Source organism: Salvelinus fontinalis, chromosome 28, assembly GCF_029448725.1.
Source record: "Salvelinus fontinalis isolate EN_2023a chromosome 28, ASM2944872v1, whole genome shotgun sequence".
Classification (NCBI taxonomy): domain Eukaryota; kingdom Metazoa; phylum Chordata; class Actinopteri; order Salmoniformes; family Salmonidae; genus Salvelinus; species Salvelinus fontinalis.
This window is the reverse complement of record NC_074692.1, coordinates 5,090,645-5,234,823: the sequence shown is the minus strand read 5'-3', so window position 1 is coordinate 5,234,823 and position 144,179 is coordinate 5,090,645. Positions and strand designations below refer to the sequence as shown.

General features: G+C 41.5%; 3 protein-coding genes across 3 annotated transcripts; all 3 read right to left on the bottom strand.

Annotated features, from left to right (window-relative positions):
• Window positions 1-31,196: 31,196 nt before the first annotated feature.
• On the bottom strand, window positions 31,197-64,579 carry LOC129825868 (uncharacterized). Its single transcript, XM_055885996.1, has 7 exons — window positions 64,434-64,579; window positions 61,785-61,958; window positions 61,313-61,377; window positions 60,007-60,308; window positions 47,602-47,659; window positions 46,640-46,945; window positions 31,197-31,378 (listed from the first exon to the last, which is right to left on the bottom strand). The coding sequence occupies exons 1-7, from the start codon at window positions 64,577-64,579 to the stop codon at window positions 31,239-31,241; spliced, it is 1,191 nt and encodes a 396-aa protein (XP_055741971.1). The 3' UTR covers window positions 31,197-31,238.
• Window positions 64,580-68,686: 4,107 nt separating this feature from the next.
• LOC129825867 (immunoglobulin lambda-1 light chain-like) lies at window positions 68,687-96,867 on the bottom strand. Its single transcript, XM_055885995.1, has 5 exons — window positions 96,660-96,867; window positions 83,916-84,245; window positions 73,222-73,527; window positions 72,791-72,886; window positions 68,687-69,679 (listed from the first exon to the last, which is right to left on the bottom strand). The coding sequence occupies exons 1-5, from the start codon at window positions 96,865-96,867 to the stop codon at window positions 69,528-69,530; spliced, it is 1,092 nt and encodes a 363-aa protein (XP_055741970.1). The 3' UTR covers window positions 68,687-69,527.
• A 5,275-nt stretch (window positions 96,868-102,142) lies between these two features.
• Window positions 102,143-142,631, bottom strand: LOC129825866 (uncharacterized). The gene is made up of 9 exons (XM_055885994.1): window positions 142,560-142,631; window positions 141,144-141,452; window positions 140,770-140,832; window positions 140,308-140,370; window positions 133,945-134,254; window positions 113,469-113,529; window positions 113,250-113,361; window positions 111,060-111,368; window positions 102,143-102,283 (listed from the first exon to the last, which is right to left on the bottom strand). The coding sequence occupies exons 2-9, from the start codon at window positions 141,355-141,357 to the stop codon at window positions 102,162-102,164; spliced, it is 1,254 nt and encodes a 417-aa protein (XP_055741969.1). The 5' UTR covers window positions 141,358-141,452; window positions 142,560-142,631; the 3' UTR covers window positions 102,143-102,161.
• Window positions 142,632-144,179: the final 1,548 nt, after the last annotated feature.

Genomic DNA, 144,179 nt, shown 5'->3' with positions numbered 1-144,179 from the left:
ACCCAATAATGACAAAGCAAAAACAAGTTTAGAAATTTTTGAAAATGTTTTAAAAAATATCACATTTACATAAGTATTCAGACCCTTTCGTCAGTACTTTGTTGAAGCACCATTGGCAGCGATTACAGCTTAAAGTCCTCTTGGGTATGATTCTACAAGCTTGGCACACCTGTATTTGGGGAGTTTCTTCTTTGCAGATCCTCTCAAGCACTGTGAAGTTGGATGAGGAGCGTCGTTGCATAGCTATTTTCAGGTCTCTCCAGAGATGTTCGAACGGGTTCAAGTCCGGGCTCTTGCTGGGCCACTCAAGAACATTGACTTGATGGCTCCAAACTTCTTCCATTTAAGAAATGAATGAACCTTTATTTAAACAGGGAGTCACACTGAGGTAAAACTATTTTACATGAGAGCCCTGTATACCTTTACAAATAAAACCTAATACATAGAACACAACAGCCCTGCAAAACACTATAATAAAACACATAACACAACATTAAATATATTTAAGAAAAGCAATCGCATTCTGTAACGTAAGTCTCCAATCAATCATTTTATTTGCCTGAAAGGCACCAGATTATCTAATTGCAAGGAATTCTGCATTTTGTTCGACACAAGGAGCAAAAAAACTAAAAGCAGATTTTCCCAATTCTGTGGAGACCAAAGGGTTGCAAAACGGCCTTGTAAATCATTAAAAGGTTGTGTAGCTCTCTTCCTACAGACAGAGAGGTCCATCCCACATGTTTGTAAAGAATACAATGATGAGTTCTAAAACCGTCCCCAGTAATAAAACGTATTGCTGAATGGAAAACTGAATCCAATGGTTTCAAAACAGAGGCTTCCGCATGCATATAAATAATGTCACGATAGAATGATGAAGGCCACTGTGTTCTTGGGGACGTTCAATGCTGCAGACAATTTTTGGTACCCTTCCCCAGATCTGTGCCTCAACACAATCCTGTCTCAGAGCTCTACAGACAATTTCTCCGACATCATGGCTTAGTTTTTTGCTCTGACATGCACTGTCAACTGTGGGATCTTATATAGACAGGGGTGTGCCTTTCCATATCATGTCCATTCAATTGAATTCTGCACAGGTGGACTCCAATCAAGTTGTAGAAGCATCTCAAGGATGATAAATGGAAACTTGGATGCACCTGAGCTCAATTTTGAGTCTCATAGCAAACGATCTGAATATTTATGTAAACAAGTTATTCTGACCGTTATACCCATATATAACTAAAAAGCACACAAACCTCTGTCCAACCTCTGAACACAATGTATGTATACAGGACACATCAAGAAGATGCAGTTTAGACACTGTTTGCTCATTGGCAAGACATCTTGTATATTTATTTTTAATTCCTTTTATAACTGCATTTCACTTTGGATTTGACACTACACTCTAACCTCTTATTATGTCACCTACTGTGGTATAGAAACCTTTTCATGAATACAAAGCTTGACTAAAACCACAGAGTTTTTGTACAGGCTGTGTGGATCAGTTCTCACTGTGGGTTCCTAAGACCCAACAGGCACAGAAGTAGGTGGCAGAATGGGACACTTTAACGAACTGGATCTTCAGCTCAATGGAGTCAGACTCAGACTCCCTCCAAACGGAGAAATCTGCTCTCTGAGGATGAGTAGTAGCACTGCTGTCAGAATTGTCAACAGAATTAAAGTATAGAATCCAAGTAAATGGTTCACCCTCTCTCTTCTGGTACCAGTGGACCAGGTTACCTGAACACGAACCAGTAACTTTGCAGCCGAAGGAGACACTCTTTTTCTCTCTCCTAGTCTTTGATATCTGGTTCTGTTGCAGCCACTGTCCTGAAGCAGCCACTGTAAAACAGAAGTGGATCACTAAAAAATTCACAGTAGAGTTACTACATTCAAATATATGGATACCGGTTGGATAAACCACTTACCCAGAAAAAGAGAGAATATTATTATACCACAGTCCATGTTCAGTGAAGATGTGCTTAAGAATTGGGGAAATGAAAAGCTACACGTTACATATAACACTGAACATCAGACTGATTTAACAGATCTTTACTGAAGTATGGTTTGGATCATATAGTCGATTATGAAGATGAGAGGTGAGAAACCAGCTGGAGTGTGTCGTCTCAAACAGTTCCTCTGACAATGTCACTTCCTGTCGTGCAAAACACTTTCTTTTTCATTAATTCAAAGCTTGATTCTTCCGCAGCTCAAGAATCAAGGTAAAATGTTCTCCCTCCTTCTTCTGGTACCAGTAGACATACGTTGTACACTGATCATTGTCTTTGCAGCTGAAGGAGAAAGCCTCTCGCTCTGTCCTAATCCATGATATCTCCTGGTCCAATTTCTGCCCTGCCACTGACACTGCAATGACAATTGACAACAACAACACACTAAGACAAAAATATATTAGCAAAACTTAAAAGCAATTACATGTGTCCACAATCTATGCATCAATCATAGACTTAAATTCAGACAGAGACACTGTTTTCTGCCAGTCATTTCCAGTTACTCCACGACTAGGGTGCATTGTAAGAAGAAAAGATACAGTTCTTCAATAAAGTGAGTAAAGAATGACCACAGAGCCTAGAGACATTTCTATGATGATTCTGAGATGTCTTCTATTGAAACTGAAGATAATTGTGTTTAGTTGGAGCAGAGATGATGTGAGGTGAAACACTGTCACTAACTGCTCCTCCAATCTGATATCACTTCCTGTGGTCGTTTACAAGGGCTGTGTTACAATTATAGTATCTACTTATCTCTCCTTCCTCCCAAAGTGTGCACTTGTTCACTTCCCTTCACTGATTTGAAAGAAATATGGTGAAAAGGCCACTAGCCAATGGCTACTGTAAATTGGACAGTGTAGTTAGATTAACAAGAATTTAAGCTTTCTGCCAATATCAGATATGTCTATGTCCTGGGAAATGTTCTTGTTACTTACAACCTCATGCTAATCGCATTAGCCTACGTTAGCTCAACCATCCCGCGGGGGACCGACCGATCCTGTAGAGGTTTTAAACAGTTAAATGTAGTCAGGTTGTTAGACTGTGAAATGGATGTCGGCACATCACGACCTCGTTATTTCGATTTTATATCCTTCAGCTCAGCTTTTAAATTAATGAAAGCTACCACATCAGTTGAACGTGTTAATTGGAGAAGGGCCATTATACTGGGCTTATCTTTTAATTAATAGTTAAGTTGTTGATGGGGAATGTTGCAATATTACACAGTATTGAATTCATTGAAAGTTGGGGTTTTGTTATATGAACCTTTTAAAAGTTAAAGCATATGTTCAAATGAGTCGTGATGTACAGAATTGCATTCATCTATTGATGGAGGCTAAAATAGATCAATCATGTTTTATGCAATCATGTAGATAGAGATGTGTGGTTCTGAAGATGTAGTGTTTAAGAAAATGTCATTTTATTTTTTAAGAAAGAACTGTTGACAACCTAACTTGCTTTAGAATAGTTGACTGAAAGAAATAACTTGGATTTTAAGAGTAGTTTTTGACTTAAAATGTTGAAGTGCAGCTGGTTTCTACAAATTATTTGAGTCATGTACAAATATTATCAAGTTACACAGGACTAAAATGTGATACAGTTTTTTTACTGTTTTATGTTAAACTTCTTTGTGATAGGGGGCAGCATTTTCACTTTTGGATGAATTGCATGCACATAGTGAACTGCCTCCTACTCTGTCCCAAATGCTAATATATGCATATTATTATTACTGATGGATATAAAACACTCTAAAGTTTCTAAAAATGTTTGAATTATGTCTGTGAGTATAACAGAAATCATATGGCAGGCCAAAACCTGAGAAGAAATCTAAACAGGAAGTGAGAAATCTGAGGTTGGTCGATTTTCAACTCATCGCCTATTGAAAACACAGTAGGATATAGATCTGTTTGCACTTCCTACGGCTTCCACTAGATGTCAACCAGCTATAGAAACTTGAATGAGGCTTCTACTGTGTTGTGGGACTGAATGAGAGGGGAATGAGTTATGCTACTGGCAGAGAGACATTTCCTGGTCACGCGCATTTCACATGATTAAGTGACTTGACACTTACCATGGTTTTAAGGTTTTGAGTACAAACAGAACCTTACAACTAAAGTGTTTGTAGGGGGAAAAAAGCAAGGAAATTGACAGACATCTTTGAAGTATTCTGCACTCAAAATATACTTTTACAATCTCGAAATATTTTAGTAGATTTAGCTCAAAATATTATCTTTATGTAACTCTGAAATTACCATTAGTGGACAAAAATAGGGGGGTGCTATTTTCACTTTGTAAAAAATTGTGCCCAAATTAAAATGCCTCGTACTCTATTCTAGCTCGTACAATATGCATATTATTATTACTATCGGATAGAAAACACTCTCAAGTTTCTAAAACCGTTTGAATTATATCTGTGAGTAAAACAGAACTCATTTGGCAGCAAACTTCCTGACAGGAAGTGAAAAATCTGAAATCGAGGCTCTGTTCCAGGGCTTTCCTATTCAATTGCTTGAAATCTATGGATATACATGCACTGCATACGCCTTCCACTAGATGTCAACAGGCAGTGGGGGGTGGAATAGGGTGTCTAGCTTGATCTGAGGCCGAACAAGAGCTTTTGGAATGACGTGACCACATTTTCCTTTGTCTGCCAAGGCGCAGGAAGGAACCCCCAGATTGCCTTCTGAAAAGCTTTCGGTATACACGTTAGATATCTCCGGCTTTGATTTTATTTGATACATGTGATAATATCATCGTAAAGTATGTTTTTTCAATCGACTTTTATCAGATTTTTCAACGTTTATCGGGAGTTTTGGAGTTTTGCATGTTTGCGCCACTTGGCTAGCTATGGTTGCTAATTCGACAGGAGAAGAGGACATTCTAAACCAAACAACGATTTATTCTGGAAAAGGACTCCTTGTACAACATTCTGATGGAAGCTCAGCAAAAGTAGGAACCATTTATGATGTTATTTCGTATTTCTGTGGAAAATGTTTAGTTCTATTTTCCGCCCTCATTGCAGGCGCTGTCTCGCTATAACGTAAGCTGTATGTCGTACTAAAGTTATTTTAAAAAATCTAACACGCCGATTGCATTAAGGGTGTGGTACACTACTACTTCATTTAGCAAACAATGTTGAGTACAATGTACTTAAAAGGTTTCTCTACTTACTAAAACGTTTTGTGTTTAATCAACTTTAAATTGTGGCCTATTTGGGATCATGTGACACTTACAGTTTGAGTAAAGTCAGTTCTAGCGTTGTAAGTAACTGTACTCTAGTATACTAGTGCAGCGGGATTCCACAAAACTTTTGAGTAATGACTAATAAGGTTTTACAGTGTCAGAAACAAGAGAGTCTTGACCTGCATTTCATTCCAATAAGATGGTGCTCTATTATTCCTCCTTGCAGATCAGAGACAACTGGGTATGTGTAAAAAAACAGCTAACATTTTCTTCCGTTGTCTCTGTCACCTACATGATCTTTTATAGTACCAGTTGAAGATTTTAGCCCTACACTGGCTGACAACTTTGCAGTTGAAGGAGTCACTCTTTCCTTCCTAGTCTTTCCTGTGTAGGGCTCTATTGAAGGATGACAGACCGTAAGCTCAGCTACTATAAAAAGGGAATGTACCATCAATACAGTCCATTTTTTTTATTTTTTACTTCTAATGATTCTCAATTAGAGGTAACCTAAGATTAGCTAGCTTGCTAGCCTAGCTGGACTAGCTGGGTAAGTTAGCTAGCTAGTTAACATTACAGGCCGGTATTGAACTCCGAAAGCCATCAGCTAAGGGGTGGCATGTAGCCTAGTGGTTAGAGCGTTGGGCCAGTAACCGGAAGGTTGCTGGATCAAATCCCTGAGAGGACAAGTTAAACATCTGTTGTTCTACCCATGAACAAGGCAGATGACTCACTGGTAGGCTGTCATTCTAAATAAGAATTTGTTCTTAACTGACTTGCCTAGTTAAATAAAAAATATATAGCTTTCTTTTGGTATACACGGTGTCAATCATTTTTGCCTATTTCTGTCTTTGACTGACATAAGCTAGTGTTAGCTAGGTAATGTTACACTCCGTTACTTAAAATATAATTGTTGATACAACTAACTCACTCTCTGTTTGTGTGTTGGTAGCAACGATGAATGTGTAAAAATCGTCTATGGTTGGTTAGTTGTTCTCAGCCTGTCCCAGTTGGCTAGCAATCTTGCTGCCAATTTAGTGACGCTAGTTAGCTAACAGCAAGCTGACAATATTGAAATGTCAATGTAAGGTATGTTTAGCTAGCCAGGCTAAATTGTGTTTGTTGTGTATTTTGTTTTGGTGGGACAGAACCTGATTCCACCAACATGCACTTCCAACCCCTAGCTCTGCACAAGGTGAAGGTAAATTGGCCAGATATTTACAGGAAGCATGGTATAAAAATTAATTGGGTAGTGTTTGTATGGCTTCTGTTTGTGTTATAGGGTTAGAGGTGGCTAGAGGTAGCCTGAGGACCACAGAGTACCTCACATACCATGTAATCAATTTAGTCTACCCCGCTTCTCTTTTTACCTTAAAGTCCTTCCACAGTGCACTGCTGGAAAATACTCCAAAGTGGGGGCATTTTCTGTACACCAGCATGAGGGAGCGGACACACCTTGCAGTTATGGAGCACAACAAGATTGTGAACAGAAACCAGCAAGGGACACTGAAAGGTATAAAATCAAGACTACAACAGTAATGACACAACCACCTCATTCTCTTATCTTCAGATTCTCAAAACACAATACAAAGACATGTCTACAAAACTCCCCTTCAAAGGGTTACTATTGATACACCAAGATGTCGCCGGAGTAGAAGGCAGTTTTACGTGCCCCCAGTCGATTGTGTTTGTTTGTAACTTATTTTTTTTACTTTTGTACATAATGTTTCCACTACCGTCTCTTATGACCGAAAATAACTTCTAGACATCAGGACTGCAATTTCTCACCATGGACCTGCAGAATATTTTTTTCCTTTCACGAATCTGACGAGCCCGACACAAAGGATATACTGCTTCCTCGGGAACAGGCCCTGATCCCCATGAAGAGGAGGCAGAAAAGAGGGGCCGAAGGGCGGGCTGCCTTCTGAGAAAATAACTCTGGACCACCTACAGTCGACACACAGATGCATACAAAGCTCTCCCTCACCCTCCATTTGGCAAATCTGACCATAATTATATCCTCCTGATTCCTGCATTCTAGCTAAAAATGAAAGCAGGAAGCACCAGTGACTTGATCAATAACAACGTGGTCAGAAGAAGCAGGTGCTAAGCTACAGAACTGTTTTGCTAGCACAGACTGGAATATGTTTCGGGATTCCTCCGATGGCATCAGTACACCACATCAGTCATTGGCTTCATCAATAGTTGCATCGATGAAGCTGTCCCCACAGTGACATGACGTACATACCCCAACCAGAAGCCATTGATTACAGGCAGCATCCGCACTGGGCTAAAGGCTAGAGCTGCCGCTTTCAAAGAGCGGGACTCAAACCTGGAAGCTTATATGATATCCCGCTATGCTCTCTGACGAACCATCAAACAGGCAAGCCTCAATACAGGACTATGATCGAATCGTACTACACCGGCTCTTACAATCGTCGGATGTGGCAGAGCTTGTAAACCATTACAGACTACAAAGAGAAGCCCAGCCGAGAGCTGCTCCCTACCACACGAGCTAAACTGCTTCTATGCTTGCTTCGAGGCAAAGAACAATGAAACATGCATAAGAGCACCAGCTGTTCCGGAAGACTGTGTGATCACTCTCTCCGCAGCCGATGTGAGTAACACCTTTAACCTGTCTAGGATCAGCGTGGCGCTAGCGGCACCCCCCCCCCCCCCCACTGAAAAACCAGTGCCGCGAAATTCAAAAAAAATATTTTTTTAAAATATTTAACTTTCACACATTAAAGTCCAATACAGCTAATGAAAGACACAGATCTTGTGAATCCAGTCAACATTTCCGATTTTTAAAATGTTTTACAGGGAAGACACAATATGTAAAGATGTACATCTATTACCTAAAAACACATTAGCATAATCCACCATCTTTTATTTGTCCACCAACACCAGTAGCCATCACCAATTCGGCTAAACTAAGATATTTATAGCCCCTAACCAACAAAAAACTCATTAGATGACAGTCTGATAACATATTTATGGTATGGGATAGGTTTTGTTAGAAAAAAGTGCATATTTCAGGTATATGGCATAGTTTACAATTGCACCCACCATCACAAATGGACTAGAATAATTACAATGAGCAACGTGTTTACCTAACTACTAATCATCAAACATTTCGTAAAAATACACAGCATACACGAATCGAAAGACACAGATCCTGTGAATACAGACAATATTTCAGATTTTCTAAGTGTCTTACAGCGAAAACACAATAAATCGTTATATTAGCATAGCACATAGCACATAGCAGCCCAGCATTGATTCTAGCCAAAGTGGGCGATAACGTCAACATCGCCAAAAATATATTAATTTTTTCACTAACCTTCTCAGAATTCTTCAGATGACACTCCTGTAACATCATATTACACAATCCATATAGAGTTTGATCGAAAATGTTTATATTTAGCCACCAAAATCATGGTTAGACAATGTGAAATGTAACTCAGCTGGTCAGAATTTGTCCTTGCGCCACTTAGACAGTGATCTACTCTTATACATAAATACTCATAAACGTGACTAAAAAATATAGGGTGGACAGGGATTGATAGACAATTTAATTCTTAATACAATTGCGTTATTACATTTTTTAATTTATCCTTACTTTTCAATACAGTTTGCGCCAAGCGAAGCTACGTCAAAAAACATGGCGTCCTAAGCCACTAAAATGTTTCGACAGAAACACGATTTATCATAATAAAAATGTCCTACCTTGAGCTGTTCTTCCATCAGTATCTTGGGCAAAGGATCCTTTCTTGGGAGAAATCGTCTTTTGGTGGAAAGCTGTCCTCTTGCCATGTGGAAAAGTCAACTGCGTTCGGGATGAACTGAAAAGCGTGCCCAACTTTTCACATCGTTGCAAAAATAAATGTCCCAAAATCGCACTAAACGGATATAAATTGCTATAAAACGCTTTAAATTAACTACCTTATGATGTTTTTAACTCCTATAACGAGTGAAAAGATGACCGGAGAAATATAACAGGCTAAACTAACGCTTGGAACAGGTGCGCGCCGGTGTCCACTTTGCTCATGACGCAGCTCCCAAAGAATGACTAGCTTCAGGGTTTTTTCATTTGTAGGGCCTGTGAACGTGCAATCGACCCCGTTGGAATCGTCATCACGTAAAGGCATCCAGGGGAAGACGTAAGAAGTGTCCGTATAGTCATAGCAACGACAGTGCCCTTTTAAATGACTTCAGAAGAGTGGCCAACATTTCTCAAATCTGACTCCATGTCAGGGAAATTGCTGTAGAATGGGCTCTGTTCCACTTAGAGACAAAATTTCAACTCCTATAGAAACTATAGACTGTTTTCTATCCAATAATAATAATAATATGCATATTGTACGATCAAGGATTTTGTGGGAAGCCGTTTAAAAAATTAGCCACATTAGCATAAGTAGTCTAAACAGCGCCCCCATCCCCAACAGGTTAAACAAGTCAATATTCACAAGGCCGCAGGGCCAGATGGATTACCAGGACGTGTACGTCTGTGGCTACTTCATGGCTACGTCTCACGTCTGTAGCCATGAAGTGCTTTGAAAGGCTGCTCATGGCTCACACCAACACCATCATCCCAGAAACCCTAGACCCACTTCAATTTACATACCACCCTAACAAATCCACAGATCATGCAATCTCTATTGCACTCTGCACTGCCCTTTCCCACCTGGACAATAGGATCACCAATGTGAGAATGATATTTATTAACTACAGCTCAGCGTAGTACCCTCAAAGCTTATCAATAAGCTGGGGACCCTGGGACTAAACACCTCCCTGTGTAACTGGATCCTGGACTTCCTGACGGGCCGCCCCCAGGTGGTAAGGGTAGGTAACAACACATCCAAAACACTTATCCTCAACCCTCAGGGGTGCGTGCTAAGCCCCCTCCTGTTCTCCCTGTTCACTCATGACTGCAAGGCCAGGCACGACTCCAACACTATCATTACATTTGCCAATGACACAACAGTGGTAGGCCTGATCACCGACAAAGATGAGGCAGCCTATAGGGAGGAGGTCCGAGACCTGGCCATGTGGTGCCAGGACAACAACCTCTCCCTCAACGTGATCAAGACAAAGGAGAAGATTGTGGACTACAGGAAAAAGAGGACCACGCAGGCCCCCCATTCTCATCGACAGGGCTGTAGTGAAGCAGGTTGAGAGCTTCAAGTTCCTTGGTGTCCACATCACTATCAAACTAACATGGTCCAAGCACACCAAGACAGTTGTGAAGAGGGCATGACAAAACCTATTCTTCCTCAGGAGACTGAAAATATTTGGCATGGGTCCTCAGATCCTCAGAAGGTTCTACAGCTGCACATTCAAGTGCATCCTGACTGGTTGCATCACTGCCTGGTATGTCAACTGCTCGGCCTCCGATCGCAAGGCACTACAGAGGGTAGTGCATACGGCCCTTTACATCACTGGGGCCAAGCCTCCTGCCATCCAGGACCTCTATACCAGGTGGTGTCAGAGGAAGGCCCTAAAAATTGTCAAAGACTCCAGCCCCCCTAGTCATAGACTGTTCTCTCTGCTACCACAAGGTAAGCGGTACCAGAGTGCCAAGTCTAGGTCCCCCCCTCTTTTACACTGCTGCTGCTCTCTGTTGTTATCATCTATGAATGGTCACTTTAATAACTCCACCTACATGTACATATTACCTCAACTAACCGGTGCCCCCTCACATTAACTCTGTACTGGTACCCCTCTGTATATAATCTCGCTATTGTAATTTTACTGCTACTCTTCAATTACTTGTTACTTTTATTTCTAATTATCATAATTTTTTCTTAACTTAATTGTTGGCTTGTAAGTAAGCATTTCACTGTAAGATCTACACGTGTTGTATTTGTGACTAATAACATTTGATTTGAAGAAGTTGAATTAAACAGCATGATCATGACACAGTTGTACCTTGTGCTTGGGACAATAAAATGCCACTCTAAAATGTGCAGTTTTGTTACACAACGCCACAAGTTTTGAGGCAGCCTACATTTGGCATGCTGACTGCAGCATTGTCCACCAGAGCTGTTGCCAGAGAATTGAATGTTCATCTATCTACCATAAGCCAAATCTAACATTCTTTTAGAGAATTTGGTATGTAAACCGGCCTAACAACTGCAGACATTGTCATTTTTTACATTTTAGTCATTTAGCAGGCACTCTTATCCAGAGCGACTCACAGAAGGGTCGTGCATACATTTCTGTACTTGTCCCCCGTGGGACTCATACTCACAACCCTGGCATTGCAAGCAACATGCTCTACCAACTGAGCCACCCAGACAGCTAATGAAACTGGGTTATAACAAGAGAATAATTTCTGCAAAAACTGTTAGAAACTCAGGGAATCTCATCTGCGTGATCGTTGTCCTCACCAGGGTCATGACCTGACTGCAGTTCGGTGACGAAACTGACTTCAGTGGGCAAATGTTAACCTTCTATGGGCACTGGCAGGCTGGAGAAGTGTGCTCTTTACGGATGAATCCCAGTTTCAACTCTACCGTGGAGATGTTAGACAGAGTGTATGGTGTCCTGTGGGCGAGTTGTTTGCTGATGTTAACGTTGTGAACAGAGTGCCCAATGGTGGCGGTGAGGCTATGTTATGGGCAGGCATATGCTACAGACAACCAACATAATTGCATTTTATCAATGGCAATTTGAATGCACAGAGATACCATGACAAGATCCTGATGCCCATTGTCGTGCCATTCACACACCACCATCACCGCCTCTTTACTTTTCTTCTCCAATTTTTTTTATTTTTAAACTGGTTAAGTCAGTTAATTAAGAACACATACTTATTTACGAAGACAGCCTTCCAGGGAACAGTGGCTTAACTGCCTTGTTCATGTGCAGAAAGACAGATTTTTACCTTGTCAGCTCACAGATTCGATCTAGCAACCTTTCGGCTACTGGCCCAACGCACTAACCACTAGGCTACCTGCCACCCCACATTTCCGCAATGATCTGTACCCAATTCCTGGAAGCTGAAAATGTCTCAGTTACTCCATGGCCCGCATACTCACCAGACATGTCACCCATTGAGCATGTTTGGGATGCTCTGGAATGACCTGTACGACCGCGTGTTCCAGTTCCTCCAATATCCAGGAACTTAACACAGCCGTTCAAGAGGAGTGGGACAACATTCCACAATTAACAGCATGATCAACTCTATGCGAAGGAGATGTGTCACGCTGCATGATGCAAATGGTGGTCACACCAGATACTGACTGGTTTACTGATCCACGCACCTCCAGTTTTTTAAAAGGTATCTGTGACCAACAGATGTATACAGTGTATTCGGAAAGTATTCAGACCCCTTGACTTTTTTCAGATTTTGTTACGTTACATTCTTATTCTAAAATTGAAAAAATCGTTTTTTCCCTCATCAATCTACACACAATACCCAATAATGACAAAGCAAAAACAAGTTTTGAAATTTTTGAAAATGTTAAAAAAAATATCACATTTACATAAGTATTCAGACCCTTTAGTCAGTACTTTGTTGAAGCACCATTGGCAGCGATTACAGCTTAAAGTCCTCTTGGCTATGATTCTACAAGCTTGGCACACCTGTATTTGGGGAGTTTCTTCTTTGCAGATCCTCTCAAGCACTGTGAAGTTGGATGGGAAGCGTCGTTGCACAGCTATTTTCAGGTCTCTCCAGAGATGTTCGATCGGCTTCAAGTCCGGGCTCTTGCTGGGCCACTCAAGAACATTGACTTGATGGCTCCAAACTTCTTCCATTTAAGAATTGAATGAACCTTTATTTAAACAGGGAGTCACACTGAGGTAAGACTATTTTACATGAGAGCCCTGTTTACCTTTACAAATAAAACCGAATACATAACACAACAGCCCTACAAAACACTATAATAAAACACATAACACAACATTAAATATATTTAAGAAAAGCAATCGCATTCTGTAACGTAAAAGTCTCCAATCAATAACTTTATTTGCCTGAAAGGCACCAGAATATCTAATTGCAAGGAATTCTGCATTTTGTTCGACACAAGGAGCAAAAAAACGAAAAGCAGATTTTCCCAATTCTGTGGAGACCAAAGGGTTGCAAAACTGCATTGTAAATTATTAAAAGAGAGTGCAGCTCTCTTCTTACTGACAGAGAGGTCCATCCCACATGTTTGTAAATAATACAATGATGAGTTCTAAAACCTTCCCCAGTAATAAAACATATTGCTGAATGGAAAACTGAATCCAATGGTTTCACAACAGGCTTCGGCATGCATATAAATAATGTCACGATAGAATGATGAAGGCCACTGTGTTCTTGGGGACGTTCAATGCTGCAGACAATTTTTGGTACCCTTCCCCAGATCTGTGCCTCAACACAATCCTGTCTCAGAGCTCTACAGACAATTTCTCCGACATCATGGCTTAGTTTTTTGCTCTGACATGCACTGTCAACTGTGGGATCTTATATAGACAAGGGTGTGCCTTTCCAAATCATGTCCAGTCAATTGAATTTAGCACAGGTGGACTCCAATCAAGTTGTAGAAGCATCTCAAGGATGATAAATGGAAACAGGATGCACCTGAACTCAATTTTGAGTCTCATAGCAAACGATCTGAATATTTATGTAAACAAGTTATTCAGACCGTTATACCCATATATACCTAAAAAGCACACAAACCTCTGTCCAACCTCTGCACACAATGTATGTATACAGGACACATCAAGAAGATGCAGTTTAGACACTGTTTGCTCATTGGCAAGACATCTTGTTTATTATTTATTTATAATTCCTTTTATAATTGCATTTCACTTTGGATTTGAAGAAGACACTACACTCTCACCTCTTATTATGTCACTTACTCTGGAATAGAAACCTTTTCATGAACACAAAGCCTGATTAAAACCACAGAGTTTTTGTACAGGCTGTGTGGATCAGTTCTCACTGTGGGTTGACGAGTCCCAGCAGGCACAGAAGTAGGTGGCAGAATGGGACACTTTAACTGACAGGATCTTCAGCTCAATGGAGTCAGACTCCCTCCAAACGGAGAAATCTGCTCTCTGAAGATGAGTGGTAGCACCGCTGACAGAATTGTCATCGAAATCAAAGTATAGAATCCAAGTAAAGGGTTCACCCTCTCCCTTCTGGTACCAGTGGACTGTGTTACCCGTACACCGACCAGTAACTTTGCAGCTGAAGGAGACACTCTGTGTCTTGCTCCTAGTCTTTGATATCTGGTCCTGTTGCAGCCGTTGTCCTGAAGCAGCCACTGTAAAACAGAAGGGGATCACGAAATAACTCACAGTAGAGTTACTACATTCAAATATATGGATACAGGTTGGATGAAGGTTGGATGAATCACTTACCCAGAACAAGAGAGAATATTATTATACCACAGTCCATGTTCAGTGAATATGTGCTTAAGAATTGGGGAAATGAAAAGCTACACGTTACATATAACACTGAACATCAGACTGATTTAACAGATTATACTGAAGTATGGTTTGGATCATACAGTCGATTATGAAGATGAGAGGTGAGAAACCAGCTGGAGTGTGTCGTCTCAAACAGTTCCTCTGACAATGTCACTTCCTGTCGTGCAAAACACCTTTTTCATTAATTCACAGCTTGATTATTTCGCAGCTCAAGAATCAAGGTAAAAGGTTCTCCCTCCTTCTGGTACCAGTAGACATGCGTTGTACACTGATCATTGTCTTTGCAGCTGAAGGAGACAGCTTGTCCTAATCCATGATATCTGCCACTGACACCGCAATGACAATTGACAACAACACACTAAGACAAAAATATATTAGCAAAACTTAAAAGCAATTACATGTGTCCACAATCTATGCATCAATCATAGACTTAAATTCAGACAGAGACACTGTTTTCTGCCAGTCATTTCCAGTTGCTCCACGACTAGGGTGCATTGTAAGAAGAAAAGATACAGTTCTTCAATAAAGTGAGTAAAGAATGACCACAGAGCCCAGAGACATTTCTATGATGATTCTGAGATGTCTTCTTTTGAATCTGAAGATAATTGTGTTTAGTTGGAGCAGAGATGATGTGAGGTGAAACACTGTCACTAACTGCTCCTCCAATCTGATATCACTTCCTGTGGCCGTTTACAAGGGCTATGTTACAATTATATTACATACTTATCTCTCCTTCCTCCCAAAGTGTGCACTTGTTCACTTCCCTTCACTGATTTGAAAGGAATATGGTGGAAAGGCCACTAGCCAATGCCTCCACGTATTCAATGAAGGGAGAAAGTTTATATTATGGACGCACCCATTCACTGTCTAAATTCAACCATTATAGTCTTTGTACCAGATTTATGAATACTACCCAGCTAAGTGATTAATTGGTGTATCCTTGTTCAAGGTCCTCCTAACGTTTGATGGAGACCTCTATGTACCAGTTTCATACTGCTTTTTTAATACTGACATTGTTCCCCTGTCTCTTTCTCCACAAGATGGTGGTAAAACATAAACCTATTAATCATGTTTGAAAAAGTTGAACAGAGAAATGGATCACATAACAACCCAATGGCTATATCTTTTCAATCTTTTAAACAGGGACTGTTGATTTTGGCTACATGATCTGCTATCACTGATGTTCTGTTATTATTGATTTACAGCATTTTTATTTACCATTTAAGGTTTACAGTTCACCAAAGTTATAAGTATGGAGGTGGTGATCTGAGTAAAGAACAACCAACCTATGACCATGTCAAATGACCTAACGGACCAAAATGAGCAATTGTTTGCTACAGCTGCAATGTCAGAGTGTGTTCACCACCCCATTGAACTGGGTAATTGATTAGCAATGCCTTTGGAGCCGTCTGACAATCTCTACTAACCATCATATTCAAGGCTAATCAGTAGCCTATGTCAGCCTCGCTGCCAAGGCTATTTTTCTTTAAACGACTCCAGGATTTTTGGAGTTGACTCCGACTCTCGGCAGTCAAGGAGTTGAGGAATTGACTATTTTGGAGTTGACTATTCAGTTGAGTCTCCCCAGAAGGGAAGACCATCCTACCTTGTTAGGGCCAGGGTCCTTTTTTCTGAATTTCCGCCTGACTGACGTGCCCAAAGTAAACTGCATGTTACTCAGGCCCAGATATGCATATACTTGATACCATTGGAAAGAAGACACTCTGAAGTTTGTAGAAATGTTAAAATAATGTAGTAGACTATAACACAATAGATATGGTAGGAGATAATCCAAAGAAAAACAAACCAGACTTTTTTTTGAGAGCCCATGCACTTCCATTAGAACGTATAGGGAAAAAGTTAAATCCAGCTCCCTGATTGCAATTCCTATGGCTTCCACTAGATGTCAACAGTCTTTGTTCAAGGTTTTAGGCTGGTTTCTTCCAAAACGAGCAAGAATTCTGAGTTATGATACGATACACAGAGTTGGAAAACAGTCTGTGCGCACGATGAAGTGGACGCGCACCTGCTAATATCGCTTTCCAATTGAACATACTCATTTCTGTATGAAATATTATAGTTTAATTACATTTTAGGGTACCTGTGGATTACATTGAAACATATTTTGACTTGTTTTAACAAAGTTTATCTCTAGCTTTTTGGATTCCTTTCTCTGCATGTTGAACGAGTGGATTACTCAAATCGATGGCACCAACTAAAACTGACTTTTTGGGATATAAAGAAGGATTTTCTCTAACAAAACAACACTACATGTTGTAGCTGGGACCCTTTGGAGATCAAATCAGAGGAAGAGTTTCAAAAAGTAAGTGAATATTTAATCGCTATTTTTGAATTTATGAAACCTGTGCTGGTTGAAAAATATTTTGATGTGGGGTGCCATCCTCAAACAATTGCATGGCATGCTTTCGCTATAAAGCCTATTGTAAATCGAACAATGCAGTTAGATTAACTACTCAGTGACTTTCCTAAAAATGTAAATAGTAAAACATTAAAGTTTTCCTTTTTAGTTAACCTGTCTAGGATCAGCGTGGCGCTAGCGGCACACCCCCCCCCCCCACTGAAAAACCAGTGCCGCGAAATTCAAAAAAAATATTTTTTTAAAATATTTAACTTTCACACATTAAAGTCCAATACAGCTAATGAAAGACACAGATCTTGTGAATCCAGTCAACATGTCCGATTTTTAAAATGTTTTACAGGGAAGACACAATATGTAAAGATGTACATCTATTACCTAAAAACACATTAGCATAATCCACCATCTTTTATTTGTCCACCAACACCAGTAGCCATCACCAATTCGGCTAAAATAAGATATTTATAGCCCCTAACCAACAAAAAAACTCATTAGATGACAGTCTGATAACATATTTATGGTATGGGATAGGTTTTGTTAGAAAAAAGTGCATATTTCAGGTAGATGGCATAGGTTACAATTGCACCCACCGTCACAAATGGAATAGAAAAACTACTTAGAGCAACGTGTTTACCTACTTACTAATCATCAAACATTTCGTAAAAATACACAGCATACACGAATCGAAAGACACAGATCCTGTGAATACAGACAATATTTCAGATTTTCTTAATGTCTTACAGCGAAAACACAATAAATCGTTATATTAGCATAGCACATAGCAGCCCAGCATTGATTCTAGCCAAAGTGAGCGATAAAAGTCAACATCGCCAAAAGATATTAATTTTTTCACTAACCTTCTCAGAATTCTTCCGATGACACTCCTGTAACATCATATTACACAATCCATATAGAGTTTGATCGCAAATGTTTATATTTAGCCACCAAAATCATGGTTAGACAATGTGAAATGTAGACAAGCTGGTCAGAAAATGTCCTTGCGCCACTTAGACAGTGATCTACTCTTATACATAAATACTCATAAACGTGACTAAAAAATATAGGGTGGACAGGGATTGATAGACAATTTAATTCTTAATACAATTGCGGAATAACATTTTTTTAATTTATCCTTACTTTTCAATACAGTTTGCGCCAAGCGAAGCTACGTCAAAAAACATGGCGTCCTAAGCCACTAAAATGTTTCGACAGAAACACGATTTATCATAATAAAAATGTCCTACCTTGAGCTGTTCTTCCATCAGTATCTTGGGCAAAGGATCCTTTCTTGAGAGCAATCGTCTTTTGGTGGAAAGCTGTCCTCTTGCCATGTGGAAATGCCAACTGCGTTCGGGATGAACTGAAAAGCGTGCCCAACTATTCACATCGTTGCAAAAATAAATGTCCCAAAATCGCACTAAACGGATATAAATTGCTATAAAACGCTTTAAATTAACTACCTTATGATGTTTTTAACTCCTATAACGAGTGAAAAGATGACCGGAGAAATATAACAGGCTAAACTAACGCTTGGAACAGGAGATGGTCGGTGTCCTCCACGCGCGTGACGCACCAAGAAAAGACTTGCTAGCTACAGGGTTTTTTGATTTATAGGGCCTGTGAACGCGCAATCGACCCCATTGGAATCGTCATCACGTAAAGGCATCCAGGGGAAGACGTAAGAAGTGTCCGTACAGTCATAGCAATAAGAGTCCCCTTTTAACTGACTTCAGAACAGTGGCCAACATTTCTGAAATCTGAATCCATGTCAGGGAAATTGCTGTAGAATGGGCTCTGTTCCACTTAGAGACAAAATTTCAACTCCTATAGAAACTATAGACTGTTTTCTATCCAATAATAATAATAATATGCATATTGTACGATCAAGGATTTTGTGGGAAGCCGTTTCAAAAATTACCCAATTAGCATAAATAGTCTAAACAGCGCCCCCATCCCCAACAGGTTAAAACTATACTAAATATATGAATGTCACCATAAAACTGATTAAAACACACTGTTTTGCAATGAAGGTCTACAGTTGCCTCAACAGCACTCTCTGGAATAGCACTATGGTGTAGTCGGAGGACAGCTGTTTTCCGTCCTCCTCTGGGTACATTGACTTCAATACAAAACCTAGCAGGCTCATGGTTCTCATCCCCTTCCATAGACTTATATCGTAATTAATTATGATGACTTCCAACCTATCAGAGCTCTTGCAGCATGAGCTGAAATGTTGTCCACCCAATCAAAATATCAGAGAAATAGTCTAGTACTGAGAGCATTTCGCTACACCAACAATAACATCTGCTTAACACGTGTATGTGACCAATAACATTTGATTTGATCTGTTATGATTTGAAAGCATAAGCTACTACTAGCTAGCACTGCAGTGCATACAATGTGGTGAGTAGGAGAGAGAAAGACAATAGTTGAACAGTTTTGAAAAATGTATTTCTTCAAAAAATTAAGGAGAAGCGAGAGAGAGAAAGAGATTGAGCGAGCTATATATATATATTTTTTTCTCACTTTGACTTAATTTAGCCTACTCAAACACCCAGTTCAAACAGATAGGAATGTGTTCATGTTAGCTAGCTGGCTAAAGCGATCCATCACTGGAACTATTCCAAGTCAAGTTAAGCTTTCAGTTTTATTTATTTATTTTGGCCGAGGCCCACTGATGTAAATGCTGAACTGCTTGCTGTACACTGTACTGCGTGATTGTAGCAGGTTTACTAACGCGTTAGTTCTAATAGCTATGTTGACTATGACGTTAGCTAATCTGGTGACAATGATGTAGGATGTGTGTAGCGGTTGTGGTATGAAGGTTTGGAAAGTTATTTTCACCTGTTCACAGACAGCTGTTGTGTTGTGCACTGAAGTCCACAATGGCTGAAAAAGCAAAACATGAATTGAAAATTGACCCTAGAAATTGTATTGTTGGGAGATTTGGAGAGACCTGGTCAGTCAATTGCTAGTATATTAATACTCTTAGTAAATGTATTTATCTACAACTCGCAATCTGTGTATTATATTTGATTAGATAGATTCAAATGTTTTGTTAAACATCACAGCATAGTTGAAAGATACTGTATATGTCAGGTAGAAATCCAAAGAGGATGGCCAGCAGAGATAGGTGGGATGGGTTGAGGGAAACTGAGGGTTGGATGGTTGGTGGCCTGACGGTTGTGATTTTGGGCCGGTGGTCGCTAGTTCGGGTCCACAATTTGACTTGGTGGGAGATCTGTCGATGTGCCCTTGGGCGTGCGCTTGATCCTGGTTGCTCCTATGGGTCACTCTGGATGGGAGTGTCTGCTATATGACGGAATGCAATGATAGCAGTCTCCAGGTAGAATGTATGTTTTAAATTTAAATGTAAAAAATATTTTAATAAATAGCAAATTGAGGATACTGTTTGTATGTGGCTGCTATGAAAGTGAACTGTGTGTGCCGGTGATCAGGGGTGTATTCATGCTGCCAATTCTGTTTCTACATTTCTTTAACAGAATCAAAATGGAGAAAAAAAATTGAATAAACATACCTGATCTCTTGTTTTAAACTATTTCACTAATGATTACACTTTAGATCAGCTAGATGCAGTGTTTGCAAGGCGGTATTGAATTTGTCACTGTCTGTCACTTTGATTACTCCAATTTGTCTCTCGATCTGTGCACCTACGTTATAAACTTTCTCGATCTGTGCACCTACGCTATAAACTTTCATTCGTTGGCTATGCTGTAGTAACCTCATGATGGGTATAGGAATAAATGTAGTATCATGTAGTAGCCAAAACCTATCAATTTTAAATTGAGCTGGGTGAATGGAATTATGAATGACAGTCATCCCATATGCTGTTATAGAAATAAGGCCATTGTAGCGTGTGCGCTGGGAGTCGGGAAGCAAGTTCAGGTAGTGAATACATTTAATGAATCATCGAAACATCACAAGAAACACGAATAACGCACAGACATGAAACAGAAACAATGATCCCTGGGGTAGGAACCAAAGGGAGTGACAGATATAGGTAATCAAGGAGGTGATGGAGTCCAGGTGAGTGTCATTATGCGCTTAACAATTGTGACAGGTGTGCGCCAATATCGAGCAGCCTGGTGACCTAGAGGCCGGAAGAGGGAGCACACGTGACATTACCCCCTCCCCGACGCAGGACGCTGACCAAAAGGAGCAGAGCAGTCATCTCTGCTAAGGCGCAGAAACCTGTCGATCTGGCTGAGGCGTGGGGGCATGGCGACTAAGAGCGCCGGAGATAGAGCATATGTGACATTACCCCCTCCCCGGTGCGTCCGGTTCCAGCCGCAGGACGCCAACCAAATGGATAATCCCAGGGATCCGGAGCGGACCGGTCGCCTCCACTGAGGCACAGAAACCTGATGAACCAGCTGAGGCGTTAGAGCCTGTTGAGCCAGCTGAGACCTCCCCGGTTGCCTCGGTCGAGGCACGGGAACCTGTTCACCAGCTGAGGCATGGGAGTCTATTGAGCCAGCTGATATATGGGAGCCTATTGAACCCGCTGAGGCATGGCAGCCTGTCGAGGCAGCTGAGGCATGGGAACCCCTCCGGTTCGGACACCCGGACACGATGTCACCTCCAACACAAAAACAACAAAAAAACACTCCCTGATGCTTCCCTTTGGTGAGGCGTCATTCTGTAACATGTGCACGTTAGGCGTTTGGAAATTGCTCCCAAGGATGAACCAGACTTATGGAGGTCTAATTTTTTTCCTGAGGTCTTGGCTAATTTCTTTTGATTTTCCCATGATGTCAAGCAAAGAGGCAGTGAGTTTGAAGGTAGGCCTTTAAAAACATCCATAGGTACACCTCCAATTGACTCAAATGATGATAATTAGCCTATCAGAAGCTTCTAAAGCCATGACATAATTTTCTACAATTTTCCAAGCTGTTTAAAGGCACAGTCAACTTAGTGTATGTAAACTTCTGAACCACTGGAATTGTGATACAGTGAATTACAAGTGAAATAATCTGTAAACAATTGTTGGAAAAATGACTTGTGTCATGAGCAAAGTAGATGTCCTAATCAACTTGCCAAAACTAGTTTAACAAGAAATGTGTGGAGTGGTCGAAAAACAAGTTTTAATGACTCCAACATAAGTGTATGTAAACTTCCAACTTCAACTATAGATCATTTACCTGTCAGATTTTGCAGGGCAATTTTCAGAAAGCATCAAGGTTTGCGCACCTATTCTTTTCAGAAAATCTTAAATGTACCTTTTGTAATGAATACTCAGGGAGAAAAGGTGTAGATTCACGCGCAGAGCACGGCAGATGTTTATTAGGCCTTCGCAGAAGGCAGGAATCGTGGTCGCAGGCAATGGTCAAACACAGGTAGGCAGTCCAAAACAAACAATATCTTACAATCATTCGAAAGAAAGAACTGAAAGAACTGAACTAAATAGGGAGCTGATGAGACCAGGTGAGAAACGAACACAGGTGAAATCAATGAAAACAAATGAAAGACAGAGCTACGTTCCAGAACACAAAGAAAAAGAACACAAGGTTGACTAAGAAAAGAAAAGCAGAACCTTACACCTTTATTCAAGTGTCTGCAGTGGGTAGGTCCCACAATCATCAAAAGGAAAATGTGATATTCATTTTAGTTTTAAGGAGTGAACACAAAATGCACCATGTACAAAATGATATCAATCAAATTTTCAATCAAATTAATTTATAAATGTAACTGCTTTCGTCGGTGGAAGAAGAGGACCAAAGCGCAGCGTGGTTAGTGTTCATCTTAAGTTAATAAAAATCAAAAAACAGAACACTTCAAAATACAAAACAACAAAAGTGAAAACCGAAACAGTTCTATCTGGTGCAGACACACAAAGACTGAAGACAACCACCCACAAAACCCAACAGAAAACAGGCTACCTAAATATGGTTCCCAATCAGGGACAACGATTGACAGCTGCCTCTGATTGAGAACCATATCAGGCCAAACACAGAAAACCAACACAGAAATAGAAAACATAGATTACCCACCCAACTCACGCCCTGACCAACTAAAACAAAAGACAAAACAAAGAAACTAAGGTCAGAACGTGACAGTACCCCACCCCCCAAGGTGTGGATTCCGGCCGCAAAACCTGAACCTATAGGGGAGGGTCTGGTTGGGCATCTGTCCGCGGTGGCGGCTCTGGCGCTGGACGTGGACCCCACACCACCATTGTCTTTGTCCGCATCAGTGACGTCCTTTGAGCGGCGACCCTCGCCGCCGACCTTGGCCTGGGAACCCTAATAAAGGGCCCCACTGGACTGAGGAGCGCCTCTGGACTGATGGACGCCTCTGGACTGAAGGATGCCTCTGGACTGAAAAAACTCCTCCGGACTGAGGGGCAGCTCAGGACTGAGGGGCAGCTCAGGACTGAGAGGTAGCTCAGGACTGAGGGGTAGCTCCGGACTGATGGGCAGCTCCGGACTGAGGGGCAGCTCCGGAATGAGGGCAACTCCGGACTGAGGGACAGCTCAGGACTGAGGGGTAGCTCAGGACTGAGGGGCAGCTCCGGACTGAGGGGCAGCTCCGGACTGAGGGGCAGCTCCGGACTGAGGGGCAGCTCCGGACTGAGGGCAACTCCGGACTGAGGGACAGCTCTGGACTGAGGGGCAGCTCAGGACTGAGGGGTAGCTCATGCCTGAGGGGCAGCTCCGGACTGAGGGGCAGCTCCGGACTGAGGGCAACTCCGGACTGAGGGACAGCTCTGGACTGAGGGGCAGCTCTGGACCGAGAGGTAGCTCATGCCTGGCGGGCGGCTCTGGCAGCTCCTGACTGGCGGGCGGCTCTGGCGGCTCCTGACTGGCGGGCGTCTCTGGCGGCTCCTGACTGGCGGGCGTCTCTGGCGGCTCCTGACTGGCGGGCGTCTCTTGCGGCTCCTGACTGGCGGGCGGCTCTGTCCTGACTGGCGGTCGGCTTTGGCGGCTCCTGACTGGCGGGCGGCTCCTGACTGGCGGGCGGCTCTGGCGGCTCCTGACTGGCGGGCGGCTCTGGCGGCTCCTGACTGACGGGCGGCTCTAGCGGCTCAGGACAGACGGGCGGCTCTAGCGGCTCAGGACAGACGGGCGGCTCTAGCGGCTCAGGACAGACGGGCGGCTCTAGCGGCTCAGGACAGACGAGCGGCTCTAGCGGCTCAGGACAGACGGGCGGCTCAGGTGGCTCAGGACAGACGGGCGGCTCTAGCGGCTCAGGACAGACGGGCGGCTCAGGTGGCGCTGGACAGGCGGGCGGCTCAGGCGGCGCTGGACAGACGGGCGGCTCAGGCGCCGCTGGACAGACGGGCGGCTCAGGCGGCGCTGGACAGACGGGCAGCTCTGGCCTGCTGAGGCGCACAGTAGGCCTGGTGCGTGGTGCCGGAACTGGTGGTACCGGACTGGGAACACGCACCTCTGGGCGAGTGCGGGGAGCAGGAACAGGGCATACTGGACCCTGGAGGCGCACAGTAGGCCTGGTGCGTGGTGCCGGAACTGGTGGTACCGGACTGGGAACACGCACCTCTGGGCGAGTGCGGGGAGCAGCAGCAGGGCATACTGGACCATGGAGGCGCACAGTAGGCCTGGTGCGTGGTGCCGGAACTGGTGGTACCGGACTGGGAACACGCACCTCTGGGCGAGTGCGGGGAGCAGGAACAGGGCATACTGGACCATGGAGGTGCATAGTAGGCCTGGTGCGTGGTGCCGGAACTGGTGGTACCGGACTGGGAACACGCACCTCTGGGCGAGTGCGGGGAGTAGGAACAGGAGGCCTGGTACGTGGTGCCGGCACCGGAGGACTGGTGCGAGGGGCTGCCACAGGAGAGCTAGTGCGCTGGAGCTGGCACAGGACGTGCAGGGCTAAGGAGGCGCACAGGAGGCCTGGTGTGTGGGGCTGGCACAGTCTTCACCAGACGGCTAGCACGCACCTCAGGACGAGTATGGAGAGCTGACTCAGGTGACATCAAATCCCCGACACGCTCCGTCGGGCGGATGTTGTGCCTCATGCACCAACACAGCACCTCCCACATAACTCTCTCCTCCAATCTCCCCATTAACTCCTTCACTGTCTCTGTTTCACTCCCCTTGCTCACCTCCAATTCCCCTCCGACTGGCTCTGGTTCCATCCTCGGCTCCTCACGGTAAGCACGGGAAGTTGGCTCAGGTCTGACTCCTGACTCTGCCACACTCACCGTGTGTCCCCCCCAAGACATTTTTGGGGCTGCCTCTCGGGCTTCCAGCCGTGCTGCCGAGCTAGCTCCTCATAATGCCGCCTCTCGGCTTTCGCTGCCTCGCTCTGCCTTGGGGCGGCGATATTCACCCGGCTGCTCCCATGGTCCAACTCCGTCTAATATTTCCTCCCAAGTCCAGTACTCCAGGTATCGCTGCCTCTCCCGCTGCTGCTGCTGCCTGTTACCACGCTGCTTGGTTCTTTTGTGGTGGGTGTTTCTGTAACGGCTTTCGTCGGTGGAAGGAGAGGACCAAAGCGCAGCGTGGTTAGTGTTCATCTTAGTTTAATACAAATCAAAAAACAGAACACTTCAAAATACAAAACAACAAAAGTGAAAACCGAAACAGTTCTATCTGGTGCAGACACACAAAGACTGAAGACAACCACCCACAAAACCCAACAGAAAACAGGCTACCTAAATATGGTTCCCAATCAGGGACAACGATTGACAGCTGCCTCTGATTGAGAACCATATCAGGCCAAACACAGAAAACCAACACAGAAATAGAAAACATAGATTACCCACCCAACTCACGCCCTGACCAACTAAAACAAAAGACAAAACAAAGGAACTAAGGTCAGAACGTGACAATAAAGCCCTTTTTACATCAGGTGATGTCACAAAGTGCTATACATAAACCCAGCCTAAAACCTCAAACAGCAAGCAATGTAGATGTAGAAGCACGGGGGCTTGGAATTAATCCCTAGGGAGGCAGGAAGCTAGGAAGAAACCTAGAGAGGAACCAGGCTCTGAGGGGTGGCCAGTCCTCTTCTGGCTGTGCCGGGTGGAGATTATAACAGTACATGGCCAAGATGTTCAAACGTTCATAGATGACCAGCAGGGTCAAATAATAATAATCACAGTGGTTGTAGAGGGTGCAACACTTCAGCAACTCAGGAGTAAATGTCAGTTGGCTTTTTATAGCCGATCATTCAGAGTTAGAGACAGCAGGTGCGGTAGAGAGAGTCGAAAACAGCAGGTCCGGGACAAGGCCGCACGTCCGGTGAACAGGTCAGTGTTCCCATAGCCGCAGGCAGAACAGTTGAAACTGGAGCAGCAGCACAACCAGGTGGACTGGGGACAGCAAGGAGTTATCAGGCCAGGTAGTCCTGAGGCATGGTCCTAGGGCTCATGTCCTCTTAGAGAAGAGAGAAAAGAGAGAGAGAAAGAGAGAGAGGGAGCATACTTAAATTCACACAGGACACCAGATAAGACCGGAGAAATACTCCAGACATAACAGTCCATGTTCAGTGATTATGTGGTTTTAAGAATGGATGGCAAGGAAGAAAATAGTATTTCAAAAACGAAAAGCATTGTATTTGGGACAAATCACTCACTAAACCCTAAAACTCAACTAAATCTTGTAATTAATAATTTAGAAATTGAGCAAGTTGAGGTGACAAAATTGCTTGGAGGAACTCTGGATTTAAACTGTCATGGTCAAAACATATTGATACAACAGTAGCTAAGATAGCGAGAAGTCTGTTCATAATAAAGCCCTGCTCTGCCTCCTTAACAGCACTATCAATAAGGCAGGTCCTACATGGATTTTGTGTTGTAGATATGTGGTAGTAGAGTAGGGGCCTTTGGGCAGATACTTAATGTGTTGTGAAAACGGTTGTGAATGTATTCTAATGTTTAAAAAAGTGTATGAATGCCTTTAATTTTGCTGGACCTCAGGAAGAGTGAAGTATATTCGGAAAGTATTCAGGCCCCTTTACTTTCTCCAAATGTTCTTACTTTACAGCCTTATTCTAAAATTGATTAAGTAAATTTTTTCCCTCAGCAATCTACACACAAAACCACATAATGACAGGGCGAAACCTTTAGACATTTTAGCTAATTTATTAAAAATAAAACACTGAAATACCTTATTTACAAAAGTATTCAACACGTTTGCTGTGAGACTCGAAATTGAGCTCAGATGCATCCTGTTTTCAGTGATCATCCGTGAAGTTTCGACAACTTCATTGGAGTCCACCTGTGGTAAATTCAATTGATTGGACATGATTTGAAAAGACACACACCTGTCTATATAAGGTCCCAGAGTTGACAGTGCATGTCAGAGCAAAAACCAAGCCATGAGGTTGAAGGAATTGTCCGTAGAGCTCCAAGACAGAGGCACAGATCTGGGGAAGGGTACGAAAACATTTCTGCAGCATGTCCTTGAGTAGCCCAGCCAGAGCCCGGACTTGAACCTGATCGGACATCTCTGGAGATCTGACAATAGCTGTGCAGCGAGGCCCCCCATCCAACCTGACAATGCTTGAGAGGATCTGCAGAGAAGAATGGGAGAAACTCCCCAAATATAGGTGTGCCAAGCTTGTAGCGTCATACCCAAGAAGACTCGAGGCTGTAATCGCTGTCAAATGTGCTTCAAAAAGGACTTGGTTGGAATATTTATGTAAATGTGATATTTAATACGTTTTAGAATAAGGCTGAAACCTAACAACATTTTGGAAAAGTCAAGGGGTCTGAATACTTTGAAATGCACTGTAGCTAACAGGGCTCTATAATAAATACAAATTGGCTATATCCCGCCTAGTGGCACAGCGGTTGACTTTTGGCCACATTAGAAAATAGTGACTTTTCCGCTTCAGCAAGCATCCTAAAAGCTAGTAAAATTGGTTGTTTTTGGTGTAACTGTAACATAGGCCTACTATTACTACTATGCTTTAGCCTATGCTATTTGATCTTGCAAGAAAGGGCGTGTTCATTAAGTGCATCATATTACGAGGACAGACATTTTGGAACACCCCAGAGTTTTCCGTCTGTGGCTGTTCATGTTATTTCGGATGTGAGCGCAGAGCTTGTTTGACCATGAAAGAGCTTGGCACCCAACTTGGCACCCAAATACGCACCGTTCTTTTGTAACTTAATGCTGAAGTTCAGCAGCACACTCAGCGAGTTGGTTACTTCTAAGCTGCTATACATATTGATTTGGTTTCTCATTCTATCGTTTTTCATGGAATTTTGGGGTAATTAAATAGCCAATAATTTATTTAGAATTTATCTGTATAAATTTCTCAAATATTTATGCCAGCTCGGTGCATTCTTAAGTTGAAAAAGTGAGGGAGCGCAGCATATTTTAAACATTTACCAGCCGCTCTTGTAACGCTCGTCCTCCTCCTCGTCTGAGGATGAGCAAGGATCGGACCAATATGCAGCGTGGTATGTATCCATAGTATATTTATTTAAGCGACGTAAATAAAGAACACTTAAACAAAATACAAAATAACAAAAACGACGTGAACAGACCTGAAGAAGAACATAAAACATGAACACACGAACAGGAACAAACGAAGAACGAAACGAACCAGTACCGTGTGGTGAACAAACACAGACACAGCAACAATCACCCACAAACAAACAGTGAGAACAGCCTACCTTAATATGGTTCTCAATCAGAGGAAACGTAAAACACCTGCCCCTGATTGAGAACCATATCAGGCTAATACAATGAACCCAACATAGAAACACATAACATAGAATGCCCACCCAGCTCACGTCCTGACCAACTAAACAAGGCTAAACAAAGGAAATAAGGTCAGGAACGTGACAGCTCTTATCCAGAGCGACTTACAGTAGTGAGTGCAAACATTTTTGTATTGGTCCCCCGTGGGAATCGAATCCACAACCAACTGACCCACACTAGACAACTTTGGCATCAGAGGTTGAATTGGAGATGGTCAGAGTATGTTTACACAATAATAAATAATCACTAACCTTTGATGATCTTCATCAGATGACACTCATAGGGCATCATGTTACACAATACATGTATGTTTTGTTTGATAATGTGCATATTTATATCCCAAAATCTCAGTTTACATTGGCGCGTTACGTGCAGTAATGTTTGATTCCAAAACATCCGGTGATTTTGCAGATAGCCACATCAAATCCCAGAAATACTCATAATAAACATTGATAAAAGATACAAGTGTTATTCACAGAATTAAAGATAGACTTCTCCTTAATGCAACCGCTGTGTCAGATTTCAAAAAAACTTTATGGAAAAAGCATAATCTGAGTACGGCGCTCAGAGCACAACCAGCCAAAGAAATAACCGCCATGTTGGAATCAACAGAAGTTAGAAATAACATTATAAATATTAATTTGTCTTTGATGATCTTCATCAGAATTCACTCCCAGGAATCCCAGTTCGACAATAAATGACTGATTAGTTCCATAAAGCCCATCATTTATGTCCAAATAGCCACTTGTCGTTAGCGTGTTCAGCCCAGTAATCAATCTTCATGAGGCGCGAGCACTACGTCCAGACAAAAACTCGAAAAGTTCCGTTACAGGTCGTAGACACATGTAAACTAGGTATGGAATCAATCTTTAGGATGTTTTTAACATAAAACTTCAATAATGTTCCAACCGGAGAATTCCATTGTCTGTAGAAAAGCACTGGAACAAGAGCTAACTCTGTCGGGACCGCGCGTCACGAGCCTGAGACACTCTGCCAGACACCTGACTCATTCAGCTCCCATTCCCCCCTCCTTTATAGCAGAAGCCCGAAACAAGTTTCTAAAGACTGTTGACATCTAGTGGAAGCCTTAGGAAGTGCAACTTGACCCCATAGACACTGTGTATTCGGTAGGCCAAGCTTTGAAAAACTACAAACCTCAGATTTCCCACTTCCTGGTTGGACTTTTCTCAGGTTTTCACCTGCCATATGAGTTCTGTTATACTCACAGACATCATTCAAACAGTTTTAGAAACTTCAGAGTGTTTCCTATCCAAGATTATTAATACTATGCATATATTAGCATCTGGGACTGAGTAGGAGGCAGTTCACTCTGGGCACGCTATTCATCCAAAAGTGAAAAACAGGTTTTTAACCACATTTTCCCACCAACATCTGCGTCTTAACATGCAGATGGAAGCAAACAGATTGAAAACAGAAAAGGGGATCTTATGATCTTATTGTTTCCGCTTCTGAAGAGATATAATAAAATACAATTTTCACAATTAAGAATAGATGATCTTATAGTAAAGAAATACAATGTTTTGGGGGTTTTAAGTAACCTTTATTTTTTCTGTTATGGTGACAATTTCCTCATACAAAACAGCCCAATACTGTACATCACAGTATGTAGAATACTTTGCAGAGTAATGTTTGTTGTAACATTTCTTTCATGAAGGCAGCAATTATTAAACCCTACCCCATCTGAAAGGACATGATTAATGTGTTATGCAAGGAAAATGTCACTCTTCATACAAACCTATCGGTGTAAACAACAACAAAATTGTATTAATGTAAAAAAACACACCAATTAATAATTTCACTCAGATCAATTTGTCTGCTCAATAGCAATACTTTTTGTTCTTCAAAGAAAATATAAAATATGGATTTTCTATTACTCATGTTAATGAGTTAATGTTTTATTTTATAAAATATGTTAGAAAATTAACTAATTTATTGGGGGGAAAAATACACTTCATTACACACATAACAAGTTACTAAATATTATATTGGCTAATGAGACATAGGATATTTGGATATTTAAATCATGGGCCTACATATTTAATAATGTATTGGTAAATATAATATTTAGGAAAAATATTTTTATATAAATCAAATACAGATTTTGTACAAAATAATTTAAGCTATGACAGATATTCAAGGGCATCTTTCATAAAATAGTCTACATTTTAATTGTAAGGATCTACCTTCAAGATTTGCTTTCATTATTTTTCAGACAACCTTAACTTAACCTTTATTCAAGTGTCTGCAATGGGTAGCTCCCACAGTCATAAAAAAATGTAATATTAGGCTTCATTTTTATTTTAAGCAGGGAAACACAATTTACATAATGTTCTGCAAAAAATGTCATAATTGTCAGTTTAAGTTATTGGAAGACATGGAAATCTATGGCTTACAATATTTTAGCATCTTAAAAATAAAGTTTAGAAAATTAAGGCAATAGGCCAACAATTGAGATGTTAGACCTCAATGGGATGTAAAATCCATGTTATTCCCAGCCTACTACATCTTTATCCATACTGGGGGGTATCCTCTCTACAGGTGTTGTGTCCACTTCCTCATCTTCCTGTGGTGCAGCAGGAGAGAGAGCCCACAGCAGTACACCATGCTCTTCACTATCATCACTGTATAAACCAGAGAGGCCAGGTTCAGACTGCACATGACGAAGAAGGGATCTGCGGAAAAGAAAAGAGTATATAGGCCGAGATTTTAGCCAGTGAATTCACTTGAATAAGTCATGTTTTCAGTTAGTTTTTGTTTGCGGTCATCTTCTTCAAATCAAGCTTTATTTATACAGCACATTTCAGACATGGAATGCAACAAAATGTGCTTCACAGGAAAAAACGAATACAAACAATGAAAATAAAAACGGAAATTTTTACTACACAACAAACACAAGAGGATAAAAAACAAAAGAATAACAATAAAAACTGAACGACTAAAAAAGCAACCCCCAAGCTAAAAAGGTGTGATTTAAAATCTATTTTAAATATGTCAACAGTTTCAGCCCCCCTCAGGTTCTCTCGCAGCCTATTCCAACGACTGGGGGCATAATAACTAAAGGCTGCCTCTCCATACCTCCTCGTCTTTTGGATGGTTAACTTCTCTGGGATATGTGGGACGGTAGCGTCCCACCTAACCAACAGCCAGTGAAATTGCAGGGAGCCAAATTCAAAACAACAGAAATCTCATAATTAAAATTCCTCAAACATACACCATTTTAAAGATACACTTCTCGTTAATCCAGCCAAAATGTCTGATTTCAAAAAGGATTTACGGCGAAAGCCACCTTGCGATTATGTTAGGTCAGTACATAGCCACGGAAAAACACAGCCATTTTTCCAGCCAAAGAGAGGAGTAACAAAAAGCTGAAATAGAGTTAAAATTAATCACTAACCTTTGATGATCTTCATCAGATGACATTCATGGGACTTCATGTTACACAATACATGTAAGTTCATATTTATATCCAAAAATCTGAGTTTACGCGGGACGCTGCTGTCTCACTTGGCCAAAGCCAGGCAAAATGCAGCGCGCCATATTCAAATAAAATACTATAAAAATCAAACTTTCATTAAATCACACATGAGAGATACCAAATTAAAGCTACACTGGTTGTGAATCCAGCCAACATGTCAGAATTCAAATAGGCTTTTCGGCGAAAGCAAACAATGCTATTTTCTGAGGATAGCAACATTGTAAACAAAGAGAGATAAGCATATTTCAACCCTGCAGGCGCGACACAAAACGCAGAACTAAAAATATAATTCATGCCTTACCTTTGACGAGCTTCTGTTGTTGGCACTCCAATATGTCCCATAAACATCACAAATGGTCCTTTTGTAATTCCGTCGATATATATCCAAAATGTCCATTTATTCTGCGCGTTTCATCCAGAAAAACACCGGTTCCAACTTGCTCAAACGTGGCTACAAAATATCTCAAAGGTTACCTGTAAACTTTGCCAAAACATTTCAAACTACTTTTGTAATACAACTTTAGGTATTTTTTTACGTAAATAATCGATAAAATTGAAGACGGGATGATCTGTGTTCAATACAGTATTAAAACAAACTGTAGCATGCTTTCTGGTTAAGCGCCTCAAACAAAAAGTACACTTCACTCGACTCTCGTTCTGAACAGGGCTACTTCTTCATTATACAAAGGAAAAACCCTCAATCAATTTCTAAAGACTGTTGACATCCAGTGGAAGCGGTAGGAACTGCAAGAAGGTCAATTAGAAATCTGGATTCCCAATGAAAATCCATTGAAAAGAGAGTGACCTCAAAAAAATTGGGACCTACTGGGTATATAACTTAAAAGCACGTCTGACATATTGGGGCGCATAATTGAGGATTAATTCCAAAACCAATAGAAGACTCTTAAAAACTTCTTCAGGATTGGTGGGTCCATTGCGGGACGGTTGAGCTAACATAGGCTAATGCGATTAGCATGAGGTTGTAACTAACAAGAACATTTCCCAGGACATAGACATTTCTGGTATTGGCAGAAAGCTTAAATTCTTATTAATCTAACTGCGCTGTCCAATTTACAGTAGCTATTACAATGAAATAATACCACGATATTGTTTGAAGAGAGTGCACAATTTTGAACATATAAAGTTATTAAACCTCTCTGGGATAGCGGGACGGTAGCTTCCCACCTGGCCAACTACACTCGTTGTGAATCCAGCCAACATGTCAGATTTCAAAAAGGCTTTTCGGCGAAAGCATAAGATGCTATTATCTGATGATAGCACAATGTCAACAAAGAGAGTGTAGCATATTTCAACCATGCCGGCGCTACTCAAAACGCAGATATAAAATATAAAACATGCATTACCTTTGACGATATTCTTTTGTTGGCACTCCAATATGTCCCATAAACATCACAAATGGTCCTTTTGTTCGATTAATTCCGTCCATATATATCCAAATTGTCCATTTATTTGGCGCCGTTGATCCAGAAAAAAACAGCTTCCAATTTGCGCAAAGTCACTACAAAATATCTCAAAAATTAGCTCTAAACTTTGCCAAAACATTTCAAAGTACTTTTGTAATACAACTTAAGGTATTTGTAAACATTAATAATCGATCAAATTGAAGACGGGTCTATCTGTTTTCAATACAGGAGATCAACAAACAAACGCTACATTTTTTTGTCTTGCGCAACTCCCAAACAGTACACATGACGTTACTCTACTTCCTGATGGCCTTCTTCATTGCACAAATGAATAACCTCAACCTATTTTCTAAGACTGGTGACATCCAGTGGAAGCAGTAGGAACTGAGAACACCGTGATTAGAAATCTGGCTTTCCAATGAAAGCTCATTGAACAGACAGTGACTTATAAAAAAAATGTTTTTTTAATGGTTATTCCTCTGGGTTTTGCCTGCTACATAAGTTCTGTTATACTTACAAATATGATTCAAACAGTTTTAGAAACTTCAGAGTGTTTTCTATACAAATCTAATAATATGCATATCTTATATTCTGGGGATGAGTAGAAGGAAGTTGAAATTGGGCACGCTATTTTTCACAAAGTGAAAACTCTGCCCCCTATCCTAGTTAATAAGTAAAATTTGCAGGTTCTTCCATTTAAATTAGACATTTTAAACATTCCCATAATAACCTAGATGAACCAACTTCTCAGGTTAATTAAAGTTGAATTACCAGTTGCATATAAAAGGTATGATTAATCGTTATCATTGATTAACCAAAAATATGCTTTTGCAAATTCATTAACGTCCAACTCCCACATTACTGATACAGTACTGTAACATCTATAAATAGAATAAAATTGTCTTTGAAGCTTCCAACGTATTCCAAAACCAAACTTTGGAAAAATAGGAACTTTATTAATATTTTCTTTCTCCTCTAAAATGTTCTAATAATGTGCAAGCTATCAGAGCAAGTGGTCCCCACTCCCCCGCTAATTAGTGAACCCTCACTCATAAGATGATTGATCTCTGACCTCAGCAGCGATACCAACCCTAACTTTGCCATTAGCGGAAAAACAGTAGAAATCGCGACACACACTCTCCAAAATCATCCTTCGGGCACAGTTTAGCCCGGATGTCTTGCCATCCGAGACTGGCATCGGTCCAATACCGCAGCGCACAGCTGAAACACAAGCAGGAAATGGTAGACATAAAGGGACAGGTGGAGAGAACTGGGAACCTGATGACAAATGCAGAAAAGGGATACATTTAGCTAGCTATGGAACTGTGTTTGAAAACAGAACAATTAAATGTAATTGCAAAAACTTATGAAGACGAACGAGCAGAAACTCTTTAACAAAATTGCCTTCTACAGGAACAACTCGGTTTAGCCAAAACTAAATATGACGATGTCCACGCCAAACTAGATAAATCTGACGAGTTCAAATCAAATCAAATTTTATTTGTCACATACACATGGTTAGCAGATGTTAATGCGAGTGTAGCGAAATGCTTGAGCTTCTAGTTCCGACAACACAGTAATAACCAACAAGTAATCTAACCTAACAATTCCACAACTACTACGTTATACACTCAAGTGTAAAGGGATAAAGAATATGTACATAAAGATATATGAATGAGTGATGGTACAGAACGGCATAGGCAAGATGCAGTAGATGTATAGAGTACAGTATATACATATAAGATGAGTAATGTAGGGTATGTAAACATTATATTAAGTGGCATTGTTTAAAGTGGCTAGTGGTACATTTTTACATAATTTCCATCAATTCCCATTATTAAAGTGGCTGGAGTTGAGTCAGTATGTTGGCAGCGGCCGCTAAATGTTAGTGGTGGCTGTTTAACAGTCTGATGGCCTTGAGATAGAAGCTGTTTTTCAGTCTCTCGGTCCCTGCTTTGATGCACCTGTACTGACCTCGCCTTCTGGATGATAGCAGGGTGAACAGGCAGTGGCTTGGGTGGTTGTTGTCCTTGATGATCTTTATGGCCTTCCTGTGACATCGGGTGGTGTAGGTGTCCTGGAGGGCAGGTAGTTTGCCCCCGGTGATGCGTTGTGCAGACCTCACTACCCTCTGGAGAGCCTTACGGTTGTGGGCGGAGCAGTTGCCGTACCAGGCGGTGATACAGCCCGACAGGATGCTCTCGATTGTGCATCTGTAGAAGTTTGTGAGTGCTTTTGGTGACAAGCCAAATTATCTACAAGCCGAGTTATCTACAAACTGGAGCGAGCAGCTTGATAACATGCATGCAGTTTTGTTGAACGTTACTCAAAGTAACAATGTTCTACTCAAAAGGCTGCAGACCAAAGACGATCAGTTATTAATGAACAGAATGACTAGGTTGGATGACAGGTCAGCAGAACTTATTGAAGTTGCTGACCAAATGAATGATGAGAGAACTCATGTGATGAAGATATTGATTTATAAGCAAGCGGAGGAAATCTCATCACTGAATCTCTCGCTCAGTACTCAAGACCTCTATCTGCAAACCATGACAGATAAGTATGAGACCAAAAGGAGAAAGTGCGACACTCACGTGTCCAAAATCAGTACTCTAAGTGCTCAAGGGGTGGCAGGGTAGCCTAGTGGTTAGAGCTTTGGGCTAGTAACCGAAAGGTTGCAAGTTCAAATCCCCGAGCTGACAAGGTACAAATCTGTCATTCTGCCCTTGAACAAGGCATTTAACCCACTGTTCCTAGGCCATCATTGAAAATAAGAATGTGTTCTTAACTGACTTGCCAGGTTGAATAAAGCTAAAAATAAAAATAAATAAAAAAGTTGACTCTGCAATGCAGCAGAATATCACCCTTAGGTACAATCTGGTGGAATTCCAGAATAGTCATGCACTACAGCGTGACTACCCAACCAAGCAACTGGAGTCCGGTACTATAAGGAGTGAAGACGATAGATGGTTTCAGACTTTGCCTCCCTCATGTGTCTCTCAGTCTTCTCCTCTTGGCCATTCGGCACTGAGTAATATGGCACCTCTTCGCCAACAAAGCCGAAGTTTGGCTTCTCCACTTGGCCTTTCGGCCCCAATTTCCCCACAGGATGAAGCCAACCCTTTCCGCCTGCTTGGCACGGAACACCTTGACAAACTCGTCAAGAATTTCCCCACCTTTGACCCCGTTCCAGGTCAGCCAAACTATACTGAGACGTTCCTAGCTGACAGAGGATGCATTGGATGGCTACCCGAACGCTACGGGTTCTGACAGGGTTTACCTGTTGAAGTGAACGTCGAATAGACACGTGACGAGGTTCATTCGTCAACAACAGCAACACATGCTAAATGACTACGCTAAACTTGCCACAACTTTGAAATTAGAATTCAGTGGTTCTTACAAACACGATAGCTCACATACCCACAAGCTTACTATCATAGGCTTTGTTCAGCTTATTTTGGCCTACTCACTGAAAGAGGAATGGAAGATCTTTTACCATTCAAACAAATGTTTCTGTCGAACATGTATCCCACCATTACCTACTTGGGCCCTACAGCCCACGTTGGCTTGCCTATCTTACAACTCAGAGAGCTTGCAAACACAGCTTTTGAGGCATCAAAAGCTCGCAACGCTAAGAGCCTTGACAACTTGGTTTTGAAGTTTGACCAGGAGCACTCACTACAGTTAGAGGGTGCATTATCAGGTATTGGAGCGTTGAGAGATGACGCACAACAACGGTTTCTACCATGAAACCACGAATACAATAACCTCTGCGGTCGAAATAACTGTGATGGCGATGTAATAAAGTACATCGCCATCAAAACGACTACCGCTCTACAATTGACCTGTTCGCTATGTTCCTGCACCCAAACCACAAAAAGTGTCAGAGCACAAGGGTAACAAAGGGTTAAAGGACAATCAAAACGTTGACCAATGTTCTCTAGAAAGAGAGAATAATTTGAGAAAAGGGTAAAAGATAAGTCACAAGGACTAGACAGGGATTTACGAGCCAGCAGTCTCATTCTTTTCAGGATTACGAGCCAGCAGTCTCTGAATGAGCAATGTGTAGTTGAGATTAACTTCTTATGGCTGCAGGGGCAGTATTGAGTAACTTGGATAAAGGTGCCCATTTCAAACGGCCTCGTACTCAATTCTGGCTCTGTCACGATCGTCGTAGTGAGGAGACCAAGGCGCAGCGTGAGAGAAATACATTCTTCTTTTTAATAACGAAGAACACTTAACACACATTACAAAATAACAAAACGAACGTGACTGCTATAATACTGAGTGCAAACATGCAACATCACATAGACAATTACCCACAATAGCCTAATGCCTATGGCTGCCTTAAATATGGCTCCCAATCAGAGACAACAATAAACAGCTGTCTCTGATTGAGAACCAAACCAGGCAACCATAGACTTTCCTAAACACCTACACTGAACACAACCCCATACACTCTACAAAACCCCCTATACAATACAACCACCCAAGACGAGACAAATACACACAACATGCTCGTTTTATATAGGAACACTATGCTGACAGACACAGCAAACCTTCTTGCCACAGTTCGCATTGATGTGCCATCCTGGATGAGCTGCACTACCTGAGCCACTTGTGTGGGTTGTAGACTCCGTCTCATGCTACCACTAGAGTGAGAGCACCGCCAGCATTCAAAAGTGACCAAAACATCAGCCAGGAAGCATAGGAACTGAGAAGTGGTCTGTGGTCACCACCTGCAGAATCACTCCTTTTTTGGGGGTGTCTTGCTAATTGCCTATAATTTCCACCTTTTGTCTATTCCATTTGCACAACAGCATGTGACATTTATTGTCAATTAGTGTTGCTTCCTAAGTGGACAGTTTGATTTCACAGAAGTGTGATTGACTTGGAGTTACATTGTGTTGTTTAAGTGTTCCCTTTATTTTTTTGAGCAGTGTATTTCGTGAGTGTGTGTGCGTTGTTAACATCTGCCTAAGTTACTGCCCAGATCTTCCAGTCTGGACGACCAGACGATGGGTCCGGAACAGCAATCCCAATCCAGACACCCACTGCCCATCCTTGTGTCGGCCTGTTCCATTTGCAGAAATCCTACCCGACCACCAGAGGGGGACTGCAACGGCGATCACCAACCGGACATCCCCTGGCCATTCCTGTGGTACTTTGCGGCTTCCAGGAAACCTACCAAGGTAAACCGCTAGAGGGGGGCCGCAACTGCAATCACCAACCGGACATCCACTGCCTATTCTTGTGGTGGACTGCTCCGCTTTCAGAGAGCTCAACAAGGTCAACCACCAGAGGGGGACCGCAACAATGGTCCCCAACATGGACATCATGTGGTCATTGTTTTTATGTTGGTTTGCAACTTGCAGGATAATCACAAGATTCAAACCACCAGAGGGGGACTGTCATGATGTGCCCTGGGGGGAGGATCATAGCCTCCCTCCTCTCTCTCTCTCCACAGCTTTATGACTTTATGACAGGTCATGAATACCTGGTAGAAACTGCCATGCAGTATTGAGGGAGAAAGTCTACCAGAACAAAGAGCTTCTCTTAGTTCAAAACTCCTAATCCCCAAAATGGGAAAACTAAATATTATTTATACTTTTGAGAATGTGGGAATGGTCCGTGGACACTTAAGGGACAGTCAAGTCGAGTGTGTTTCATTTGGTGATCTCATGAAGGACAGGAAACACATATCTCTTAATAAAGTGTTCATTTCCCAGCTGTCAGATTTACATCTAGATATTGTGAAACATATGTGATTAAACATGAAACTATTTGTGGAAAGATGTAATGTGATGTTTTCCTTCTAAATGAGACTATGGATTTTCATATAAAGATTAACTTGTCAGTGGCCACGCCCACGTGAGCATAGACATTATGTCGGCGTTATGGAACCGCCCTTTTCTACTCCAGAGTATAAGAACACCCGTGATGAAATGTACATTTCATGCCAAAGAGATCCACGGTAAGCCAGACGTCTTGAATGGTTAAGAAGTCAGAGAACACCGGGACAGAGTCCCCACGTTGGAATGGCTACAATTCTATAGTCCACAGAGACCATACACCTGTAGTTTTGGCTACAGGGCTAGAAATTGTTAAAATCTGAGACTATCGATCACTGCAGAAGGAGCAAATTCTAGATAACACAAATTACTAGTCTGCAGCTAGAAATGATGTAAACCTAGTACGAGAATACTGACACCCGCCAAAGCATCTATTCTATGAGAACATTTCTGAATGGTACTCTGAAGTATCCATTCTATCCACCTATAACCACAAACGACATTGTGACTTCTGGGGAAGTTAACCAGAGACTCAGATGAACTCTCAACGGCGAGACAACAACGACATACGGGCGTAAATATATATATTGCAATTATTCTTGAATGAGCAGCTGTTCATGTGCAAAGGATTAGCATTTCAATTAGTATAATTATCCACTGTGTGTAGTGAATCAATTTAATCTTTTCTGCTCTCTGTCACCACCCCTTTCTTTTGTCTATCAAGCCGTCATATCGGCTTCATCTACTAGGGATTTTTTCTTTGTATCATTGCTAGTAACCAATATCTACTGTTTGTTTGATGTATTTCTGTGATTATTTAGATAGTTAGTAAATAAATAAATAACTTCTTACGGGCAGGTGGGACGGTAGCGTCCCATCTCGCAACTTCCGTGAAATTCAAATGACAGAAATATAAATATTTAACATTCATGAAAATACAAGTGTCATACCTCCAAAATAAAGCGTAACTTCTTGTTAATCCAGCCGCTGTGTCAGATTTTAAAAAGGATTTATTAAGGTGAAAGCACACCATACAATTATCTGAGGACAGCGCCCCTCATACAAAACAACATTTTTCAACCAGGCAGGTGCGCCACGAAAGTCAGAAATAGCGATATAATAAATGCCTTACCTTTGAAGATCTTCTTCTGTTGGCACTCCAAAAGGTACCAGCTACAACACAAATGGTCCTTTTGTTCGATAAAGTCCTTCATTATGTCCCCAAAAACTCAGTTTAGCTGGCGCGCTTCATTCAATAATCCACTGGTTTCACTCCTTCAAAATGCATACAAAATGAATCCCAAACGTTACCAACAAACTTCTCCAAACAAGTCAAACCACGTTTATAATCAAACCTCAGGTACCCTAATACGTAAATAAACTATAAAATTTAAGACGGAGAATCATCCAGGTCATCAGGTCAATCAAATATTTCTAGCCCAATGACCAATCAAAACCTGCCCAAAAGGCCTGAAAACTATCCCCATTTTTCTTTCACAACAAGAGAGGAGTTGCCATATCTACACTGCTCAAAAAAATAAAGGTAACACTTAAACAACACAATGTAACTCCATGTCAGTCACACTTCTGTGAAATCAAACTGTCCACTTAGGAATGCACATTTGTGGCCTGCTGGAGGTCATTTTGCAGGGCTCTGGCAGTGCACCCCCTTGCACACAGGCGGAGGTAGCGGTCCTGCTGCTGGGTTGTTGCCCTCCTACAGCCTCCTCCACGTCTCCTGATGTACTGGCCTGTCTCCTGGTAGCGCCTCCATGCTCTGGACACTACGCTGACAGACACAGCAAACCTTCTTGCCACAGCTCGCATTGATGTGCCATCCTGGATGAGCTGCACTACCTGAGCCACTTGTGTGGGTTGTAGACTCCGTCTCATGCTACCACTAGAGTGAGAGCACCGCCAGCATTCAAAAGTGACCAAAACATCAGCCAGGAAGCATAGGAACTGAGAAGTGGTCTGTGGTCACCACCTGCAGAACCATTCCTTTTTTGGGGTAGTCTTACTAATTGACTATTATTTCCACCTTTTGTCTATTCTATTTGCACAACAGCATGTGAAATTTATTGTCAATCAGTGTTGCTTCCTAAGTGGACAGTTTGATTTCACAGAAGTGTGATTGACTTGTAGTTACATTGTGTTGTTTAAGTGTTCCCTTTATTTTTTTGAGCAGTGTATACAGTGAGGGAAAAAAGTATTTGATCCCCTGCTGATTTTGTACGTTTGCCCACTGACAAAGAAATTATCAGTCTGTAATTTTAATGGTAGGTTTATTTGAACAGTGAGAGACAGAATAACAACAAAAAATATCCAGAAAAATGCATGTCAAAAATGCATTTTAATGAGGGAAATAAGTATTTGACCCCTTCTCAATCAAAAAGATTTCTGGCTCCCAGGTGTCTTTCATACAGGTAACGAACGGAGATTAGGAGCACACTCTTAAAGGGAGTGCTCCTAATCTCAGTTTCTTACCTGTATAAAAGATACCTGTCCACAGAAGCAATCAATCAATCAGATTCCAAACTCTCCACCATGGCCAAGACCAAAGAGCTCTCCAAGGATGTCAGGGACAAGATTGTAGACCTACACAAGGCTGGAATGGGCTACAAGACCATCGCCAAGCAGCTTGGTGAGAAGGTGACAACAGTTTCTGTGATTATTCGCAAATGGAAGAAACACAAAAGACCTGTCAATCTCCCTCAGCCTGGGGCTCCATGCAAGATCTCACCTCGTGGAGTTGCAATGATCATGAGAACGGTGAGGAATCAGCCCAGAACTACACAGGAGGATCTTGTCAATGATCTCAAGGCAGCTGGGACCATAGTCATCAATAAAACAATTGGTAACACACTATGCCGTGAAGGAATGAAAACCTGCAGCGCCCGCAAGGTCCCCCTGCTCAAGAAAGCACATATACATGCCCGTCTGAAGTTTGCCAATGAACATCTGAATGATTCAGAGGACAACTGGGTGAACGTGTTGTGGTCAGATGAGACCAAAATGGAGTTCTTTGGCATCAACCCAACTTGCCGTGTTTGGAGGAGGAGGAATGCTGCCTATGACCCCAAGAAACCATCCCCACCGTCAAACATGGAGGTGGAAACATTATGCTTTGGGGGTGTTTTTCTGCTGAAGGGACAGGACAACTTCACCGCATCAAAGGGACGATGGACGGGGCCACGTACCGTCAAATCTTGGGTGAAAACCTCCTTCCCTCAGCCAGGGTATTGAAAATGGGTCGTGGATGGGTATTCCAGCATGACAATGACCCAAAACACACGGCCAAGGCAACAAAGGAGTGGCTCAAGAAGAAGCACATTAAGGTCCTGGAGTGGCCTAGCCAGTATCCAGACCTTAATCCCATAGAAAATCTGTGGAGGGAGCTGAAGGTTCGAGTTGCCAAACGTCAGCCTCGAAACCTTAATGACTTGAAGAAGATCTGCAAAGAGGAGTGGGACAAAATCCCTCCTGAGATGTGTGCAAACCTGGTGGCCAACTACAAGAAACGTCTGACCTCTGTGATTGCCAACAAGGGTTTTGCCACCAAGTACTAAGTCATGTTTTGCAGAGGGGTCAAATACTTATTTCCCTCATTAAAATGCAAATCAATTCATAACATTTTTGACATGCGTTTTTCTGGATTTTTTTGTTGATATTCTGTCTCTCACTGTTCAAATAAACCTACCATTAAAATTATAGACTGATCATTTCTTTGTCAGTGGGCAAACGTACAAAATCAGCAGGGGATCAAATACTTTTTTCCCTCACTGTATAATAGTCCCTTTTTTCATAACGTTATTGAGCCAATTAATAAGGAATATCATAGTGACGTTAGAAGCAAATTTCGTGTTTCCTCAAAATAATTATTATTGCAAGCTATGACATTGCTTAGTCATAGCAGTCAAACGAGTTAAATCGACATCTATTGACAGAAAATTATCTGGCGAGTTTAAAAAAGGCAAATTATCTGATCAAATTAATTGATTACGTCATAAGGATCAAGGGGTATGGTATATGGCCAATATACCACTGCTAAGGAATGTTCTTAACCATGACGCAACGTGGACTGCCTGGATATAGCCATTAGCCGTGGTATATTGGTCATATTCCACAACCCTCAGTGTGGCTTAAAGCTATTTTCAAGTGTTAAAACTGTAATTGGAACAGTAAAAAGTAATGTTTTGTCATATCTGTGGTATATGACAAATCAGCATTCAGGGCTGAACCAGGTTTATAGATAAATCTCGAAGTCTCTGAGCAAGAAACATTTGGATGAACATAAAAAACATTATGTGCCATATGTTAATAAGACTACAAACCGTTATAAAGGGCCCAATTGCGAGATTGACTTGTCATTTCAATAGGCATAAGCTACTGATAGGCCTACATCTCTTTTCACATAGTCAACAGTAGCCTAGACAAGATGTAGGCAAGATGTGAACTGAACAATTTAGCAGCTTGCTTAGTTCAAATTAACAGACTAATTTATTCATGAATAGCAAGGCGATTTCGCAGTAAGAAGTGCTTGTTTCCCAGTAGCATGCTGGAATAAGCTACTGAGGATGGGGGCATAATTTCAATCACTGAATTAAATATGAATAATGTGTATATGAACTGAATATGCTTGTCAACAACAGTCAGTGTTTATTTTTTTTAAATTTGTTTTACCTGTAGCCTAATCTGACTACTGTTACCGTCTATCTAATGCGTTAAAAATAACACAAGGCTACAACAACAAACTGAAGTCATAGGCTATTTATTAAATTGGTTTACGAGCTCCAGGTAGGCGACACAAGTGGCACGAATTGATTTGCAATGACTCCAGTGATATCGTCATTTCAACATATGAATTGTATCAAATGGTAGCCTACAATGGTTTATACATTCATAGGCTACTTGATGGCCAACAGAGGCAAATGTATAATTCTACACATTTCGCCTAATGTCAGTTTCATTGAAGACATTTCCCCATAAAAAGAACCACGCGAGGGAGTTCCAAAACTTCCATTTCAAATGTACACTCGGGCAGCCCCCGAGACGCAAGATGCATAAAGCACTTAGCTTGATACCAGTTTTCTTTAAGCAGTCAACATAATAATGCAGTTTAAACCACCTCGCTCAAGTGACTCAGCCTATAACTGTAGTGCTCTCTCAACACACACACACACCTGACAGTAAGCAGCAGGTCACAGCGCGCTATCGACTGTGCCCCAAAAGCATGCTCAAGCGGCAGAGTCGATATCCGCGTTTATAAACCCAGGGTCGTTACAATCTTTTTAAAGAGAAATGCCACCGCGGCCGCGGTGCAACTTAGAAATAGGCCAAAAACCGGCAACCGGCGGCCAATACATTTTCACCCGCGAAATGATTTGCAAAATAGCCCAATTTGCGGGAACTGAGAACGTGGCAACACTGCAACTGACTTACTGACTACTAGGATGCTAGCGCGAGAGCCACTGTAGAGTGAGAGCGCGTGAGGCAACCACTAGAGCGAGCGGCTCAATCTGCGGGGCGAAACAACCACAACACCCTTGACTATAAATACTCTAAATGATTACAAAATGCCAAAGATTAAGCTACTTAAGTATCTTTATCAATCGTACAGTTTTTTTGCTCATGTTTGGGTTCCCTATGTTGCCAACCTGAAATTAAAACGGTACTATTAATACAGAATGTATTACCCCTTTTTCATTGATGTTACAGACAAACTAGGACCAACAATAGCATCCTGCCTCTGATTTGATGAGAAACTTGCCCATACTGGTATATAAATTCATCAATATAATACCAAGCAACCTCTTTTGACCTTGTGGTGTTTATTTATTTAATGCATTATACTGCCACTGTGCTATGGTAACACACACACTTTTTAAAATGTTTATGTATCCTTTATTTATACAGGTTTTTCTCATTAAGATAAAATACATTTTCAATTAATAAATATGGTACCATATGATAATTTTTGGCACCATTTATCCTGATTGTGTGTTACCATGGTAGAATGTATAATGCAGTATAAAACCAATGGTATTTCCATGATCCACATCTATACCATAGTATAAATGAGGCAATACCATAGTATTATTTTGGTGCATCGCAGTACCATCATACTTCAAAGTTAAAACCATTGTTCAGATCTATACCATGGTATAAATGATGCAATACCATGGTAATATTTAGGTATAGGCCTAATGGCAGTACCATGGTAAGCGGAGGTACCATGGTAAAATATAACTTATAGCTCATCTATTCACATGCTCATCTAACACTGTTCAGAAACATTTAGTTTGCAAAAATGTAGCCTATGTTAAGTGTATTATTTTTTGCTCGATCGCCAAAAGTCAACTCCCAAAGCCCGCGAAATATGAACATGAGACTCACATGCTTTTGACATTAGATTGCGATTTTTTTTGTATCGGTATCATGATGAAGATACTCTCAATGTAAGACCCTACACCTGCTCCCTAACAAAGCGGAGTGAGGGTAGAAAAGAGATGAAAGGTGGATTAAAAAATAGCATGGGCTTGTCTTCAAAATATCACTTTTATATATGACAGCGCATATAGGCTGCACAGACCAGTAGCCAAATTAAACTCTAAATATGCCATTCTATTATTTTGAGATTTTTTCTAAAAGTGTCTCATGTTTCTTAGGACCTACCTAAAACGAATTAATAATGGATTTCTTTGTGATGGTGTATATTATTAAGATTGATGTCCACCCACATCTGCACAGGTCTAGTCCCACTCCTAAACTTGCTGAGAGATATAAAAGGCTTATCCCAGAATGTGGTAAAAATAGGACTGCATGAATTGGTCTCTAAAAAACATTTCCAGATTTTTTTTTATACGGGCAACACGCCGTAAAGTCTGCCTGTAAAGGGTATAATTTACCAATCCAAAAATGGTTTGCTGACATGGCCAGTTAAATGCCTGTCAATGACTGACAAAACAAGCTAAACACTGCTGATGCACATGCTCATTTCGAATTTACGCCTTGTGTATTCTACTATTCTAACTCTCAACAGTAAGTTGAGAACACGACTGAGGGGCCCAAAAGCGACTGAATATGTCACGTATGCCTGGCACGTATGCACTTTTTACATGGTTGAATAGCCTACATGATAGCCGACTCATATAAATATATTACATGAATAAATATACATGAATAACGATGTATACAAAACAATACACACGAATGTAAAACTATTTCGATGACTGGCTTTACCTTTTAGCATGTCAACATCGTGAGTGTCCCCTTCATGCTCCACATAACATCTGTATTTGTTCTTGCACGCATTCTCTTGATCAATGATGATCATACTGGTCGTCCGTCCTTCCTCCCTCTGCTCCAGCTGTTCCGTCTCTGCTTTGGACACCTCCACTGTTTGGCCGTATTCATCCTCCATCTTCCATGAGATCTTGACCAAGTCTGGAAACATGTCTCTAGCCAGACATAGCAGTGTGGTCTTCCCATTCGACTCAGGGTTGGACGCTGGGTAGACCGTCACTTTGGGTTTACGTACGTGATTGTCTGATTTTCAAGAGAAACAATAACATTTACAGTCTTCTTGAAAGGACCGTCACACACACACGTTTTCAGACTTCAGATGTATTATGGTGTCAAGATTAATCGTGATGTCCCACACCATTTGTTTTATATCCAGCTTTACTGCCTATATTCAAGTAAACAATTAATTACATACATCAATAATTTCCATGTACCAACTCGTCTATTTTGTCATAACAACTATCCTTTATGGAATATCCAATTTCGTAATATAAAGTCAATTATAACGTTCAATATTATTTTAATCATAAGATTCTTAGCTCAGTAAACAATTCGACATTCTTGCCCTATATCAGACTACTTTACATTTATATCACACATTTAACTGAGGGTGTATATCTATATGATAAAGGACACGCAATATACTGCAAATTGTGCGTATGGCTTCCTTGAAAATCTGAATAATCAATTATACAGGTTAATAACACACGTTCAAATTAATAATATAGAGATTTTTTTAACATGGATTGATCGTAAATAGTGCGTGCATATTTGGAGCAAAACTGCAGGAAGTTTTGTCAATTATTTTGGACTGATTAGACATAGATTAATTATGAATTATTAATGACTACTGCTTAGTTTTTTTTTCTGCTCGAAAACCCGAGGAATGGATCTCTTACCTGTCACATAAAGTCTCGTACCAGAGCCAAATACATAACCATACACAGTGAAAATTCCCTTGTCAAAAAGTAGTCTTCACTGTGTTTTGGATCAGCTTGTGTTAACAATACAAAGGTTCAGCGGCATCATGCACCCCAAATATCATAGGGGGTTCAAATATGAGGGGGCACATTCAAAACATATTTAATTCTACAGTATGCACAAAAATATGTATCTTTTTATGCATATCTAAGCATACCTCTTGAGCTAAAATATATATATATACACACATAGAATGAGTTGGAACATGAAGCCTACTGCCAAAGTATTATTATAATGTTTTTATATTTTTTATTATTATTATAAAAACACAACCCCGCCACACTGCTTCTTGACACAATGCACGCTTAACCCGGAAGCCAGCCACACCAATGTGTCAGAGAAACGCCGTACACCTGGCAACCGTGTCAGCGTGCATGAACCTAGGCCTGCCACAGGAGTCACTAGAGTGCGATGGGACAAGGACATCCCGGCAGGCTAAACCCTCCCCTAACCAGGACGATGCTGGGCTAATTGTACATCGCCTCATGGGTCTCCCGGTCGCGGCCGGCTGCGACACAGCCTGGTATCGAACCAGGATCTGTAGTAACGCAGCTAGCACTGCGATGCAGTGACTTAGACGGCTGCGGCACTCGGGAGGCCTCTACTGCCAAAGTTTTAAATGACGTTTTTTCATTGGTTGCACTGGTGCTTCCAACTTAAAAAAGTTAGGAGCACAACACAAACATTAGGAGTGCCAGAAATGAAGATTTTTTAAAAATCGTTTGAGCCTATATTAGCTACTTCTGAAGCACACGTTGTGCCATTGAAACTAATATGTAGCACTGTAAATACGTGTTTATTATAAAATGCTAAAATGTTGATACAAATACCTGTTATTTAAATTACAAAATTATTTGTGGAATATTAGGTTTCTACCTTGTATAAAATCACTTTTTTCAAAAAAGCTTAGGCTTACTGCTGTCAACAACAACAAAACGTATGTTAATTTATGTGAAGATAATAATGAAAATGTACGATGTAAATTATCACTATAATGGGGTAGGAAACAAGAGTCCTGACCTACAATTCATTCCAATAGGTTGGCCCTCTTTTACTCCTCCTTGCAGATCTGAGACAACTGGATAGGTATAAGAAACAGCATCCATTTTCTGTCATGTCTCTTTCACTTCTCTCCTCTGGTACCAGTAGAATATGTAAGCCTTACATTGGCTGACAACTCTGTAGTTGAAGGAGACACTCTTTCCCTCACTCCTAGTCTTTACTGTGTTGGGCTCTGATGAAGGTTGACGGGCCAAAAGCTCAGTTACTATTAAAATACATTTGCATCTGATTGGAAGTGCACAGAAACTCTTTCCCGCTTTTTCAGCTTTGTATTTTGCCTCCAACACCTTCACTGATCGTACAGGCTCCATGATCTATGTCAAAAAAGCCAAACTTACCTTTGGCCCTGGCATGACGCAAATGCTTACAATATGATGTTAAATGGGGAGCCATTGCAAATACTGTATATTATTAATCATCACTCCCATTTTACATTGTTTAATAATCACAGTCTCCTCTTGGGTGACCAGCAAATATATTTCCCAGCTTGGAGTGAGAGGGGAATTCATACTCTCTCTGATATTGTGGACAATTGTAGCCTACGTGCTTTCCAAGACTTGAAAAAGCAAAAGGATTTGCCTGGTTCTTCATTTTTCTTTCATTAGCAGCTTTGTTCTACTCTACGTGATTATGGAGTCCCATAGGGCGGCACACAATTGGCCCTGCGTCGACCGGGTTTGGCCGGGGTAGGCCGTCATTGTAAATAAGAATTTGTTCTTAACTGACTTGCCTAGTTAAATAAATGTTAAATACGTACCCTAAGATTCAGATCTAGTATCTAATTCTATCCAGAATATAATGACAGCAAGGATATTCTCAAAATGTCACAGATTCTTAATCGAATCAACATATAACCAACTACCAATCTATTCAAAATGGAACAAAGATATACCAGCAATAGATTATAAGGACTCAGACACCTTGACTTTTTCCACATTTTGTTACGTTACAGCCTTATTCTAAAATGGATTATATAAAAAAACTAAAACCCCATAATGACAAATGCAGTCAGCATACCAATTGCATACTCCCTCAAAACTTCATACATCTGAGGCATTGTGTTGTGTGAAAAAACTGCACATTTTAGAGAGGCCTTTTATTGTCCCCAGCACAAGGTGTGTCATTATCATGCTGTTTAATCAGTTTATTAAAATGTCACACCTGTCAGGGGGAGGGATTATCTTGGCAAAGGAGAAATGCTCACTACATTTGAGATAAATAAGCTCAGAGACCCAAGCCAGCATCTGCTACTGACATATAACGTGTGCCACAAATGCACTGGCTGGCTAGGCTACCTAGACGTTTTCATTCAAAATTTGTGACCAAAAGTAGTTAACTTACCAACATAGTGATGAGATACACTTAGCAAATAACTTTTGAATGACAGGTTCATAACGATGCACCCTGCATAAAGCAAGCTCAGCCATATTTGTTCTGTTGTCCAATTGTACAAGTACTGTACAAGGTTGCTGTGGTTCGGCAATTAATTCATGCTCCCTAGGGTCTCAAGTTGGAAAAAGTCATAGCTAACTGTGTTATGGTTGGAAAACTTTCCCATAGACTTCTAAATTTTTATTTTAACTATTTACAGGGACTCCATTCCCTGGCAGAAGACCATGAGCATGCATTCGATACAAGCCGCACCAGTAATCCTCCAGATTCTCAGCAGCCCCGCCACCAGCGTTACTTCTTCTCAGCCTACCCCTCTGTCCCGAGAACCTCGCTTACCTCCTCTGGAGAGTCTGGGACCTGCCTGGCCTTTCTCTCCCAGTGCTCCCTCATCTTCAAGCTGCAGCCTTCTTCGTTCCCCATGGACCGCTCGAAGATGGCGTACCTCATAACGCTGATGTCCGGGATGGCACTCGCCTGAACTACGACGGTGTGGGAGCAACAGTCCGCCATTTGCCTCAGTCTGGAGGGGTTCGTGGCGGAGATACGTAAGGTGTTCAATTCTCCATTGTCTGGGAGAGAGGCTACTTGTAAGCTGCTCCAGCTACATCAAGACTCCCGTAGTGTGGAAAACTACACTGTGGATTTTTGCACGTTGGCAGCTGAGAGTGTCTGGAACCTTAATCGACATGTTCCTTCCCGGATTATCGGAGGTGATTAAAGACGACCTCACAGCCCGGGAGCTGCCCATGGACCTCGACTCCCTCATAGCCTTGACCATCTGGATAGATGGGCAGTTACGGGAACGTAGGAGTGAGAGGAAATCTGTTCCCTGTCACCCTCGCGCGTTTCTCCTCAAGGGAATCCTGGAAATCCCCGAAATCTACATTTGAGTGAATCAAATGTCACCCGAGTTCTCTCGGGAATCACCGAGGGCTGCCAACTTGTCTCCTACTGAGACCATGTAACTGGGCTGGGCTAGATTGTCTCCTGCTGATCGCTTATGCAGACTACACACCAACAGCTGTCTGTATTGTGGAGCTGCGGGACATTTCTTATCTACCTGCCCATTAAAAGACCAGGCTCATCAGTAGGAACGAGCACACTGGTGAGCCTTTACTACTTGTTACCCCCTCTATGATACCCAGTTGTGGGGAGGCCAGTCCTTAATCCATCCGGGTGCTCATTGACTCTGGGGCCGATGAGAGCTTTATGGAGACTACCCTGTTGTCGGAGCTGGGAATCTCCACTCAACCCCTTTCCATTCTAAAGGACGTCAAAGCGCTGGATGGGCGCACTGTTGGCAGAATCAACCACAGTACGGTTCCTATCCAGCTGCAAGTGTCAGGCAACCACAGTTTCTGCTCCTGGAGTCTCCTCATATACCCATGGTTTTGGCTCCTGTCACGAACCGGCTCAGAGCCCGTAACAAAAGGGAGACCACGTGGAGATAAGGAGTAACCAAAATATATTTATTTAACTAACGAAACTAGGTATAATATACAATGGGATGTGTAATCAGTAATCAGTAGTGTAAGTGAGTGTTTTGCATGCATGAATGTGATAATGCAGGGTGTTGAAAGATGCTAACACAAACAACCAAAAAGCACCATGAAACATAACCGAAACACAAACAAATCTGTCAAGGTATCTGCCTGGAGAGAGTCTCCCCCATGAATGGGGAAGTGGTGTATTTATCTTGGGAGAGTGGGCCCAGGTGTTTCCCATGTAGCTGACGACCCTCCCAACTCCGCCCACCAGCATCCTAATAAGGAAACAAGATTAAAGAGAGAGAAAGCGGTAGACAGAGTGGGAGGGTCGTCACATTCCCCCCCATAAAACCGGGGACCAACAAGGACCCCGGAACAACATACCGACCTCTGCGTCCCAACTGACACAGCACTTGCGTCCCAAATTGATGAGGGATTACGTGCACACTTCCAATTTACCCCAGCCAACCTCCTCAGACCTCAGCAACCTTTGCGCACTGGAAGCACTATTTAAGAGGAAAGAAGAGTCCCCAGACCTCAGCAACCTTAGTGCATAGGAAGCAACAATTAAGAGGAAAGACTCCCCAGACCTCAGCAACCTTAGTGCATAGGAAGCAACATTTAAGAGGACAGACTCCCCAGACCTCAGCAACCTTAGTGCATAGGAAGCAACATTTAAGAGGAAAGAAGAATAAAAGACCAGGAGGGAACAGACAGTAAAGACAGAACCAGACAATACAACCATTCAAGAACAGGGCGCACGAGACCACATCAGCTACAAACTCCAACGGAAAGAACAAAGTCCTTAATTTTTTTTAACTCCCAACGATTCATAGCCACTTCCCAACGTAACGGACTACTCATTTCAATCTACCTTTTTTTGTACGAGGCAAAGGACCCACACAGTCAATGATCGAATACTCAAAAGGTTGGCTGAGTACAGGAGTAGGAAACCGTGGTACCGGCTTAATAGCTTGATTAGGTTTACCAGTTAATTGACAGGTGTGACAAGTTTTGATGAAATCAGAGACATCCCTCTTTAATCTAGGCCAAAAGAAATGTCTTAATATGCGATGGTATGTTTTCCTCACACCCATATGTCCAGCAACATCATTGTGAGAAGTTGTCAACACCAACTCACGAAGCTTTACTGGTACCACAACCTGACTAATCGCCTCCCCTAGAAAACAACTACCATGAGACCCCCACTTTCTCATCAGGACCTCATCCAGGAGAAAATACCCATGGGCGACATCTCCCAACTGTTCCACAGGCACAATTTGGTCACGCAACTCTTCTAATGTGGAGTCAGTCCGTTGCGCATTGATTAGATCTGAGCGGTTAACAGATAATGGAATAACAGGGAAAGCAGTGGCATACTTCTCATTAGTCGGCACATTGACCAGTTCGCCACGGCTCATAGAACGCGTCACTGCACACGCACTGAACACCTCTGGGAAGCTCTGTACACTCTCATCAGGAATCTCAACAACTGACGGCTTTGTGGAAACAACTCGAGATGGAAACACGACAGGCCATACACGATCACCAGCCAAGTTATTCCCAAGAACAACGTCAACACCCTCAATAGGCAACGAAGGACGCACCCCCACAACAACCTCACCTTTTACCAACCCACAATCCAACATCATTTTATGTAATGGAACTGAAAGAGTGTTCAAACCTATTCCCCTAATTAGAACACTCTTCCCCGAATCAGTCTCAGCTGAAAATGGTAACACAGACTCCAACACAAACGATTCGGAGTCACCTGTGTCTCTCAAGATCTTCACTGGCACTAATTCCTTACTTCCTAACATAGACACAAAACCTTCTGTAATGAAAGGTAAATAGCCTGGGTGAATATGGACTTTCACCTGCGCCTGAGACCATGTGTCATGAGTGAACTGATGTGAAACAGGCGCAGCTAACGCCGTAGGCTTAGATTTAACGTAATCACGCGTACTGAATTTGTCCTTTTCCCTGAGAACCGGACATTCGTTTTTCCAATGACCTGAATCATGACAGTAATGACACTCTTGCCCAAAGTCAGCTTTTCCACGGGATTCAGGCTCAACCCTAGTTGAATTGAACTCTGCCCGTGGACCAAAGTATATTGGTGAGCGAAGCGCAAATCTATCCGAACGCCCCCACTCATTCCGAATACGGGGCTCTGCAAAGACTCTTTTGTGAGTCAACACATACTCATCCGCCAAAACCGCAGCTTCAGCGACATTCTTTACTTTTCGTTCGTTAATATATGTGGCAATACGATCAGGGATTGTGTCCTTAAATTGCTCTAACATAATCAGATCACACAGCCCTTGGAGAGTCACAACTTCAGAGGCGGAACACCAGCGATTAAACTGTAAAGATAATTGTCGCGCAAACTCAACATGAGTCTGTTTATCATCCTTTTTTAAAGTTCTAAATCGTTGGCGGTAAGCCTCAGGGACCAATTCATAAATTTGTAACACAGCCGTTTTAACCTTATCATAACTGGCACTGTCGTGTACACTAAGAGCTGAATATGCTTCCTGCGCTTTACCCGTCAGCACACACTGCAACATTAAGGTGCGGTCAGAATCAGGCCAACTCCTAGCGTCAGCAACACGCTCAAACAACGAAAATAATGTCTCAGGGTCTTTTTCATTAAACTGAGGCAATAACCGTAAGTTCCCAACAATATCAAATGTGTCCGGGGCACGACCAATAGAGGAACGACCCCTAGGTAAATCTAGGTCACCTTCCCAGAACAAACTCTCCCCTGAAATCTTTCCTTCCCTAACCAACTCTATCCGTTCTTGTTGCAACTTGATTTTAGCATGCTCCATATCTAATTCCTTTTCATACTTTACACGATCATACTCTAGCTTCTCACGATCATGCTGCCGATCATACTCTAGCTTCTCACGATCATGCTCTATCTTCTCACGATCATGCTGCCGATCATACTCTAGCTTCTCACGATCATACTCTATCTTCTCACGATCATGCTGCCGCTGTAACAGAAGCAGTTCTTTCTGCTGTTCAAAAAGAAGACTACTAGGACTAACCGATGGCATGGCCATTGTAACATTACGGGGAGATGACTCCTCAGCAGAAGCTGGCCCAGTGGTAACTTCAAGAATACCACTCCATCAGATTGGCCTTCAATATCAACCTAATAGAATTCTTTAGCCGTTTATCACTAATTTCAATCTTGTAGTATTCAGCGACTTTCAACAGCTGTTCTTTAGTACCTAATTCTAATAGTTCCTCTGATGGAAAGCGAATGAACTCATCTACAAAAGATGCCATAGTTACAACAAAAAATTCTCACTCTTCCCCTCTGCTGAGCACACCAGACCACAACTCAAGAAATGACAATCACCCTGAGTACCACAGAAGAGAGATGAGATACGGAGCTTCCCCAAACCTACATTAATTCAACCCTAGTCTTCGTGCGGATTTGCGGTGGGTATTTACGCACTGTAGCCCGCTGGCATGGAAATAAACCCCCCAGCACGCTGGTAGATTCCACCAAGCCACGGATGTGCCCCCGAGACAACTGCTCAGTCCACAGACACCACACAAAAATAACAAACATTAACCATGCCCAACATATTTCAAAAATGAAACAGGTCGCTAAGCCTTTCAGGGGTAAAAAGGCTATAGCTCCGGGTAGCAAGTTCCACTACCCTACCCAAATCTCCCACTGAGGTACACAGCCGATTACTCACCTCAGACCGATGTCCCAACAGAAAGTAGAACAAGAGTTTCCAGGCTGGGCAGGGCCTGGAAACTAACCATTATACTCTCTCCAACGCAACACACAAACCAAACAACAAAGGCCACCAATACTGGGCCTATCAAATTCAACCAAAATACGCAAACCAAACACGTACCTCCACGTTCTCCCAAACCAATACGTTCAAAAATCCCGGATGAGCCCCCACTTGTCACGAACCGGCTCAGAGCCCGTAACAAAAGGGAGACCACGTGGAGATAAGGAGTAACCAAAATATATTTATTTAACTAACGAAACTAGGTATAATATACAATGGGATGTGTAATCAGTAATCAGTAGTGTAAGTGAGTGTTTTGCATGCATGAATGTGATAATGCAGGGTGTTGAAAGATGCTAACACAAACAACCAAAAAGCACCATGAAACATAACCGAAACACAAACAAATCTGTCAAGGTATCTGCCTGGAGAGAGTCTCCCCCATGAATGGGGAAGTGGTGTTTTTATCTTGGGAGAGTGGGCCCAGGTGTTTCCCATGTAGCTGACGACCCTCCCAACTCCGCCCACCAGCATCCTAATAAGGAAACAAGATTAAAGAGAGAGAAAGCGGTAGACAGAGTGGGAGGGTCGTCACACTCCAGAGGCACAATCCCATTGACCGGGCTAAGGAGTCCATCATGGGTTGGAACATATTTTGCCATGCTCATTGTTGGAAGTCGGCACAGCCTGCCCTGGGACGTCTCCCTGCTGGCTTGGGAAAAACCTTGGTTCTCTCTGCTATTCTGGCGGAGTACCAGGACTTATGGGAGGTTTTGAACTCTGCCCGAGCCACATCTCTTCTGCCACATTGGCAATATGACTGTGCTACCGACCTTCTCCCGGGCACTGCATCGCCTTGGGGGAGACTTTATTCCCTGTTGGGTCCTGAGACCAAAGCGATGGAAGAGTATATTGAGGACTCACTGCAGAGATTATAAGTCCATCTTCCTCTTCTTTGTGTAGAAGAAGGACAATACCCAGCACCCATGTATCGACTACCGTGGTCTCAATGACATTACCGTTAAAAAGCGTTACCCGTTACCACTCATCTCCTCAGCATTTGAGCCTCTCCAGGGGGCGATCCTCTTCTCAAAGTTGGACCTTTGGAACGCCTACTATCTGGTTTGGATACGGAAAGGAGATGAGTGGAAGACTGCCTTGAACACAGCTAGCAGGCACTACGAGTACCTGGTGATGCTGTTCGGACTGACCAATGCTCCCTCAGCATGTCCTCCATGTCCGACAGGTCCTCCAGCATCTCCTGGAGAACCAGCTTTTCGTGAAGGCTGAGAAATGTGAGTTACATCACTCCACCATCTCCTTCCTAGGATACATCATCGCTGCAGGGAATATTCAGATAGACCTTGACCATGTGAGAGCTGTGTTGGATTGGCTTCAACCCACATCCAGAGTGCAGTTGTAACGTTTCCTGGGGTTTGCCCATTTCTACCGTTGTTTCGTCCGGGGTTACAGCACCTTTGCACTCACCTCTCCCAAGGTTTCGTTCATATGGTCTCCAGCAGCTGAACGGGCGTTCTCAGACCACAAGCATTGCTGCAACTTTTGCCTTCCACTCGAACTACTATAATAAACTCGAGACTCGTACTATTTAGCCTGCGCCGTGATAACAGGAGTTGCTTACCAAGACAGTGAAAGTTCCTGAAGTTCCTAAATCTACTTGAAAATCTATGGCAAGATCTGAAAATAGTTGCCTAGCAATGATCAACAAGCAATTTGACAGAGCTTTAAGAATTCTGAAAATAATAATGAGCAAATGCTGCATAATCCGGGTGTGGAAAGCGCTTAGATACTTACCCAGAAAAACTCATAGTTGTAATCGCTGCCAAAGGTGCTTCTTCAAAGTATTGACCCAGGGGTATGAATACCTAAGTAAATTAGATTTTTCTGTATTTCATTTTCAATGCATTTTTTTTTAAATATCAAAAAACATGTTTTCACTCTGACATTATGGGGTATTGTGTGTAGATGTCTGAGACAAATAAATACATTGAATCCACTTTTAAATCAGGCTGTAATACAAGAAAATGTGGAATATGTTTTTTTTGTGTGTACTTTTTACCACTTTTTCATGATATCAAACAGGTAGTTACAGTCTTGTCTTCGCGCTGCAACTCAGGAAAGGCCTCGGGAAAGAGCCATCCGTATGGACTCGGTCGAGAGCCATGCGTCCTCCGAAACATGACCCTGCCAATCCGCACTGCTCGCTTAACCTGGAAACCAGCCACACCAATGTGTCGGAAGAAACACCTTACAACTGGTGACCGAAGTCAGCATGCATGCGCCCGGTCCGCCACAATGAGTTGCTAGAGTGCAATGGGACAAGGACATGCCGGCCAAACCCTCCCCTATCTCAGATGACGCTGGGCCAATTGTGCGCCGCCTCATGGGTCTCCCGGTCATGGATGGCTGCGACACAGCCTAGGATCGAAGCCGGGTCTGTAGTGATGTCTCAAGCACTGAGATACTGTTGCGCCACTCGGGAGGCCCTATGAATACTTTCTGAAGGCACTGTAAATGCTACATTTTGTTTTGGTACCAAGGACTGATATGACAATTATTAGAGACGCTCTCTGGAAACCAAGACAAGATAAGAGATATATTCAGAATAATATTTTATTTCATATATGTATACTCTGATACTGTATCACCACATAGTGATCAATGATGTATATAATCCCTGGATTGCTGATGCTATGTTTAGGCCATGGAGAGGCTTTGAAGCCACCGGTCGGCCATATTGGCACTCCTCAGAAAAGCAGAACAGCAGTCAGAATTAATGGAATTATACAGTATTTCAAGGACATAATTACATGAATACTTTGTAAAATGTTGTTCTATATATTTTTTTTTTCGTTTAAAAAAAAATGTTTAGCTTACATAATATAATTTAAAAGTATACATTAAGTTGTCTGTAATACAATAAATGTGGACAAAATGAATGTAGACATTTTTCACACTGGTGGAGGAGTGCCAAAGAGGCTCCGTGGGTCCTCCCCCTGGGTAGACATCTGGTGTAGCCTAAATCATTGGTAGTGACGCATGTCGTTTTAAAATCGAGTTATTGCATAGCTTTTTTTTGTTGCTATTTCCTGTCTCTGTGTGGGTTTTTGTATTTTCTTAGATAATCTATTTGATTTTGTTGTGCTTGCTCCGTTTGTAGATTCTGAGGAGGAAGTGCTGGATGATAAATACGACCTGAAGAAGGGTCTTATTTAGCAGGTAGATAAACTGTCTGTACCTCTCAAACTAATGAGGCAAACTAATGAGCTATCTGTCGAGGTTAACTTTTAATAAAATCTCAAAATTATTTCTGTGTGTAGAATGGTGTATATCATAGGTATGATTTATCTAAGTAAAATATGAAAGCTGTATGGCTCTATTGTCAAAAGGTAATTTTGATACCAAAATACTTCCATAATACAACATGGAATTTTTGGTTTGATTAATTATGTGGCTCAATCTGTTTTGGAGATAACAAGATAATAATAGAATTTGTGTTTTGCTTTTTTTTTAGCATGCTTTTTAAAAAGTACCACCTTTAGTGGTCATCCTGGAATGTGGAACCCATTTGAAGTTGCCCAAGTTCTCGCAGTAGCTGCCCAAGCTAACTGTGAAGCAAGACTTGGCCTTACAACTCCCGCATGTTCTGTATTCCTCCACTGAGAGATCTATGTTCCTCAGCCTATTCACCATCTACACACCTGCTTCATATCCCTTCGCCTCTTCACTCCCTTCAAGCTTCATGAAGGGCGCACGCCCATGCAGCATCAGCTTAGCTGTATGCGGGTTGGGCCAGGTTGTTGTAAATTCTTTAATGAAATCTGAAAACAGAGGTAGGTTGACTGTGGGAGCCACAGGGGCCAGGTTCTTTCCACTGAACCTTGATCACTTCTGCGCCGGGGGTGAACACGGCCACTTCACCTCTAAATGCATAGCCACTCTGCTGTACAGTCTCTGAGGATGAGTGGTATCAGGGGTGACAGAATTTTCATCAAAATCAATGTCTAGAATCCAAGTGAAGGGTTCACCCTCTCTCTTCCGGTACCAGTCGATGAAGTTACCCGCACACCGACCAGTACTTTGCAGTCGAAGGAGACAATATGTCTCTCTCTCCTAGTCTCTGATATTTGGTCCTGTTGCAACCACTGTTCTGAAGCAGCCACTGAAAAACAGAAGTGGAATACTAAAAAACACACAGTAAAGTTACTTTATTGAAATATCTGGATACAGGTTGGATGAACCACTTAAGAGAGTATATTGTTAAACCACAGTCCATGTTCAGTGAATATGGGCTTAAGAATTGAGAAAATCAAAAGCTGTATAACACTATAACATTGAACAATATGAATATGAAAAATAAATAATCACTGAAAATCAAATTGATTTCACAGATCTTTACTGAAGTATGGTTTGTATCATACAGTTGAGAATGAAGATGAGAGGTGATACACCAGCTGGGAGTGTCATTTCAAACAGTTATGTAACTTCTTGGGGTGCAATTTTATTTTTTATTTTTTTCGTTATTAGCTTGATTAAAACCACAGAGTTTCTGTACAGGGTGTGTGGATCAGTTTTTACTGTGGGTTCCAGAGACCCAGCAGGCACAGTAGTAGGTGGCAGAATGGGACACTTTAACTGACTGGATCTTCAGATCACAGGTGTTCTTCTTTCTCATGGCTGAGAAATCATCTTCTTGAGGATGGTCGAAATTTCCATAGACTCCGCAGTCATCCTTTTTGATGATAAGAATCAAGGTAAAAGTTTCTCCCTCTTTCTTCTGGTACCAGTGGACATACGTTCCACACCGGTCATAGTCTTTGCAGCTGAAGGAGACCACCTCTCCCTTTTTCCTAGTCCATGAAATCTCCTGGTCCAATTTCTGCCCTGACACTGACACTGCAATGACAAAATCAACACACTCAAACAAAACTACATTAGCAGAAGTTAAAAGCATTCACATGTCCACAATATTTGCATCAATCAAAGATTTAAATTCAGACATAGACACTATTTTCCTCTAGTAATTTTCAGTTGCTCCATGAACTATTCTAAGTGATGGACACACTTACTTAAATAAAGTGAGTAAAGAATGACAACAGAGCCTAGAGACATTTCTATAATGATTCTGATGTGTCCTCTTTTGAACCTGAAGATAATTGTGTTCAGTTGAGAAAGATGATGTGAAGTGAAACACTGTCACTTGGGCCTTGTGGTTTCTAACTTCTCCTCCAATCTGATGTCACTTCCTGCTGTCCTTGACAAGGGCTATGTTCCAATTATATTATCTACTTATCGCTCCCCCTTCTCCCAAAGTGTGCACTTGTTTACTTCCCTTCACTGATTTGAAAGAAACATGGTGGGAATGCCAGTAGCCCATGCCTCGACCGATCTAATGCTTGTGGGAAGTAGTGAACACTTCAGGAGAAAGGATGTAATATTGGGACGCACGCATTCACTGTCTAAATAAAGAAAAAATGTATTTTTACCAAATGTATCAATACTACTCAGCTAAGTGATTAATTCCTGATGTATACATGAACTTGTTCAACGTCCTCCTAAAAAAAAAGACTTGATGTAGACCTCGGTGTACCTTTAATGCTGACATTGCTCCCCTGTCTCTTTCTCCACAAGATGGTGATAAAACATAAGCCTATAAATCATGTTTGATAAATCAAGTTGAATAGAGAAATGGTTCACATAACAGACCAATGGCTATATATTTTCAATTCTATAAATGGGAACCATTGATTTTGATCACTGATGTTCTGTTTCCTTGGCAGAGGGTAGTTTGGGGAGAGGGATGAAATGGGTGGCCTTGGAGAATTGATCCACTACCGTCAGAATGACAGTGTTGCCATCAGAAAGAGGGAGCCCAGTGACAACGTCGAGAGATATGGCACCAGGGACGATGATGGACAGGTAGTGGCTGTAGGAGGCCAGAAGGAGCTTGCCGTGGAGTCTTGTTCTGAGCACACACTGTGCATGCGGCGACAAAGGCAGAGATGTCAGGAACCATTGTGGGCCACCAGAAACTATGTCATATGAAGGCTAGGGTACGACGGGAACCTAGATGACTGGTCAGCCTGGAGGAATGAGCCCATTCCAGGACCAAGGACCGGGCTGAGTTCGGAACAAATAACCGGTTAGCCCGGGCCTCCTTCAGGTTCAGGCTGGGAACATTGTGCCCTGTGAACCAAGGTTTAAATACCCCAATCCACTGAAGCTGCAAGGCATGAGGTAGGCTGAATGGTTTCGGAGACAGAGGGTGTGGCAGAGGAACTGTATATGCGGGAGAGGGCGTCCGTCTTCACATTTTTGGACCCTGGGCAGTAGGAAATGGTGACGTTGAATCTTGTGAACAATAAAGCCCACCTGGCCTGCCTGGAGTTAAGGCGCTTGGTTGTACAGAGATATTCCACATTTTTATGGTCGGTCCAGACCACGAAGGGCTGTTCTGCGCCTTCCAGCCAATGCCTCCACTCCTCCAGCGCCATCTTGACAGCCAGGAATTCTCTGTTGCCAACGTCATAGTTCCTGTCTGCCGGACTGAGACGATGGGACAGGAAGGCACAAGGATGGAGATTCTGATCCTGGGCAGATCGCTGGGACAGGATGGCCCCCACTCCAACATCAGAAGCATCAACCTCTTTCACAAATTGACGGGATGGATCCGGATGGACGAGGATGTGCTGTGGGGAACCGATGTTTCAGGTCCACAAGGGCTTTGTTGACCGCTGGAGACCATGTGAACAGTACTTTGGAAGAGGTGAGGCTGCCAGGGTGCTGTAGCCCCAAATGAAATGGCGGTAGAAATTGGCGAAACCTAGGAAACATTGTAACTGCACTCTGGATGTAGGTTGAGGCCACTCTTCCACTGCTTTCACTTTTTTTCTGGATCTATTTGTACATTTCGATCAGCGATAACATATTCCAGAAAGGAGATTGTTGAGTGGTGAGACTCACATTTCTCGGTTGGTTCTCCAGGAAACACTGAAGAACTTGTCTGACATGAAGAACATGTTCTTGGGCACACCGGGAAAAAAACAGGATGTCGTCCAGAACACAAAACCATTTAACATATCCCGGAGCACATCGTTTACCAGAGCCTGAAAAACAGTGGGGGCGTTGGTGAGTCCAAATGGCATGACCTGGTACTCATAATGTCCACTGGCTGTATTAACTTCTTGACGCAATTCTTTTTTAAAAATGACGTTCCCAAGGTAAACGGACTATTTCTCAGGCCCAGATCGTAGAATATGCATATAATTTACAGATTAGGATAGAAAACACTCCAAAGTTTCCAAAACTGTCAAAATATTGTCTGTGAGTATAACAAAACTGATTTTGCAGGCAAAAACCTGAGGAAATCCAACCCGGAAGTGCATTTTCTTTTTTTAAATCCCTGTTTCATTGCCTGCCCCTCTTCCATTCAAAGGGGTATCAACCAAATTCCTTTTCCAATGGCTTCCTCAGTCTGTGACCAGGCTTTAGACATAGTTTCAGGCTTTTATTTTGAAAAATGAGCGAGATTTTTCAAAAGGAATCAGATGTCCTTTGATTAGTTCCTGCGCGCGAGAGGGGTAGCTCGACATTTTCTTTCTCTCTTCTATTGAATAGGTTACCGTCCGGTTGAAATATTATCGATTATGTATGTTAAAAACAACCTAAGGATTGATTATAAAAAACGTTTGACAGGTTTCTACGAACATTACGGATACTTTTTGGAATTTGTCTGCATTTCAGGAACGGAACGAGGCTGTGGTTTTCTGAACATAACGCGCAACCCAAATGGCTTTTTTTTTGTTATAAAACTAATATCTATCGAACAAAACAAACATTTATTTTGTAACTGGGAGTCTCGTGAGTACAAACATCCAAAGATTATCAAAGGTAAGCGATTAATTTTATTGCTTTTCTGACTTTCGTGACCAAGCTAATTTAAGGCTAGCTGTTCTAGCATTGATTGATACACTCACAAACGCAAAATCTGACACGATAGGTGGATTATTAACAACAAGCTAAGCTGTGTTTTGGTATATTTCACTTGTGATTCCATGATTATAAATGTGTTTTGTATTATTTTTGAATTTGGCGCTCTGCAATTCAGCGGTTGTTCAGGAAAATGATCCCGTTAAAGGGATCTGTGCGCCAAGAAGTTAAAGGCTGTCTTCCACTCATCTCCTTTGCGTATCCGAAGCAAGTGGTAGGCCAATCAAACTATGTTTTCAAAAGCATTCATACACTCAGCTGATACAGACCGGATCATACATCAAGCCTCAATCAGTTTGTCTCCTTACTCCATTTTATCAACAGTGTGAATGAGCCCATGCCACCAATTGGATGCTGGAAGACAACGGTCACAAGCTTGACCCAAGACAGTTTGGACGCAAAAAGGGCACATCGACGAGAGATGCCTTGTTCAGCTTCCTAGACATGATGTAAAATGCCTTGCAAGCAAGACCATCTGCACTGTAATAACAGATTGACCATAAAGTAGTAACAAAGTGTCTGATTCAGCTAGGAGTCAGAGAGTCCCTTATCCCCTGCGTATTTAGCTTCATCTACAACAGGAAGCAGAAGGTGAGGTAAGTTGCAACAACTGACTTGTGGAGTGGCTTCTTAATTAAGCTGTTTCACATTGGCAGTTTTGAAGTGACTCAAATAAAAATGTTTGCTTATACAGTCTGAACATCCAAAAAGCACATGGAATCTGACATTTCAAGCCCCTTGTCAAACTACCTTCGTAGGTGGTTTTAAGACATATAAATCGGATTCCTGGCCTTGTGACTTGTGTCTGAATGGTCAAATCAGATTTTTTTGCCCTCAAGTGGTTTTTAGACTTATTTGTCATATCCTATTGCTTGCTAGCTACTCGGTTGACAGTTTGACAAGAATATGTGGTAGGTAACTAGTTTGTTAATTGTTTACAAACAAATTAGTGAATGTGCTACCTAGCTAGCTAGTTGACTGCCTTGGCTAGCCAAAAAGGACTAGTTTTGAAATCCTTTAAAGCAGGGTTACCAAACTGGCGACCCCTGCAGTTGGAGTATGGCCCGGAGCACTTCGTTCATGGCAGTCCCGAGGCGTTCCGGGCACGAGTCGTGGTTGCGGAGCTTCGCTCCTACAGCGGAATGTCCGGCTGCTTCCTGTTTCCTTGGGTCGGTCATTCTGTCACTGACGTAACAGTGGAGGAGGCAGTCACAGGTTAAGAAATACTGAATGTATTTAAGCAGCATAGATCAAAACAGTACAAAACCAAAACGCTGTTGTGCTCAAAACATGTCTTCATAAAAAAAGGCACAGGGCGAACCCAAAGTACAAAAAATAAAGTACTCGGGAAATAGTAGGAGAGATTCCTCTCAGGAACATTTACAATGACCAACAAAGGGAGTATATATACAGTGATAGTGGGGATTGGAACCAGGTGTGTGTAATGATGATTAGACAAGTCCGGGGTTGATGAGTGAAGGACGTTTGCCAGCAGTATGCTCGGCAGCAGCTGGAAGGCTGGCGACGCCGAACACCTGAGCTGGATAGGAGGTCGAAGGCTGGATAGCTAAAGCGAAGGCTGTTCTGACACTTGGGTTGAGTTGGGCTAGGCGATACGGACAAAATATCATATCACAATATTTTTTCACATTTAAGGTTGATATGGTGTGTACCATAGGTATAATAAATATGTATTAATAAGTATGTATTCATATAAGAACATATAAAAGTTGTATGGCTCTATTGTCAAAAAGTCCTTTTGATAATGTTGACATGAAAATACTTCCACATTACTGTATTTTTAGGACACTATTTCTGGTTTGATTAATTATGTGGTTCACTGATCAGTTTTTGAGAATACAAGGTTATAATATAATTTGTGTTTTGCTTGCTTACAACATGCTTCATTTATTTTTTTAGAAGTACCAGTTTTAGTGGTCATCCTGGAAATTGCAATGTTTGAATATCACAACTTTGAGCGATAGAACCCAAAGTTACCCAAGTTCTCACAGCAGCTGCCCCATCTAACTCTGAAGGAAGACTTTGCCTTACAACCACCGCGTGTTCTGTATTCCTCCACAGAGATCCACACTCCTCAGCCGACTCACCGTCTACACACCTGCTTCATTTCTTTTCGCCTCGTCAATCAAGCTTCCTAACAGTTGTATTTAAAGATGAAGATACTGGTAAATTTTGACTTGACTTTGTGAATACAGCTAACATTTTTGGAAACCATATTCTTTCTGATAAAACTAGATCCTGATGTGTTTATATTGGTAAATCATGGCTCCAAAATCAGTTCAGAGTTGAAGACTGAGAAGTCAGCATGGGCAGTGTGTGCCAATTGAGTCCTTAATGATGGCACTTGTGTCAGGACCCGGTGCGAGAAACAGTCACTAATAATCGTCAGAACCCAGAAGATGAGGCAGACACAGCAGTACTAGAGATGGTGGTTTAATTAAAGAACAAAATCCTCAGGCAAAGAATCTAAATCCACAATGTCCAAACATAAAGCCAAGAAGCACAAAATGGATATCCTCCAAAATACAAAGAAACTCCACAAAGTGGTAAAAACAGCAGGGAAAAAACAAACCACAAAAGACTACTCAAAAATACACAAGAACTAAACCAGAGAACATCTGGAAAATCCAATAAGAGAATCATATGTTCAGAACAAGGCTGGGGCTGGGTGCTAACATACAAACACTGAGCAAGGAACTGAGGAACACACAGGGTTTAAATACTAACAAGGGAACGACACAGGTGCAAACAATAATTAGAGCAAGGAAAAACAAAAGGTACAAAAAAGGTGCAATGGGGACATCTAGTGACCAAAACCTGAACAGTCCTGGCCAAAACCTGACAACTTGAATATCAATAGATTGCCTAATATCATTAAAACATGTTCAGAGTAATCTCCTTTGGAATACTATCAAGAGGGAAAAATAGAATAGGCTGCATAACCAACACAGCTGTGCCTACATATGCATATTATTATAATGTAACAAGTTCATACAATATGTCCAAATGCATGCATTTGGGAACTCATTGACAGAATGTTTTTTTAAATGGCTGCCATCTTTTCATTGTAGGAAGTGAACAAATTGTGGAATCATACAGTACAACCATTAAAACCACTAGGCAGTGTTATACTATTTGTTTGCTAAACTGACATTTTAGAAGAAGGGCATTAGCGTGGAATGTTCTTGATAAACTTTGCATTTAGCTTTGCAAAATGCATCAATATACAAATTCAACATGTCTTCCTTGTTGGACAGGACAGAATACTTTTTTTGAACTGATTTTGGAGTTCACACTGGTGTCTAACAGCCACCTGTGTGGTTTACAGAAGCTGTGTTTGAATTAAAGAGAATGACTCCCACCCCCATTTCTATCCACCATGACAAGAGTATGAAAGTGGCAATGGTAATAAAACTTCTGTGCAATGGTAATAATACTTGCAAACATTTGAAAGAGTTGAAATGTATCAAAATGCGCATCAGCCAATTAAAATTGTCATAGATACACGTGACAAAATGATACTTATAAACTGGGTTGTTCGAGCCCTGAATGCTGATTGGCTGACATCCGTGGTATATCATCATGTATACCACGGGTCTGACAAAACATTTATTTTTACTGTTCTAATTATGTTGGTAACCAGTTTATAATAGCAATAAGGCACCTCGGGAGTTTGTGGTATATGGCCAATATACCAATGCTAAGTGCTGTATCCAGGCATTCCGCGATGCGTCGTGCTTAAGAACAGACCTTGGCCATGGTATATTGGCCATATACCACACCCCCTTATTCCCCGTGAGATGACCTGGAACCCTAAGCTATATGGAATTGTTTTGAGGTTATACGAAGGATCATTTAGCTATTAGATTTTTTATTTTAAGACCCCTTGAAGTATCAACAAAATTCTTTAAAACAGGGACCTTCAAGTGAGTCTTAAAGGGCCTGTGAGAGTCTCACCTTTCCACAGAGGGGTATGTAGCCGAAACTGTTCAGACACCACAAGACACAGAACACCATTGTGTTCGTGAGAGTGTCATCTTTCCATAGAGTGTTCATAATAGGGTGTAGGCCAAACCGTTCGGATGCTACAGACGACTTTTGTGAGAAGACTGATTATGGGGATGTCTCATGATTTGACAAACACCGCTCGAGCTCTGTCACCTTTCACGCGGAAGTGCAACATTGTCAGATGCGGTGGATTGAGACGCATTCAATGCAACCCAGATATCTCAAACTGACTGGTTACGGGGATTTTTTTTTAATGGTAATATTTCCGTAGGGGTGCGAACATCGACCTTTTGGGTTGCCTTTTAATGGTGCACGCTGTCAAAGCCTAATCAGATTTAATCCTGGCCTTAGTGTTCTATATTGAAGACCCACTAAACTGAGTATTCTCTATTCAATACAGTAAATTCATTAGGTTCATCTTTTAAGACACCAAGTTAATTTTCAGTGACAAGCCTGTGTGTTTATAAAGTAGCCTAACCCTACCACATTTGATCATGAATTACATTGGTTGTCAATTCAATAATGTGTATAAATGAAAGTTACAATTCTATGATTTATTTATGTTATTGATAGTATTATAGGCCTATATAAGTTTTGTTTTGCATTTCTTTAGATTTGAATGAAATGTAACACTTGAACATATTGTTCGTCTTTGGGAAGTGTAGAGAAAAGAAAGCAATTAATACAACATTTTGGTAGGACGTAACATTAAAACAGAATAAATGGTAATAACATAACAGAAACGTAAGTCTACTGTATTTACTACTTCTTTGGATAATAATGTTAATTTCCTTTCCAAAGATGTTAGAAACAAACTAAACACTTAACCCTGATTTCATTTGATTGTTTCAAGGTAAAAAGTACACAGAAGTAAGAGTTTGTTTTGTCATAGGGCTATAATTCCACAAATGCAAGAACCATAAGCTACCGTTGACTCGTTTTGTCAGCCATCGCTGTCATATTCTTCAATTTGATGGCAGGAGCCAAACCCACAAAGAGCTGAAAACGGACCAAGATAAAAATGAATCATCCAGCAGCTTTGGATAACCAACACACACTCGAGCTGTGGTTATGCAGCTAGCTATATCTTGTTTCCAGTAACTACCGTTTCACAATACTTCAGAAAACCAAATATACATTAACCACATTTTCCCACCACTATTGAGTCTAGGCTCAACATCTGTGTTGGAACATGCACATTGAAGCAAACAAGTAAGACAGAGAATAGTGGATCTTACAATTTTATTGTTCCGCTTCTGATGAGATTCAATCAAATAACATTCAAATGTGAATAGATGATCTTATAGTAAAGCAATGCAATGTTTTTTTGGGGTGGGGGTTAAGTAGCCTTTATTCATTCAAAGCAACAAGGAACTGTAAAAATAAGAAGAACCATTGTAACTTTTTGTTCACAAAAGCAGCGTTTATTAAATCCATCCTCATCTGAAAGGATATTATTTTGAGCAGGCTGTGTTACTCTTTATAAAAGCAATGTATTCATGTAAAAAGCACCAAATGATTTTGCGCATGGCCCAATTTTTATGCTCAATAAGCACTCAGCATTTAGATATTTAAAGCAAAAATTGATTCTCTTATTCATTAATTAAGATGTGAAATACTATGTTAGAACAATTACACTTCAATACAAGACAAGTTGCTAAATATTATATTGGATAATGATTTAGAACTCATGGGCCTACATATTTAGGAACATTTTGTATAATTTAGGCCTACCTACATTTTGCAGGGAAACTAACAAAAAAAGTCTAAATTAAAATCATAATTTATTTACATTCAAGATTTGCTCTGCTTATTTTTCAGAAAACCTTAACCATTATTCATGTGTCTGCAGTGGGTAGCTCCCACATGAGGGAAACAATACACCATATACAAAATTAAATGTGCTGCAATTGTCATATTTGGCAGTTGAAGCTATTAGAAGACATGGAAATCTATGGCTCATATTATTGTAGCATCTAAAAAATAAAGCAGGAAAAATAAAAGCAATACAAATGAAATGTTAAACCTCAATGGGATGTAAAATCCATGTTACTCAGCCCACTACAACTCCATCCATACATGGGGGGGGGTATCCTTTCAATAAATGTGTCTACAGGTGCTGGGTCCTCTTCCCAAGCGCCTGTGGTGCAGCAGGATAGAGAGCCCACAGCAGTACACCATGCTCTTCACTATCATCACTGTGTAGACCACAGAGGCCAGGTTCAGACTAAACGTTGACGGGAAGGAATCTGGAGAAGAGAAAAGAGTAAGGCCGGGATTCAGTCTGATTGCTGGTTACAGGCATTGCGGTTTTTAAAGACATTCTCCTTTTAAGCCGACATATGCAACATTTGGATGGCACCGTGGATGGCATCTCGGCAAACACAGGAAACATGCCTTTAAAAGACACTTTGCCTATTCACCATGATCAGATTAGCGATCCAATCGCATTTTGTTGGCACCACTCTATTTAGGGCGTTTTAGCAATATGAACATTTTACGAGTACAACAGGCAAAAATGTCCCATGGGACTCGCGCTGCTTTATCACAATAGCTAGTACTCTGGTCCTGGATCTTGGAGCCGCTACTCATGCAGGTCCAGTAGTCGTTTCAGCATTGGCCAAGCTTCCCCCAAAAATGACCAATATTTTGTTTTAATACATATTTCGTCTGTTTCTTAATTTTCAATTCGCAATTGACAATGTATCTCACAGGACAACGCACCAGAGCGAGCGAAACAGCGCCCCTCTGTCTCTAAGTGTGGGCCATCTGATGCGGTCTGGTCCAAACGAGTATGACATTGTTGCCGCCCGTAGCATTAAAAGGCAAGGGAAGCCAGCGTGCATCTGGACTCCCTTGACAAAAAAAAAAAGTATTAAAGAATGTGCCAATCAGCGTTGAGCTAAACTGATCGAGCTCAGCGAATGGTCCTGGGTATTCCCCCAAAAAGTTAAGAGAAGCCAGCTTGGATTTGCATCACTCAAATCCCATTGACAGAAAAACTTGAATTGTTTCATCTTGTTTTGTTGTTGCCCTAACGGTGGCTAGCTAACCAGCTAGCTAAAATTGGCTATTTCCTAAACTAGCCATGGATGGATATAGGGATTTGGACTAATGTTACCTAGCTAACATTGACCATGAATGGAAGTTAGGCTAGCGAGTAAGCAAAAAATAAAAGCATGTAGTATATGACAGCGTGATAGACCGTTCCTCAACATGAGAGAATGGCATTGGCATTTCTGTACAAGTAGGGTGAGCCAACATTTTTTTCTTCCGCGAACGAGCATGAGCACACACGGATACATGCACACAGAAATCAGAACCATGACAACCACATATTTAGCTCACGTTAATTGGACTAAATAGTTTTCTGTAACTTTTAGTCCTCACTATCAGACTAAGCAGAGGTGATTTGATGATGTTGAAGTTGAAATGGTGCTGAAATAGAGGTAGTTCCAGTTTTCTTTGCGACTTGCCGTAACTGTGGTTCTGCTGTAAGTCAATAGTTGTTTAGTGGTCAGCAAATTTCAGAAACATTAAACTTGCTTGACCATGCTGTAGGTCATGTAACTGTCTGCTACTGTACATGCAATATGCTTTGTGGACTGCTTTGAGGTTACTACACGGTTTTGTAATAAAACAAAGGTGTGGTTGATTTTATTCAACCACAATCTTATTATTGTCTCGGCCTTTATATCACGCTTGCAAGGCATATGAACGAACAGGTTACAGGGCTAGCAATGCAATTATCACAACACCTAAGTTGTAATATGGCATTTTGGGGCGGGCTTTGCTTTATAGCGCGGATGAGGGTAGGCTACTAAACACTCCAGGATCATAAGAGGATACAGCGCATTCGGAAAGTATTCAGACCCCTTGACTTTCCGTATTTTGTTACGTTACGGCCTTTTCTTTCTTCCATCTACACACAATACCCTATAATGACAAAGCAAATACAGGTTGCTATTAAAAAATTTAACTGAAATATTAAATTTGCATAAGTATTCAGACCCTTTACTCAGTACTTTGTTGATGCACCTTTGGCAGCGATTACAGCCTCGAGTCTTCTTGGGTAAAATGCTACAAGCGTCACACACCTGTAATTGGGGAGTTTCTCCCATTCTTCTCTGCAGATCCTCTTAAGCTCTGTTAGGTTGGATGGGGAGCGTTGCTGCTCAGCTATTTTCTTGTCTCTCCAGACATGTTCGATCTGGCTGGGCAACTCAAGGACATTCAGAGACTTGTCCCAAAGCCACCCCTGCATTGACTTGCCTGTGTGCTTAGGGTCGTTGTCCTGTTGGAAGGTGAACCTTTGCCCCCAGTCTGAGGTCTTGAGCATTATGGAACAGGTTTTCACCAAGGATCTCTGTACTTTGTTCAATTCATCTTTCCCTCGACCCTGACTAGTCTCCCAGTCCCTGCCGCTGAAAAACATCCCCACAGCATGATGCTGCAACCCCCATGCTTCTCCGTAGGGATGATGCCAGGTTTCCTCCAGACGTGACAGTTGGCATTCAGGCCAAAGAGTTCAATCTTGGTTTCATCAGACCAGAGAATCTTGTATCTCATGTTCTGAGTCCTTTAGGTGCCTTTTGGCAAATTCTAAAAGAGCTCCAGAGTTCCTCCTCAGTCAGACACAAAAACATGTGTCTGACTGAGGAGGAACTCTGGAGCTCTGTCAGAGTGACCATTAGGTTCTTGGTCACCTCAATGACCAAGGCCCTTCTCCCCCAATTGCTCATTTTGGCTGGGCAGCCAACTCTATGAAGAGTATTGGTGTTTCCAAACTACTTTAATTTAAGAATAATGGAGGCCACTGTTCTTGGGGACCTTCAAGGCTGCAGAAATGTTTTGGTAACCTTCCCCAGATCTGTGCCTCAAAACAATCCTGTTTCGGAGCACTGCGGACAATTCCATCGACCTCATGGCTTGGTTTTTGCTCTGATATGCACTGTCAACTGTGGGACCTTATATAGAGATGAGTTGCCTTTCCAAATCATGTCCAATCAATTGAATTTACCACATGTGGACTCCAATCAGGTTGTAAAAACATGTCAAGGATAATCAATGGAAACAGGATGCACCTGAGCTCAATTTTGAGTCTCATAGCAAAACCTGTAAACCTGTTTTTGCGTTTACATTGTGTTAATCCGAGAACATTTTAATGTAATATATTTTGGAAAATGTCAAGTGGTCTGAATACTTCCCGAATGCACTGCATGTGAAAGCGCCCTCACTTTTGACAAAGTGCAATCGAATTTAATACATGTCTAAATTGGTTAATTTATCCAACCACTTACACTTTCCTTCCCTACCACATTTTTTTTAATTGACCTAAACGAAATACACATCAATTTTACCATCGGTAAGATGTAGAGTCTGAGACTGCTGCGTGTCATTTCTGAACGGACAGGTTGGTGCAGCCACAGTGGTTGGCGGAGCTTCAGTTGGTTTATCTGACAATGAAATGGAAAAAGATCATATTAAATATATTTTTTTAGAGCATTATGTAAACTACTGTCGAGGATAATTGTTAAGAAAAAAAGTCAATTTTGTTTAAAATCTTGGGAGACTAACTACACAACATTCCAATACAATTACCAAGTGCGAGTCCAATTTTTATATACTTTCTTTTTTACTTTGAAAGGTAATAGGCATGTCAATTTTACAAGGTTGAATACACAATAACCTACTCATAATTATATTACATACATATTAAATAAATAACAATGTATATAAAACGTAATAGGCCTACATACTAATGTAAAACTATTTCAATGACTGGCTTTACCTTTCAGCATGTAAACATCTTGAGGGCCCCCTTCATGCTCCACAGAACAGATGTATTTGTTCCTGTATGTCTTCTCTTTATTAATGATGATCATACTGGTCGTCTGTCCTTCCTCTCGCTGCTCCAGCTGTTCCATCTCTGCTTTAGGTACAGCGACTGCTCTGCCGTTTTCATCCTCCATCTTCCATGAGATCTTGACCAAGTCTGGAAACATGTCTCTAGCCAGACATATCAGGGTGGTCTTCACATTCGACTCCGGGTTGGACTCTGAGTAGACAGTCACTTTGGGTTTTCGTACGGTATTGTCTGGTTTTCAAGAGAAATAATAACATTTACAAACTTCTTTAATTAAAGGACCATCACACAAGTTCAGACTTCAGATGTATTCTGTTGTCAAAATGAATCGTGATATCCCAGACCATTTGTTTAATATCCAGCTTTACTGTCTATAGTCAAGTAAAGAATTACTTACATAAACCAACTGATATTTTTCTTAGCAATATTTTAGGGAATATCTTATTTCAATATAAAGTCAATTATAACATTCAATATAATTTAGATCAGATTGTTAGCTCAGTAAACACAATACTTTTTAACATGGGTTGATCTTAAATAGTGTGTGCATATTTGGGTAGCAATACTGCAGGATGTTAGATCAATTATGTTAGACTGATTAGACAAATTAATTATTAATGACTACTGCTTAGTTTTTCCTGCCCGAAAATCAGAGGAATGGCTCTCTTACCTGTCACAAACAGTCTCGTACCAGAGCCAAATTCATAACCATACACAGTGAAAATTCCCTTGTCAAAAAGTTGTCTTCACTTTGTCTTGGCAGAACTTGTGTTAACCTATACAAAGGTTGTGGCCTCATGCACCCCAAATATCTGAGGGGGCACACTAAAAACATGCTTAATTCTACAGTATCTATTTCTATGCATATCTAAGCATACCTCTTGAGCTTAAAAATAATAAATATCTGGAGGTGGCACGCACGCACACAGGCGCACACACAAAGAATGAGTTGGAACATGAAGCCAACTGACAAAGTTATTTGAACTTTTTTTATTGGTAGCACTGGTGCTCCCAGCTTAAAGTTTAGAGCACAACATAAACATTAGGAGCACCAGAAATGAAGATTTTTTTTTAAAATCGATTGAGGTGTAGCCTGTATTAGCTACTTCTGAAGCACACGTGCAATTTAAAAACTAATATAAACACTGTAAAGACATGTTTATGGTAAAAAGTTAAAATGTTGATACAAATGCCTGTTATTGAAATAAGTCATTTGTAGAATATTAGGTTTCTACATTGTATAAAAACACTTTACAAACCAGCTTAGGCTTACTGCTGTGTTGTCACATGCTACAGCAAATTTCCAATAATTAAATATGTTAATTTCTGTGGAGATAATGAAATTATATGATGCAAATGATCACCGACTTGGGGTAGGAAACAAGAGTCCTTATTTGCATTTGATTCCAAGAAGTTGGCCATATAAAGGCACCAGGCTAGACCCCGATGCAGACACGGGAGGCAGATGGTTTGAGTGTTTGATATTTATTAAACAATCTAAAACGGGTAGGCAAGAGAATGGTTGAGGACAGGCAAAAGGTCAAAACCAGTTCAGAGTCCAGGAGGTACAGAGCGGCAGGCAGGCTCGAGGTCAGGGCAGGCAGAATGGCGGGTACGGAGTCCAGAAAACAGGAAAGGGTCAAAACCAGGAGGACTAGCAAAAGAGAATAGAAGCAGGAGTACAGAAAAACACACTGGTTGACTTGAAAAACATTCAAGATGAACTGGCACAGAGGAAACACAGGGATATATACACCAGGGATAATAAGCGACACCTGGAGGGGGTGGAGACAATCACTAGGACAGGTGAAACAGATCACGGTGTGACAGGCCCTCTTTTAACTCCTCCTTGCAGATCTGAGACAACTGGATAGGTGTAAAAACAGCTTCCAATTTCTGTCAATTCTCGTTTACCTCTCTCTTTGGTACCAGTGGAATATGTAAGCCCTACACTGGCTAACAACTTTACAGTTGAATGAGACATTTTCCTTCACTCCTAGTCTTTCCTATGTAGGGCTCTGATGAAAGTTGACTGGCCGAAAGCTCAGCTACTATTAAAATACATTTGCATCTAATTGGAAGCGTGCAGAAACTTTTTTGTGCTTTTTCAGTTTTGCATTTTGCCTCCAGCACCTTCACTAATCTTACAGGCTCCATGATCTCTATCAAAAAAGCCAAAGCTCAACTTTGGCCCTGTCGTCACGCAAATGCTTACAATATGGTGTTAAATGGGGAGCCATTGCAAATGCTGTACACTATTAATCATCACCCCCATATGCTATTGTTTAGTAATCACAGTCTCCTCTTGGGTGACCAGCAAATATTTTTTCCAGTTTGGAGTGAGAGGGGAATTCATACTCTCTCTGATATTGTGGACAGTTGTAGCTCAAGTGATCTCCAATACTTAAAAAATGAAATGATCTGCCTGGTTCTTCATTTTGCTTTCATTAGCAGCTTTGTTCTGCTCTACGTGCTCATGGAGTACGCTGAGATTCAGATCTAGTATCTAATTCTATCCACAAAATAATGACAGCAATGGTAAGGCCATATTCTCAAAGTGTTACATTCTAAATCGAACCAACATATCACCAACTACCAATCTATTCAAAATGGAACAAATATATACCAGCAATATATATTATTGTGCCTTTGGAAAGTACTCAGACAACCTTTTTACACATTTTGTTACGTTACAGCCTTTTTCTAAAATGGATTATATATTTTTTTAAATCCTCAGCAATTTACACCCAATACACCATAAAGACAAATGCAGTCAGCATGCCAATTGCACACTCCCTAAAAACTTGATACATATGTGGCAATGTGTTGTGTGACAAAACTGCACATTTTAGAGAGGCCTTTAATTGTCCCAGCACAAGGTGCACCTGTATCATGATCATGCTGTTTAATCAGCTTATTGACATGCCACACCTGTCAGGTGGATGGATTATCTTGGCCAAGGAGAAATGCTCACTAACAGGGATGTAAACACATTTGTGCACTAAATTTGAGATAAATATGCTCAGAGACCCAGCATCTGCCACTGATGTATGACGTGTGCCACAAATGCACTGGCTGGCTAGGCTACATAGATGTTTTCATTCCAAATTAGTTACTGATATTAGTTAACTTCTCTAGGATAGGGGGCAGCATTTTCACGTTTGTATGAAAAGCATGCCCAGAGTAAACTGCCTCCTACTTAGTCCCAGATGCTACTATATGCCTATTATTAATATTATTGGATAGAAAATACTCTGACGTTTCTAAAACAGTTTGAATCATGTCTGTGACTGTAACAGAACTTATTTGACAGGCAAAAACCCGAGGATAAACCATTCAGATTTTTTTTTTGAGGTCACTCTTTTTTCAATTGGTTTTCATTGGGAATCCATATGTCTAAGGAACCTTCCTGCAGTTCCTATCGCTTCCACTGGATGAAAAACAGTTTTTAGAAATTGGTTGAGGTTTTTCCTTTGAGAAATGAAGAAGTAGCCATGTTCAGAATGAGGCTCCAGTGAAGTGTACTGTTTGTTAGAGGCGCGTGACCAGAAAGCATGCTACACATTGTTTTCCTCCGGTATTGAACACAGATCATCCCGTCATCAATTTTTTCTATTATTTACGTTAAAAAATCCCTAAAGTTGTATTACAAAAGTAGTTTGAAATGTTTTGGCAAAGTTTACAGGTAACCTTTTAGATATTTTGTAGTCACGTTGCTCAAGTTGGAACCAGTGTTTTTCTGGATCAAATGCGCCGAATAATTGGACATTTTGTATATATATCGACGGAATTAATCGAACAAAAGGACCAATTGTGATGTTTATGGGACATATGGGAGAAGAAGCTCGTCAAAAGTAAGGCATGAATTATATTTTTATTTCTGCGTTTTGTGTCGCGTCTGCAGGGTTGAAATATGTTTATCTCTCTTTGTATATTATGGTGTTATCCTCAGATAATTGCATCGTTTGCTTTCGCCGAAAAGCCTATTTGAATTCTGACATGTTGGCTGGATTCACAACCAGTGTAGCTTTAATTTGGTATCTTTGATGTGTGATTTCATGAAAGTTTGATTTTTATATTAATTTATTTGAATTTGGCGCTCTGCATTTTCTCAGGCTTTTGGCCAAGTGGGACGTTAGCGTCCCACATATCCCAGAGAAGTTAAAATCATCTAATTTCTCGGTGCCATTCTTGTGTCTATAACCCTTGTACTCATCAGGAGTTAACAGAACCTGGTATGGGCCTTCCCAACGGGGTGCTTCCAGTCTATTCTCCTCAGGGAATGGATCCCCCCCAGTCTCCTGGTTGGATTGAGTGAATCACCTTCTCCTGTCATTCACCTGTTGGACACAAAATCTTGGACATATGGGTTTGGTTAACAAACAGTCTTCTCATGTGTTCTACTAGTATATCTTCAGCTTCTATGTCTACCGGTTCTGGTCCCTAACTCTGGCCTTCTATTTTTTCTACCTGATTAGAAATAGATCCGAGTAAACTAACTCTCGGGATAATATCTTGACCTAATATTTTAGTTCACATAATCGTATCAGCCAAGTAAGTTGGGAACTATTCTACCCATTTGCTATATTTATCTATTATTTAAAAAAAATGTTTTCGTTTATTATCCAATAGGCCACAAAGTGTCATAACCTATCCCCCCCTATTGATACATGTCTCTACTCATTTATCGATTTGCTGCATATCAAAACAATGACAGGTAAGATTAGTAAATTATGCCTTTTGTCGGACATTATCTTGTAGGATCGCCCCTTTCATTTTCCACATGTCCAATTCTCCCTGGGGCGTTCGTCCATGGCTATCCTGTAACAATTATCTGGCAAGTGTCTTATCTTCTTTAAGATTTATCTGTGCTGCTTTGTATGGTTTTAACTTCTCTGCATTACGGATCTCTTTTATGGGATCACTTTCCTAAACAACCACTAGAATTGCAGGGTGCCAAATGCATAAATATTACAAAAAATATTTTGTAATATCCCAAAACACAGCTTAGTTTGTTGTTAATCCACCTATCGTGTCAGATTTTGAATATATGCTTTACAGCGAAAGAAATGTACGCTTTTGCGAGTGTATCAATCAATGCTACAACAGCTAGCCCCAAATTAGCATGGTCACGAAAGTCAGAAAAGCAATAAAATTAATCGCTTACCTTTGATAATCTTTGGATGTTTGCACTCACGAGACTCCCAGTTACACGATAAATATTACTTATATAACAAAAAAACGCCATTTGGGTTGCGCGTTATGTTGAGAAAACTACAGCCTCGTTCCGGTCCTGAAAGGAAGATGAAAATTCCCAAACATATCAGATTAAAAAATATTACTAAAAATATTTATAATCATGCAATCACAAGTGAAATGTACCAAAACACAGTGTAGCTTGTTGTTAATCCACCTATTTTGTCAGATTTTGAAAATATACTTTACAGCGAAAGAAATCCAAGCTTTTGTGAGTGTAGCAATCAATGCTAGAACAGTTAGCCTTATATTAGCTTGGTTAGCTTGGTCACGAAAGTCAGAAAAGCAATAAAATGAATCGCTTACCTTTGATAATCTTTGGATGTTTGCACTCACGAGACTCCCAGTTACACAACAAATGTTATTTTTGTTCGATAAATATTACTTTTATCACAAAAAAACGCCATTTGGGTTGCGCATTATATTCAGAAAACCAAAGCCTTGTTCCGTTCGACAAATTCCAAAAAGTATCCGTAATGGTCGTAGAAACATGTCAAATGTTTTTTTATAATCAATCCTCAGGTTGTTAGCGATAACGAATAAAGGCTATTGTAGTAAGCTATTGTTGGCTTGAATCAATGCTGTTGTGTGGTTGGCTATTGTAGTAAGCTAATATAATGCTATATTGTGTTTTCGCTGTAAAACACTTAAAAAATCTGAAATATTGGCTGGATTCACAAGATCTTTGTCTTTCATTTGCTGTACGCTGTGTATTTTTCATAAATGTTTTATGATGAGTATTTAGGTAATTCACGTTGGTCTCTGTAGTTATTCTAGTTGCTTTGGTGAGAGTTGTGATGGTGGCTGCAATGTAAAACTATGATTTATACCTGAAATATGCATGTTTTTATAACAAAACATATGCTATACAATAAATATGTCATCAGAATGTTATCTGATGAAGTTGTTTCTTGGTTGGTGACTATTTATATCTTTATTTGGTCGAAATTGTGATAGCTACCTATGCAGGAAAAAAATGGTGGGGAAAAAAAGCTGTGTCTTTTGCTATCGTGGTTAGCTAATAGAAATACATAGTGTCTTCCCTGTAAAACATTTTAAAAATCAGAAATGATGGCTGGATTCACAAGATGTCTATCTTTCATCTGGTGTCTTGGACCTGTGATTTAATGATATTTAGATGCTAGTATTTACTTGTGACGCTATGCTTTTTTACTGATGGGGGTGCTCCCGGATCCGGGATTGTGATGAAGTAGAAGTTAACATAAATCTTCAATAATGTTCCAACCGGAGAATTCCTTTGTCTTCAGAAATGCAATGGAACAGAGCTCACTCTCACGTGAACGTGCATGCTCAGCTCGTGGCTCTCTGGGAGAGACCTTACTCAATCCCCTCTCATTCGCCCCCACTTCACAGTAGAAGCATCAAACAAGGTTCTAAACACTGTTGACATCTAGTGGAAGCCGTAAGAAGTGCAAAATGACCCCATAGACACTGTGTATTCGATATGCCAAGAGTTGAAAAACTACAAACTTCAGATTTCCCACTTCCTGGTTGGATTTTTCTCATGTTTTTGCCTGCCATATGAGTTCTGTTGTACTCACAGACATCATTCTAACAGTTTTAGAAACTTCAGAGTGTTTTCTATCCATACTAATAATATACATATATTAGCAACTGGGACTGAGTAGCACGCAGTTTACTCTGGTCACGCTTTTCATCCAAACATGAAAATGCTGCCCCCTAGCCCAAACAGGTTTTAAACAGGTCAAATTCACAAGGCCCCAGGCCAGACGGATTACCAAGAAGTGTACTGCGAGAATGCGCTGACCAACTGACAAGTGTTTTCACTGAAATGTTCAACCTCTTCCTGTCTGTGTCTGTAATACCAACATGTTTCAAGCAGACCACCATAGTCCCTATGTCCAAGAACACGAAGGTAACCTGCCTAAATGACTATTGACCCGTAGCGCTCAAGTCTGTAGCCATGAAACGTTTTGAAAGGCTGGTCATGGCTCACATCAACACCATTATCCCAGAAACCCTAGACCCACTCCAATTTGCATATTGCACCAGCAGATCCACAGATGATGCAATCTCTATTGCACTCCACACTGCCCTTTCGCACCTGGACAAAAGGAAGTCCTCTTGTGAGAATACTATTTATTGACCACAGCTCAGCATTCAACACCATAGTGCCCTCAAAACTCATCACTGAGCTAAGGACCCTGAGACTAAACACCTCCCTCTGCAACTGGATCCTGGCCTTCCTTACGTGCCGCCCCCAGGTGGTAAGGTTAGGTAACAACACATCAGCCACCCTGATCCTCAACACGGGGCCCCTTAGGGGTGCTTACTCAGTCCCCTCCTGTACTCCCTGTTCACTCATGACCCCACGGCCAGGCAGGACTCCAACACCATCATTAAGTTTGCCTGATCAGCCTGATCACCGACTGTGACGAGACAGCCTATAGGGAGGAGGTCAAAGACATGCCCGTGTGGTGCAAGAACAACAACCTCTCACTCAGCGTGATCAAGACAAAGGAGATGATTGTGGACAAGAGGAAAAGCAGGACCGAGCACAACCTCAATCTCATCGACAGGGCTGTAGTGGAGCAGGTTGAGAGCTTCAAGTTCCTTGGTGTCCACATCACTATCAAACTAACATGGTCCAAGCACACCAATACAGTTGTGAAGAGGGCATGACAAAACCTATTCCCCCTCAGGAGACTGAAAATATTTGGCATGGGTCCTCAGATCCTCAGAAGGTTCTACAGCTGCACCATTGATGTTGACCTTCTATGGGCACTGGCAGGCTCGAGAAGTGTGCTCCTCACGGATTAATCCCTGTTTCAACTGTACCGGGCAGATGTTAGACAGAGTGTATGGTGTCCTGTGGGCGAGATGTTTGCTGATGTTAACGTTGTGAACAGAGTGCCCAATGGTGGCGGTGTGGCTATGTTTGGGCAGGCTTAAGCTACAGACAACCATCATAACTGCATTTTATCGATGACAATTTAAATGCACAGAGATACCAAGACAAGATCCCGATGCCCATTGTCGTGCCATTCATACACCACCATCACCGCCTGTTTTTTTTTTTTTTGTGTTTTTTTTCTCAATTATTATTATTGTTTTAACTGGGCAAGTCAGTTAATTAAGAACACATACTTATTTACGAAGACAGCCTTCCAGGGAACAGTGGCTTAACTGCCTTGTTCATGTGCAGAAAGACAGATTTTTACCTTGTCAGCTCACAGATTCAATCTAGCAACCTTTCGGCTACTGGCCCAACACACTAACCACTAGGCTACCTGCCACCCCACGTTTCAGCAATGATCTGTGCCCAATTCCTGGAAGCTGAAAATGTCTCAGTTATTCAATGGCCCACATACTCACCAGACATGTCACCCATTCAGCATGTTTGGGATGCTCTGGAATGACCTGTAAGTGTTCCAGTTCCTCCAATATCCAGGAACTTAACACAGCCGTTCAAGAGGAGTGGGACAACATTCCACAGCCACAATTAACAGCCTGATCAACTCTATGCGAAGGATATGTGTCACGCTGCATGAGGTAAATGGTGGTCATACCAGATACTGACTGGTTTACTGATCCACGCACCTCCAGTTTTTTAAAAGGTATCTGTGACCAACAGATGTATACAGTGTATTCGGAAAGTATTCAGACCCCTTGACTTTTTCAGATTTTGTTACGTTACATTCTTATTCTAAAATTGAATAAATCGTTTTTTCCCCCTCATCAATCTACACACAATACCCAATAATGACAAAGCAAAAACAAGTTTAGACATTTTTGAAAATGTTTTTAAAAATATCACATTTACATAAGTATTCAGACCCTTTAGTCAGTACTTTGTTGAAGCACCATTGGCAGCGATTACAGCTTAAAGTCCTCTTGGGTATGATTCTACAAGCTTGGCACACCTGTATTTGGGGAGTTTCTTCTTTGCAGATCCTCTCAAGCACTGTGAAGTTGCTTTTTTTTAATCTTAATATACAAATGTATGCTGTCAGGTCCTAGTGCAGCTGTAAGCAAGCGGGTTGGATCTGCCGGCTAACACAGAGGTGTGACCTATGTAACCAAAGGGTCACCCTCACAAGAAACCATCCAGATGTTGCACAGCTATTTTCAGGTCTCTCCAGAGATGTTCGATCGGGTTCAAGTCCAGGCTCTGGCTAGGCCACTCAAGGACATTGACTTGATGGCTCCAAACTTCCATTTAAGAATTGAATGAACCTTTATTTAAACAGGGAGTCACACTGAGGTAAAACTATTTTACATGAGAGCCCTGTTGACCTTTACAAATAAAAACAAATACATAACACAACAGCCCTACAAAACACTATAATAAAACACATAACACAACATTAAATATATTTAAGAAAAGCAATCGCATTCTGTAACGTAAAAGTCTTCAATCAATCATTTTATTTGCCTGAAAGGCACCAGAATATCTAATTGCAAGGAATTCTGCATTTTGTTCCACACATGGAGCAAAAAACTAAAAGCAGATTTTCCCAATTCTGTGGAAACCAAAGGGTTGCAAAACTGCATTGTAAATCATTAAAAGAGAGTGCAGCTCTCTTCTTACTGACAGAGAGGTCCATCCCACATGTTTGTAAAGAATACAATGAGTTCTAAAACCTTCCCCAGTAATAAAACATATTGCTGAATGGAAAACTGAATCCAATGGTTTCACAACAGAGGCTTCCGCATGCATATAAATAATGTCACGATAGAATGATGAAGGCCACTGTGTTCTTGGGGACGTTCAATGCTGCAGACAATTTTTGGTACCCTTCCCCAGATCTGTGCCTCACCACAATCCAGTCTCAGAGCTCTACAGACAATTTCTCCGACATCATGGCTTAGTTTTTTGCTCTGACATGCACTGTCAACTGTGGGATCTTATATAGACAGGGGTGTGCCTTTCCATATCATGTCCATTCAATTGAATTCTGCACAGGTGGACTCCAATCAAGTTGTAGAAGCATCTCAAGGATGATAAATGGAAACTTGGATGCACCTGAGCTCAATTTTGAGTCTCATAGCAAACGATCCTAATATTTATGTAAACAAGTTATTCAGACCGTTATACCCATATATACCTAAAAAGCACACAAACCTCTGTCCAACCTCTGAACACAATGTATGTATACAGGACACATCAAGAAGATGCAGTTTAGACACTGTTTGCTCATTGGCAAGACATCATGTATATTTATTTTTAATTCCTTTTATAACTGTATTTCACTTTGGATTTGACACTACACTCTAACCTCTTATTATGTCACCTACTGTGCTATAGAAACCTTTTCATGAATTCAAAGCTTGACTAAAACCATAGAGTTTTTGTACAGGCTGTGTGGATCAGTTCTCACTGTGGAATCCCGATACCCAACAGGCACAGTAGTAGGTGACAGAATGGGACACTTTAACGAACTGGATCTTCAGCTCAATGGCGTCAGACTCAGACTCCCTCCAAACGGAGAAATCTGCTCTCTGAGGGTGAGTGGTAGCACTGCTGTCAGAATTGTCACCAGAATTAAAGTATAGAATCCAAGTAAATGGTTCACCCTCTTTCTTCTGGTACCAGTGGACCAGGTTACCCCAACACGAACCAGTAACTTTGCAGCCGAAGGAGACACTCTTTTTCTCTCTCCTAGTCTTTGATATCTGGTCCTGTTGCAGCCGCTGTCCTGAAGCAGCCACTGTAAAACAGAAGTGGATCACAAAAAAATTCACAGTGGAGTTACTACATTCAAATATATGGATACCGGTTGGATGAACCACTTACCCAGAAAAAGAGAGAATATTATTATACCACAGTCCATGTTCAGTGAATATGTGCTTAAGAATTGGGGAAATGAAAAGCTACACGTTACATATAACACTGAACATCAGACTGATTTAACAGATCTTTACTGAAGTATGGTTTGGATCATATAGTCGATTATGAAGATGAGAGGTGAAAAACCAGCTGGAGTGTGTCGTCTCAAACAGTTCCTCTGACAATGTCACTTCCTGTCGTGCAAAACACTTTCTTTTTCATTAATTCACAGCTTGATTCATTCACAGCTCAAGAATCAAGGTAAAAGGTTCTCCCTCCTTCTTCTGGTACCAGTAGAAATGCGTTGTACACTGATCATTGTCTTTGCAGCTGAAGGGGACAGCCTGTCCTAATCCATGATATCTGCCACTGACACTGCAATGACAATTGACAACAACAACACACTAAGACAAAAATATATTAGCAAAACTTAAAAGCTATTACAATCTATGCATCAATCATAGACATAAATTCAGACAGAGACACTATTTTCTGCCAGTCATTTCCAGTTGCTCCACGACTAGGGTGCATTGTAAGAAGAGAAGATACAGTACTTCAATAAAGTGAGCAAAGAATAATCACAGAGCCCAGAGACATTTCTATGATGATTCTGAGATGTCTTCTATTGAACTTGAAGATAATTGTGTTTAGCTGGAGCAGAGATGATGTGAGGTGAAACACTGTCACTAACTGCTCCTCCAATCTGATGTCACTTCCTGTGGTCATTGACAAGGGCTATGTTACAATTATAGTATCTACTTATCTCTCCTTCCTCCCAAAGTGTGCACTTGTTCACTTCCCTTCACTGATTTGAAAGAAATATGGTGGAAAGGCCACTAGCCAATGCCTCCACGTATTCAATGAAGGGAGAAAGTTTATATTATGGACGCACCCATTCACTGTCTAAATTCAACCATTATAGTCTTTGTACCAGATTTATGAATACTACCCAGCTAAGTGATTAATTCTCGGTGTATCCTTGTTCAAGGTCCTCCTAACGTTTGATGGAGACCTCTATGTACCAGTTCCATACTGCTCTTTTAATACTGTCATTCCTCCCCTGTCTCTTTCTCCACAAGATGGTGGTAAAACATAAACCTATTAATCATGTTTGAAAAAGTTGAACAGAGAAATGGATCACGTAACAAACCAATGGCTATATCTTTTCAATCTTTTAAACGGGGACTGTTGATTTTGGCTACATGATCTGCTATCACTGATGTTCTGTTATTATTGATTTACAGCATTTTTATTTACCGTTTAAGGTTTACAGTTCACCAAAGTTATAAGTATGGAGGTGGTGATCTGAGTAAAGAACAACCAACCTATGACCATGTCAAATGACCTAACGGACCAAAATGAGCAATTGTTTGCTATAGCTGCAATGTCAGAGTGTATTCACCACCCTATTGAACTGGGTAATTGATTAGCAATGCCTTTGGAGCCGTCTGACAATCTCTACTAACCATCATATTCAAGGCTAATCAGTAGCCTATGTCAGCCTCGCTGCCAAGGCTATTTTTCTTTAAACGACTCCAGGATTTTTGGAGTTGACTCCGACTCTCGGCAGTCAAGGAGTTGAGGAATTGACTATTTTGGAGTTGACTATTCAGTTGAGTCTCCCCAGAAGGGAAGACCATCCTATCTTGTTAGGGCTAGGGTCCTTTTTTCTGAATTTCCGCCTGACTGACGTGCCTAAAGTAAACTGCCTGTTACTCAGGCCCAGATATGCATATACTTGGTACCATTGGAAAGAAGACACTCTGAAGTTTGTAGAAATGTTAAAATAATGTAGTAGACGATAACACAATAGATATGTTCAGAGATAATCCAAAGAAAAACAAACCAGAATTTTTGAGGGGGAAAGCCCATGCACTTCCATTAGAACGTATAGGGAAAAAGTTAAATCCAGCTCCCAGATTGCAATTCCTATGGCTTCCACTTGATGTCAACAGTCTTTGTTCAAGGTTTTAGGCTTGTTTCTTCCTGAACAAGCAAGAATTCTGAGTTATGATACGATACACAGAGTTGGAAAACAGTCTGTGCGCGCGATGAAGTGGCACCTGCGATATTAGCACCTGCTAATATCGCTTTCCAATTAAACATACTAATTTACGTATGAAATATTATAGTTTAATTACATTTTAGGGTACCTGTTGATTACATAGAAACATATTTTGACTTGTTTTAACAAAGTTTAGCTCTAGCTTTTTGGATTCCTTTCTCTGCATGTTGAACGAGTGGATTACTCAAAACGATGGCACCGACTAAACTGACTTATAAAGAAGGATTTTCTCTGACAAAATGACACTACATGTTGTAGCTGGGACGCTTTGGATTGCAAAAGAGTTTCAAAAAGTCAGTGAATATTTAAATTTTTTTAATTTATGTAAACTGTGCAGGTTGAAAAATATTTTGATGTGGGGTGCCATCCTCAAACAATTGCATGGCATGCTTTCGCTATAAAGCCTATTGTAAATCGAACAATGCAGTTAGTGTAACGATCGTCTTGTGGTGAATGAGCGGACCAAGGCGCAGCGGGTGATGAATACATGATGATTTATTTAAAGACGAAGACGAACACGAAAAACACTTGGCAAATTACAAAACAACAAAACGACGTAGACAGACCTGAACATGGAACTTACATAATAACACGAAGAATGCACGAACAGGAACAGACTACATACACGAATGACAACGAAACAGTCCCGTGTGATGCAACATACACAGACACGGAAGACAATCACCCACAAACAAACAGTGAGAACAGCCTACCTTAATATGGTTCTCAATCAGAGGAAACGTCAAATACCTGCCTCCAATTGAGAACCATATCAGGCAACACATTTAACCAAACATAGAAACACATAACATAGAATGCCCACCCCAATTCACGCCCTGACCAACTAAACACATACAAAAACAATGGAAAACAGGTCAGGAACGTGACAGAACCCCCCCCCCCCCCCTCAAGGTGCAAACTACGAGCGCACAACCAAAGTCTAGGGGAGGGTCTGGGTGGGCATCTGTCCACGGTGGCGGCTCCGGCTCCGGACGGGGTCCCCACCCCACCAGAGTCAATCTCCGCTTCCGTAGCCTCCTCCAAATGGCCACCCTCCAAATTAACCCCACTGGATTAAGGGGCAGCACCGAACTAAGGGGCAGCACCGAACTAAGGGGCAGCACCGAACTAAGGGGCAACACCGGAATGAGGGGCAGCACCGAACTAAGGGGCAACACCTGAATGAGGGGCAGCTCTGGACTGGCTGGCGGATCCTGGCTGGCTGGCTCTGGCGGATCCTGGCTGGCTGGCTCTGGCGGATGCTGGCTGGCTGGCTCTGGCAGATCCTGGCTGGCTGGCTCTGGCGGATCCTGGCTGGCTGGCGGCTCTGGCTGCTCATGGCTGGCTGGCGGCTCTGGCTGCCGGCTCTGGCTGCTCATGGCTGGCTGACGGCTCTGGCTGCTCATGGCTGGCTGACGGCTCTGGCTGCTCATGGCTGGCTGACGGCTCTGGCTGCTCATGGCTGGCTGGCGGCTCTGGCTGCTCATGGCTGGCTGGCGGCTCTGGCTGCTCATGGCTGGCTGGCGGCTCTGGCTGCTCATGGCTGGCTGGCGGCTCTGGCTGCTCATGGCTGGCTGGCGGCTCTGGCTGCTCATGGCTGGCTGGCGGCTCTGGCTGCTCATGGCTGGCTGGCGGCTCTGGCTGCTCCTGGCTGGCTGGCGGCTCTGGCTGCTCCTGGCTGGCGGAAGGCTCTGGCTGCTCCTGGCTGACGGAAGGCTCTGGCTGCTCCTCTCTGGCGGAAGGCTCTGGCTGCTCCTCTCTGGCGGAAGGCTCTGGCTGCTCCTCTCTGGCGGAAGGCTCTGGCTGCTCCTCTCTGGCGGAAGGCTCTGGCTGCTCCTGTCTGGCGGACGGCTCTGGCGGCTCCTGTCTGGCGGACGGCTCTAGCGGCTCCTGTCTGGCGGACGGCTCTGAAGGCTCTGGACAGACGGGCGGCTTTGAAGGCTCAGTACAGACGGGCGGCTTTGCAGGCTCAGTACAGATGGGCAGTTCAGGCGGCGCTTGGCAGATGGACATCTCAGACGGCGTTGGGCAGACGGGCAGTTCAGACGGCGTTGGGCAGACGGGCAGTTCAGGCGCCGCTGGGAAGACGGCAGACTCTTGCCGGCTGAGGCGCACAGTAGGCCTGGTGCGTGGTGCCAGAACTGGTGGTACCGGACTGGAGACATGCACCTTAAGGCTAGTGCGGGGAGCAGGAACAGGGCACACTGGATTCTCAAAGCGCACTATAGGCCTGGTGCGTGGTGCCGGAACTGGTGGTACCGGACTGAGGACACGCACCACAGGGAGAGTGCATGGAGGAGGAACAGGGCTCTGGAGACGCACAGGAGGCTTGGTGCGTGGTGCCGGAACTGGAGGTACTGGGCTGGGGCGGGGACGTGGCGCCGGATATACCGGACCATGCAGGAGTACTGGCTCCCTTGAGCACTGAGCCTGCCCAACCTTACCTGGTTGTATGCTCCCCGTAGCCCGCCCAATGCGGGGAGGTGGAATAACCCGCACTGGGCTGTGTATGCGAACCGGGGACACCATGCGTAAGGCTGGTGCCATGTATGTCGACCCGAGGAGACGCACTGGTGGCCAGATGCGTTGGGCCGGCTTCATGACATCCGGCTCAATACTCAATCTAGCCCTGCCTGTGCGGGGAGGTGGAATAACCCGCACTGGGCTATGCACAAGTACAGGAGACACCGTGCGCTCTACCGCATAACCTGTTGGGGATGGGGGCGCTGTTTAGACTATTTATGCTAATTTGGCTAATTTTTTAAACGGCTTCCCACAAAATCCTTGATCGTACAATATGCATATTATTATTATTATTGGATAGAAAACAGTCTATAGTTTCTATAGGAGTTGAAATTTTGTCTCTAAGTGGAACAGAGCCCATTCTACAGCAATTTCCCTGACATGGAGTCAGATTTGAGAAATGTTGGCCACTCTTCTGAAGTCATTTAAAAGGGCACTGTCGTTGCTATGACTATACGGACACTTCTTACGTCTTCCCCTGGATGCCTTTACGTGATGACGATTCCAACGGGGTCGATTGCGCGTTCACAGGCCCTACAAATGAAAAAACCCTGAAGCTAGTCATTCTTTGGGAGCTGCGTCATGAGCCTAGAGGACACCGGCGCGCACCTGTTCCAAGCGTTAGTTTAGCCTGTTATATTTCTCCGGTCATCTTTTCACTCGTTATAGGAGTTAAAAACATCATAAGGTAGTTAATTTAAAGCGTTTTATAGCAATTTATATCCGTTTAGTGCGATTTTGGGACATTTATTTTGGCAAGAGGACAGCTTTCCACCAAAAGACGATTTCTCCCAAGAAAGGATCCTTTGCCCAAGATACTGATGGAAGAACAGCTCAAGGTAGGACATTTTTATTATGATAAATCGTGTTTCTGTCGAAACATTTTAGTGGCTTAGGACGCCATGTTTTTTGACGTAGCTTCGCTTGGCGCAAACTGTATTGAAAAGTAAGGATAAATAAAAAAATGTAATAACGCAATTGTATTAAGAATTAAATTGTCTATCAATCCCTGTCCACCCTATATTTTTTAGTCACGTTTATGAGTATTTATGTATAAGAGTAGATCACTGTCTAAGTGGCGCAAGGACATTTTCTGACCAGCTGAGCTACATTTCACATTGTCTAACCATGATTTTGGTGGCTAAATATAAACATTTTCGATCAAACTCTATATGGATTGTGTAATATGATGTTACAGGAGTGTCATCTGAAGAATTCTGAGAAGGTTAGTGAAAAAATTAATATATTTTTGGCGATGTTGACGTTATCGCCCACTTTGGCTAGAATCAATGCTGGGCTGCTATGTGCTATGTGCTATGCTAATATAACGATTTATTGTGTTTTCGCTGTAAGACACTTAGAAAATCTGAAATATTGTCTGTATTCACAGGATCTGTGTCTTTCGATTCGTGTATGCTGTGTATTTTTACGAAATGTTTGATGATTAGTAGTTAGGTAAACACGTTGCTCATTGTAATTATTCTAGTCCATTTGTGATGGTGGGTGCAATTGTAAACTATGCCATCTACCTGAAATATGCACTTTTTTCTAACAAAACCTATCCCATACCATAAATATGTTATCAGACTGTCATCTAATGAGTTTTTTTGTTGGTTAGGGGCTATAAATATCTTATTTTAGCCGAATTGGTGATGGCTACTGGTGTTGGTGGACAAATAAAAGATGGTGGATTATGCTAATGTGTTTTTAGGTAATAGATGTACATCTTTACATATTGTGTCTTCCCTGTAAAACATTTTAAAAATCGGAAATGTTGACTGGATTCACAAGATCTGTGTCTTTCATTAGCTGTATTGGACTTTAATGTGTGAAAGTTAAATATTTTAAAAAAATATTTTTTTTGAATTTCGCGGCACTGGTTTTTCAGTGGGGGGGGGGGGGGTGTGCCGCTAGCGCCACGCTGATCCTAGACAGGATAACACGGTGTCTGCCCGTACTCTCGCTCTCCACGGTAAGCTCGAGAGTTGGCGCAGGTCTCCTACCTGACTTCACCACACTCCCTTGTAGCCCCCCAAGAAATGTTTGGGCTTGACTCACAGGCTTCCGTGCTAGCCGCGTACCCTCATAACACCGGTTCCTCTCTCCGGTTGCCTCTGCTCTCCTAATTGCCTCCAGCTGTTCCCATGGGAGGCGATCTCTTCCAGCCACGATCTCCTCCCATGTGTAGCAACCCTTGCCATCCAAAACTTCCTCCCATGTCCATTCCTCCTTCTTGCGCTGTTGCTGCTGCCCGTTCACCCGCTGCTTGATCCTTCGTTGGTGGGTGATTCTGTAACGGTCATCTTGTGGTGAATGAGCGGACCAAGGCGCAGCGGGTGATGAATACATGATGATTTATTTAAAGACGAAGACGAACACGAAAAACACTTGGCAAATTACAAAACAACAAAACGACGTAGACAGACCTGAACATGGAACTTACATAATAACACGAAGAACGCACGAATAGGAACAGACTACATACACGAATGACAATGAAACAGTCCCGTGTGATGCGACATACACAGACACGGAAGACAATCACCCACAAACAAACAGTGAGAACAACCTACCTTAATATGGTTCTCAATCAGAGGAAACGTCAAACACCTGCCTCTAATTGAGAACCATATCAGGCAACACATTTAACCAAACATAGAAACACATAACATAGAATGCCCACCCCAACTTACGCCCTGACCAACTAAACACATACAAAAACAATGGAAAACAGGTCAGGAACGTGACAGTTAGATTAACTACTCAGTGAATTTCCTAAAAATGTAAATAGTAAAACATAAAAGTTTTCCTTTTTAGTTAAAACTATACTAAATATATTAATGTCACCATAAAACGGATTAAAACACACTGTTTTGCAATGAAGGTCTACAGTTGCCTCAACAGCACTCTCTGGAATAGCACTATGGTGTATTCGGAGGACAGCTGTTTTCCGTCCTCCTCTGGGTACATTGACTTCAATACAAAACCTAGCAGGCTCATGGTTCTCATCCCCTTCCATAGACTTTTATCGTAATTAATTATGATGACTTCCAACCTATCAGAGCTCTTGCAGCATGGGCTGAAATGTTGTCCACCCAATCAAAATATCAGAGAAATAGTCTAGTACTGAGAGCATTTCCCTACACCAACAATAACATCTGCTTAACACGTGTATGTGACCAATAAAATTTGATTTGATCTGTTATGATTTGAAAGCATAAGCTACAACTAGCTAGCACTGCAGTGCATACAATGTGGTGAGTAGCTGACACAAGGAGAGAGAAAGACAATAGTTGAACAGTTTTGAAAAATGTATTTCTTCAAAAATTAAGGAGAAGCATTAGAGAGAGAGAGAGAAAGAGAGAGATTGAGCCAGCTATATATATATTTTTTCTCTCACTGACTTAATTTAGCCTACTCAAACACCCAGTTCAAACAGATAGGAATGCTTTCATGTTAGCTAACTGGCTAAGGCGATCCATCACTGGAACTATTCCAAGTCAAGTTAAGCTTTCAGTTTTATTTATTTATTTTGGCCGAGGCCCATTGGTGTAACTGCTAAACGTCTTGCTGTACACTGTACTGCGTGATTGAAGCAGGTTTACTAACGCATTAGTTCTAATAGCTTTGTTGACTATGACGTTAGCTAATATGGTGACAATGATGAAGGATGTGTGTAGCGGTTGTGGTATGAAGGTTTGGCTTGGGAAGTTATTTTCACCTGTTCACAGACAGCTGTTGTGTTGTGCAGTGAAGTCCACAATGGCTGAAAAGCAAAACATGAATAGAAAATTGACCCTAGCAATTGTATTGTTGGGAGATTTGGAGAGACCTTGTCAGTCAATTGCTAATATATTAATACTCTTAGTAAATGTATTTATCTACAACTTGCAATCTGTGGATTATATTTGATTAGATAGATTAAAATTGTTTGTTAAACATCACAACATAGTTGAAAGATGCTGTATATGTCAGGTAGAAATCTAAAGAGGATGACCAGCAGAATTAGGTGGGATGGGTTGAGGGAAACTGAGGGTTAGATGGTTGGTGGCCTGACGGTTGTGAGTTCGGGCCGGTGGCCGAGAGGTCACTAGTTCGGGTCCACAATTTGACTTGGTGGGAGATCTGTCGATGTGCCCTTGGGCGTGCGCTTGATCCTGGTTGCTCCTGTGGGTCACTCTGGATGGGAGTGTCTGCTATATGACGGAATGTAATGATAGTAGTCTGCAGGTAGAATGTATGTTTTAAAATTATATGTAAAAAATATTAAAAAAAATAGCAATTTGAGGATACTGTTTGTATGTGGCTGCTATGAAAGTGAACTGTGTGTGCCGGTGATCAGGGATGTATTCATGCTGCCGATTCTGTTTCTACATTTCTTTAACAGAAGCAAAATGGAAAAAATCTTGAATAAACATACCTGTTTATTCAAGTTTTATTAGACTAATGATTACACTTTAGATCAGCTAGATGTAGTCTTTGCAAGGCGGTATTGAATTTGTCACTGTCTGTCACTTTGATTACTGTCACGAATCCCGCCGAAGATGGTGCCTCTTCCTGTTCGGGCGGCGCTCGGCGCTCGTCGTCACCGGCCTACTAGCTGCCATCGATTCTCTTCTTTTTGTTTCAGTTAGTTTGGGCTGATTGGGTGCACCTGTTTTGAGTTTAGTTTTGTGGGTAGGCTATTTAAGGGCAGTAGGCCCGCTGGCTTTTGTGCGGGCTTGTTATTCTGTTTGTGGTGTTTGTATTCGTGTGGATTTTGTCCTTGTTTATTGTGGACTGGATGTTGACGCGCCCTTTTGTTGTATGGCGTAGCCGTCTCGTTTATATTCTATTTTGGAAAATTAAAGTATATCCACTTGCTCGAAACTACCCTGCTCTCTGCGCCTGACTCCTTCATTCACCATTGGAAATGTAACAGAAGCCCGCACCAACCATGGAGTCAGCAGAAGCAGCGACCACCCCTCTTCCATCGATGGAGGAGCGTGTCCTCCATCACACCGCCGTTCTCCATAGGATTGGTTCGGCGATGGACATGATGATGGAGAGGATGGAGCGATGGGAGAGGAGTGGTTTCCCGACGTCTACCCCAGCTCCTTCACAGATGTCGCAACCTACTCCATCCACGTCAGCGTCGGGTTCCGGCGCGGTGCGTCTCGCGCTCCCGAGGGAGTACGACGGCGCGGTGGCTGGGTGCCAGGGGTTTTTGCTCCAGTTGGAGCTCTACTTGGCTACCGTTCATCCGACTCCCTCGGGAGAGGAGAGTGTTAGCCTCCTCATCTCCTGTCTGACGGGTAGAGCCCTGGAATGGGCCAACGCGGTCTGTAACGGCCCAGACTCGGTTCGGGACCAATACCCAGAGTTCACCCGCCGCTTTCGGGCCGTATTTGACCACCCTCAGGAGGGCCGTGCGGTGGGTGAGCGACTGTTCCACCTCAGACAGGAGACGAGGAGTGCGCAAGATTTCGCGTTGGAGTTCCGGACCTTGGCTGCTGGTGCGGGGTGGAATGACAGGGCCTTAATAGACCATTACCGTTGCAGCCTCAGGGAGGACGTCCGTCGGGAGCTAGCTTGTGGGGACACCACACTCTCCCTTGATGAACTGATAGACATGTCGATCCGACTAGATAACCTGCTAGCTGCCCGCGGGCGTTCAGAGGGGGTCCTGTCAATTCCACCTCCCAGCTCTCCCGCTCCAACTCCGATGGAGTTGGGAGGAGCTGCATCTAGGGGGGCCGGAGGAGGTGGCTCCTCTTGCACCTACTGTGGCCAGAGAGGACACACATTTCGGACCGGTGCTGGAGGAGGCCATCTGGGAGTCGAGATGGCAGGCGGAATACTCCTCGGCCACCCCAGGTGAGTAGGCACAAGACTCACCCAGAGCTCCCTGTTGGTCACATGTTTTTGGTTATATTTTTCCCTGAGTTTTTCCCCTCTCTTCAGCATAAGGCGCTAGTCGACTCAGACACAGCTGGGAGTTTTATGGATCGCGGACTCGCCCGTAAGTTGGGTATTCCGCTAGTGCAGATATATCCACCTTTCCCCGTGCACTCCTTAGATAGCCGACCGTTAGGGTCAGGGCTGGTCAGGGAGGCCACGATTCCGCTGGACATGGTAACACAGGGGGATCATAGGGAGCAGATCAGTTTTTACCTTATTGATTCACCTGGGTTTCCATTGGTGTTGGGGGTTCCCTGGCTAGCCATTCACAATCCTCTCATTTGCTGGAGACAGGGAGCTCTTCAGGGGTGGTCAGATGAGTGTTCAGGTAAGTGTGTGGGGCCATTTAAAGTCCTGAGGAGGATAAACGAGGTGTGTTATAGATTGCAACTCCCTTCTTACTATCGTATTAACCCCTCGTTTCATGTGTCTCTCCTCAGGCCGGTGGTAGCTGGTCCCCTTCAGGAAGGTGAGGTACCGGAGGTCCCTCCGCCCCCTCTGGACATCGAGGGGTCCCCGGCGTACACAGTACGAGCTATTCTGGACTCGAGACGCCGGGTGAGGGGCTGCAGTACCTTGTTGACTGGGAGGGGTACGGTCCGGAGGAGAGGTGCTGGGTACCGGGGAGGGACATTTTAGATCCTTCCCTCTTGGTTGATTTCCACCGCCGCCACCCGGATTGCCCTGCGCCTCGCCCTCCGGGTCGTCCTCGAGGCCGGGGTCGGCGCGCTGCGGGAGCCGTGCGTCAGAGGGGGGGTACTGTCACGAATCCCGCCGAAGATGGTGCCTCTTCCTGTTCGGGCAGCGCTCGGCGCTCGTCGTCACCGGCCTACTAGCTGCCATCGATTCTCTTCTTTTTGTTTCTGTTAGTTTGGGCTGATTGGGTGCACCTGTTTTGAGTTTAGTTTTGTGGGTAGGCTATTTAAGGGCAGTAGGCCCGCTGGCTTTTGTGCGGGCTTGTTATTCTGTTTGTGGTGTTTGTATTCGTGTGGATTTTGTCCTTGTTTATTGTGGACTGGATGTTGACGCGCCCTTTTGTTGTGTGGCGTAGCCGTCTCGTTTATATTCTATTTTGGAATATTAAAGTATATCCACTTGCTCGAAACTACCCTGCTCTCTGCGCCTGACTCCTTCATTCACCATTGGAAACATAACAATTACTCCAATTTGTCTCTCGATCTGTGCAGCTACGCTATAAACATTCGTTGGCTATGCTGTAGTAAACTCATGATGGGTATAGAAATAAATGTAGTATAATGTAGTAGCCAAAACCTATCAATTTTAAATTGAGCTGGGTGAATGGAATATGAATGACAGTCATCCCATATGCTGTTATAGAAATAAGGCTATTGTAGCGTGTGCGCTGGGAGTCGGGAAGCAAGTTCAGGTAGTGAATACATTTAATGAATAATCGAAAAATCACAAGAAACACGAATAACGCACAGACATGAAACAGAAACAATGACCCCTGGGGTAGAATCCAAAGGGAGTGACAGATATAGGTAATCAAGGAGGTGATGGAGTCCAGCTGAGTGTCATCATGCATGTAACGATGGTGAAAGGTGTGCGCCATTATCGAGCAGCCTGGTGACCTAGAGGCCGGAAGAGGGAGCACACGTGACATTACCCCCTCCCCAACACGCGGCTCCTGCCGCAGGACGCTGACCAAAAGGAGCAGACCAGTCACCTTTGCTAAGGCGCGGAAACCTGTCGATCCGGCTTAGGCGCGGGGGCATGGCGACCAAGAGCGCCGGAGATAGAGCATACGTGACATTACCCCCTCCTCGGGTTCGTCCGGTTCCAGCCGCAGGATGCCAACCAAAGGCAAAATCCCGGGATCCGGCACGGACCGGTCGCCTCCGCTGAGGCACAGAAACCTGATGAACCAGCTGAGACGTGAGAGCATGTTGAGCTGGCTGAGACCTCCCCGGTTGCCTCGGTCGAGGCACGGGATCCTGTTCACCAGCTGAGGCATGGGAGCCTATTGAACCCGCTGAGGCATGGCAGCCTGTCGAGGCAGCTGAGGCATGGGAACCGCTACGGTTCGGACACCCGGACCCGACATCACCTCCAACACAAAAACAACAAAAAAACACTCCCTGATGCTTCCCTTTGGTGAGGTGTCATTCTGTAACGTTAGGCGTTTGGAAATTACTCCCAAGGATGAACCAGACTTATGGAGGTCTACAATTTTTTTTCCTGAGGGCTAATTTCTTTAGATTTTCCCATGATGTCAATCAAAATGTCTGTCCTTTTTCCTGAGGACAGACATTTTGGAAACACTCCAGAGTTTTCTGTCTCTGGCTGTTATTGTTATTTCGGATTTGGCCCGCAGAGCTTGTTTGACCATGAAAGAGCTTGGCACCCAGCGTGTACCCAGGCATCCAAATACGCACCGTTCTTTTGTAACTTAATGCTGAAGTTCAGCAGTACACTCAGCGAGTTGGTTAATTCTAAGCTGCTATACATATTGATTTGGTTTCTCATTCTATCGTTTTTCATGGAATTTTTTGGTAATTAAATAGCCAATAATTGATTTAGAATTTATCTGGATAAATATCTCAAATATTTTTACCAGCTCGGTGCATTCTTAAGTTGAACAAGTGAGGGAGCGCAGCATATTTTAAACATTTACCAGCCGCTCTTATCCAGAGCGACTTACAGTAGTGAGTGCAAACAATTTTGTATTTGTCACGCCCTGGCCTTAGTATTCTTTGTTTTCTTTATTATTTTAGTTAGGTCAGGGTGTGACATGGGGAATGTTTATGTTTTGTTGGTGTTGGGTGTTTATATGGTAAAGGGGTTATGGGGTGTAGTATATGGTTTTGTGTTGAGTGTAGATGTCTAGCGTTGTCTATGTTGGTTAGTTATCTAGGAGAGTCTATGGTTACCTGAATGAGTTCCCAATTAGAGACAGCTGATTTCGGTTGTCTCTGATTGGGAGCCTTATTTAGGGTAGCCATAGGCTCTCATTGGTTGTGGGTAATTGTCTATGTAAGAACGTTTGTAGCCTGTATGTTTGTGCACAACGTTTGTAGCTTCACGGTCGTTTTGTTGTTTTTTTGTTAAAGTGTTTTGTGTCGTGTTCATCTTCGTCGTGTTATAATAAAAGAAGATGGCTTATTTTCCAACTGCTGCATTTTGGTCTGTCAATCCGCCACACGATCGTGACAGTATTGGTCCCCAGTGGGAATCGAACCCACAACCAACTTACCCACACCAGACAACTTTGGCATCAGAGGTTGAATTGGAGATGGTCAAAGCATGTTTACACAATAATAAATAATTCAAAGACATTGACAAAATATACGAAGACACTCATGTTGGTGATTAGATTAGGTCGCCCACTTTACTGGAAACCTGTATCTGTCGCTGATCAAATAACTTAAATGCGACAGCCATCATCGCTATTTGCAAGTGTTGATGTCTGAGAAAAACATCCTCCTTCATGTAGCTAACAAACTGGCAATACTGTAGCCGACAAAATATTATCAGATTGATTCCTCTAAAGGGGTATTATCTTATTCAATGCAGTAAAATAATAAGGTTCACCGTTCAAGGCACCAAGTACATTTTCACAGTAGCAAGCCTGTGTGCATGTTGCAACGCAACGCCACATTTGTTCAATAATTACACTACTTGTTAATTCAACGAAGCAGTGGTGGATTTAGGTATAGGCGACAAATCTTTTTAATTAGTTATATATTACAATTTGTTTCTGTTTGTCTTTGTTACTCATTTTTTGATATTTATGAGTCTTATTTATGTATATATTTGTATATAGTTCTAAATGTTATGAATATTTATTTGTGTTGTTCCCAATGTCTGAATTAAAATTACAGTGCAGAATGGTGCTTTTTTATGTTGGTGGGTGCTGAAGGGGAGTTCGCCCAGGGAGCCATACAAGCTAGAACCGCCACTACAACGAAGCATTTTTTAGTAGTTAATTGTTGGTTTTAATCACTCTGAATAAGAATTACCCTCCGCTAAATGTAAAAATGAACCCACATTTTTTTTTTTTTTTTTTTACATGATCAACCTTGAATAACCAACAACTCATCACATGATCTATCTGTGCTTATGCAGCTATATCTTGTTTCCACCTTATTACGAAATAAACATATTAACCTTTCTAGAGCAGGCGTTCCGCTAGTGGAACCCCTCGACAACATTACGCTGAAAAGGCAGTGCGCGAAATTCCAAAATATTTTTTAGAAATATGAAAGTTCACACATTAAGTCCAATGCAGCAAATGAAAGATAAACTTACTGTTAATCTACCCATCATGTCCGATTTCAAAAAGGCTTTACAGCAAAAGCACAATATATGATTATGTTAGGTCAGAGCCAAGTCAAAAAAACACACAGCCATTTTTCCAGCCAAAGATAGGAGTCACAAAAAGCAGAAATATAGATAAAATGAATCACTAACCTTTGATGATCTTCATCAGATGACACTCATAGGACATCATGTTACACAATACATCTACGTTTTGTTCGATAATGTTCATATTTATATCCCAAAATCTCAGTTTACATTGGTGCGTTACGTGCAGTAATGTTTGATTCCAAAACATCCAATGATTTTGCAGAGAGTCACATCAAATCCCAGAAATACTCATAATAAACATTGATAAAAGATACAAGTGTTATTCACAGAATTAAAGATAGACTTCTCCTTAATGCAACCGCTGTGTCAGATTTCAAAAAAACTTTACGGAAAAAGCATAATCTGAGTACGGCGCTCAGAGCCCAATCCAGCCAAAGAAATAACCGCCATGATGGAGTCAACAGAAGTTAGAAATAACATTATAAATATTCACTTATCTTTGATGATCTTCATCAGAATGCACTCCCAGGAATCCCAGTTCGACAATAAATGACTGATTAGTTCCATAAAGTTCCATAAAGACCATCATTTATGTCCAAATAGCCACTTGTTGTTTGCGTGTTCAGCCCAGTAATCCATCTTCATGAGGCGCGAGCACTACGTCCAGACAAAAACTCGAAAGGTTCCGTTACAGGTCGTAGACACATGTCAAACTATGTATGGAATCAATCTTTAGGATGTTTTTAACATAAAACATCAATAATGTTCCAACCGGAGAATTCCATTGTCTGTAGAAAAGCACTGGAACATGAGCTAACTCTGTCGGGACCGCGCGTCACGAGCCTGAGACACTCTGCCAGACACCTGACTCATTCTGCTCCCAATCCCCCCTCCTTTATAGCAGAAGCCCGAAACAAGTTTCTAAAGACTGTTGACATCTAGTGGAGGCCTTAGGAAGTGCAACTTGACCCCATAGACACTGTGTATTCGGTAGGCCAAGCTTTGAAAAACTACAAACCTCAGATTTCCCACTTCCTGGTTGGATTTTTCTCAGGTTTTCGCCTGCCATATGAGTTCTGTTATGCTCACAGACATCATTCAAACAGTTTTAGAAACTTCAGTGTTTTCTATCCAATACCAATAATAATATGCATATATTAGCATCTGGGACTGAGTAGGAGGCAGTTCACTCTGGGCACGCTATTCATCCAAAAGTGAAAATGCTGCCCCTATCCCAAACAGGTTTTTAACCACATTTTCCCACCAACATCTGCGTCTTAACATGCAGATGGAAGTAAACAGATTGAAAACAGAGAAAGGGGATCTTATGATCTTATTGCTTCCGCTTCTGAAGAGATATAATAAAATACAAATTTCACAAATAAGAATAGATGATCTTGCCTCCCGGGTGGAGCAGTGGTCTAGGGCACTGCATCGCAGTGCTAACTGCGCCACCAGAGTCTCTGGGTTCGCGCCCAGGCTCTGTCGCAGCCGGCCGCGACCGGGAGGTCCGTGGGGCGACGCACAATTGGCATAGCGTCGTCCGGGGTAGGGAGGATTTGGCCGGTAGGGATATCCTTGTCTCATCGCGCTCCAGCGACTCCTGTGGCGGGCCGGGCGCAGTGCTCGCCAGCCAAGGGGGCCAGGTACACGGTGTTTCCTCCGACACATTGGTGCGGCTGGCTTCCGGGTTGGTGGCGCGCTGTGTTAAGAAGCAGTACGGCTGGTTGGGTTGTGCTTCGGAGGACGCATGGCTTTCGACCTTCGTCTCTCCCGAACCCGTACGGGAGTTGTAGCGATGAGACAAGGTAGTAATTACTAGCGATTGGATACCACGAAAATTGGGGAAAAAATGGGATAAAAAGAAAAAAAAAGAAAAAAAAGAATAGATGATCTTATAGTAAAGAAATACAATGTTTTGGGGGGTTTTAAGTAACCTTTATTATTTCTGTTTCGGTGACAATTTCCTCATACAAAACAGCCCAATACTGTACATCACAGTATGTAGACTACTTTGCAGAGTAATGTTTGTTGTAACATTTCTTTCATGAAGGCAGCGATTATTAAACCCTACCCCATCTGAAAGGACATGATTAATGTGTTATGCAAGGAAAATGTGACTCTTCATACAAACCTATCGGTGTAAACAACAACAAAATTGTATTAATGTAAACAAATACACCAATTAATAATTTTCACTCAGATCAATTTGTCTGCTCAATAAGCAATAATTTTTGTTCTTCAAAGAAAATATAAAATATGTATTTTCTATTACTCAAAATAATTTAATTATTTTATGAAATATGTTAGAAAATGAACTAATGTATTGGGGGGAAAAATACACTTCATTACACACATAACAAGTTACTAAATATTATATTGGCTAATGAGACATAGGATATTTAGCAATCATGGGCTTACATATTTAATAATGATTTGGTAAATATAATATTTAGGAAAAATATTTTTATATAAATCAAATACAGATTTTGTACAAAATAATTTAAGCTATGACAGATATTCAAGGGGATCTTTCATAAAATAGTCTACATTTAAATCGTAAGGATCTACCTTCAAGATTTGCTTTCATTATTTTTCAGACAACCTTAACTTAACCTTTATTCAAGTGTCTGCAGTGGGTAGCTCCCACAGTCATAAAAAAATGCAATATTAGGCTTCATTTTTATTTTAAGCAGGGAAACACAATTTACATAAAATGTCCTGCAATTAATGTCATAATTGTCCGTTTAAGTTATTGGAAGACATGGAAATCTATGGCTCACAATATTTTAGCATCTTAAAAATAAAGTTTAGAAAATTAAGACAATAGGCCAACAATTGAGATGTTAGACCTCAATGGGATGTAAAATCCATGTTATTCCCAGCCTACTACATCTTTATCCATACTGGGGGGTATCCTCTCTACAGGTGTTGTGTCCACTACCCCATCTTCCTGTGGTGCAGCAGGAGAGCGAGCCCACAGCAGTACACCATGCTCTTCACTATCATCACTGTATAAACCAGAGAGGCCAGGTTCAGAATGCACATGACGAAGAAGGGATCTGGGGAAAAGAAAAGAGTATATAGGCTGAGATTTTAGCCAGTGAATTTATTTGAATAAGTCTTGTTTTCAGTTAGTTTTTGTTTGCCGTCATCTTCTTCAAATCAAGCTTTATTTATACAGCATATTTCAAACATGGAATGCAACACAATGTGATTCACAGGAAAAAACGAATACAAACAATGAAAATAAAAACTGAAATATTTACTACACAACAAACACAAGAGGATAAAAAAACAAAAGAATAACACTAAACACCGAACGACTAAAAAAGCACCCAAAAGCTAAAAAGGTGTGTTTTAAAATCTCTTTTAAATATGTCCACAGTTTCAGCCCCCCTAAGGTTCTCTCGCGGTCTATTCCAACTGCTAGTGGCATAATAACTAAAGGCTGCCTCTCCATGCCTCCTCGTCCTAGGCTTTGGGATAGTTAAATGGCCAGTGCCTACAAAGGGACCTATTGGGTACATAACTTAAAAGCATGGCTGATTTATTGGGGTGTACAATCGAGGTTCGATTTCAAAACCAATAGAAGACTCTTAAAACTTCTTGTCAATAAGGGGCGCTGTTTTCACTTTGGGAAAAAATCGTGCCCAAATTAAACTGCCTCGTACTCTATTCTATGCACTTTATACGCCTTTCACTAGATGTCAACAGGCAGTGGAAGGTGGAATGGGGTGTCTAGCTTGATCTGAGGCCAAACAAGAGCTTTTGGAGTGACAGGTCTGGAAATTTCTTTGTCTTCTCTGGCGCGCGAAGTACCTCGACATTGTCTTCTGATAAGCGTTCGGTTTACATGGCGAATATCTCCGGCTCTGATTTTATTTGATACATGTGATAATAACATCATAAAGTAGGTTTTTTCAACCGAGTTTTATCAGTTTATTCAACGTTTATTGGGACTTTTGGAATTTTCCGTTCTTTGCGCCAAGAGAAGATGGGCATGTTCGCGCCACATGGCTAGCTAAGGTTGCTAATTCGACAGAACAAATGGACATTCTAAAACCGAACAACGATTTATTCTGGACCAAGGACTCCTGGTACAACATTCTGATGGAAGCTCAACAAAAGTAAGAAAACGTTTATGATGTTATTTCGTATTTCTGTGTAAATTGTTGAGTCCTATTCTCCGCCGTTTTGGTGAGTGCTGTCTCACAATAACGCAAGCTGTACGTTATGGTAAAGTTATTTTAAAAAATCTAACACGGCGGTTGCATTAAGAACCAGTGTATCTTTCATTTGCCATACAACAAGTTTTTTTATGTAAAGTTTGTAAAGTTCTTTGGTCAGATTAGGTGAGTGTCCAAAATAGCTCCGGACATTCTGGGGAAATGTTGCTACATATTCACAATGTATCACCACGGTTTGCAGCTCTAAATATGCACATTTTTGAACAAAACATAAGTGTATTGTATAACCTGATCTTATAAGACTGTCATCTGATGAAGTTGTTCAAGGTTAGTGATTCATTTTATATCTTTTGCTGGTTTTTGCGATAGCTACCTTTTGCGGTGAATAAATGCATTTGTGTGTTTGGCTATTGTGGTAAGCTAATATAATTCTATATTGTGTTTTCGCTGTAAAACACTAAAAAAATTGGAAATATTGGCTGGATTCACAAGATGTTTATCTTTCATTTGCTGTACACCATGTATTTTTCATAAATGTTTTTTGATGAGTATTTAGGTATTTCACGTTGCTCTCTGTAATTATTCTGGCTGCTTTGGTGATATTTTTGATGGTAGCTGCAATGTAAAACTATGATTTATACCTCAAATATGCACATTTTCGAACAAAACATAAATGTATTGTATAACATGTTATAAGACTGTCATCTGATGAAGTTGTTTCTTGGTTAGTGACTAATTTTATCTCTATTTGGTCGGTTTTGTGATAGTTACCTATGCGGTAGAAACATGGTGAAAATATGCGGTTGAGTCTTTGGCTATTGTGGTTAGCTAATATAAATACATATTGTGTTTTCGCTGTAAAACATTTTAAAAATCGGAAATGATGGCTGGATTCACAAGATGTTTATCTTGCATTTGCTGTATTGGACTTGTGATTTTATGAAAATTATATTATATGATATCCCTGTCCCATTAGGCTAGGCTATGCTAGTCAGCTTTTTTGATGAGGAGGATCCCGGATCCGGGAGGGTGATGAAGTAGAGGTTAAAATGAATTCTAAACCTCACAGCCAGCCAGTGCAGAGACCTTAAAACTGATGTATTGTATGCTCTCCATCTGGTCTTGGTCAGTACCCTTGCTGCAACATTCTTTATTCTTTGGACTTTATATGGCGATTGGCATCTCATAGTTACCACGACGACCGACGGAACTCAGTTCACCTTTCAATCACCCACGTGTGTATAACCAATGAGGAGATGGCTTGTGGGTGGTATCTGCTTCTGTAAACCAATGAGGAGATGGGAGAGGTAGGACTTGCACCGCGATCAGCATCACAAATAGAATGGACTTCTATTTTAGCCCTTGGCAACGCAGACGCTCGTTGGCGCGCACGAGCAGTGTGGGGGCAATAATTTAATAATGTATGTTTAAATGTATTTCACTTGCGCAAACGAGGTGAGCGGTGTGGTCAGCATTTAACTTCTTATGGCTGCAAGGGGCGGTATTGAGTAGCCTGATAAAATGTGTCCATTTCAAACGGCCTCGTACTCAATTCTTGCTCGTACAATATTCATATTATTATTACTATTGGATAGAAAACACTCTCTAGTTTCTAAAACCGTTTTGAATTATTTCTCTGAGTGAAACAGAACTCCTTCTGCAGCACTTTTCCTGACCAGGAAGTGGAATGTCAGAAATCGATGCTCTGTTCAACTTCATGCCTATACATGGGCGTGATACGTAAGAGTCTACATACACTTCATACGCCTTCCCCTGGTTGTCAAGATGCGATGAGAGAAGAAATTTCGTGTCTATCTTGGTCTGAGGTGGAATAAAAGCTCTTTGTTTGACGTGACCGTCCATATCCTGTTTCTGGAGCGCGCGAAAGAGGACATGGATATGCCTTCTGTTTAGCTGTCGTTATGAACGACTAACATCTCTGTCTTAGATTTTATTTGATACATGTGAGCATATCATCAGAATGTATGTTTTTTCAATATAGTTTAATCAGATTATTGAAATTTTTTCGGGAGTTTTGCCGTGTTCCGTTCTCTGACTTTGTTGACGTTGGAGTGATCAGTGCCACTTGGCAAGTGCCCATGCTAAATGAAGAGGGATATTTGCCGTTCCAGATCAAAACAACGACTGTTCTGGACAAAGGACACCTTGTCCAACATTCTGACGGAAGATCACCAAAAGTAAGAAACATTTTATGATGCTATTTCTAATATCTGTCGTGCATGTGAACTGGTCGTGGGCGCCCAAGTGTTTCTGGCTATTGTGGCTACGCTAATAGCATGCTACATTTTGTTTGCGCTGTAAAACATTTAATAAATCGGAAATATTGTCTAGAATCACATGATGCTTGTCTTTCAATTCTTCTACACTATGTACTAAACATTTTCAGAAATGTTTTATGATGCGTAAATAGGTATTTGACGTTGGTGTCTGTAAATATTATGGCTGCTTTCGGTGCAATTTCTGATTGTAGCTGAAATGTAAACTATGATTTATACCTGAAATATGCAAATTTTTCAAAAAAAACATATGCTATACACTAAATATGTTATCAGACTGTCATCTGATGAGGTTGTTTCTTGGTTAGTGGATATTTATATCTTTATTTGGCCGAATTTGTGATAGCTACTGATGGAGTCAAAAACTGATGGAGTAATAAAAGTTGAGGGGCAGCTCCAGACTGAGGGGCAGCTCAGGACTGAGGGGTAGCTCAGGACTGAGGGGTAGATCATGACTGAGGGGTAGCTCAGGACTGAGGGGTAGCTCAGGACTGAGAGGTAGCTCAGGACTTAGAGGTAGCTCAGGACTTAGAGGTAGCTCATGACTGAAGGGCAGCTCCGGACTGAAGGGCATCTCCGGACTGAAGGGCAGCTCATGACTGGCGGGCAGCTCCTGATTGGCGGGCGGCTCCTGATTGGCGGGCGGCTCTGGCAGCTCCTGACTGGCGGGCGGCTCTGGCAGCTCCTGACTGGCGGGCGGCTCTGGCAGCTCCTGACTGGCGGGCTGCTCTGGCAGCTCCTGACTGGCGGCTCTGGCGGCTCCTGACTGGCGAGTGGCCCTGGCGGCTCCTGACCGGCGGGCGGCTCTGGCGGCTCCTGACTGGCGGGCGGCTCTGGCGGCTCCTGACTGCCGGAGGCTCTGGCGGCTCCTGACTGCCGGAGGCTCTGGCGGCTCCTGACTGGCGGGCGGCTCCTGACTGACGAACGGCTCTGGCGGCTCCTGACTGACGGACGGCTCTGGCGGCTCCTGACTGACGGACGGCTCTAGCGGCTCAGGACAGACGGGCGGCTCTGATGGCTTAGGACAGACGGGTGGCTCAGATGGCGCTGGACAGACGGGCGGCTCAGATGGCGCTGGACAGACGGGCGGCTCAGACGGCGCTGGGCAGACGGGCAGCTCAGACGGCGCTGGGCAGACGGGCAGCTCAGACTGGGCATCGAGTAATTAATTTGCATTTTATTGCATGACATAAGTAATTGATCACCTACCAACCAGTAAGAATTCCGGCTCTCACAGACGTGTTAGTTTTTCTTTAACTTCTTGCGACTATAGGGGGTGCTGTTTCAAATTAGCATAATTGTCTCTACAGATGAAACGGCTTCCTACTCAATTCTTGATCGTACAATATGCATATTATTACTATTATTGGATAGTAAACACTCTCTAGTTTCTATAGCCGTTGGAATTTTGTCTCTGAGTGGAATTTAACTAATTCTACAGCAATTTCCCTGACATGGAGTCAGATTTCACACATTTTGGCCCCTGATCTGGAGTCAGTTTAAAGGCCACTGTAAATGCCATGAGGATACGGACACTGCTTACGTCTTCCCCTGGATGCCTTTACGTGATGATGCTTTGAATGGTATCGATTGCGCAATCACAGCCACTATAAAAGAAAAAAACCTGTAGGTAGGAACTCTTTTCCAGCTGCGCCGGACGCGCGGTGGACACCGCCCTGCTCTTTTTCCAAGCATTAGTGTAGCCAGTAATATTTCTCCGGTCATGTTTTCACCCGTTATAGGTGTTAACAGCATCATAAGGTAGTTAATTTGAACCGTTGTATAGCAATTTATATCCTTTTAGTGCGATTTCGAGGCATTGCTTTGTTGTGCACTTTGACGCGCTGGGCACATTTCGTGCTCCCGGTCGTACGTAAGTGGGCATTTCGACGGACAAGTGGACATCTTTCGACCAAAAGAAGATTAGACCCAAGAAAGAATTCTTTGCCCAAGATTCTGATGGAAGAACAGCTCACAGTAAGAACAATTTATGATGATAAATCGTGTTTCTGTCGAAAAATGTTAAAGCTTACGCCGCCATCTTGTTTTGTATAGCTTCGCTTGGCGCAACCTGTATTGAAAAGTAAGGATAATTAAAAAAATGTAAATCAGCGATTGCATTAAGAACTAATTTGTCTTTCGATTCCTGTCAACCCTGTATTTTTTAGTCAAGTATATGATTAGCTATTGATTAAACTAGATCACTCAAAGATGGCGACCAACATTTCCAGGCTTGTTTTGCTACTATTTTCATTGTATAACCACGTTTTTTTATGGCTAAATATGCACATTTTCGAACAAACTGTATATGTATGTTGTAATATGATGTTACAGGAGTGTCATCTGAAGAATTCTGAGAAGGTTAGTGAAAAAATTTATATATTTTGGCGATGATATGATATCGCTCTCTTTGGCTAGAATCAGTGCTCGGGTAACGTTTGCGTATGTGGTATGCTAATATAACGATTTATTGTGTTTTCGCCGTAAAACACTTAGAAAATCTGAAATGTTGTCTGAATTCACAAGATCTGTGTCTGTCCATTGCTATGTGCTGTGTATTTTTAAGAAATGTTTTATGATGAGTAAATTGGTAATACAGGTTGCTGTCTGTAGTAATTCTAGGAGCTTTGGTGAGATTTGTGATGCTGGCTGCAATGGCAAACTATGATTTATACCTGAAATATGCACATTTTTCTAACAAAACCTATCCTATACCATAAATATGTTATCAGACTGTCATCTGATGAGGTTTTTTCTTGGTTAGTGGCAATCAATATCTTAGTTTAGCCGAATTGGTGATAGCTACTGGTGTTGAGAAAAAATGGTGGACAAAGAAAAATGGTGTCTTTTGCTAACATGGTTAGCTAATAGATTTACATATTTTGTCTTCCCTGTAAAACATTTAAAAAATCTGAAATGGTGACTTTATTCACAAGATCTGTATCTTTCATTAGGTGTTTTGGACTTGTGATTTAATGATATTTAGATGCTACTATTTAATTGTTAGCGATGCTAATCAGTGGGGGGGGGGGGGGGGGGGGGGGGGTGCTCCCGGATCCGGGGTAGAGGCTTGTTAGAGGTTAAGAAGCCCTCCTGTCCTCCACTCATTACCTGTATTAACTGCACCTGTTTGAACTTGTTTCCTGTATAAAAGACACCTGTCCACACACTCAATCAAACAGACTCCAATCTCTCCACAATGGCCAAGACCAGATAGCTGTGTAAGGACATCAGGGATAAAATTGTAGACCTGCACAAGGCTGGGATGGGCTACAGGACAATAGGCAAGCAGCTGAGGTGAGGGATCAGCCCAGAACTACACGGCAGGACCTGGTCAATGACCTGAAGAGAGCTGGGACCACAGTCTCAAAGAAAACCATTAGTAACACGGCAAATCTGTCAGTGAACAGCATGCAGACAAAACAGGCCTTTCGCAATATTTCAAATATAATCGTGGGAAAATGAGTTGGATTCCAAATGGCTCCAGCTGAAAAGAGAAGACTCTAATCTGTTAATGTTAATTTTTAAAGTTAATTTCATGCAATTCTACACATTTATCTATTGGCCTTTGATAAAATGTTGCAGTTTTAAAGCAAGGTTTTGCAGTTCTAAACATTTTAGCATGAGGCAGAGAGAAAATGTATCAATTTTATAACACATTTCATGTAGTCTAATTCTACTCATTTTGCCATGTGCCAGAGATAGGTCTACATTTTAGCTGTTTTAAAGCAAATTCCCTGCAATTCCACACATTTTGAAATTAATCATATCTGAGTGAGAGTGACTAACATAATCAATGTGGCCCCCCTGGAAGTCAGGGCCACTGTGCAAGTACATGCCATGTGTACCTGTTCGGTATTCGGACATGATTAGGCTAGTAGGCCTACCAGTTTAGATAACTGGCTAGACTAGGCCTACACCTTTCAAACCAATATGTTTTTCTGCCAACTTTAGCTTCTTCGGCATTATCACTTAACTGTAATCTATCAATCAGCAACTTTTATTGTTGTCAGGGAAACAGTACCGAACATTCCATGCTGGAGCAGAATTCTACTGTCTGATAAGTTACAGACGCTTCTGATGTGGGACTTTTTACAATTTCCTGAAAAGTTATCAGTTGTTGCTATCAACCTGTCTTAAGTATGAAAAGGGTACAACTCTCAACAGTAAGTTAAGACGCTGACTAAGGGGCCCTAAGCGACCACTTATTTCACATATGCCTGGAGCCGGTGTTGTGCCGAAAATCTCCCCCCCCATCTCTTTGCCAAAATTCGTCATCTCTCCCATGTCTTATTCGACTAGTATTTTTGAAAGTGTAAGGATAATAATTCAGCCATAGTTGTTGTGAAATGTTTATTGTTTGCCAACATTTTACTCCCTCTATGTTTAATATAACACATACTTTAATTATTAATTTTGGTTGCCTATCCTGACGTGAAGTTTGTTCTATAGAAAGTATTTGACTCTGATGTGTGCCACAGAAAGCATTTGACTCTAGCCACAAAATGAAGGAAATTAGAAAGTGGGGGGAGAATTCTGTCAGGGGGAGACTTTTGGCACAACACTGGCCCTGAAAGGTAATATACCATCGTAAATTCGCCCTGGCTATCTACTCCGATTTCAGAGCACTCTCGTCTGAGTGTGCCAGAGCGCAGAATAACTGATGAATTTACGAATGCTCAAAGCCCTGTTAATTATCGTCGGTGTCAGTAAACCTCAGCAAAAAAGAGTAATTCAATTGTTGCCTGCAGCACAGTTACAGTCATCAACGCTCTGGATAACATGAAAACAGCCTAACCAGCTCAGCTGGGACGAGTAAAATGGCCAGAGCGATGTGTTCTCTCATTTACGTCTGGGAGTAACTAGCAAGTTAACTAACTTTAGCCGGTTAGCTTGGGTGCTTGACTGCTGTTGTGAGGTCGGAACACTCGGATCAACCCTACTCCTCCACCAGAGCGTCCAGTGTGCGCTCTGAATTTACGACTGACAATCTGACAACTCTCCAAATTTACGAACTGACCATCTGACAACTCTCTGAATTTACGGACTGACAATCTGACAACTCTCTGAATTTACGGACTGACAATCTGACAACTCTCTGAATTTACGGACTGACAATCTGACAACTCTCTGAATTTACGGACTGACAATCTGACAACTCTCTGAATTTAGAACTACCAGAGCGCAGTCTGAGCGCTCTCTGGCACTCAAGTGAATTTACATGGTTGACTATGTCCTACATGATAGTCTACTCATATAAATGTATTAGGCTATGTGAATAAATATACATGAATAATTTATGAAAAGCATATTACATACTAATATAAAACTATTTAAATAGATGGCTTTACCTTTTGGTATGTCAACATCTTGAGTGCCCCCTTCATGCTCCACAGAACAGATGTATTTGTTCTTGTACGTTTTCTCTTTATCAATGATGATCATACTGGTCGTCTGTCCTTCCTCCCTCTGCTCCAGCTGTTCCCCCTTTGCTTTGGGCACCTCCAGTGTTCGGCCGTATTCATCCTCCATCTTCCATGAGATCTTGACTAAGTCTGGAAACATGTCCCTAGCCAGACATAGCAGAGTAGTCTTCCCATTCGACTCAGGGTTGGACGCTGGGTACACCGTCACTTTGGGTTTTTGTACACTATTGTTGTCTGATTTTCAAGAAAAACAATAACATTTACAGTCTTCTTTAAAGGGCCATTACACAAGTTGTTCAGCAGTGATTTCCCACATCATTTGCTTTATATCCAGCTTTACTGTCTATATTCAAGTAAACAATTAATTACATAAATAAATAAACCACATGTACAAACTCATTCTTTTTTTTCAAAACAACTGTCCTTTATGGAATATCTTATTTAAATATAATGTCAATATTATTTAAGACATAAGATTCATAGCTCAGTATACAGTTCAACTTTCTTTCCCTATATCAAATGACTTTACATTTATATCACACATTTAACTAATTGTGTATATCTCTAAAAGTTTGGACATGCAAATTGTGCATATGGATTCCTTGAAAATCTGAATGATCTATTGTACAGGCTACAATTGAATAGTGCATATTTGTGGAGCTATACTGCAGGATGTTTTTTCAGTTATTTTGGAAACTGATTAGACATATAGATTAATTATTAATTACTGTTGCTTTCTTTATCTGCTGAAAAATCTGAGGAATGGATCTCTTACCTGTCACATAAAGTCTTGTGCCAGAGCCAAATACTAATCCATACACAGTGAATATTCCCTTGACAAAAAGTACTCTGCATTGTGTCTTGGCAGGGCCCTGTCCGTAAATTGTAGAGTTTTGCATTTGCTTTTTCCTGCAATCTAGAGCAATAATAATTATGCTTAATCCTATGTAAAAAAAAACTGATGTAAAATTAAACGGACTTATCTGAGGGAACACATGCCCCTGTGCCTCCTATGTTCATGTAGCCTCTGCAAATGTTGACCAAATAACATAATTTCATGTTTTTCTCCATAATATATTTTCTACTTGTATAATTTACAAGGTTATCAACTAAACAATCGTCCCTTAATTCCCTTTACAGCAGTAAAAGTACACACACAAACACAGAATGAGTTGGAACATGATGCCTACAGCACTTAGTTAAAAAAAATATTTGGTAAGAGTGGTACTCCCAACTTAAAGTTTGGAGCACATCTTAAAAATTAGGAGCACCAGAAAATACGATAAAATTGGTTGAGATATAGTCTATAATGGGCCTATATGAATTCTAGCTACTTTTGAAGCGCATGTTGTGCCCTAGAAACTAACCCTGTAAAGATATTTGTTTCTTGTGAAAAGTTTGATAGAAATACATGTTATTGAAATTATTTTTTTTTGTTGAAAAATAGGTTTCTACATTGTTTCAAACCAGCTTAGGTCTACAGCTGTGCAATGTCAAATGCTACAGCAAATAAAAAAAATATATACATGTATATTATTTTAAGTTTAGAATTAAAATATAAGAATGAAAATTAATGAAGTAAATTATAATTTTCTCATGATAGGAAATGAGAATCCTGACCTGCATTTCATTCCAATAAGTTGGCCCTCTGTTACTCCTCCTTGCAGATCTGAGACAACTGGATAGATGTAAGAAACAGCTCCCGATTTCTGCCATGTCTCATTCACCTATCTCTTCAGGTAACAGCAGAAGAAGTTAGCCCTACACTGGCTGACAACTCCAAATTAAGGAAACACTCTTTCCCTCCTTGTCTTTCCTGTGTAGGGCTCTGATGAAGGTTGACTGACCGAAAGCTCAGTCGTTTTTAAAATAAATTTACATTTATACAGGGCATATCAGGAAAACGTAGTTTAGACACTATTTGCTCATTGGCAAGACATCTTGCCTATTTATTTAGAATTCCTTTTAGAGTAGCATTTCACCTTGGATTTGAAGAAGACACTCCACTCTAACCTCTGATTATGTCACTTCCTGTGGTGCAGAAACCTTTTCATGAATTCAAAGCTTCGTTAAAACCACAGAGTGTTTGTACAGGCTGTTTGGATTAGTTCTCACTGTGGAGTCCTGTGTCCCAGCAGGCAGAGTAGGTGGCAGAATGGTACACTATAACTGACTGGATCTTCAGCTCACTGGAGTCAGACTCCCTCTCAAAAGAGAAATCTGATCTCTGAGGATGAGAAGTATCTGAAGTGACGGAATTGTAATCAAAATCAAAGTATAGAATCCATGTGAAGGGTTCACCCCCTCTCTTCTGGTACCAATGGACAAGTTTACCCCAACACACACCTTGTCTCTGATATCTGGTCCTGCTGCAGCAACTGTCCTGAAGCAGCCACTGTAAAACATAAATGACCACAAAAAAAATCACAGTAGAGTTACTCCATTCAATTATTTGTATACAGGTTGGATGAACCACTTACCCAGAAAAAATGAGAATATTATTATACCTCAGTCCATGTTCAGTGAATATGTGCTTAACCTCTAACGCCTACCAAACCCGGATCCGGGAGCACCCCCATCACAAAAGCTGACTAGCATAGCCTAGCCTAAAGCCACAGGGATATCATATAATAAAATGTTCATGAAATCACAAGTCCAAGACACCACATGAAAGATACACATCTTGTGAATAAAGCCATCATTTCTGATTTTTAAAATGTTTTACAGGGAAGACACAATATGTAAATCTATTAGCTAACCACGTTAGCAAAAGACACCACTCCCATACTCCACCATTTTTTTTTACTCCATCAGCAGCTATCACAAATTCGACCAAATAAAGATATAAATAGCCACTAACCAAGAAACAACCTCATCAGATGACAGTCTGATAACATATTTATTGTATAGCATAGGTTTTGTTAGAAAAATGTGCATATTTCAGGTATAAATCAGAGTTTACTATTGCAGCCCCCATCACAACTCTCACTAAAACGACTAGAATAACTACAGAGACCATCGTGTATTAGCTAATTACTCATCATAAAACATTTCTTAAAAATACACAGCGTACAGCAGATGAAAAACAAAGATCTTGTGAATCAAGATAATATTTCAGATTTTCTAAGTGTTTTACAGCGAAAACACAATATAGCATTATAGTAGCTTAGCACTATAGCAAACATCACCCCAGCATTTTTTTTTTTTTTTTTTTGGGGGGGGGGGTGGATCAGCTTAATATTGCGGAAAGAATGTTGCTTCCAATGTAATTGTCTGCATCATTTCCAATCCCCCATATTTTTTGGGGTAAATATATATATATCCATTCACGTATGCATACATATACACATATATACATACACATACCTACATAGACATACATACTTTTTTAAAAGAGTATACCTTTATTATTATTCCCCGCAAACCCTACCACCGATCCCCCAATTGGAGTAAACTGATAAACATTTCTGTTTTTACCTTCAATTTATACATCTTATACACATTTTACAGACACAGTCTACTTTATAATAGTTCTCTCTTGTTTGTTCTTAGTCCTTCCTCTATTTCTGTTGTCCATCCAGTTTGATTTCCACTTGTAACTGTGCTATTTCACAATAGCTCCGCAACTATACACATTTCACAGATCCCGTATGCCCTACATTGTTTATCTTTGTCACGTTCCTGACCTGTTTTCTGTTGTTTTGTATGTGTGTGATGGTCAGGGCGTGAGTTTTGGGTGGGCAGTCTATGTTTTCTGTTTCTATGTTGGTTTTGGGTTGCCTGGTATGGCTCTTAATTAGAGGCAGGTGTTTTGCGTTTTCCTCTAATTGAGAGTCATATTAAGGTAGGGTGTTCTCACTGTTTGTTTGTGGGTGATTGTCTCCTGTGTCCTTGTCGGTGTACCACACGGGACTGTAGCGTTTGTTCGGTATTTGTGTAGTCTGTTTTCCCTGTCCATGCGTTCTTCGTGTTTTATGTAAGTACTCTCGTTCAGGTCTGTCTTCTTCGTTTTGTAAAATATTCAAGTGTTCTTCGTGTGTTTAGTTTTTGTCTTGTAATAAAGTTTCATGATGTATTCACAACCCGCTGCACGTTGGTCAAATCCATGCTACTCCTCTTCTGATGAGGAGAAGGAGGAAGCGCGTTACAATCTTGTTATTAGTCCCACCCTTCAGCTCCACTCAACCTTTCCCATCTATCTTCCAACATCATCCATTTCGGATTTTTATTTGCCATATATTTTTCAACTGTGCTGTGATGCTTCACAAAAGATTTGAGTCTTCCTATTCTCATAGCTTCCACGGATTGTAAATTAAAAATAAACATTTTTGCTAAAATAATTATTATATTATTGATTGATTTTGGCTTTTCAAATCCCCCAGTATTGCTATCTGTAGCGTTAGTTCTACGCAAATGTTGCAATTCTTCAACCATTCCTGGACCTGTGACCAAAAACGAGCTACATGCGGACAATACCAAAATAAATGGTCTAATGACTCTGCCTTCTCACAGCAGAATCTACAGAGCTGGGAAGATTGTATCCCCCATATATATAACATTCTATTAGTTGCAAGAATTTTGTACAATAATTTAAATTGAAAAATTCGAAGTTTTGAATCCGGCGTTGTTTTGCGTATCAATTCATAAACCATGTGCCATGGAATGGGTACATCGAAAATCTCTTCCCAACTATTTTGCAATTTATATGGCACAGCTGTAAGTTTTTTGGTCGTTAAATTAAATTGGTATATGTTTTTATTTATCACACTTTTCTTTAACCATTTATGTTCTTTAATATTAGGCCGGCATACAAGTTCCTTACTTTTATCCCCTTCCACCTGCCTCTTCCATTTGTGGTAATGCCGCAATTAATTGGTTGTAATTTTGGGTAGAGCAGACATTTCCATATGTCTGTGTTAGCTGCATGTGTGACATTACTCCACCAGTCCTATTTATGATATCATTCACAAAAATTATACCTTTTTTAAACATTTCTTCGATAAATACAGTTTTTTTTTATCAATTACTATATTTGAATTTAACCACAAGATTTGTTGTACTATTTGTTCCGTCCTTTCAGGTGGATTAAACTGAAATTGCAACCAACTTTCTAAGGCTTGTTTAAAAAATAAAGATATTTTGGAAATTATTTCCTTTTCAAGCAACCGAAAGTGAGCAGGTGTAATCTGAATAAAGGGAAAAAGGCCCTTCTTGAACATAGGATGAGACATTCGTACCAATCTACTAGAGAACCAGTTTGGATTTAAGTATAACTTTTGTATGACTGATGCCTTTAGTGAGAGGTCTAATGCTTTAATATTTAATAATTTCTGCCCTCCGAATTCATATTCGTTATATAAATAGGCCCTTTTAATTTTATCTGGCTTGCCGTTCCAAATAAAATTGAATATTTTTTGTTCATATAATTTAAAAAGCAGGTCACTAGGTGTAGGCAAAACCATAAGCAAATAGGTAAACTGTGATATGATTAAAGAGTTAATCAGGGTGATTTTCCCACAAATAGACAGGTATTTTCCTTTCCATGGTAGCAAGATCTTATCTATTTTTGCTAACTTTCTATAAAAAATTATTGGAGTGAGATCATTTCTTTCTTTTGGGATTTGTATACCGAGTATGTCCACATCACCGTCAGACCATTTAATTGGTAAACTACATGGCAATGTAAAATGTGTATTTTTTTAGTGATCCAATACGTAATATGGTACATTTATCATAATTTGGTTTTAATCCAGAGAGGATAGCAAATGTATCTAGATCCTCTAAGAGGCCGTGGAGAGTTTCTAGTTGTGGTTTTAAAAGAAAACATGAATCATCAGCGTACAATGACACCTTAGTTTTTAGGCCCTGGATTTCTAATCCCTTAATATTAATGTTTGATCTAATTTTAACAGCTAACATTTCGATGGCAATAATAAATAGATATGCCGATAGTGGACAACCTTGTTTTACTCCTCTAGATAGTTTAAAACTTTCTGAGATGTAGCCATTATTTACTATTTTACACCTAGGGTTACTATACATAATTTTTACCCATTTTATAAGCGATTCCCCAAAATTGAAATATTCTAGGCATTTATATATAAACTCCAGTCGTACTTTATCAAAAGCCTTTTCAAAATCAGCTATGAAAACCAGGCCTGGTGTCCCCGATATTTCATAGTGTTCCATTGTTTCCAGTACTTGCCTTATATTATCTCCAATGTATCGTCCATGTAAAAAACCTGTCTGATTAGGATGAATAATATCTGACAAAACTTTTTTTATTCTATGCGCCAAGCATTTTGCTAGGATTTTTGCATCACAACACTGAAGTGTAAGAGGTCTCCAATTTTTTAAATGGACTGGATCTTTATATATACCACTTGGGTCCTGTTTCAGTAATAATGATATCACACCTTCTTGTTGCGTGTCTGATAATCTATCATTTATATAGGAGTGGTTAAAACAAGCTAATAATGGTCCTTTGAGTATATCAAAAAAATGTTTGTATACTTCCACTGGTATGCCATCCAGTCCTGGAGTTTTCCCATCCTTAAAGGCCCCAATTGCATCAAGTAGTTCCTCCTCTGTAATTAAGCCTTCACATGAGTCTTTCTGTACAGATGCTAATTTTACATTATTATTAGGGAAAAAATCCATACAATTAGTTTCAGTTAGTGGAGATGGAGGAGCCTGAAACGAAAATATATTCTTAAAGTACTTTACTTCCTCTTTCAAAATATCATTTGGTAAATCATGCGTGACTCCATCATTTGTAACAAGTTTTAATACGTTTTTTTTGGTAGCATTTCTATATTGACGATTGAAAAAGAATTTGGTGCATTTTTCCCCATATTCCATCCAGTTCGCTTTATTTTTGTAATATATTACACTGGATCTTTCTTGAATAAGTTCCTCCATTTCTTTTTGTTTTTCCTCTAACTTATTCTGTGCCTCTATGGTACCGTTTTTATTGTTATCTAACTGTACTGTTAGTCCTTCAATTTCCTTTGTTAATATGGACTCTTTTGATCGAAATTGCATTTGTTTTATAGATGAGTACTGAATTGCATGGCCTCTAAAGGCACACTTAAAAGTCTCCCATACAATATGGGGATCTGCTGTACCTATGTTATGTCTAAAAAAGTCAGTTATAAATTCTTCTACCCCAGCATTGATTCAAGGCAAAAATAGCTATAACGTAAACTTTTTTTACTAACCTTCTCAGAATTCTTCAGGTGACAGTCCTGTAACATCATATTACACAATTCATATAGAGTTTGTTCGAAAATGTGCATATTTAGCGGCACAAATCGTGCTTATACATTGAGAAAAGTGTCCAAAATCTCAAGCAATCTGTCCGGCGCCATCTTGGAACAGCACCTATTCTTATCGAAAACTATTCATAAACTTGACTAAAAAAATACAGGTTGGACAGCAATTGAAAGACAAATTAGTTCTTAATGCAATCGCTGAATTACATTTTTTAAATTAACGTTACTGCAATACAGGGTGCGATAACGCAAGGCTACACTGCAAGAAATGGCATCTTATGCATTTGACATTTTTCAACAGAACAATGAATTATCAGCATAAATAGTTCTTACATTTCGATGAACTCTCATCAGAATCTTGGGATAGGTGTCCTTTGTCCAAAAGAATCGTTGCTAGGTTGGAGAACGTCGTCTTCTGAGTTGCAATTAGCAGTAAACATTAGCACGAAAGAGAGAGATACCCAAATTCCTACAGCGCCAAGGAAATAAATACCAGAAAATCGCAATATACTGACATAAACTGATATAATTTGGTTCAAAATAACAAGATTATGATGTCTTTAAAGCCTATATCGAATAAAAACACAGCCGGAAATGTCAAAGACCTATAACCGATGTTTCCAAAAGAACGTCCCAAGGTCCTTAGTGCGCCAGAGCGAAGGTGAAAAGAAAGAGCCACCTATTTCCCAAGCAATTTATAAACTTTGGAAACTACGTAGAAACTCCATTTCAAGTCTCCCTATTCGCTAACAACCAGGGGAAGGCGTATGCAGTGCATCTCAACCAATAGAAGACAGTCAGAGTTATCCACAGGTCTGGGAACAGCGAGCAGATTTCAGCATTTTCAAATCCTCATAGGAGAATTGCTCTAAGTCCAGTTCTGTTTCACTTACAGACATAATTCAAATGGTTTTAGAAACTAGAGAGTGTTTTCTATCCAATAGTAATAATAATATGCATATTGTACGAGCAAGAATTGAGTACGAGGCAGTTTAATTTGGAAACAAATTTGTACTATGTCGAAATGGCACCCCCCTAGTGGAAAAGATTAACTTCTTATGGCTGCAGCCCGACGTCGGTAAACTTATGACAACAGCCAGCTCAAGTGGAGGGCGCAAAATTCAAAATATATATTTTTTAAATATTTAACTTTCACACATTAACAAGTCCAATACAGCATATGAAAGGTACACATCTTGTGAATTCAGCCAACATGTCCGATTTTTTAAATGTTTTACAGCGACAACACCACATATATTTATGTTAGCTCACCACCAAATACAAAAGAGGACAGACATTTTTCACAGCACAGGTAGCATGCACAAAGCCAATCTAACTAACCAACAACCAACCAAACTAACCAAGAAACAACTTCATCAGATGACAGTCTTATAACATGTTATTCAATAAATCTATGTTTTGTTCGAAAAATGTGCATATTTCAGGTATAAATCATAGTTTACATTGCAGCTACAATCAGAAGTTGCACCGAAAGCAGACAGAATAATTACAGACACCAACGTCAAATACCTAATTACTCATCATAAAACATTTCTGAAAAATACATAGTCTACAGCAATTGAAAGACAGGCATCTTGTATTTCCAGACAATATTTCCGATTTATCAAGTGTTTTACAGCAAAAACACAATATAGCGTTATATTAGCTTAGCACAATAGCCAGAAAGCCAAGCCATTTCCCAGTAGCAAAAGTAAGCGATCGTAAAAAACAAGCAAAATATGTATAATTTTTGAATAACCTTGATTTTCTTCCTCAGATGACAGTCCTATAACATCAGGTTATACATACACTTATGTTTTGTTCGAAAATGTGCATATTTAGAGCTGAAATCAATGGTTACACCGTGTGCTAACTTAGCTACTTTTCCCCACTACGTCCGGATTTTTCCTGACACTTTTTCTGACACACATATTCTGACCAAATAGCTATTCATAAACATAACTAAAAAATACATGTTGTATAGGAAAAATAGATCCATTAGTTCTTAATGAAATCGCAGTGTTAGAATTCTAAAAAATAACTTCATTATGATATGCAGCTTCGGTATAGCTAGAGTACCCAAACGTTGGCCGCCCACGACTAGTTCACATGCACGACAGATATATGAAATAGCATCATAAAATGTTTCTTACTTTTGCTGATCTTTCATCAGAATGTTGGACAAGGTGTCCTTTGTCCAGAACAGTCGTTGTTTGGAATTAGAACGGACTCTTTCCCTCTTGAATTAGCACGCGCGCTAGCCGGCTGGCACGAATCGCTCCATCGTCAACAAAGTCAGAGAACGGAACACGGCAAAACTCCCGAAAAAATTTCAATAATCTGATTAAACTATATTGAAAAAACATACTTTACGATGATATGGTCACATGTATCAAATAAAATCAAAGCCGGAGATATTGGTCGTCCATAACGGCAGCTAAACAGAAGGCAATCCCACTGTCAAGCGCGCGCTCCTCAGAGTACCGGAAATGAGGGACACGTCATACAAAGAGCCTGTATTCAACGTCAGACCAAGATAAAAATGAAATTTCTTCTCTCACAGCCTCTTGACACTCAGGGGAAGGTCTATGAAGTGCATGAAGACTCTTACGTTTCATGCCCATGTATAGGCAGGAAGAAAAGCAGAGCCTCGATTTCAGACTTTTCACTTCCTGGTCAGGAAGTTTGTGCCAAATGAGTTCTGTTTGACTCACAGATATAATTCAAATGGTTTTAGAAACTAGAGAGTGTTTTCTATCCAATAGTAATAATAATATGCATATTGTACGAGCAAGAATTGAGGCCGTTTGGAATGGGCACATTTTATCTGGCTACTCAATACGCCCCCTGCAGCCCAAACAGGTTAAGAATTGGGACAATCAAAAGCTACATGTTCTATATAACATTGAACAATATGAATATAAATAAGAAATGATCACAAAAAATCTAATTGATTTCACAGACCTTTACTGAAGTATGATTTGTATCATATAGTCAGTTATGAAATCCAGCTGGGGTGTGTCCTCTCAAACATTTCATCTGAATATGTCACTTCCTGTGGTGCCAAAACTTTTTTTTAATTAAATGACAGCTTGATTAATTGACAGCTCAAGAATCAAGGTTAAAGGTTCTCCCTCCTTCGTCCAGTACCCGTAGACATACATAGTACACTGATCATTGTCTTTGCAGCTGAAGGAGATAGCCTCTCCCTCTATCCTAGTCCATAAAATCTCCTGGTCCAATTTCTACCCTGCCACTGAAACTGCCATGAAAACATGACAACAACAACACACTGAGAAGAAATTACATGAGCAAAAATTAAAAGCATTTACATGTGTCCACAATCTTTGCATCAATCAAAGACTTAAATTCAGACAGAGAAACTATTTTCCTCAAGTCATTTCCAGTTGCTCCATGACAAGGGTTCATTGAAGGAAAAAAAGTATTGTAAGTGATGAATGGACACACACATACTTAAAGTGGAACTGACAACATTTTAACAACATTACATTTGATTCAAATCTGTTCATATACACCCCCAGGAAGAATATGACATATATAAAAAGCTGACAAGCGAGCACCAAGATCATTTTCACATTTTCATAAATTCTTAGAATGTTTGGGAATTACGCATACTAAGGCATTTGTAAAAATTATACAGCAATATTGAGTTGGAAAGTGGCTGTGCATTTGGACAATTAATAAACACTGCAGAAAATAAAACCTAATAAAATCATCTGTCTCCTTCAAGACCGGAGTCTACACAGACTGGTGCGCTACAGCCAATCAGAGCTACATTAGGCCTTTATTCAAACAAGCTATTTGCCACACAGGCCTGCCATCATTCACTTTGAACTGGACTGTGTTTACAGGCAGTTACAACAACGCAACAGCGCAAAAGCCACAAAATACACCTGAATGGATTTCTGCAAATATGTAAACACCACATGAGTCCTCTTATATTTGGGATCTCTACTGTCCTATTGATCAAATAACCATGAAATGGTAGGCTGTCTCTCCCTCAGTTATAAACATCAATAACAACAAGATCAACAACTAACGCTAGCCAGAGCCAGATGAGCTAAAATCTAATGAAGGAAAGTGAGATAAACCCTCTCAAACGTTTTCAGCTAGTTGGCTGTCAAAATCGCACTGATAAATTATGGGGAATTGTAGCCTACTCGTCCTTCTGCAGCTTGCCTGCCAATGCATGCTTATCCCAACCAAGCACCCAAGCTAACTGGCTAAAGTTGGATAGCTTGCTAGCTAGCTAACGTTCGCTACTTCCAGCCACAAATGAGAGAAGACTTCACTCGGACAATTTTACTCGCCGTAGCAGAGCTGGCTAGGCCGTTTACATGTTACCTAGAGCGTTCCTGACGAACCAGTACTTTTTTTGCCTACGTTTACTGACAGCAATCATATTCAGTGGGTGTTGAGTGTTCATAAATCCAGTGGCGGATTTAGGTATAGGTGACATGGGCAGCCGCCCAGGGCGGCATGCCGAGGGCGGGACGGGGCGCCCGCACAAAAAAAATTGGAATAGTGACATATGCACGATCGGTTTTCTTTCGCTCATTTGAACGTCACGTCAATGATATCATGTCACCGTGTGGGACTGTGGGTAAATTAACCTTGTCGGAGTGGGCGCCCTGATTCTAGTTTGTGAGCTAGGCAGGCTACTGCCTGTGAAGGTCTCACACTCAGAAGTACGAGATGGGGAGGGGGGCGGGGGTAGGTTGACCTCAGGTTTCCCCACTGGAAGCCCGAGGTAGGGGGGGCGGGGGAATCTATCAAATAGCGCATCTCTATCTTTGTACAGTACTAATGCAATTAGTAAAATCAGTCACACTACGAAATGCTACCAAATAAACCACAATTCATTCATACCTTTGTGAATATATAGTTTCACAGACATATTCTTGCATTTTTTTCTGGTTTGTGTGAAATTGTTAAGAATAATATAAAACCAGTCTGCACACCAACAAGGTGAATTGGTTTAGTCTTGACCTTTGGTTGACAGTGTTGGGGGATGGGTAATGTATTGATGCTCGATGCCAAATCAACACAAATGGATAAGCAAAGGTCTAAGCCATCAGGTGGCCAGTTTAGGAAAAAGAGGAAAGAAGAAGAGGAGAAACGCGCAAAAGATAAAGGTATGCAGCTACACTACCGTTCACATGTTTGGGGTCACTTAGAAATGTCCTTGTTTTTGAAAGAAAATCACATTTATTGTCAATTAAAATAACATAAAATTGATCAGAAATACATTGTAGACATTGTTAATGTTGTAAATGACTATTGTAGCTGGAAACGGCTGATCTTTACATAGGCTTACAGAGGTATTATCAGCAACCATGTGTTCCAATGGCACGTTGTGTTAGCTAATCCAAGTTTATCATTTTAAAAGGCTAATTGATCATTATAAAACCTTTCTGCAACTATGTTAGCACAGCTGAAAACTGCCGTTCTGATTAAAGAAGCAATACAACTGGCCTTCTTTAGACTAGTTGAGTATCTGGAGCGTCAGCATTTGTGGGTTCGATTACAGGCTCAAAACGACCAGAAACAAAGCACTTTCTTCTGAAACTCGTCAGTCTATTCTTGTTCTGAGAAATGAAGGTTATTCCATGTGAGAAATTGCCAAGAAATTGAAGATCTTGTATAGTGCTGTGTACTACTTCACAGAACAGCACAAACTGGTTCTAACCAGAATAGAAATAGGAGTGGGAGGTCCCGGTGCACAACTGAGCAAGAGGACAAGTACATTAGAGTGTCTAATTTGATAAAACAGACACCTCACAGTGGTCAACTGGCAGCTTCATTAAATAGTACCCGCAAAACACCAGTCTCAACGTCAACAGTGAAGAGGCGACTCCGGGATGCTGGCTTTCTAGGCAGAGTTCCTCTATCCAGCGTCTGTGTTCTTTTGCCCATCTTAATCTTTAATTTTTATTGGCCAGTCTGAGATATGGCTTTTACTATTTAATGAAGCTGCCAATTGAGGACTTCGTTAGAAGTTCAGCATGGCTAGCTAGCTAGCAAAATATTTACATTTCATGCTAGCTAACAAAATGACACCTGCATCTCTAGCTGTAGCCACCGAAAAATGATATTAGGGGGAAAGTCAGTCTCTCACCCACTCCTCCAATGACATGAAATCCTCCTAGCAGCTAGCAAGCTAGCTAACTTTAAGCTCCGTGTTTTTAGCTTGTTACATAAATATATACGCTGGCCTATTAGCTACGTTATGACTGGCTTGTGATCATTGCATTTGCTAATTTGATTGTACTGACATTCCCAGCCTTAGTTACATGCGTACTTTTTTGTCCAAAATATTGAGTCATTGAAACTGAAACAGTGCCTCCTGAAAGGCAGCAAATAATGTACCAGGCCAACTGTAATTTACAACCTGATAGCAATATTTTCTGGACTACCAAGAACTGTACTGGTGAATTATATTAATCTTGCATTGAACTGCATCTATCTATTCTGCCAACAACACCTTAGTGTATGTCATGGAATATTGAGTAAAATATAACCTATTTTTAAACCTCTTATAAAATTGGTTTTGTAGCATAAACTGGGAATTTTATAATTGTGACAGATTTTATGATTGTCTGTTTGTTTCAAATCTGTGAAGTAGTTAAAATGATGTCAGTGCCACTTTAAATAAAGTGAGTAAACAATGACAACAGAGCCTAGAGACATTTCTATGAGGATTCTGATGTGTCCTCTATTGAACCTGAAGATAGTTGTGTTCAGTTGTAGCAGAGATGAAGATGTGATGTGAAACATCGTCACTTGGGCCTTGTGATTTCTAACTGCTCCTCCAATCTGACGTCACTTCCTGAGGTCATTGTCAAGGGCTATGTTCCAATTACATTGCTGAGCTGCAACCATCTGTTCTGTCAACAATGCCATATTGTACGTCGTGGAATGTTGATTAAAATGTAACCTATTTTTAAAACCTCTACTTATCTCTTCTTCCTCCCAAAGTGTGCACTTGTTCACTTCCCTTCACTGATTTGAAAGAAATATGGTGGAAATGCCACTAGCCCATGCCTCCACTTATTCAATGCTTTTGGGAAGTAGTGGACACTTCAGGAGAAAGGAGATATTTTTGGGAGGCACCCATTCACTTTCTAAAATCATCCATAATAGTCTTTGTACCAGATGTATCAATACTACTCAGCTAAGTGATACATTCTAGGTGTATCCTTGTTCGAGGTCCTCATTTTTTACTTTTGATGTAGACTTCTGTTTTACGGGAGAGGCGTGCATGAACTGTGTGAGAAGAAGGGAGTCAGTGGCGAGCACAGCGCCAAGCCTGTTCACAGCAGGCAGGCAGGCTCTTGTGCATTCTTGGGGGCACAAACAGCCATCATATAAATCACAGCAACATGTGGAAAAAGTATCAATAGGGAGGGTTGTAAACTCCACATTTCTCTATTTCCCATCGATCTGTAACAGGTTTTATGCTGAGGCAACAGTTCTAGCCCATGTCATTACTATAGTGACCAGATATAATATTTTTTATTTGTTTAATTAAAGTCCTATTCCAAGACTGTGGCACCACTCAAATAATTGACGACTTCCTACTGTATCAAGTTAAGATTTTATGGGGTTGGGAAAGAGTGGGCATGGTTTACAGATTTTACCATACTGCTGCATAGGACAATGCACTAGATCAACCTCACTGTTAGTAAAACTATGAAAATCTATAATTTTTCATCTGGTAAATGACAACAATGGGTTGGATATGAAAAATATGNAAATGACAACAATGGGTTGGATATGAAAAATATGAGTATTGCACACTGCCAGCTGCAGATGCACAACAATGCTATACTTGATCCTACTTTGGTCTGTCACATATCCCATGTCACTGTCACATGAAAAAGAAAATAACCAATGTACACTACACTCTCTCTCTCTCTCTCTCTCTCTCTCTCTCTTCTCTCTCTCTCTCTCTCTCTCTCTCTCTCTCACTCTCTCTCTCTCTCTCTCTCCTCTCTCTCTCTCTCTTCTCTCTCTCTCGTCTCTCTCTCTCCTCTCTCTCTCCTATCTCTCTCTCTCTCCTCTCTCTCTCTCTCTCTCTCTCTCTCTCTCTCTCTCTCTCTCTCTCTCTTCTCTCTCTCTCCTCTCTCTCTCTCTCGCTCCTCTCTCCTCTCTCTCTTCTCCTCTCTCTCTCTCTCTCTCTCCTCTCTCTCTCTCCTTCTCTCTCTCTCAGCTCTCCCTGTCCTCTCTGTCCTCTCTGTCTCTCTGTCTCTCTGTCTCTCTGTCTCTCTGTCTCTCTGTCTCTCTGTCTCTCTGTCTGTCTGTCTGTCTGTCTGCAAATCGTCCCATAAATTAAGACCTCTATATATGCTCTTTCCTGCCACTTCCACGCTGCCAGATCGTAATCTCTGCTCAGTCAGTATCAGTCTAGCCTTTTGTCTATTCTCAAGATCCTGTTGCTCCGCTCGTTTCCTGCCTTACACCATTTTTGTCCTCTCCTTGCAGTTACCGCTCTGTCTCTGGCTCCTGTCTCCTGTTCCACATCTCACCACCAACCACCTTGCTCTGGATATCACTCACCACCTTTACCTTGGATTCCCCTCAGGACCTGTTCCCCAGTTCTACTCAACCAACTCCAACCTCACTCTACACTCCTGGTTTTTGCATCTCATCTGAGCTACCCCGGTTCTGCACTACCCATTTCTCTGTGATCAATAAACCTTTTTGTGCATTCCTCCCGGCTTCCTCTTCTGAGTCCGCTCTTGGTTCCCCCCCTTCGCTATTCGTAATAGTACGATCTGGCCAAAAAGATGAACCCAGCAGACTCTCCAACTCTTCACCAAATTCTTGTTGGTCAAGGCACCCTTCTTGTTATCTATCACAAACATAACTATAGAACCAATTATATGTATATTCATGAAAACCACAATAATGCAATTTAGAAAGTAATATTTCATGATCAATCGTGTCAAACGCTTTGGAGAAGCCTAAAAAGATACCAAGGGCGTATTCATTGTTGTTAAGGGCTGTAAAGATTTTATCCACAGGTTGCAAAAGAGCCATATCTTTGGAGTAGTTTTTACAAGAATCACATTGGTGCTCATGTAGAAGGCAGTGTTGATTTAAATGTTTTAACATTCTCTTTCTTAAACACCAATTTTTCCAGGATTTTTGAAAAACATGGCAGTACAGATATTGGATGATAATTTGTAAAATAACTTGGATCCCCAGGTTTATAGAGGGGGATAACTTTTCACATCTTTAGGAACATTACAGGTTTACATAGATTTGGTGAAGATATACAGTACAAGTCAAAGGTTTGGACACATCTACTCAGTTTTTATTTTTTACTATTTTCTACATTGTAGAATAATAGTGAAAACATCAACACTATAAAATAACACACATGGAATCATGTAGTAACCAAAAAAGTATTAAACAATTAAAATAGATTTTAGATTCTTCAAGGTAGCCACCCTTTACCTTGATGACAGCTTTGCACAGTACTGGCATTCTCTCAACCATCTTCACGTGGAATGCTTTTCCAACAGTCTTGAAGATATTCCCACATATGCTGAGCACTTTTTGTCTGCTTTTCCTTCACTCTGCGGTCCAACTCATCCCAAATTTGGTTGAGGTTCGGCGATTGTGGAGGCCAGTTCATCTGATGCAGCACTCCATCACTCTCCTTCTTGGTCAAATAGCCCTTACACAGCCTGGAGGTGTTTTGGGTCTTTGTTCTATAGAAAAACAAATGATAGTCCCACTGGCATTTCACTGCAGAATGCTGTGGTAGCCATGCTAGTTAAGTGCTCCTTGAATTATTAATAAATCACTGACAGTGTCACCAGCAAAGCACCTCCACACCATCGCACCTCCTCCTCCATGCTTCACGGTGGGAACCACAGATGCAGATATCATCCATTCACCTACTCTGCGTATCACAAAGACATGGCAGTTGGAACCCAAAATATCATTTGGACTCATCAGACCAAAGGACAGATTTCCACCGGTCTAATGTCCATTGCTTGTGGTTCTTGGCCCAAGCAAGTCTCTTCTTCTTATAGGTGTCCTTTAGTAGTGGTTTCTTTGCAGCAATTGACCATGAAGGCCTGATTCACGCAGTCTCCTCTGAACAGTTGATGTTGAGATGTGTCTATTTGTCTCGCCCTGTGAAATCCTGTGGGTTTACTATCTACAGAAAGTCACATGTATGGAAGCTTGCAGAAAGGAGTACAATATGGTGTTTGTTGTTGTGATTGCAGTTAGACGGTTGAGCTATCAACCTTGTGCTATCTTGAGTTTACACAGACAACAAATGACCTTTTACACACTATCTGCTGACTGTCACGTATACAGAAAGGGGTTGTATGTATTTTCTCTATAAAAGCATTGAACCGGCATTGTTCATTGAGCTTTTCAACTATTGACTGTTGAGTGGACAGTTGATTCTCCATTTTTGCAAATCTTATAATAAAGTGTTGTTTGAAAGAATCTGCAGTCTCTCTTCCCTTTGATTAGATATTCCACGAGTGTCACGCTCCTGACCTGTTTTCTGTTGTTTTGTATGTGTTTGATGGTCAGGGCGTGAGTTTTGAGTGGGCAGTCTATGTTTTCTGTTTCTATGTTGGTTTTGGGTTGCCTGGTATGGCTCTCAATTAGAGGCAGGTGTTTGACGTTTCCTCTGATTGAGAGTCATATTAAGGTAGGTTGTTCTTACTGTTTGTTTGTGGGTGATTGTCGTCCGTGTCTGTGTCTGCGCACCACACGGGACTGTGGCGTTTGTTCGTTCGTTTGTTATAGTCTGTACCTGTTCCTACGTGCTTCGTGTTTTATGTAAGTACTCTCGTTCAGGTCTGTCTACTTCGTTTTGTTGTTTTGTAAATTTATCAAGTGTTCTTTGTGTGTTTAGTTTCGTCTGGTTAATAAAGTATCATTATGTATTCACAACCCGCTGCATGTTGGTTGAATCACTACTCCTCCTCTTCGTATGAAGAGGAGGAGGAACACCGTTACAGAATCACCCACCAAACCCAGATCAAGCAGCGGGTTAACGGACAGCAACGACAGCAGCAGTGGGTCAAGGAGGATTGGACATGGGAAGAGATCCTAGACGGAGAAGGACCCTGGGCAGAACCAGAGGAGTGTCGCCGCCCCAAGGCGGAGCTGGAGGCAGCGAAAGCGGAGAGGCGGCGATATGAGGATGCAGCACGGAAACAAGGCTGGAAGCCCGTGAGTCAAACCCAAACATTTCTTGGGGGGAGGATTCTCGGGAAATATAGTTGGGTCAGTCAGGGGACTTGAGCCAACTCCTCCTGCTTTACATAAGGAGCCGGTGAGGGCGGAGTTAGAGGTGAGTGACGCAGAGACTGTAAAGGAGCTAATGGAGAAATTGAAGGAGAAAGATATGAGGGATGTACTGGTTTGGTGCATGAGGCACGGCATCCGTCCGAATGAACGTATTGGTGAGTTGACCAAGCCTCCTGTGCGTCTCCAGAGTCCTGTGCGTCCTGTTACTGCTCCCTGCTCTAGCCCTGAGATACGTGTTCCCAGCCTAATACCACCAGTGCTGGCACCACGCACCAAGCCTCCTGTGCGTCTTCAGAGCCCGGGTTCTCCTCCATGCACTCTCCCTGGGGTGCGTGTCTCCAGCCTAGTACCACCAGTGCTGGCACCACGCACCAAGCCTTATGTGCGTCTCCAGAGCCCTGTACGCACTGTTCCTTGTCCCCACACTCGCCCTGAGGTGCGTGCCCTCAGCCCGGTACCTCCAGTTCCGGTACCACGCACCAGGCCTATAGCGCGCTTCGATAGGTCAGTGTGTCCTGTCCCTGCTCCCCGCACTAGCCTTGAAGTGCATGCCGTCATCCCGGTACCTCCAGTTCCGGCACCACGCACCCGGCCTATAGTGCGCTTCGAGAGGTCAGTGTGCCCTGTTACTGCTCCCTGCACTAGCCTTGAAGTGCGTGCCGTCATCCCGGTACCTCCAGTTCCGGCACCACGCACCAGGCTTACTGTGCACCTCAGCAGGGCAGAGTCGGCCGTCTGCCCAACGCCTTCTGAACTGCCTGTCTGCCCAGCTCCGTCTGAGCCATCCGTCTGCCCAGCTCCGTCTGAGCCATCCGTCTGCCCAGCGCCGTCTGAGCCATCCGTCTGCCCAGCGCCTTCTGAGCCATCCGTCTGCCCAGCGCCTTCTGAGCCATCCGTCTGCCCAGCGCCTTCTGAGCCATCCGTCTGCCCAGCGCCTTCTGAGCCATCCGTCTGCCCAGCGCCTTCTGAGCCATCCGTCTGCCCAGCGCCTTCTGAGCCATCCGTCTGCCCAGCGCCTTCTGAGCCGTCTGTCTGCCACGGGCCGCTAGAGCCGTCCGTCAGTCAGGAGCTGCCAGAGCCGTCAGCCAGTCCGGAGCTGCCAGAGCCGCCAGCCAGTCCGGAGCTGCCAGAGCCGCCAGCAAGTCCGGAGCTGCCAGAGCCGCCAGCCAGTCCGGAGCTGCCAGAGCCGCCAGCCAGTCCGGAGCTGCCAGAGCCGCCAGCCAGTCCGGAGCTGCCAGAGCCACCAGCCAGTCAGGAGCTGCCAGAGCCGCCAGCCAGTCAGGAGCTGCCAGAGCCGCCAGCCAGTCAGGAGCTGCCCTACAGTCATGAGCTGCCCTCCAGTCATGAGCTGCCCTCCAGTCATGAGCTGCCCTCCAGTCATGAGCTGCCCTCCAGTCATGAGCTGCCCTCCAGTCATGAGCTGCCCTACAGTCATGAGCTGCCCTACAGTCATGAGCTGCCCTACAGTCATGAGCTGCCCTACAGTCCGGAGCTGCCCTACAGTCCGGAGCTGCCACTCAGTCCGGAGCTGCCACCCAGTCCGGAGCTGCCATTAGTACAGAGTTGTCCCTCTGTCCTAAGCTATCCCTCTGTCCGGAGCTACCTCTCTGTCCGGAGCTACCTCTCTGTCCTGAGCTACCTCTCTGTCCTGAGCTACCTCTCTGTCCTGAGCTACCTCTCTGTCCTGAGCTACCTCTCTGTCCTGAGCTGTCTCCTCTATCTAGGAGGGGCCTTAGTGAAGGTTCCTGGACCATGGTCGGGGGCGAGGGTCGCCACTCAAAGGACGCTAAGGAGGGGGACAAAGACAGTGTGGAGGGGTGTCCTCGTCCACCGCCGGAGCCGCCACCGCGGACAGATGCCCACCCAGACCCTCCCCTTGAGTTTTAGGGGTGCGCCCGGAGTTCGCACCTTGAGGTGGGGGTTCTGTCACGTTCCTGACCTGTTTTCTGTTGTTTTGTATGTGTTTGATGGTCAGGGCGTGAGTTTTGGGTGGGCAGTCTATGTTTTCTGTTTCTATGTTGGTTTTGGGTTGCCTGGTATGGCTCTCAATTAGAGGCAGGTGTTTGACGTTTCCTCTGATTGAGAGTCATATTAAGGTAGGTTGTTCTTACTGTTTGTTTGTGGGTGATTGTCGTCCGTGTCTGTGTCTGCGCACCACACGGGACTGTGGCATTTGTTCGTTCGTTTGTTATAGTCTGTACCTGTTCCTACGTGCTTCGTGTTTTATGTAAGTACTCTCGTTCAGGTCTGTCTACTTCGTTTTGTAAATTTATCAAGTGTTCTTTGTGTGTTTAGTTTCGTCTGGTTAATAAAGTATCATTATGTATTCACAACCCGCTGCATGTTGGTCGAATCACTACTCCTCCTCTTCGTATGAAGAGGAGGAGGAACACCGTTACAACGAGAGAAACCCAAATCACCCACAACAATTATGACTCCCCCAAAACTTTTTCAGATGAACATAAACACAACCCCTGTCTGCATGCTCCGCCCCCAGGGTACTCCTGGCACATCCATTCATACTATCCGGGAGTGCCCAGAGGTCTTCTCCTTTTGGCAATCTGTGGCTTCATCATTATTAGGCAACTTGTATACATCCATCCCATGTCTCACCCAATGTTCTACGTATTTAAAATGTTTTAGTTTTACCCCACTTTTTCTCCCCAATATCAATCTTGACAGCCCACAACAAGGAGTCACTAGGGCGCGATGTACCGAGTAAAGCCCCCCGAGCCAATTCCTCCCCTAATCCGGATGACGCTGGGCCAGTTGTGCGCCATCCTATGGGACTCCCAGCCATGGCCAGTTGTGGCACAGCCCGGGAATGAGCCCTGGTCTGTAGTAACGCCTCTAGCACTGCGATACAGTGCCTTAGACTGCTGTGCCACACGGAAGGCCCATGTGCTACTTCTTAATGATGACTCTTCGATGAACCTAACATAGAGGCAGACAAGGATTTGGCTTGCCGTCCTAACAGCAGCCAAGAGGATACTGTAGCTCAACTTGAACATACTGTAGCTCAATTTGAACTGGCAAGCTCTCGACCGCTTGGTGCATCATCTGAGAATATTAACACTTGACAGTATAAAATCTTCACTTTAACATAAGTACCTAACTAAGCAGATCCTGTGGGTGGGAAAGGTTGTGGGATAAATGTGTATTTGTGTAAAGTCCGTTGGTTTGTGTTTATTTCATTTCTTTGTCAACTAAGAAATTACGAATCTGTTATGGATGTGCGGTAGATTCCGCCTATCATCTGTGTAATGTACCTGAATCACAATCAATATTGCTGATCCATGAGTATCGTCAGCCAGGACCAACCTATCACTGGGCGTTTCAACTCTGCCGTGCCTAAGATCACCCCTTAGCCATCCTATATTTCCGATATACCCAGATAGCACACAAACCTCTGCCCAATGTCTGCACATAATGCATAATTGAAGTTGTGAAAGACACTCTCATTACTCTAACGTCTTATTATGTCACTTCAGTTCTCACTGTGTGGTCCCAAGGCCCAGCAAGAACAGTAATAGATGGCAGAATGCGGCACTTTAACTGACTGGATATTCAGCTTACTGGAGTCAGACTCCCTCCCAACAGTGAAATCCACTCTCTAAGGATGAGTGGTATCTGAGGTGACAGAATTGTCATCAAAATCAATGTATAAAATCCAAGTGAAGGGTTCACACTCTCTCTTCTGGTACCAGTGGACTACGTTACCGAAACACTAACCAGAAACTTTGCAGCCGATGGGGACACTGTCTTTCTCTCCTAGTCTCCGACATCAGGTCCTGTTGTAGCCGCTGTCCTGAAGCAGCCACTGTAAAACAGAAGTGGATCACCAAATAACTCACAGTAGAGTTACTACATTCAAATATATGGATACCGGTTGGATAAACCACTTACCCAGAAAAAGAGAGAATATTATTATACCACAGTCCATGTTCGGTGAATATGTTCTTAAGAAATGAAAAGCTAGGTGTTCGATATAACATTGAACAATATCAGTGTGAATAAGAAATGATCACATAAAGTCAAATTTATTTCACAGATCTTTACTGAAGTATGGTTTTTATCATATAGTTGATTATGAAGATGAGAGGTGAAACACCAGCTGGGAGAGACATCTAAAAAGGTTCCTCTGATTATGTTTTTTATTTTTTATAAATTCACAGATTGACTAAAACCACAGAGTTTTTGTAAAGGGTGAATGGATTGGTTGTCACTGTGGGTTCCAGCAGGCACAGTAGTAGGTGGCAGAATGGGAGACTTTAACAGACTGGATTTTTAGATCACAGTTGTTATTCATAATTGTTGCTGAGAAGTCATCTTTTTGAGGATGGTTGTAACTTGCATCGACAGCGCAGTCATCCTTTTGGATTTCGAGAATAAAGGTAAAGGGTTCTCCCTCCTTCTTCTGGTACCAGAAGACATACGATCCACACTGATCATTGTCTTTGCAGCTGAAGGAGACAGCCTGTCCCTGTGTCCTAGTCCATGATATCTGCTGGTCCAATTTCTGCCCTGCCACTGACACTGCAATGACAGAATGACAACAACAACACACTCAGACAAAAATACATTAGCAGAAGTTATAAGTAATTACGTGTCCACAATCGTTGCATCAATCATAGACTAAATTCAGGCAGAGAGAACATTTTCCGCAAGTAATTTCCAGTTGCTCCATTGCCAGGGTGCATTGAAGGAAAAAAAATATATATATTGTAAGTGATGGATGGACAAACACTTACTTAAATAAAGTGAATAAAGAATGACCACAAAGCCTAGAGACATGTCTATGATGATTCTGATGTGTCCTCTATTGAACCTGAAGATAATTGTGTTTAGTTGGAGCAGAGATGATGTGAGGTGAAACACTGTCAGTTGGGCCTTGTGGTTTCTAACTGCTCCTCCAATGTGATGTGATTTCCTGTGGTTGTTGAAAAGTGGTATGTTCCATTTATATTATCTACTTATTTCTCCTTCCTCTCAAAGAGTGCACTTGTTCACTTCCCGTCACTGCTTTGAACAAAATATGGTGGCTCATGCCTCAACTCATTCAATGCTTGTGGGAAATAGTGAACCTTAAGGAGAAAGTAGATATTATTGGGACGCACACATTCACTGTCAATTCAACCATTATAGTCTTTCTACCAGATGTATCATTGCTAGCTTAGTGATACATTCTAGGTGTTTTCTTGTTTTAGGTCATGCTAACTTTTGTTGTTGTACCAATCCCAGACTGCTCCTTTAATACTGACATTGCTCCCCTGTCTCTTTCTCCACAAGATGGTGATAAACATAAGCCTATAATTCAGGTTTGAAAAAGTTGAATAGAGAAAAGGTTCAAGTAAGACACCAATGGCTATATCTTTTCAGTCTTATGAATGGAAACAGTTGGCTAGACGATCTGCTATCACTGATTTTCTGTTATTAACGTTTTTCTATACCATTTATGGTTTACAGTTCTCCAAAGTTATAAGTAATGACGAGGTGATCTGAGCAAAGAACAACACACTGCTATACTAAAATGTAGTACACTCCTAAAATATTGCCTAACCTAATGCTTCATGATAACTACAGCCCTAATGAAAGATGACAACTAATTAATAGATAACTCTAAGAATGCCTGTTTTATCCTGTAAAGGGCAATCTGCGATAAACCAAGAATGATTATCCCAACAATATTTGATAACTAGCTGGGGAGAACCTGGAGAAATGACCACTAAATGTAAAAGACAGCTATGGATGACAGTAAAACCCAATAATGCATTATTAAATAAGATAAGATAGTACTATAAATCCCTCAAAGGGTAAATTTGATTGCACCAGCCAATAATACATCACAATAAATACACAAAAAAACACACAAGAACACACAGACACTAAAGCAGCACATCATGATGAATGTCAACTAGGTGTTCATGTTAAAAGCCTCATAGCATGTGGGTAAAGAATCTGCAAAACAGCTCTACGGGGTTGCAATGCCGGGCATGGATCCCCCAGATAGAACTTGCCGCCCCACCCCAATTTTGATTCCCAATAAACATAACAAATAGTATATTCATTAGCATACAGAGAGGGGAAAAGGTTGTTTGATTTTGCAGACAGCTACAGGTAGCTTCATAAGATTTGGTAGTGGTGCATTCAATAATTATAGCTAGAAGACTAAGCTTTGATCAGCATGGATATACGAAAACGGCTGGTCACTGCCAAGAGGTATTATTCTTCCTGTGAAGCACATTGCGTTGCATCCATGTCTAAAATGTGCTATGCAAATTAAGCTTGATTGGATCTGATTTTCCATTTTATGAATCGGGACCATTGATTTTGGCTAGATTATCTGCTATCACTGATGTTATGTTACTATTAATTTACAGCATTTTAATATACCATTTATACCAGAAACGTATATCTGTCACTGATCAAACAACATAAAGCATCCTGTTGCATGTAGCTAACAAACTGTCAATACTGTAGCTGACAAAGCACAATGAGACTATATCCCAGCCTTGTTGTTTTACATTGATAAGAGAGTGTTCTCCTATCTTATTCAGCAGAGTAAAATAATAAGGTTCACCCGTTTAAGACGCCAAGTTCATTTTCAGTGGCAAGCCTGTGTGGGTTAAGGAAGTAACAGATACCTACCACATTTTAACAAGAAAGACATTTCTTGTTAATTCAATGTTGTAATTCTGTGGACTAGCTTTTTATGAATTTATTATTGGTTTTACTCGTCTTAGTATTCTGTTTTTTGGATGAAAGTGAAAATTGTATTCTTCATTTATTTTATAGAATTATATATAGTTGTTGTGGGAATTTCATTGGCTTTAAATCAAATGTAACAGTTGACCATATTGTTAAAGGGCCTTCTTTGGAAGTGTAGAGAAAAAAAAGGCATTTGGGTAACACTTTACATTACAGCACAAAATAAATGGGTAATAACATGATAATAACATGGAAACTAACTTAAAATACCTCTACTGTGTTTACTAGGCTACTTATTGTGATACTCATACACGTTTCCTGGTAAAAAGACATGTTAAAAACGAATTATAGTGTACTAGGGGGTAAGTAGCCCCTGCTAAGAACAATGTCTAAGCAATGTTGGGAAAAACATTGTATGTGGATGAATGTTATGGTTAGGCGATTCAACTATAAAGGGAAATAAATGGCTACAGTTTCATTTCATGAATGTTGTTTTTGGAAAACTGTGGGGTTTTTAAGTACTGGGGTAACTGTCCCTCTTTTTCACTCACCTGCACATACATTTTATTTGTTCTTTCTTTGTTTTTCCTTTCCATACAATCCATTATGTACAATTGCACTGAATATGATTTAAAAAATGCACGATTTTAAATCCCAGCAGACTTTAAAATTACATATAAATAATAACATTAAATAACATTTAATGTCAACAGTTTAACTAATTAAGTCAGTATAACATTGATGTGGCAACTCTCTTATGCTCTGCTATTGCACAATTGTAATTTGTACCTGTAGGTCACAAAAAACCTATCCCCAGTGAAATTGGAGCACAACTCATTAGCCCACCTCCTGCACTGCTCACACCTAATCCAGTACCCAACTGTGACTGAAAACAGGGGAAGAGATGTCATTTGAAAAGCTCTCTCTTAAAAACGTAGAGAGTTATCTAGCTATATGACATAACATGCTTTGTAAAATAGCGAAAAGGCAATAAAGGTGCATTAACTGTAAAGCTATCAGTCACTAGTGGAAACATTTACAACTGAAATTAAGTTACGTTATCTTTTCTTAAATGTATTTTACCTCAGACGATCTGATAGTAATGGTGCTAGCTAGTACTCCTAGCAGCTTATGCTAATTAGCTAGCCTGCTAGCATTTACTGCTAGTGAAGTTGCTAGCAGTAAACATATTACTACTTTACTCAAAAATTATCTAAAATGTTCTCTCTAAACAAGTGAATTATTTTATGTTTAGGCTTAGTATAGAGTAAAGATCTAACTATAGATCTAACTTAATATGAATATATCTACACATTTCTCACAATTTACACAAAGGAAATAGTGTTGGAAAAATAATTTTGTTGTTAAGGTAAAAAGTACACATAAACAGAATTATGAAGAGGTTGTTTTGTCATAGGCCTACAACTCTACAAATGCACGAACCATAGGCTAACATTATGGAATCGTCTTTTCTGCCCATCACTGTCATATTCAAAAATTTGATGGCAATACCCAAACACACAGAGAAATGAAACATCCAGAAAATCTGACTAACCAAAAACCCATCACACGCTTGAGCTGGGGTTAAGCAACGATATGTTGTTTCGGTTATGCAGCTGTATCTTGTTTCCAGTAACTACCATTTCACCTTTCATTAATAAACCAAAGAAACATATCAACCACTTTTTCCCACCGGTATTGAGTCTATAGGCTCAACACCTGCGTCAGAACATGCAAATTTAAGCAAACAGGTTGAAAATAGAGAATACGGGATCTTATGATCTTATTGTTCCGCTTCTGATGCGATTCAATAAAATAACATTTTCTTAAATAAGAAAAGATGATCTTATAAGAAATACAATGTTTTGGGGGTTTTAAGAAACCTTAATTTTTTATTATGGTGACAGTTTCCTCATTCAAAAGAGCACAGAACTGTACAAAATGGAGACTATACAATACATTGCAGAACCATGTTACCTTTTCTTTCATGAAGACAGCAATAATTAAACCCATCCCCATCTGAAAGGATATGGTTATTTTGAGAAACTTTGCTCACTACAAAGGCTGTGTTACACAAGGAAAATGCCACTTTTCATACAAGCTGTATGTATTAAGGTAAAACAAAACAAATAACCTCTTTGTATCAATGTAAAAAATCATCAATTTGTTTGCTCAATAAGCACTCATCATTTAGTTTTTTAAAGCAAAAAAAGCTAGATTTTCTAATATTCATGGCAAATGAATGAAAAAATTGAATGAAGATATGAAATACTGTCAGAAACCTCTAATTACTTGAGATAAAATACACTTCATTACACACGACAAGTTACTAAATATTATTTTGCATGATGATACATATTGAGAACTCAAGGGTATATATATTTAATAACGACATATTTAAAGAAATACATATGATAATTAGGTAAATATTTTTGTAAAAATCTAATACAGATTTTGTAAAAAAGTAATTTGACGCTATGACATATAGCAAGGCAACTTTAATAAAACTGTCAATATTTCAATCATATTTCTACCATCAAGATTTGCTCTCCTTAACTGAACCGTATTCAAGTGTCTGCAGTGGGTGGCTCCCACAATCATCAAGTAAATAGATAGTATTAAATAGTAAATAGTATGTGATAGTAAATAGTAAATAGTATGTGATATTCATTTTAAGGAGGGAAACACAATATATAGGGTTATCCTTTCAATGGATGTGTCTACAGGTTTTGGGTCTACATCGCATGTTCCTGTAGTGCAGCAGGAAAGAGAGCCCACAGCAGTACACCATGCTCTTCACTATCATCACTGTGTAAACCACAGAGGCCAAGTTCAGACTGCATATGGACTTGAAGGAATCTGGGGAAAAGGAAAGAGTAAGGCCGGAAAATTAGCCAGTGATTTCATTTGAATATAGTCCAGTTTTCTGTTGTTTTTTGTTTACTGTCATCTTGTTTTTTTTTTTCTCTTCTCTTTTTTCATGAGTTTGCTGGGTCCTATTACTTTGTATTTGTTGTATTCTGTTGTTTCTGTATAAAACATGTAAATAAAATATTGATCATACATACATTTAAGAGTAAGGACAAGATTCAATCCGATCATGGGTTATAAGCAATGCGGTTTTTAAAGCCATTTCCGAACAAGCCGAACATATGCAACGTTTACCATGAATGATATCTCTGCGATCACCAGAACATTGCCTTTAAAAGCCGCTATGCCTATACCTCATTTATCTCAACTAACCGGTGCCCCTGCACATTGACTCTGTCCCGGTACCCCCTGTATATAGCCTTGCTATTGTGATTTTACTGCTGCTCTTTAATTATTTGTTACTCTTATTTCTTATCTTTTTAGATATTTTTTCTTAACTGCATTGTTGGTTAAGGGCTTGTAAGTAAGAATTCCACTGTAAGGTCTGTTGTATTCGGCGCATGTGACAATTTGATTTGATTTTAACCCGCCAAAGAATTGAATCGATCTGATTGCACATTGTCGGCTATTTACAATTAAGCCGACATATGCAGCGTTTATCGTGAATGCGATCTCACAAAACCTGGATCTTTCAACGTTTTTAGATTCATTAGACAGTGCCATCTCTCCGCAGGTCACGAGATTCAAAATGTTTCTCTTTACAAAAAATTCTCCCCTTACCTTTGGATGTGGCCATGCAAAGCATCATTCTTACTCCACACCTCAAATTTACCATGAATATCACATTAAATCACTTTTTTCACACTTTTCAACCACTTCTCATCTAACCATATTACACTCCTGAATAATGCAACTTCACCATATCTAAATATGTTAATTTATATATTTTTTCCACCTTTTATTTATTTGATTAGACCCCAAAACTGAATGAAATACACTTAAATATTTACCGTTGGTAACCTGCAGAGTGGTTGGTGAACCTATGGTGGTTTGAGGAGCTTCAGTTGGTTCATCTGAGAATGAGATGGAACAAGATCATATAAAAAAAGCAGAGCATTATCTACTGTCAGATAATTAAAAAGTTCCCAGCCATGCCATATCTCTGTTGCTACAGTTATGGCAAGTTATGTTGTTTTCTTTGGAGATTGCATTGGGGATAAACGTTAGCCTATGCAAATAAAGGTTATTTGTTTACTTATGAAACCACTAGATACACAACATTCCTATGCAATTAACAAGTGTGAGTCCAATTGTTATGTACTTTCTTTTAACCTTTGAAACGGTGATACGCCATTTTTAGACGAATGCACACATGATTCCATAAAAAAATGCTAAATAAATAAATATTACAAGATTTAATTTTTATTTATTTAACCCCAACCCTGCACGAAGTAAATACACATACATCTTACCATAGGTAACCTGCAAAGTGGTTGGTGCAGCCATGGTGGTTGGAGAAGCTTCAGTTGGTTCCTCTGAGAACGAGATGTAAAAAGGTCACAATAAATAATACTTTTTTTCAGAGCATTATGTAGGCTACTGTCAGGGATAGACTAATAGTTACACAAAAAAACAAGATTTGTTTAAACTTGCGAAACTAACTAGACAACATTCCTGTGCAATTACCAAGTGTCAGTCCAATTTTTATGTGGGCTAGGCGTTTCTTTTTTACTTTGAAAAGGTAATATTCCATTTTCAGATGACATGACTGCCTACTCATATAAACATATACATATCACATGAATAATACAAACTAATGTAAAACAATTTCAATGATTGTCTTTACCTTCTGGTATGTCAACATTTTGAGGGCCCCCTTCATGCTCCACAGAACAGCTGTATTTGTTCCTGTATGTCTTGTCTTTATCAATGATGATCATACTGGTCGTCCGTCCTTCCTCCCTCTGCTCCAGCTCTCCCCTCTCTGCTTTGGGTACCTCTACTGTTCGGCCATTTTCACCCACCATCTTCCATGAAATCTTGACCAAGTCTGGAAACATGTCCCTAGCCAGACATAGCAGGGTGGTCTTCCCATTTGGCTCAGGGTTGGACGCTGGGTAGACCGTCACTTTGGGTTTTTGTACACTATTGTTGTCTGATTTTCAAGAGAAACAATAACATTTACAGTCTTCTTTAAAGGGACATCACACACAAGTTGCCAGACTTCAGAGGTAGTCTGTTGAATCATGATGTCCCACAGCATTTGTTTTATATCCAGCTTTACTGTTTATATTCAAGTAAACAATTAATTACATACATAAAAAAATGAACTAGATTTTTTTTTTCATAAGAAATATCCTTTCTGGAATATCTTATTTCTATATAATGTATATATACATATATAATGTAAATTAAACTTTCAATATCATTTAAATCATAAGATTACTAAACAGTTCAACATTCTTACCCCATATCAAATTACTTTACATTTCTATCACACATTTAACTGAGGGTGTATATCTCTAAGAGTAAGGACATGCAACATACTGTAAATTGTTCATATGGCATCATTGAAAATCAGAATGATCAATTCTACAGGCTAATAACAGGCTTTCAAATTCATAATAATTTTTTCGAACATGAGTTGATAATGAATAATGCATATTTGTGGAGCAATGCTGCAGGATGTTTTCTCAATTATTTTGGAAACTGATTAGACATATAGATTAATTTCTAATGACTACCGCTTTGTTTATCTGCTGAAAATCAGAGGAATGAATATCTTACCTGTCACAAAAAGTTTCGTGCCAGATCCAAAATTCAAGTACATACACAGTGAAAATTCCCTTGTCAAAAAGTAGTCTGCACTGTGTTTGGCAGGGCTTGTCTTAAGTGTACAAAGGTTCAGGGGCCTCATGCACCCAAAATATCTGAGGGGGCACAAAGTAGGTGAGTACAGCTTTTTCCTGCAATCTAAAACCATAATCATTATGCTTAATAATATTAGGTCAATTATTTTTGCAAATCTAAGCATAACTCTTGAGCTTTATAATATTTATTTTATTGATATAATCTAAGGGGGCACGTACCCCTGTACCTTCAATGGGCTTGACACCTCTGGAAAGGTTGACCAAGTAACAGAATGCAACATGTTCTTCTCCATTAATAATTTCTATCAACAGAAAAATGATCCCTTAATTCCTTTTACAAAAGCACACACACAAATGTATGCACACAAACACCAACTCCTGGTCATACTCACGTCATCTGAGCGCGACGTATGTTGCTGAACGAGAGACCTCGGTTTATTGTTTTTGTAAAGTTGTGACAGTGTAAAGTTTGATTTGATATACTTTTTGATTTTGGATCCCGTGACTCAGTTGGTCTCAGTTGCTGTGAATGCTAAAATCTGTCCCGGGATCCTGCCAGATTCCATGTAAAAGAGTGAGACACGGAAACCCAGCTAGCCTAGCTGGCTCGGCAGTCTGAAATGGAGGTTGATATTGAATGTTATCAACGCTGCAGGAACTGTGTTTATTTTGCTTTATTCAGGGAGAATGTGGACTGCCCGGACATTAAATGTTGCAACTGTTTGCCTGCAGAGGACTATAGCGGCAAAGTGGCAACTCTAAGCAAACAAGTAATGAACCTACACAAGCTACTGGGGAATCCAATCCTACCTACTTTTTATTTTTCTTCTACCCCAGCAGCAGGGTCTGGTGGAAATGCCGCCGCCGTATCGGCTCTCCACAGCCGACTGGCCAGTACTCTCCAGGGATCCCTCCCCGAAGGGGTCTCCTCCCTCCCTAGAGAACAGAGCTAGTAAGATGCTCCTGGATGTCTTGGGGGATGTTACTGTTCTTGACCCAACCATCCAGCTATGGAGATATGTCACTCGCTGTGGAAGTCGAAGAAAGAGTCCTCTGGCAACAGGGGCCTCCTTGGAGATGTTAAGCCCGGACTGAACACAGACCAGAAACAACTTTGCCACCCTGGATCCAGAGGTTCCGATGCATTTTTCCCTAGGGGCTTCCGATTCGAGATCGGTTCCGGAGGTACCTTCGTCCTCTGTTCTCTCTCCCTCTTTTGTGGCTTCTTCCTCAGGCTCAGATCCTCAGAGCAACCACACTCATAAGACCGTAAGGATGCCTGAGAGACCGGCCCATTCATCATCCACGATGGATACTACAGCTGGCTCGGGTCGATCGGGCCCCACTGCCCTTCGGTCGTTGAGGGGTTTGCGAAACCCCTCGAGCCGAAAGAACGGCCAGACCGTCATCGGCAGCTCTATTGTAAGAAACATCTTGGTTCCTGGGGCAAAAACCCTGTGCTACCCAGGAGCATGAATACAGGGCATTAAAAGGCTGCTTACAACCGTTCTACGACAGATGCCGGGAGTTGACGCTGTTGTAATTCATGTGGGGTCAAACGATATCAGGAGGGCTAGATCGGAACTTCTGAAAATGGATTTTAACCTGTTTGGGCTGCAGGGGCAGTATTGAGTAGCCGGATAAAAGGTGCCCATTTCAAATGGCCTCGTACTCAATTCTTGCTCGTACAATATGTATATTATTATTACTATTGGATAGAAAACCCTCTCTAGTTTCTAAAACCGTTTGAATTATATCTGTGAGTAAAACAGAACTCATTTTGCAGCAAACTTCCTGACAGGAAGTGGAAAGTCTGAAATTGAGGCTCTGTTCTAGGGGCTGCCTATTCAAGTCCTTGTTATTTATTAGTTTAGATGCACTTCATACGTCTTCCACTAGATGTCGACAAGGAGTGAGAGAAGAAATGGAGTGTGCAACTTGATCTGGACTCGAATTACAGCTCTTGGAATGACGTGTCCCCCATTTCCTGTTTTCAGGAAGGCGCGTCAAGG

Bases quoted from the DNA above. Each gene is read 5' to 3' on its own strand.
- LOC129825868 (XM_055885996.1), bottom strand. From the start codon at position 64,579: ATGACCGACCCAAGGAAACAGGAAGCAGCCGGACATTCCGCTGTAGGA. The intron at 61,378-61,784 runs GTGGGCTTTATT...GTGTGTGCTCAG, and splicing joins CTTAACTCCAGGCAGGCCAG to AACAAGACTCCACGGCAAGC. The intron at 60,309-61,312 runs GTGCCATATCTC...TTGTCATTGCAG, and splicing joins CCTGTCCATCATCGTCCCTG to TGTCAGTGTCAGGGCAGAAA.
- LOC129825867 (XM_055885995.1), bottom strand. From the start codon at position 96,867: ATGCCTCAGCTGGTGAACAGGATCCCGTGCCTCGACCGAGGCAACCGG. The intron at 73,528-83,915 runs GTGAGAACTGAT...CTTGAAAACCAG, and splicing joins TTGGGTATCGGGATTCCACA to ACAATACCGTACGAAAACCC. The intron at 72,887-73,221 runs GTAAAGCCAGTC...TTTCATTGTCAG, and splicing joins AGATGTTTACATGCTGAAAG to ATAAACCAACTGAAGCTCCG.
- LOC129825866 (XM_055885994.1), bottom strand. From the start codon at position 141,357: ATGTTTCCAGACTTGGTCAAGATTTCATGGAAGATGGTGGGTGAAAAT. The intron at 113,530-133,944 runs GTGACAACCAAT...TATGTTTTACAG, and splicing joins TGTGCCTGCTGGAACCCACA to TGGCTGCTTCAGGACAGTTG. The intron at 111,369-113,249 runs GTGAGAACTAAT...CTTGAAAATCAG, and splicing joins CTGGGACACAGGACTCCACA to ACAACAATAGTGTACAAAAA.